Source organism: Rhinatrema bivittatum, chromosome 1 (assembly GCF_901001135.1).
Source record: "Rhinatrema bivittatum chromosome 1, aRhiBiv1.1, whole genome shotgun sequence".
Taxonomy (NCBI): domain Eukaryota; kingdom Metazoa; phylum Chordata; class Amphibia; order Gymnophiona; family Rhinatrematidae; genus Rhinatrema; species Rhinatrema bivittatum.
Window position 1 is genome coordinate 577,585,449 of NC_042615.1, and position 144,179 is coordinate 577,729,627.

A 144,179-nucleotide genomic window follows, 5' to 3' on the forward strand; every position below is an offset into this window, starting at 1 on the left:
GGAAATACAACTCAGTGTAGCTAGAAATCATGGCTATCTAGTACAATGTTTCGTAACTGTTGTGCCTCAGCAGGTCCCAAAGTGTGCAGCGGCTGCAGAGCCCATCCTGCAATATCTTCAAAAACAGGAATGCCGGGAGTGAGGCATAAAAATAATCCTTCATCCGCAGGTGCAACAGGAAGCAGACTCATAGCTGCTGCTTGCAAGCACTGCCAGCAGGAGGGGGAAGGAGGGGGCAGAGCGTCAGTGAGAGAGAATATGACTATATATATATATATATATTTATTTATTTATCTATCTAAAACCTTTTCTATACCGGTGTTAGTGTTTACTTCACATCGGTTTACATCATAACAAAATGCTTAGAAAATACATTTAACAGGGGTACAACATGGTAAGGGCAGGGTGAATGCAAAGAAAGCATAGAAATACCGTGCAACTGGCGAGAGGTTCTTAATATAAGTAACTATTGGTATATATCATGCTATATAATATCATAATTGTATGTTATTATATACATTGGGGTAGATTTTTAAAAACTGCGCGATCGCGTACTTTTGTTTGCGCAGCAGGCACAAACAAAAGTACGCTGGATTTTATAAGATACGCGCATAGCCGCGCGTATCCTCTAAAATCCTGGATCGGCACGCGCAAGGCTGCCGATTTTGGGCAGCCAGCGTGCGCCGAGCCACGCAGCCTGCCTCCGTTCCCTCTGAGGCCGCTCCGAAATCGGAGCGGCCTCGGAGGGAACTCTCTTTCGCCCTCCCCTCACCTTCCCCTCCATTCCTCTACCTAACCCACCCCCCCGGCCCTATCTAAACCCCCCCCCTACCTTTATCCATGGATTTACGACTCCCGGAGGGAGACGTAAATCCACGTGCGCCAGCGGGCTGCTGCCGCGCCGAGACCTGACCCGGGGGCGGTTCCGGAGGGCGCGACCACGCCCCCAGAACACCCCGGCCCGAAACCACGCCTCCGGGCCCGCCCCCGAAACGCTGCGTCCCGCCCCCAAAATACCACATCATTCGGCCACGCCCCCGACACGCCCCCGACATGCCCCCTTCCAAAAACCCCGGGACCTACGCGCGTCTCGGGGTTCTGCGCGCGCCTGCGGCCTATGGAAAATAGGCGCGCCGGCGAGCAGGGCTTTTAAAATCCACCCGATTATGTACAAGAGTGCATATAATCAAAGAGTACAATGGTGTTAGCGGTGGTGGCGGGCTGTGGATTAGGGGGAGGCAGATTGTGGCAGGGAGAGAAGGTTAGTCAGGAAATGCCCGTTTGAACAACCATGTTTTTAGTTTTTTTCTAAATTTGAAGTGACAGGATTCGAGACGGAGTGTAGATGGCAGGGAGTTCCAGTGTGAAGGGCCTGCTGTAAGAGGAACACTTTCAACTCAGGGTGAGTTTTAGGTGGAACAGTGTTACATTGGTCTGCCTAGGGCGCTACAGGCCCTTGCATCGACCCTGCTGCTGGCGGCAATTGGAGGAGGCCAAGAGTAGGGCAGCACACAGCAGAGCTCATAACCTACACAAAAGTGAATGTACTAAATAGATAAGGGGCAAATAAGGAAACTGTTTTAAGTCTCTGCAATGTGCCTGTATGGCTTGAAATCCTTCCCCCCCCCCCCCCCCCCCCTCTCTCTCTGCCCCTTCCTCCACCAAACCCAATCTACAAAACTCTTCTGTAGACCTTAATTCCATTGCCCCATCATAGCCTTCCTTATGCTCTTCTGTTCCATCATATGCTTCCCCTTTTCCATCCACAGAGGCCTGGAATGGGGCAATGGAACTGAAGGCCGCAATTTAAGCAAACAATAAATATAAAGTAAAAAACAGAGTACATTATTGATTTTTATTACACTGGTCTAGTACACACAACTATTTTGGTGTCCACGAGTTGTTTTATTGCTTGCGGATTGTATTGTTCATGCCATATTTTATTTAGTTAATTTTGACAATTTTCGCTGGTTTAAAATATTGTAAGATTGCTTGGTTGCTGCTTTCAGCCCTGAGTTATTTCCCACTCAGTACCAGAAGAGTGTTTCTTATTAGAACCTTAGGGGCAGATTTTAAAAAACTTACGTGCATAAATCCAGGTGGATTTCCATGCGTAAGGGGGTCACGCGCGCCGAGCCTATTTTCGAAAAGCCTGGCAATGCGCGTAAAGCCCCAGGACGCATGTAAGTCCCGGTGCTTGAAAAAATGGGCGGGGCCAGAGGCCTCTGCAGGGCCGCTAGGCCGGGAGATCGCGCGCCAGGAGTCGGCCGGCGCACGTAACGTCTACAACAACAGGGCGGGACAGGTAGGGGAAGGGAGGGGAAGGTGGGGGGGGAAAGGAAAGTTCCCTCGGCCAGTGCACATAACTTCTACAACAACAAGGTGGGGCAGGTAGGGGAAAGGAGGGGAAGTGGCGGGGAAAGGAAAGTTCCCTCCGAGGCCGCTCCAATTTCGGAGGGTGCTCGGAGGGAATGGGGAAAGCCAGCTGGTCTCCCCAAGGGCTCGGCATGTGCAAGATACACTAGTGTGCACCCCTTTGCATGCGCCGACCCCTGATTTTATAACATGCGCGTGGCTGCGCGCGCATGTTATAAAATCGGGCGTACATTTGTACACGCCGGGTAGTGCACACAAATGTAGGCCGCGCGCGTAAGTTTTAAAATCTGCCCCTTAGGGTTGAGCTGCACAGTGCTGATTGAAGGATTATCAAGGATGTATCAATTGATTACTCCAACTTAGAATTTAGATTTTAGACCCAAGGGTGAAGACCTTTTTTTTTTCAGGGGAGCGTTTTGAAGTTTACTTAGCTCTTTTCTGAGAGTTTGCATGTGACGACTGGCTACATTGGCTTGATTGTTAAAAATGGGGGGGAAAATAATCGCATAACTTCTCATTAAGCAGTATTTAACTGTATGGAAAACCATTGTCACAATTTTAATTTGTTTTATTTGTTGATGGCTAAGGTTAATTATATACTTCAGACTGATATTTGCAGCAGGATTTCGTACTTAGTGTATTTAACTTGTTCAGGATACATGTAGGCAGAATGCATCATTTAGGGTGCTGCATCTATATAGATTGTGGTTAATGTATTATATTTATTGATTTTCCAATTTAAAGATATGGGGTCTCATTTAATATTATTTCACTGAAAAATATTAAAAGTCCAAATAAATGATTACAACTTAATCTAACATGTCTCTGAAAATGTCATTGACAAACTGCTGAGTATGCCATTGATGCGCTGCTGGAGCATTATAGTGTTGTAAAGAGATTTAATTTACCTATCCTTGAGAATCAAACAATACATCCTGAGATAGCTAATGAGGAGAATGAGCCTGATGACAGCCAGATATCAACTGGTGCTACTGGAAACTAATTATAGTTGGTAATCTAATGCTTCAGTTGCAAATGTGAAGGAAGGTATAAAGTTAGCTTAAGGTCAGGTAGTGTATTTAAAGGCATAGTATTGCAGGAAAGGGAAGGCATGTATTTTATTCAGAGCGATGTACGTGTATATGTTCCTTTCCTTTTTTCTGTGTGGTAAGGCAAGGCATAGCTGAGGCAGATAAGTCCTGTTTTGTGTTGCCTACATCACATCTTTTTCACTTTCCTTCTCTCCCCTTTCCTCTTGTAGTAGTCAGTTTGGGTTATGCTATATTATGTTTTGCATGCGCCAAGGTTTCAGATGCTGTTCTATATGCAGGCCAAGAAGATAATCACTCATTCTAACTGCTAAACTGAACAAAGATGGAAGCTGAAGTGACTCTATGCTACACCAGTAAAAGAGCTATTATCAACAATGTTTATATGAAATTGCAGCCTCTGCAAGCATGTGCAGACACTGCAAGGTCACTTTCTGGATATTCTCCTGTTTTACCCAAATCATTACTGGCACATTTCTTTATAAAACCACAACAACTTCTAAGTGGAAAGTTACAGTGACTCTGTCCAGAATGCCCACAACATGCCCATGATTGTTGGTTTTCACTGTAATGTTTTTCAAACTACTCGTCACAAAAGGTTGCTGGAGGAGATGTGGATTGACTACTTTGTGGGCAGCTTTGAAAATCTGCGAGCCTGACTTATTCCTGCATCCCCTAATTAATAGAGATGTGAATCGTGTGATCGATCGTCTTAACGATCAATTTTGGCTGGGGGGGGAGGGAATCGGATCGTCGCGGTTTTGTTTTTTTTTAAATCGTGTAAATCGTAAATCGGGGGAGGGCGGGAAAACTGGCACACTAAAACAACCCTAAAACCCACCCCAACCCTTTAAAATAAATCTCTCACCCTCCCGAACCCCCCCAAAATGTCTTAAATTACCTGGGGTCCAGTGGGGGGGTCTCGGTGTGATCTTCCACTGTCGGGCCATGGGTGCGTTAATAGAAATGGCGCCAGCGCCATTTTGGTTCCTGTCCCCCGACGTCACGAGCGCAGGAGATCGCTCCCGGACCCCCGCTGGACCCCCCGGGACTTTTGGCCAGCTTGGGGGGGCATCCTGACCCCCACAAGACTTGCCAAAAGTCCAGTGGGGGTCTGGGAGCGACCTCCTGCACTCAAACTGTATTGCCGTATTGCAAAATGACGCCTGCCTTATGGCCATACGGCCGGCGCCATTTTGTAATACGGCAATACGGCCATACGGCTGGCGCCATTTTGCAATACGGCAATACGAATCGCGTGCAGGAGGTCGCTCCCGGACCCCCGCTGGACTTTTGGCAAGTCTTGTGGGGGTCAGTAGGCCCCCCCCCAAGCTGGCCAAAAGTCCCTGGGGGTCCAGCTGGTGTCCGGGAGCGATCTCCTGCGCTCGTGACATCGGGGGACAGGAACCAAAATGGCGCCGGTGCTACCTTTGCCTGTCATATGACAGGGCAAAGGTAGCGCCGGCGCCATTTCTATTATCGCACCCATGGCCTGAGAGTGGAAGATCACACCGGGACCCCCCCACTGGACCCCAGGTAATTTAAGACATTTTGGGGGGGTTCGGGAGGGTGGGGGATTTATTTTAAAGGTTCGGGGTGGGTTTTAGGGTTGTTTTAGTGTGCCGGTTTTCCCGCCCTCCCCCTTCCCCTCCCCCTTCCCCCGATTTACAATTCTTGACGATAAATCGGGGGAATTCCTATTGTATCGCCCCTCTAACGATTTTTGACGATTTAAAATATATCAGACGATATTTTAAATCATCAAAAAACGATTCACATCCCTACTAATTAATGCGCATGCCAGGTTCTTAAAATTCACCTTTTAATGTGCATAACATCTTCGGGGCAGATACCTTCTTCAAAGAAGGGATAATGAAGTAGTGAGAAGGTGAAAGGGACCTGATTCCATATTCTATATTCCATGCCTTAGAGAAGCTTCTAAACTAAACTAAACGTGTTCACACACAACCTATTTATGAAAACAGGTTAGGAGAGAAACACCTTTAAGATGTTTGTTCTGCTATACAATGCATGTGTTTTACTTCCTTGAGATGAAAAATAGCTTTTTTTTCCAGAAATGTTTCTCATATTGGAATTGAGGTAAACTGTGCCTTTTTAGTGTAAAGGTAAAAGGGCACGCTAACAATAATTGTGCTTTAAAATGTCAGCATGCCATTATACCCTATGCCAGAACATTTAGGATTCCATGTGGAATAGAGCTGCCATAAATAATATAGGTCAATAGCTGAAAGAAATTGCTCCTGTTGTCAAATGGAAAATGTATCACAGTTTCCTGGGAAGCACCGCAGTGCCTTGAAATAATGTAATTAAATAAAAAATAACAAGGATTAGCAGACAGTTTTAATAAATGTTAGAGGTGGACAGATAGTGGACATATTTTTATCTATACAAATGAGATTTCTAACCTTTAGTAAAACTATTAATTTCCATCCACTAAAGAATTGCAAATGATGTTACTATCCCATGTATCCTAGTTTTGAGAATGCAAGTCTTGCCAATAGATTTTTTCTTAAATATTTCTTGCTGCTATGTATTTATGTTGTTGTTCTTATACATTTATATAGTATTGCTAATGGTACATGCATGGTGCATGCATCTATCTATCTATCTACAAAGTCCCTTGGCTCCAATGATCCTGCAGCTGTGGGAGAAGCGGCATAATTAGGTTGCTGCCACACATAGGCACAATCAACACAATTCTAAGATCCCCTACTGTGTGACTGAATTACCAAAACCATTGGTTCCCAATCCTATCCTGGAGGATCCCTAGGGGGTTATTTTCCAAAGCGATCGCACGTGAATTTTCACACTTGAAAAATCCTTTTTCGCGTGCAATCACTAAAAAGTGGCGGCGTTAAGACCGGAACAGGAGGAGTTGGGGCGGCACCGGGGCAGACGCTGCGAAGACAGCGTGGGCGGTGAAAAGGTAAGGAGCCTTTTCGCTGCCTATTTCGCGCCCAAATAGCACCACCGTTTATGATGGCGCTATTGGGTGCAAAAGTCCCCCATTAGTGCGCAATTCAGGGAGCCCTGTGACATAGGAAAATCTAGCCCTTAGTCAGTCAGGTTTGCAAGATATCAACAATGAATATGCATGATATATATTTGCATGGACTGCCTCCATAATGTGCACATTTTAACATGCATTTTCATGACTGGATGGGAGTTCTCCAGGACAGGTTTGGGAATCTTTGACCTAAACAAAGCCCAATAGAATATACATATTTATAAATAAATAAATAAATAGTGTTGGATGACGGCTTCGAGGTCGTCCTGTCTCAGCATGCAAGATAGGTAAAATGGTGATTGGTCCTTTTTAACAGCCAATCTGTATAGCCAGCAGGCGGTTCACTGTCCCTAGGGTACAAGGTGTTTAAATAGAGAAACAGGTCTCTTTCCAGCCCCAGGATTCATATTGCTGCTCCCATCTTCTGATGAAGATGCTAGAATTGCTCGCTTTCAAGGCTGTACTTGCTGCTGCTGCTACCCAGGGTAGCAGCAGCAGCAAGTACAGCAGGTATTTTTATTTTATTTATTTAACTTTTTTATATACCAACATTCAAGACGGTGGTCCCATCATGCTGGTTCACAAGAAACAGGGGTGTAATTATAATAAACTTTACCATTTAAACAATAGTGCAGAAAAGCAGTTACAAATAACAAGGAAAACAATAACTTGGAATGAGAAGGGAAATGAAAGTCAGATAGTTATATATAAGTATAATAACATTGTAAGAGGTGGCTATTAACGCTAATGCTAGCGGAGCGTGTTGAAAGAAGGAAGTTAGATGGAATTGGAGTTAGGAAAGGCCTGCGTGAACAGCCACGTCTTGAGTCTTTTCTTGAATGTTGAGATGTTGGGTTCCATTCTAAGATCCGGGGGAATAGAGTTCCATAATGTTGGACCGGCTGTGGAGATATGTGGAGGTATGTATTCCACTTTGAAAAAGATTTATGCAACTTTCATTTTTATTTATACAAATAAAAGTAATTTCATTTGGAATATTTTTTATCTCATGTTCTTTTTTTATTGTTTTTCTATATATAAATGTATGGTAATAGCAATTGTATTTTATATACCAATTTTCAAGTACAATTCAAACAGTGTACAATATAAAATAATACAAACAGCAATAAAAACAATACAGAATTATATAGAATAACATACTTATGATACTGAGCGTAGCTGCAGCATATTCAGAAAGACAACAAGGACTTTCTCAGGAAAATATAAAAAGAATGATTGCACTATATGTAAATTCAAAACGAAAGGGATAGTGCACAGTTAACTTTGGAACTTATTGTTGCGTCCGTCGGTCTCAGAAGGCTTCGACCTCTGTGCCTCACCTTTCTTCCTTCTCTCTCCTCAAGCCTTGGGAAGATGGCTGTTGCCGCATCTTCATGCCGCTCTCTCCGGCATCCCCGGAATGGCAACGGTGACGGTGTTCATCATGATTTTCCTGAGAGCCTCCTAGGGTGCTCGTGCGCACGCAACCCACGTCTTTATCCACATTATGGCGGGAACCTCGGGGGGCGTCCCCTCTGTGTGACGTCATCACATCCTGGTATTTAGCCTGTCCTTCGTTTGCTAACAAACCGAGTTAGCAAGGATTGGATTGGATTGGAATGCCTCCGGTCTAAGCTGCTCTGCCGCTTCCTAGCTGCTGCAGGAAGCTCTCTCTCTGCCCTTCAGAATAATTCATCGCTAACCTGGGTACCCTCTCCTGAGGGGCCCTTATGTTCTCTTTCAGGTACCTATCTGGGACATCGGGTACTTGCTCCTCGAGGGCCTGCTCTCCCTACTCTGGTGCCTACTACTGAACTACTTCTGCCTGCCAGGATCTTTATCATACAGCTATCTTCTTCAGTGAGTACTAACCCTGTCAGCCTGTCTCACCTTCAGCTGCAGCACTCAGAGTCTCCATCCGGGACCTTCCTCTGCTACCCTGCATTGCCTACCATTTACTTGAGTGTGGGACTGATCTCCTCTGCTGAGGACCCATGGACTACTTCTACTGGGTTACCTCATTGCTGTCCACTCCCTGGGCAGTACCATCAAGCTGTATAATAAATACATATTCTCTGTGTCTGAGTCTAGCCTAGTACTGCGGTTCATCACGGGGCTCCTCCCCGTGGGAGTGGCCATCACCGCAGTACCCAAGAGTCCACTCCAATACCTCAAAGCCATAACGCTTATGTTTCCTTGATGAATAGTTGATTTTTATAAATGATGAGCTTTTTATAAGGATATAGTTGAAATATTGTTTAAAAATGTGAATATTTTCAATAAAATCTTGAATGTGTTTCCATAGTCAGAGCTGTGAATCTTTATGCAAAATTATTCAATTTTGCCACATAATTGCTGCAGGATTTTGAAAAACATGACAGATAATTTGCTAACCTTTGTCTCAGAATATTCAAAAACCTGCTGCAGGAACCTGGGTGTTCTTTTTATAATGGGATAGATTTTAAAAGAAGCACGCGTGTGTCCATGTGCATGTGCTTCCCGGAGCACAAAAGGGATGCAGTGATTTTATTACATGCGCGCGCAGGTGCATGCATGTTATAAAATACATGGGCCACGTTTGTGTGCACCAGATTTTATTCTCCTCACGCGTATGTGTGGGCGGCACATGCAAGGGGGGGAAGGTTTGTGCAAACTTTGCGCGGCCACACATTTCGGCCTTCCCCAGTTCACTATTCCCCTACCTAACCTCCCTTCCTCTTCCCTTCTCCTCCCCACCCATAAACCCTACTTATATAACCTTGTTTTCTTTGTTTTTATACTTACTTCAGGGCCCGACCTGAAGTAAGTTGTGTGCACCAGCAGCGGGCCGGCGAGCGATGCTCTGGACAGTGATCAATGGCACTGATCACTAAGAGGAAAATAAGCTTGGCATGCTTAAGGCCCGGCCACGTGCATAAAGGCTGGATTTTACGTGTGCGGGCTATTTAAAATCTACCCGAATATGTGTGTGTGCACAATGTAATGAGTGGCATGAAGTAAGCCCTTTGAGTTGTGGCATAGTTGATGCAGCCTTGTAATTGAATCTATGAGGCCTATGCCAGCAGATGGCAAATGTGCCCTGTAGCAGGGCAGTCTGGAGTTTTATCTATACCAGCCACCTCCCCCATAGGTTGAGCCCTTGGATTCTGGCAGCTGGCAGGACTTAGGCTGGTCCTTAGGGTGGTATAGAGAGCAAGAGTCCAAGGGCACTCCAGGGTCAGGACAGCTGGAGATACAGAGACAGGCCAAAGGTTGGGACAGGCAGTGGGCAAACATGGTCAGGTCCAAGGACAGGTCAAGTCCAGGTGGCAGGCAATTGTGGTCAGGTCCAGGTGGCAGGTAATTGTGGTCAGGTTCAGGCATGGGTTCAGAATCCAGAAAGCAGGCCAAGGGTGAAGAAGACACAGAGAACACACTGGATGAGATGGACAGGACAAAGCAAGGCTGGACAAGGAAGGGGGGGATGAGACAAGGCTGGATGAGGCAAGGCAGGATGAGGCAAGGCACAGGAAAGCAGGAGAACATGCACTACCAAGGTAGTGCATGCTGAGGCAATTTCCTCTCCTCAGATGGAGCCTTAATTAGCGAAGGGTCAGTGACGTCATCCAAGGATACAGCAACTGAGTTCCCACCATGGGCCCTTTAAGAGACAGGTTGTCTGGCACACACATGCCTAAGGAAGGTCAACGGGGGCGGCAGCTGGTGGCATCTCAAGCCATTCTGGATGGTGTTTGGGATAGGAGGCTGCGCGTTGACTGCGGGTTGAGTCTGGTCACGTGAGTGAGGTTGCTTGTGGTTCCATCTCACAAGCCCCTCAATGTCAGACACACATGTCAAATGCATCTATGAAATTTTATAATAAATGGATTTTCTAGGTAAGAAATTACATTTTTCACTAGCAATGTTCCATCATGAAAACGAAAAGAACTACTGTGTTAGTCTGCTAAATCTAAAATTAGCCCAAAGAGAACCAGCACTGTAAATGAGTAGAGATGAAACCTTTGTATGGCTAAGAAATGTTGTAGCACATGGTAGGAAGGGGGAGGGCTGAGGCTGTTAGCTGTTGGATTAAATATGAGAATACTGCAATAAAAGGGCAAATAAGACTTTGCTAATTTGCTCTGCTCCTCACAGGGGGGAGGATTCCTGAGGGGACTGTAATAACTGCCTCTTGAGGTGGGAAACAGGACATAACAGCTTTTATTATTATTCAAATTATCATTCTATAATTCATCATGATATAAATACAAACAAAAAGAATTCCCATGCCAACATAGCTTTCTAGTGCTGAATAGGCAGAGAAGCAGGCTTTCTTGCAGCTTCTCAAAACTGAGTGGAGAGAGAGGCAGGACTCTCATGTCTGCTAAAGTTATATACCAATAGGCTTTCAGCAATAAATCTAAAATGCTAAGTTCTTGCCAATAATTAGATCTCCTGAGTGGTCCTCTAACTCCAAAAAAGGATGAGTATTTTAAAACATTTCTTTTCTTGGAAATGCAGGTGGAAAGGAATAGACCCAGGGAATCAAATCACTATCATTTGCATGCATGGAAGCAAACAGCAACTGGGTAAGTAGCATATCTAGACTTCTCCTGGTAAGTAGTGGCTTTGCCGCTACTTAGATAAATTGGAACTTATCTGGCTAGGTGCCCCTATTTAGCCGGATAAATCAGAATTTATCCAGATAACTGCAGAATGCCTTTGCTTGATTTTTTTAACATGCATGTGGATGTTGCTGGGTGCATTTCTGTGTATTTTATAACATGGGTATATTATATAACATGCAGGTTATAATATTCAGGAGTAGATTTTCGTACATCCATATACTGAACACGCGATTAGAGGCATGCGCACAGCTCTTTGAAAAATATTTTCGTATATGTAGGCTACTAGCAAAGAGTATATACTATTTGTTTATAAATTAATAAAATAACTATGCCTTATAGCCCCTCTTACCCTTTCCATGAGATCTCTAATGAAGAAAGGGAAGGAATGATCCCCTGTCATTTTTGCCTGACTAGCTGGTGGAAAAATGGCACATAATGGAGCCAAGCTGATTTAGAGCTGTAGTGCTTTACAGTCTTAAAACAACTTGGTGCCCAACTCAGAGTTGGCTGGTGCCACTTTTTCAGCCAGAGTGGGAGGAGAGAGGGTTTCTTTTTTATATATTGTTTAGGTGGGCTTTTTCTTTTTTTTTTTTAATTATGCTTATTTTAGTTAGGAAAATGAATCAAACTTAAATAAACATTAAAAATTGAATTTTACAAGCTGGACACGTGCCAACATTGGGAGATGGCTGTGTATCTAGCACATGTGCATGTCCACCCAATTTTATAAGTCACCCACATGTGCCCACAAGTACCGGTGAGCAAATATCTTCCATCGGGGGAAGAAAAGGGGCAGAATGTGGGTGGAGCATGGGCAATGGCATTCCTGGGCAGCGCCAAGAGGTTATGTGCGCAAGTAGTTACTCACCTGGGCGTGCACCCAGGTGTATTTCAGTGCAAACATACTCTGCTAGGGAGGAGGTATAAGTCTTTATGAAACTATTTCCAGGCATCTATGAAGTGTTTGAAGAGGTCTCAGCTAACTGGGGGGAGGGCAGGCTAAAGACCCAGGGAGGTTTGGAGGACCTAGCTGGTCACGGGTTGGATGCATATTTGTCATAAAATGCCTTCACTTGTGCGTCTAAAAGCTGATTTATGCTGCTGCGTGCATATAAGCTTAAAATTTTATAATGTGTGTACATACGTTCAGTACAGCAAATAACATTGTTGCGTATTGGACCGCGCGCCCATATACATATGCATATGTGCACCCGAGCACCCATTTCAAAGTTGCCGTCCCTAGGAACCAAAACTAAAACAAAACAAAACAAACTGACATTTTTTCCCATGTTATAGCATGTGCGCATATACTTGTGCAAGTTATAAAAAAGCCATGTCCCTGGGCACGGGCCTATGAACAAGCGCACATGTCTGCCCGTGTGCCGGTTTGAAAGTTATCATCCCTGTCTGCAACTATGTGATATGAATATTTGGAGTGTATAAAGGCATTAGAAATTATGTACAGTTCATAAAAGCATGTTCACAAAGATGATTATTTTCAAACACATTTCCAAACGTAAAACAGTGTTTTTACCCTCGGAAATTGATTTTTACAAAATTGCTTGTCCAATTTTCGGGCAAATTTATATAGTAGGTATAGCCTGCTTGCATACAAATTTATCCAGATTGAGTGGACTTGTTTCTAAGATGAGAAATTGAGAGGGGCGTAGATTTATGCACATAGTTCAGATTTTCAAAGTATACAGGTCAATTTTCACAAAAATAATCCATAATAGCAGATGAGAGAGAGAGAAGGAAATCCAACAAAGCACCTCTATTAAGGAGGTATTTATATATCTAAAGGTGGGCCATCTAATAGGTCGAAGTGAGTTGTTATTGGTAGTTTCGGGTTTAGGGGCCAGTTTCGCATGCAGAGTAAGACGTACGAACAACACAGTACACCTTGGTGAGGATTTGACGTCATTTGGAGTGAGGAAAGTCTCACAAATATGCCATTTTTTTCTATGTTCTCTCACCCTAGCTTGATGGACTCTATAACAGGGTACCAACAAGCTAGGGTGAGCTAACAGTCAATATGTACTGCACCTAATGCCAGGAAAAAAAGTTGCAGTTTTTCTGGCATTAAAACCATATGATATTATTGCCCTCATTTTCCTAAATCCCACCCAAACTCCTCCCTGATCCCCCCTCTTTCAAAAAGTAGCATTTGCTCTAGTGCTATTATTGTGACCCCTAGATTTATGCTATAAATTCTGCATTAATGATATGGAAAAGGAGAGAGAGAGAGAGAGAGAACCTCTTTATAAGGTGCTCATATAAGTCAACTATTTATATCACTGTTGAAGGGTCAACTAGTAACTGAAGGCGAGGTTTTGGTGATGGTCTAGGGTTTTGGGGACAGTTTTACATTCACAGTGAGACATACGAACAGCACAGTACATATCAGTGAACATTTGATGTGATATGGAATGAGGAAAGGTACACAAAGATGAGATTTGAATATCTCTTTTCATAGAAGGGATACGGACTGGAGGAGAACTCATGGGAGCCAGCCTCCAACATCTTGGATCACAACTTATTAAGGGACTTCCATTTACGTCACCCCAAGAAACTGTGAGCTTCAGGGAGAGGATTTAAGAGGTTGGTACTATTGCATTTCACAGCCCTTAGGCACCTCCCAAGAACTGCCACACTCACTCATCAAGCCAGGCCCGAGCAGCCCACTCTGATGTCACCAGGCTGCTCTTCCTTCCCGTGTGGCAGGATGTCACCGACAGTCTTCATGGCAGGATGCCGCCAGTACTCTCCCTAGACATTCCTAAGGTGCATGGGCATCCAACGGCTCTTCATTTAAAGAGCCCACGGTGGGAAAAGGACATTTGCACCCTGTGATGATCTCATAAGGAAAGGCCTATAAAAGGCCCTTGTGCATCTCCTCCTAGCCACAGCAATGTCTTCCCAAAGTCCTTGTAGTGTGAGTTGCCTCAGCATTCCCATGTTTCTGCACTCTTGTCTTCAGTTCCTGGTCTTCGTATCTGTCTTCAGTTTCAGTGATCTTCATCTTCAGTTCCTGGTCTTTCTCTCCTGCTCCAGTTATTTTCATCATTTTTCCACTTCAGTCCTTGTGGTCAGTTCCTCAGTTTTTCTGTGTTCCTTGTCTCCTCGATTGCCCACCTTTTCTTATTCTTTCCTCCTTGTCCACCTATCCATCCTGATTTTCTTGGATGGATACCCAGTAATGCCGTTCGCTTGCTTCTGTACCACCTGCCTCTGACCACTACCTGTTTCCTGGACCTTTCTCGAATGTCACCTGCCACTAACCACTGCCTGCCTCCTGGACATCTTTTATTTATTTATTTTATTTATCTATTGACATTTATTGATCGCTTTCCAGATAAAAACTTATCACCCAAAGCAATGTACAAAATAAAAAGAAAAAATACAAAAATAATCATAACATAAAATACATAAAATCATAAACAATACAACCAGACATACATAACATGCAACAAATTAAAATTACTATCAGTCCTCATAGAGAGACAATTTCCTAAAACAGGGTGAACCAACACACCCCTATAGATAATTAATACATCTTGTAGTTTGTTGACATAAATCAGGTTCTTAGTTTTTTACAAAATCTTAACAAATTGCCTTTCCCCTCATCTCCACAGGTAAATTATTCCATATTTTTGGGATAGCATCACCTCTCTCTGACCTCTGCCTGACTCCTGGGCATTCTCATGCACCAGCCGCCATTGACCCGAGCCTGCCTCTGAATTCACCTGTATGATGTAGCTTCCTCAACAGATCTGACCAGCAGAGGGCCTCACCTAAGACCTGCCGGCCCTGGCACCAAAAGTCTCACCCTGAGGGGAACATGAGCTGGTATAGGGAAAGCTCTAGTTGTGATTATGCCTCTTCCAAATCCACCAGCCAATGGTGGAGACCTGTAGGACTCCACCCTTCAGGATGTGTCAACCCCAACTCGGTCTACAAAAACATGTGGCATGCATACCAAAAACACACCAAAAACATGTGGCATGCAATTTTCAACCCATAAACATTATAGCCTGACACAGCTGTGACATGCCCTGTTACAACCATTACCTCTGTGGCCTGCCACTTACAGCTGCTGCATTCCATACTTCAACCATTGCTACTCAGGCCTGACTCATCCTGCATAAGTCTGTCTTGCAACAGCCATGACCTCCATGGCCTGGCACTAGCAAATGTAACATCCCATGTTACACCATACCCAGTCAGGTCTGAAAAATCCTGCATGAGCCTATCTTGCTGTAACCATGACCTCCATGGCCTGACACTTCCAGCTGTAGAATGACATGCTCCACCATATCCACTCAGGCCTGACAAATCCTGCCTAAGCCTGTCTTGATCCAGCCATGAGCACCATAGTCTGAAACTTCCAGCTGCAGCATCCCATGCTCCACTATACTCAGGCATGACATATCCTACATAAGCCTGTCTTCCTCCAATCACTTGCACTATGGCATGACACTTCCAGCTTCAGCATCCCAAGCTCCACTTTATTCATTCATTCTTGATAGGGATGTGCAATTGTTTTTCCCGAATTAGGTAATGTCAATGAAATTGCCTAATTCGGAATGGTTCGGGAGAACTGACAAACTATTGCATATTTTCTGAAATTTTGGGAAAATTTCATTTTTGAGTTAGTGTGCGCTAAATCCCGATAGCGCGCACTAACTCTATCAGGTTAGTGCGCACTATCGGGGCCCCCGAAAAGAAAACCCCAAACCACAGGAAAAACATAATTCCCACGGAGGGGGGGGTCCCAAATCGAAGCCCGACATGAAATCTTTACCCGAAGCACATCTCTAATTCCTGATGTATCCTGCTTAAGCTTGTTTTGTTCCAACCATTCTTGAGACCTGACACTTCCAGCTTCAGCAAGCCATCCTCCAACCTTATCAAAACAGTCTTAGCAAGGTTCACGATCCTTAATTATTTACAATAAACTTTGCATTCCCTACGTATGCTGCATTTACTACTTGTAAAGGTTTTTCTCAAATGCTACATGGACCTAAAACTGTCAACAGTACAGTTTTGGGGGTGATACAGCTACACTTCGTTGCACTGCTCCTACCATTCCAATTTTTTAAAAATTATTAACCGACAAAATTTCTGATGCTGCTGCTCTAAGCCATTCTTGCCACATTATGGTGTTCACTTGCTCTGCTGCTGTTTGCATATGCAAGAACTGGCATATGCCTTTGGCAGTATTATATGGATACACTTCTTGATGCATTGTTCTGCTCCTACCATTCAGGTTCTTAAGATATACTAGCATCACTACTGTTGCTGCCATTCCAGGCTGGTCTTGATACCTGAGGATGCTTCATTCCTGCTGTGTACAAGGTTCTTGCCAAATACTCTTCCCCTCCAGTAGCTGCCCACTTTTTGTCATGCCCTTAGCCATATGTTGCTTTGCAAACTTACTGAAATACTCCTCAGTATTTTAATACCATTCTTCATCTATGGTGCTCAACTTCTTGCCATCTCTTGCTCTTTCCATGGCTATCCATTATTTTATACCCCTGTGGCACTACTTCATGAACCATAACTGATTTCATGGCCCACTCGCAGTTCCACTCTACTGTGCACTTGGGTACCTACCTACTACCTACCTATGATGTGCATGGCTTACTTCATGACACAAACATATTCTACTAGACTGGTGGATCAGTCAGGTGCAGCCATACTTTGACAAGAAGAGGCACCCCCCTTCTACGGTTGTATGTAGGCTCCAACAGAATGACTAGCATCTCCCATGTAATTCTGCCATAATGCTATAATCCTCATCCTACACCTTCAGATCCTTCGGCAGCTTGGTCTTGCTGCTATGTGCAGATTTTTCACCTTAGGAGTTCTTCGATTCTTTCTGCCACTGTACCTTCCTTGCATACTCCAGTTCTTACACTTTGAGGTCTTCTTGACAATCTGGGGAGCTGGTATGCACCTCTTCTATGCTTTTGAATTTTTGATATTACTCTTTCTGATTCTTGGTCCCTTTATCTGTACCTTGGGATTTTTTCTGCCATGTTTCCTCCTTCATTCCTCCTTCAAGGTGCCATAATGTTCTAATGCCACTTTTACTGCCACTTTCCTTCTTGTGATGCCACCATTTGTTCATGATACTATTACTGGGCTGGCATCCTCTCTTTTAATCCTTGGGGTGTTCTGCCTCCTCTTGCTGCTTCTTTGCTTCACTCACATTGCATTAGAGAACTGACAATTCTGTAATCCTGGTACCCCTTTGTGGAGATTTATGCTACTATTTATGCCATTTTTGATACCTTGCAGTTTTTTCCCTCTTCTGATGATTTCTTCTAACAAGTTTCATTAGAATTGATTTTTTAAAAAAATCACTATTCTGGAGCACACAGTAGACTGTAATACTTACCCCATAGGTTTTAATGGAAAATGAATAAAACCAATGACATGAATAAATAAACTTTTTATTTAATTGAACTTAATGAAACAAATATGGGTCCCAATGAACCAAATGAATAAATAAAAACAAATGTGTTTGTTCTGCACATTCCTCCCCCTGCCCCATATTAATATCTATTGATAAGATATCTACCTTATGAAACATTAGTCCCACATTAAAAATTTCCAAATCCTGCCATTTAATAAAATTCTGTTTATTGAACTGGTCTGAGAATAGTCAAGGTTATCCCATAATTGTGAAATTGGAGCAGCCAATGATGAAAAACACCAGGTATGTGCATAGATCAAATTTTCATTTCAGTTCATTTATTTATTTTGTAGGTCATCTCCATTTAGTTTATTAGTTTCAGAGAAAAAAATGTTTATTCACTTAATTTATTTCATTCATTTGCCATTAAAGTCAATAGGGGAAGCAATGCAGTCTACTTTGAGCTTCAAAACTGTTTTTTTCTAATCAATTCTAAGGCCAAGTATTAATGATATTCACAGTGATATGGCTGAAAACCATTAAGCTATCAAGGGGAAGCTCTTCCAACTTATGCATAATCATTGTGGATAACATGAACATCTGACTGCCCTGGAGTATGGAGAAGTGGGTAGATTATCACAGGTGCAAGATTGGGATGATATCTTCTGTGACTTTGCCATCTTGATAAAGGATTCTCCCTAAGGCTTCCTATGTGGGCAAATCCTAGATTAGATTGGGCCTGCTGCTGCTCTTGGCCAAGCACAAGGTAGTTCAGGGAACTGAGGATACAATTCAATAGGGATGTGCAGAAGGACGGGATTCGTATTCGTCGGGGGGGCAGATACATTGCATTCGGCAAGGGGGGCCCCCGATACGTTCATGCGTTCATTCTTATTCATTTCCCAGCTAAAATTGAATTAACTACAAACCCCCACCTTCCTGACCCCCCCAAGACTTACTAAAACTTCCTGGTGGTCCAGCAGGGGGTCCGGGAGCCATCTACTGCACTCACACCCTCGGCTACTGGTATTCAAAATGGCGCCGATAGCTTTTGACCTTACTATGTCACAGGGGCTACCGGTGCCATTGGTCGGCCCCTGTCACATGGTAGGAGCAATGGATGGCCGGCATCATCTTGTGCTCCTACCATGAGATAGGAGCTGACCAATGGCACCGGTAGCCCCTGTGACATAGTGAAGGCAAAGGCTATTGGCGCCATTTTGAATACTGGCAGCCGACGGCCTGAGTGCAGTAGGTCACTTCTGGACCCCTGCTGGACCACCAAGGACTTTTGCTAAGTCTTGGGGGATCCTCCTGACCCCCACAAGACTTTCCAAAAGTCCCTGGTGATCCAGCGGGGGTCTGGGAGAGACCTCCTGCACTCGGGCTGTCGGCTGCCAGTATTCAAAATGGCGTCAATAGCCTTTGCCCTCACTATGACACAGGGGCTGACCAATGGCACCGGTAGTCCTGTGACATAGTATGGTCAAAGGCTATTGGCGCCATTTTGAATACCGGCAGCTGAAGGCGTGAGTGCAGGAACCCCCGTTGGACTACCAGGGTGTTTTGGTAAGTCTTGGGGGGGGTCAGGAAGGGGGGGTGTTTAAATTTGCTCCTTTAGATGGCCGAATAATTCAGCGAAGATTCATTGTATTTGTATTTGTGGGGAATCACGATACATTTCTCTTCTCCATGAATACAACAAATATGGCCCTATACATTGCAGATTACCAATACATAGGAAACGAATGCACACCCCTACAATTCAATAACATATGAGGTCTGGAAGATAAAGCCTAGGGAATAGTATAATCTCTCTATCTGATCAGGGATATTAATATAGGAAATCTGAGCTCTATATGTGTCCTGTATATCTAAAAGTATCCATGCCACATTTTATATTTCATCCATGTTTATTTCTTTTATCCTCCCATCCCTTTGTGATGTCAAATCAGTATCAATGTGAACTAGGGATGTGCAGCAGGGACAGATTCGTCTCATTCAGTATTCGTATTCGTATTCGTGAAGACCCAAATCCGTTGCATCCGTTCTCAGGGGACCCCGATCCGTTCATTAGTTACATATGTATTTGTTTCCCATCCCAGCCCTTTAAATTTAATTTACTACAACTCCCCACCCTCCTGACCCACCCAAGATTTGCCAAAAGTCCCTGGTGGTCCAGCGGGAGTCCTGGAGCAATCTCCTGCACGCGGGCTGTCTGCTAACAGTATTCAAAATGGCACCGATAGCCTTTGCCCTTACTATGTCACAGGGGCTGCCAGTGCTATTGGTCAGCCCCTGTAACATGGTAGGAACAATGGATGGCTGATGCCATCTTGTGCTCTTACCATGTGACAGAGGCCAAGCAATGGCATCGATAGCCCCTGTGATATAGTAAGGGCAAAGGCTATCAGCGCCATTTTGAATACTGCCATCCAATGGTCCGATTGCAGGAGATTGCTCCATGACCCCCGCTGGACCACCAGGGACTTTTGGCAAGTCTTGGGGTCCAGCGGGGGTCCTGGAGCGATTTACTGCAATCGGGCCGTCAGCTGCCAGTATTCAAAATGGCGCCAATAGCATTTGCCCTTACAATGTCACAGGGGCTATTGGTGCCATTTTGAATACTGGCAGCCGACAGCTCAAGTGCAGGAGATCGCTCAAGGACCCCTGCTGGACCACCAGTGACTTTTGGAAAGTCTTGGGGGGGTCAGGAGTGTGGGGGTTTATTCATTAGTGATAGTTGTATTCCTGGGGGTTTGCCATATGTTTTGTGAACCCCACGAATACAATGAATATGGCACATACGTTGTGGATTGCCAATACGTTGCAAAAGAATGCACACCTCTAATGTGAACTGGCTGGGAAAATCCCTCATCCCCTGAACCCCCAGCTTCTATATTAGCTCTGCTAAAGACCTTCAATCATGTCACTATTCTAGTCCATTGCTTGTTCAACACATGTTTCACCAATCAGACACTTTGTCGTAGTGACTCTCGCGCTTCAGTGACTGAATGAGAAATTTCATCTAATAGGGTTTTGGATGTTAATAAGAGGATCACTATCAGATTTTATCAAAGTACCAATTGAGAGAGGAAAAATGTGACTGCCCTTCTTCCTGCTGGGTATTCTCCAAAGAAATATGGGGCAGAACCCACCAGACAGTCTCCCGCAGTAGAGAGAGAAGATAGAGACTTAAAGAAATTAAGAACATAAGAAATTGCCATGCTGGGTCAGACCACGGGTCCATGAAGCCCAGCATCCTGTTTCCAACAGAAGCCAAACCAGGCTTCAAGAACCTGGCAAGTACCCAAACACCAAGAATATCCCATACTACTGATGCAATTAATAGCAGTGGCTATTTCCTAAGTAAACTTGATTAATATCAGTTAATGAACTTCTCCTCCAAGAACGTATCCAAACCTTTTTTGAACCCAGCCACACTAATTGCACTAACCACATCCTCTGGCAACAAATTCCAGAGCTTTATTGTGCGTTCAGTGAAAAATAATTTTCTCCGATTAGTCTTAAATATGCTACTTGCTAACTTCATGAAATGCCCCCTGGTCCTTCTATTATGCAAAAGAATAAATATAAAAAAACGATTCACATCTGCTCATTCAAGAGCTCTCATGATCTTAAAGACCTCTATCATATCCCCCCTCAGCCGTCCCTTCTCCAAGCTGAACAACCCTAACCTTCAGCCTTTCCTCATAGGGGAATTATTCCTTTCCCTTTATCATTTTGGTCACCCTTCTCTACCTTCTCCATTGCAACTATATCTTTTTTGAGATGCGGTGACCAGAATTGTGCACAGTATTCAAGGTGCGGTCTCACCATGGAGCGATACAGAGGCATTATGACAATTTCTGTTTTATTCACCATTCCCTTCCTAATAATTCCTAACATTCTGTTTGTTTTTTTGACTTCTGTAGCACACTGAGCCAACAATTTCAAAGTATTATCCACAATGATGCCCTGATCCTTCCTGGGTGGTAGCTCCTAATGTGGAACCTAACATCGTGTAACTACAGCAAGGGTTATTTTTCCCTATATGCAACACCTTGTACTTGTCCACATTAAGTTTCATCTGCCATTTGCATGCCCAATCTTCCAGTCTTTCAAGGTCCTCCTGTAATGTATCACAATCCGCTTGTGATATAACTACACTGAATAATTTTGTATCATCCGCAAATTTGATAACCTCGCTCGTCGTATTCCTTTCCAGATCATTTATAAATATATTGAAAAGCACCGGTCCAAGTACAGATCCCTGAGGCACTGCACTGTTTACCTTTTCCACTGAGAAAATTGACCATGTAATCCTGCTCTCTGTTTCCTGTCTTTTAACTCGTTTGTAATCCATGAAAGGACATTGCCTCTTATGCCATGACTTTTTAGTTTTCTTAGAAGCCTCTCATGAGGGACTTTGTCAAAAGCCTTCTGAAAATCCAAATATACTACATCTACTGGTTCACCTTTATCCACATGTTTACTAACCCCTTCAAAAAAATGAAGCAGATTTGTTAGGCAAGACTTCCCTTGGGTAAATCCATGGTGACTATAAGAAAATGCCATACTGGGTCAGACCAAGGGTCCATCAAGCCCAGCATCCTGTTTCCAACAGTGGCCAATCCAGGCCATAAGAACCTGGCAAGTACCCAAAAACTAAGTCTATTCAATGTTACCATTGCTAATGGCAGTGGCTATTCTCTAAGTGAACTTAATAGCAGATAATGGACTTCTTTCTATATGCTCTACAATTTTGATATTTAGAATAGTTTCCACTATTTTTCCTGGCACTGAAGTCAGACTCACTGGTCTATAGTTTCCTGAATTGCCCCTGAGGCCCTTTTTAAATATTGGGGTTACATTGGCCACCCTCCAGTCTTCAGGTACAATGGATGATTTAATGATAGGTCACAAATTTTAACTAATGGATCAGAAATTTCATTCTTGAGTTTCTTCAGTGCCTTAGGATGCATACCATCTGGTCCAGGTGATTTGCTACTTTTTAGTTTTTCATATGGAGGCCTACATCTTCCAGGTTCACAGTGATTTGGTTCAGTTCATCTGACTCATCACCCTTGAAAACCATCTCCGGAACTGGTACCTCCCCAACATCCTCATTAGTAAACACAAAGCAAATAATTGTTGTACTCTTTCTGCAATGGCCTTATCTTCCCTAAGAGCATCTTTAACCCCTCCGTCATCTAACGGTCCAACTGACTCCCTCACAGGTTTCTTGCTTTGGATATATTTAAAAAATATATTTAAAAAAGGTTTTATTATCAGTTTTTGCCTCGACGGCCAACTTCATTTCAAATTATCTCTTCCCCTGTCTTTTCAATGTTTTACACTTAACTTGACAATGCCTATGCTTTATCCTATTTTCTTCAGATGGATCCTTCTTCCAATTTTTAACCATGCCGGTAATTGCTTTGCCTTCCTTCCACATTTTTTAATGCGTGGAATACACCTGAACTGCGCATCTAGGACTGTATTTTTAAACAAGTTCCATGCCTGTTGAACACTTTTAACCTTTGCAGCTGCACTTCAATTTTTTATATTTTCCTCATTTTATCAAAGTTTCCCTTTTGAACATTTAGGGGTGGATTTTAAGAGCCCTGCTCGCCTAAATCCGCCCAAATCCGGGCGGATTTAGGCGAGCAGGGCCCTGCGCGCCGGTGAGCCTACTTTACATAGGCTCACCGGCGCGCGCAGACCCCGGGACTCGCGTAAGTCCCGGGGTTCTCCGAGGGGGGCGTGTCGAGGGGTGGGCCCGGTCGTCGCGGCGTTTAGGGGGCGTGTCGGCAGCGTTTTGGGGGCGGGTCCGGGGGCATGGTTACGGCCCGGGGCGGTCCGGGGGCGTGGCCGCGCCCTCCGTACCCGCCCCCAGGTCGCATCCCTGCTCGCTAGCGGTCCGCTGGCGCGCGGGGATTTACGCCTCCCTCCGGGAGGCGTAAATCCCCCGACAAAGGTAAGGATGGGGTTTAGACAGGGCCGGGCGGGTGGGTTAGGTAGGGGAAGGGAGGGGAAGGTGAGGGGAGGGCAAAAGAAAGTTCCCTCCGAGGCCGCTCCGATTTCGGAGCGGCCTCGGAGGGAACGGAGGTAGGCTGCGTGGCTCGGCGCGTGCCGGCTATACAGAATCCATAGCCTTGCGCGCGCCGATCCCGGATTTTAGCGGATACGCGCGGCTCCGCGTGTATCTACTAAAATCCAGCGTACTTTTGCTTGCGCCTGATGCGCCAGCAAAAGTAGGCCAAATCGCGCGGTTTGAAAATCTACCCCTTAGTGTTAGAGCTGTAGATTTACTTGTTGTCCCCCTTCCAATTATTAGTTTAAATTTGATCATGTTATGTTCACTTTTGCCAAGTGGCCCCACCACCATTACCTCTCTCACCAAATCCTACGTTCCACTAACAATTAAATCTAAAATAGCTCCCTCTCTTGTTGGTTCCTGAACCAATTGATCCATGAAGCAGTCATTTATTACATCCAGGAACTTTGTCTCTAGCAAGTCCTGATGTTACATTTAACCAGTCAATATTGGGGTAATTGAAATCTCCCATTATTATTGCACTGCCAAACTGGTTAGCTTCCCTGATTTCTCTTAGCATTTCATCATCTGTCTGACCATTTTGTCCAGGTGGACAGAAGTATTCTCCTATCACTTTACTCTTACCTCAATAACATATGGGATTTCTACCCATATAGATTCTACTGAGCATTTAGTCTCTTGTATGATCTTTATCCTGTTGGACTATATTCCCTCCCGGACTTAAAGTGCCACACCCCCACCAAGTTGATCCTTCCTATCATTGCAATATAATTTGTACCCTGATATTGCACTGTCCCATTGGTTATCCTCCTTCCAGCAGTTATCTGTGATGTCAATTATGTCAATCACATCATTTACTGCTAAACACTCTAACTCTCTCATCTTACTTCTTAGACTTCTGGCATTGGCATACAGACATTTCAAAGTGTGTTTTTTGTTTGTATTAACACCCTACTTTTCAGTTCTTAGGGATAATTTGGAAATCTTTAGCTCAGTTGATTTTTTACCTATAGGCACATGGACTACATTTGCTTTTATTGGAACCTCTCTGTTGGGATGCCCTAACTTTCCTGTTTCATTAGTATCCTTCAATGTTACATTTCTCTGAATCATGCACTGCTGAGTGACTGTCGGCTTTCCTCCTTGCTCTAGTTTAAAACTGCTCTATCTCTTTTTTAAAAGTTAGTGCCAGCAGCTTGGTTCCACTCTGGTTAAAGTAGAGTCCTTCCTTTTGGAAAAGTCTCCCCTTCCCCAAAGGTTTCCCTAGTTCCTTACAAAATGGAATCCCTCATCCCTGCACCATCGTCTCATCAATGCATTGAAGCTCTGGAGCTCTGCCTGCCTGTGGGGACTTGTACGTGGAACAGGAAGCATTTCAGAGAATGCCACCCTACAGGTTCTTGATTTCAGCTTTCTACCTAAAACCCTAAATTTGTCTTCCAGAACCTCTCTCCCACATTTTCCTATGTCGTTGGTGCCCACATGTACCATGATAGCCGGCTCCTCCCCAGCACTTTCTATAATCCTATCTAGGTGACGTGTGAGGTCTGCCACCTTCGCACCAGGCAGGCAAGTTACCAGGTGGTCCTCATGTCCACTAGCCACCCTGCTATCTACATTTCTAATACTTGAATCACCAACTAAGATGTCCAGCCTAACCCTTTCCTCCTGGGCAGTAGCCCTGGGAGACTTGTCCTCAATGTGAGAGGACAATACCTCACCTGGAGAGCAGGTCCTTATTACAGGATCACTTCCTGCTACACTAGGGTGATGTTCTCCTACTGGGAGACCTTTCTGATCCAAGGCAGCACTAGGTCTTCCAGACTGGATTTTGGGCTTGGCTACTATGTCCATGAAGGTCTCATCAATGTACCTCTCTGTCTGCCTTAGCTCCTCTAAGTCTTCTACTCTAGCCTCTAGAGATTGGACTTGTTCCCTGAGAGCCTGGAGCTCTTTGCACCGAGTGCACACATACAATCTGTCACCGGCGGGTGAAAAATCATATGTGTGACACTCAATGCAAAAGACTGGAAAGCCCCCCTCTTGCTGCTGGACTGCTGCCTTTATCTTGATTTTATTGAGTTCCTAGTTAAGTTTGGGATACTAAGGGACTTGGAATTAGAGTACGTTATATTTACAGGTGTATTTACTAATTAATCTACTAGTTAAATTTAGGATACTAAGGGAGTTGGAACTAGAGTACTTTATATTTACAGGTGAATTTACCAAATAATCAGCTAGTCTCCTACAAGGGGATAATTAAACTTTCAATAAGGGCTGGTACAATAATATGATTTAGATTAGAGCCTGATTGATTTTTAATGAGAAAGTGTCTCATGCCTAAAAATCAAGGGTTGAGTGGGTAGGAAAGACAGACACTAGAATTAACTAACACATGACAAACAGACACAGCAATGAGGTCAGTCCCTTGTAGTGTGATGTAAGGGGCGAGACAGACAGGCACAGCAATGAGATCAGTCCCTTGTAGTGTGACATAAGGGGCGAGGCAGACAGGCACAGCAATGAGGTCAGGTCCATGTACTCATATTATCTGGAGCATATGAGGCAGACAGAGGTGCTGCAAGGCTTTAAAGTGCTTTTATTCATCTTGCCATTCACAGGGAAAATCTGTTAACCCAAGCAAAGGCATGTCTATTTTCAAAAACACTAGCTTTTCCATTAACTCTGGTGCCAGCCTTGAGTGATGAGGGCTCATGATATCACCTGTCATTGAAAAGACTATATAGTAAGATAGTTAACTAATATGAGGACCAGGTGTAAGACATGAGTTGATTTAGTTGCTTTATAAAGAGAGCCGGTAAGGCAAGGTATCGTGATATTTAGAAATCGGTAAAGAACAGACGTCAGTTCCGGTAAAATGTGAGTAGGAACATCATGGCGGAAATATCAGATATAGTTTGCGGGTAAGGTGTTTGGTTTTGTTTTTGAAATTGTTGAGTTTATAGATGACTGTGACTGTTGAATATCGAAAATGTGAAAAGCAGCGATAATGGGATTTATTGAGATAAAGAAGATGGAAATTTAGATACGGAAGAAGCATAGTAAGATTGTTTTGTTGGTGAGTAGACATGAGTTAGTTGGAGATATTAGGGAAGTAGGTGTAGAGTATAGGTTAATTTAAGATTTATTGTTACTTTTAGGAGAGAGATATCATCGAGTGTTTGGTATTAATGAAGTTAGTCTCTGAGGAAGCCCTTAGGTAAAAGGGTGAAATGAAGAGATCTTTGTTGGACTAGGAAGAAGATATAGAGTTAAATTATATTCCATATGAAGAAAATATCGGGATAAATAAAAGTGACGAAGAAATAATTAAATTTCATCATTTTTTGAAATAAAATTATCTGATATTTAAATGTATTTAAATGTAATAATTTTTGGAAATGTGTAATATTGTTTTTAATGTGGATGAATGAGGTATATTTGTGATAGTGAGAATTTTTAATGTTTAGACAGGATTAAGGATTGTTGGTATAATAAATACATATAAAGAAATGTGATGAAGTTCTAGTTTCTCTTTTTGTATAGTATATATATTGTGGTAAAGAAAACTTAAATTTATCCTCTGTTGTATGAGTACCACTAATCTCTGCAGCATCATATAGGTGGAATTTCACCGGGTGCCAATGTCTTGAATGAGACGCTTGTGAGGCATCCCCAAATCAGTCTGCTTTTGTCGAAGAACCTGCCCCGCCTTCACACTTCTGTGGAAGAACCCTGCTATGTTCCTGCACTTCTGTATTAACGTATGCAGGTATTCATTGTCTTGGTGCTTGAACTCCAACCCCAGAGCTGACTTCACTACCAGATGCAGAGCGTGACAAAACATTGGATGTTCTGAAAGCCCCCTTTGGATATTGCCTTTACCATGTTTGCACCATTGTCTGTGACAAAGAACTTTGCCTGAAAATTCCTGGCTCTCTGGTATAGCTGCCACCCCTCCAGCATGTCTCTGATATATGATAGAATATTGGCTGAGGTATGGGCCTCGTCTGTCAGGTGGGTGTGCAGTAAAGCCCACCTGTACCCTGATACTTGGTCACTAATAGAGCTGCTGCCTCCCCCTGCCTCAGCCAGGTCCCACCAGTGTTCTGTCAGGGAGAGGTAAGAGTGAAGCTTTCATGGTGGTCCAGATATCACAGGTCAAATGCACACTCCCCTCTGCCTTAGCTAGCAGTGCCTGGATTCGACTGTGACACTGGTTGTACAGGCTGGGGATGACCTTTCTGCTAAATGTGGTTCTGAAGGGGACTTTGTAATTTGGAGCTAAGACCTACAGCAAACGCTTGAAACTCATATTCTCCACTACCTGCAGGGGCTGGTCATCAAGGGCAATCATTTCCCCGATGCTCCAGGTTACAAATTTTGAGGCTGCCTGCCTCCTTCCCAGGGATAGCGTTACCGAACACCACCCCATTTCCTCCATGGTGGTTTGTCACTTCTGACGTATGGCAGGGGGCTGCTGGCCTGCCACCTGACTGCTGGAAGGGGCTGAGGGCGTGGGGTGACTCTGCTCCTTTTCAACCACTTTACACTGCCTGGAAAAAGGGGTCCCCTGACTGTTACTGCCACCATCCCCAGATGTCAGTACTGATGGATGTTACTTCTGCATTATGATGCATCATTCCAGAATTAGTTAGATGGCCCACTTGCTTGCCTCTGCTAATATCCCTGGCACAGTAATTACACTGAGCAAATCACGGGTCCTCCCTCACTTTAAAATGGCTCCAGATTACAGATTTATTCTGTGATCCCTTCTCTATAGTCTTCGGGGTGGATGCTGGCACTGGAGTTGAAGTAGTGGGTGTACCCTGAGAAGCAATGCCAGGGGCATTAGTCACAATCCCTGCCTGCACTGACTCCTCTTCCTCATCATTATCACCACCTCTCTCTCCTCCAGTACTGAAGTGGAGGCTAAGACGGAACTAACTAATCCTCCTAAACCTTCTTCTGCTATTATGTCTTCCATTTCTGATGAAGGGAATCCCATACAAGATGTTTCTTCATCGGAATCAGAAGCAGTGACTGCACTACATCGTCAGTGCTAACTAGAGTATGCTGTCGCACTGCTGCTTTTGGGTCTCACTCTTTTGCTTTCTCCACTGCCCCAACTGCTTTGGATGACTCAGCCTCCCCTTCCCTCACCTCCAAAACAGGGTCAGAAACAGGTGGTGGCAGTGCATTATCTTTACATTTTTTTCTGGCTGGAACTACCTGCCCCTTCAGAGGTTTTGGATTGGAACAGGTCCGTTTTTAACTTTAATGGGGGACTGCCTCTTGAAGTGCCTCCTCTGCCAGTGCCTCCTCTGCCAGTGCCAATTACTCGATCTGTACCTTTCCCTGACATCATGGATTTTAATGTCACTGCCTACTGGGGATTTGGATTAAAAGGATTATTTATTTATTGGTTGTACTGAACACCACTATACCAATATATGTAAGTGTGGAAAACTACACACACACACACAGACACCCAGTGCAGTGTTTTTCTTTACACTACAACTGAGACTGCTCTATGTACATAAAAACTGTTCTGAAACTCCAGATAAATCACTAGAAGCCTCAGCCTGACTACCCCTGCTGTGAGTCTGCAAGCCAATTCCTACAGTACTCACTGTGATGCTGCTTGTAGTTGAAAAATACCCACTGCCAAACAGCCACTGCAATTCTCACACTATCTCCCACCCACACCACCCAAACCCTGTCTGCAACCTACCCCAGGGGGGGTAAGATCAGCAGCAAAATTCCACTGCTGGCATCTTGTCTCAGTGGGTGAGACAGAGAGAAAAGTCTGACTGCAGTAAAAATAACTTGCAGTAAAAAAAGCCTGGCTGCCTAGCACAGCAGCACAAAAGGGCAAACATATTTTTCAGCAATAGCAATAGCTCTGAGTTTCAGCAATTCAATAGATAATTGAGCCACTGTGATAGAGCTCAATCGCAAACAACCTTCTCAGATAGAACCCAAGAAGAAAGTGCACTGTGTTACACTTGCTGAAGGTAGAAAAACACCAGAATGAGCAGTGATTGGCTGAATGAAAAAATGCTTCATTCTGATATGTTGGGATTCTGGTCTCCTTGCCAACCTGCCCGACCCACTCTATGACAGGGCTGTGAGGTCACTTATGACTCACAGGAAAAGGCTGGTTGCTATGGATACTCCCACATGACCTTCTCCTATTGCAAAAGGCTGCTAAGAAAGCACTGTGAACCAAATGAATGACACTAATATGATATGTTTCATAGCTGGGGGATCGTCATTCGTTTCACGGTCCCACAAATGAAACAAATAGGGACCTTTTTGATGCGGATGTGACATTCCTTGTGAACAAATGCATCTCGCTAGAGAATAACCCCCCATAATATTTCACCCCTTTCCGTAGTAAAATATTGCAGCTTCATGAATCTCTCTGTTAGCACTTGAAATAAATATGCTCATTCAACTCATTTGAAGGATTTCTCTGCATCTAAGTCCATATGAATTGCATCTAAGATGTCACCACTAGCCCTGTAGATAAGATTAATAGTTGTTCTTTCATTGTCTGCTCCTTGCCTTTCTGCAATAAATTCTGTCTGATCTCCATATATCAACTAAGGTAGAATATCCTTGAATCTACTTGCTAAAACTTTGGCTAAGATTTTAATATCATTATATAACAGGGAAATGGGCTTGTAGAAAGCACTACCCTTTGGGTCTTTACCCTCTTTGGGTATTATTTATTTATTTATTTATTTATTTATTAACAGATATGATACTCCATGAATCCAGTACAGGATTCATTCATGTGGCTCAATCATAAAATCAAAACAAATAAAACATAACAAACCTACATAATTACAGGATTTTAATAAGATGCCTTTGAAAAAAGAGATGCCTTAAGCTTTTTCCTAAAACTTATGTAATTTTGATTGTTTCAAATATCAAAGTGCATAACTCTGGACCCACTATGGAAAGGCTCTAGATCTTATCTCCTGTAAAAGATAATCGTGAACTGAGGGGACCAAAAGCAAATTTAGCCCAGAAGATCTCAAAGGCCTAATGAGCAAATAAGGGAACACTAGATGGACTAACCAGTGTGTCCCATCACAGTACTGACTATTGTATAAATTTTAATTTTTACCATCAGTTTTATCAGAAGCTAATGCAGCAATTTTAATTCTGGAGTAAATCTATCTCTATCCCTTCTCCCTTTTATAAATGACACTGCTCCATTCTGTATCAGTTTCAACACTTTTAAAAAAATGTGCATTACAATAGTCCAGTCAACTCAAAACCATTGCCTGGAAAACCATATAGAAGTCCTCAGCTGGTAGAAAATGTTTATTTGTCTTAACCATCATAATTTATAAAAAGAGGACTTAGCTGCTTAATATGAGACCTGAAGGTTAACTTTTAATCCAGAAAAAACCTGAGATGCTGAGTATTATATAAAATTGGAAATGCAGAGTTAGCCACATGTAACCACATAACTCTCTCTGGCACTGTTCTCCGTAGTCACAAAAAAATACTGATTTTTGAAGATTTAAAACCAACCTATTCCTCTTTGTCCATGTTCCTCTAAACATTTTATTAATAGTTCAGATGTTGGCTTCTCAGGCAATTCCCACAGTAAAATAAACTGAACATCATCTGCATAAATACAATTTGTAATTCCTAGGAATGACAAAAACTTTCCCTGGGGGTGAAGATGCAAATTAAAAAAAGAATGGCCAACAGTGCTGATCCTTGAGCCACCCCAGTCTGAAACAATTTCCGTTCTGAGCCCTTGTTACCTATTCATACTTGCAGTGTTCTATTACTTAAAAAAAAAAAAAGAAGTGAAGCAAGCAAGTACTTTATCATTTAATCCAATAGATTTTAGCCAGAAAATCATTAACTCATGTGACAAGGTTTCAAAAGCTGCAGATAGATCTAACTGAACTAATAGCACGGCAGCACGCGTGTATTCATCTTCCACTGCAGGGTGTCTTTCAGAGATAATAGTAACATCTCTGTTCCATGGTTTCCTAAAACTGTATTGATTAGGATCCAGGATATTATTATCCTCACATAAAAGACCTATTTATCCATTATTTCACTAAAAGATGGTAAATTTGAAAATTTGCTTATAATTCCTTAAATCAATGACAGGCAGGGCGATATTCTTTTTCATGGTGCAAACTATAGCTCTTTTTAATATATCAGGCACAAGACCAGCCTCCAATGAGACATTAATTATAAATACCATTAAGATACACCCATTCAACCAATGCATATCCAAAAAAGGCATGAGTCAATAAAATGAATATAGGTATTTATCTGAGACATCAATTTTAGAATTTCTGATTCATAGAATGGTATGAATTAGGCCCAGATTCTAGAGCATAAACCTGCCAAAGAGCTGTGCAAGATCCTGGTATACCAGGAAGTTCTAGTATTTTTATTCTGTTTTCTGGGAGATTCAGATACACTCTCCTGCAGGCTCCCTATTGGACGAACATTAGGTGTATCCCAAATTGAGGGCTGTATATAATGAGCTCTAGCCTAATACATCTTTGCTAGTCCATCAATCTTTTCATTGTCTGCCAGGTGGAAGGGCTATTGGGTTGTCTGCTGTTTCTTGCCTGTAACCTTGTCCCAGTCCTACTGTATTTCAATTTTCCTGTCCTATACTCTATGTTCCTGTTATGTAGTAGAGATGTGATTCAGACAAACCTTTTGCTTCGGCCTTCATTATTGGCCCGCCGTGGGAAATTTTGTTTCCCGCGGTTCGGGCCGATTTATTTTTGGCTGTCCTGATACGAAAAAAACCAAAAAAACACCCCAACCCTTCAGATTTAATTAATTACAATCCCTAACCCTCCCTCACCCCCCCAAAAAAAAAACTTGCCTAAAGTCCCTGGTGGTCCAGCAGGGGTCCCGGAACAATCTCCCGCTCTCAGGCTGTCAGCTGCCAGTAAACAAAATGGCGCCGGTGACCCTTTGCCCTTACCATGTGACAGGGGCTATCGGTGACATCGGCCTGCCTCTGTCACATACTATGAGCAATGGATGGCTGGCACCATCTTAAAAAATGGTGCGGGCCATCCATTACTCCTACCATGTGACAGGGGCTGGCCAATGGCATCGATAGCCCCTGTCACATGGTAAGGGCAAAGGGCCATCAGTGCAATTTTGATTAGTGGCAGCCAATGGCACGAGAGGGGAGATCACTTCTGGGACCCCCACTGGACAACCAGGGACTTTAGACAAGTTTTGGGGGCTTGGGAGGGTGGGGGATGGTAATTAATTAAATCTGAAGGTTTGGGATGGGTTTGGGTTTTTTTTTTTTGTTTTGGTTTTTTTATGTGCCCTTTCTCCCCCCCAAAAAATGATAAGAAAACCACACAAAATTTCATGGGTTTTCCTTTCATTTCGGGGGCCCCCCGAAACGCGACAAAATAGGAAATATCGTCTTTATTTCCTATTTTGTCGCAAACGAATGCACATCCCTATTATGTAGTGCGTTCCAGTTTGTCTTGCCTTATAACCATTTTTGCCTTCACCATCTGGTGTCCTGTGTCCTGTTTGTCTCCAAGTTTCCAGTGCTCGTGTTCTATGTTATTTTCCTGGCTTTTCTCCAGGCCAAATAGAGTAAACTCTGGAATTTAATGCTGACTGACCATGTTCATGTGGTTCCTACTTCCTGCTCCAGTCTTGGTCCTTGGCAATTCAAATCCTGTTCTGGTCCAGGCCATCGGTCCCACTCCTCTATCTTACACTCCTCCAGGACAGAGGAAAGCTTATGCCTAGATGCCTGACCTCTCCAAGGCATGCCTCAACTTAGATACCATAGCTACTAGCACTCTCCAGCGGATTGGGCCATGACAGTTTGGACCAGCCTGAACCAGAGGCAAGGAGATTATTGGTCCTTCACAAAATATTTATTGTGGATTGTTTTCTTGGGTCTGTATTTCTCTTCAAGAACAAGAGCTGTATAGATGTGCCTGTTCCATGAGGCCTTTAGGATACAAATGCCAGTTCATTCACGAGTAAATAAGGGTAATATATATATATATATATATATTACCCTTATATATTACCCAGAGAGGCCAAGCAGTGGTGTACCAATGTTGTGCTGGATTAGGGAAGCCCAAGAGAGGAGGATTGATGGCTGGTGGGGCTAGGGAGGCCCATGGAGCTATGCCAGAATTTAGAAGAGCAGCAAGCCTCCTGCTTCAAGTAGCTCTAGGCTGCATTTAAAAATGAAAGCAGCTTTCAGCCACAATGCTGAAGAGGTGCCCCTGGGCTTGGGAAGCTCCCTAAGGATGTCAAATGTGGCCCGGAGGGAGAGGCCGCCTCCTGCTACTAGCGGCAGAGAGCTGAATCTAAAATTGAAAAAGGCGGTGAACTGCAAATATAAAGAGTCCAGCCACACTGGACACCCCAAAGCGAACAACTAATTTTGCTGTTGGCATCGCTCTGGAATTCCCCTGCCCCCCCCCCCCCCCCCAGGCAGTACTGAGACACGATTAAAGTTAAAGTGGTGGCCAGCCTCACGAAGTAGGCGGGAGGGGCTGTGGGAGCTTGGGGAGCTCCCAGCAGCCTGAAGAGAGGCCCCAAAGTGCCACAATAATATTTTAAATAAATGCTACTGAGAGTGGTTGGGCTCTCAGGTAAAAAAAAGGTAGCAGCAGCTGTGGGAATGCTGTTGTTGCGATATTAAAGGGGATCACAGTGTCAGGGCTATAATCAAAGCCCTTGTGCATTAGTAGTGACATCAGAGATGGACATTGTAACATCAAGCTAGGTTGAGAGAACATTGTACAAATCTCATCTTTGTGTGAGTTTCCTCGCTCCGAAGGTCGTCAATTCTTCACAAGACTGTACTGTTCTGTTTGTATGTCTCACTCTGAATGTCAAAGTGGCCCCTTACCCTTACACTACTACCTAAATCTCACCTTGAATCATTAGGTGGTGCTGGTTGCCAGATGGGATTATAAAAATGTTTTGATCTTTTGTTTAGGGAAAAATGTTTAATTTGCAAGTTATAATTAGCTTTATAAGTGTTCAGATTAGCTAATATGGTTATGAAAAAATGCAGGACATTGGTTAAAATTATTTGGAGGCTAACCTGAGAATTTGGTGTGTTTTGAAACTGTATGAGTGTAGTTTTTATTGATTTAATTCAGCTAATTTTCCCCATTCATTTTAGTGGGCAGTGCTATAAATGGTCAAAATAAGATCCATCCAACTGTCAGAAAAGAAAAAAAAAATCTCTTTAAGCCATCCCCTAGGCAATGCTGTGCCAATGCTATAGCAATGGTAGACCACCTCAGTGTTTATGCAAAGCAATTAAGTGATCAGGTCTGTGTAACAATACAAAATTTAGACAGTGCACAGGAAGATTTAAGAAATACATTACCTAGAAAAAATGCTTTGAGTCAAAAAAGCAAACAGAATGTTGGGAATTATTAGAAAGGGAATGGTGAATAAAATGGAAAATGTCATAATGCCTCTGTATTGCTACATGGTGGTGAGACCACACCTTGAATACTGTGTACAATTCTGGTCTCTGCATCTCAAAAAAGATATAATTGCGATGGAGAAGGTACAGAGAAGGGCTACCAAAATGATAAGGGGAATGGAACAGCTCCCCTATTAGGAAAGACTAAAGAGGTTAGGACTTTTCAGTAGGGATGTGAATTGTTTTTTGACGATTTAAAACAATCGTCAGATATATTTTAAATCATCAAAAATCGTTAGAGCCGTGATACAATAGCAATTCCCCCGATTTAACGTCAAAAAATCGTAAATCGAGGGAGGGGGGAGGGCGAGAAAACCGGCACACCAAAACAACCCTAAAACCCACCCCGACCCTTTAAAACAAATCCCCCACCCTCCCAAACTCCCCCAAAATGTTTTAAATTACCTGGGGTCCAGTGGGGGGGTCCCGGCACAATCTCCCACTCTCGGGCCACGGCTGCGTTAATAGAAATGGCGCCGGTGGCCCTTTGCCCTTAGCATATGACAGGGCAAAGGTAGTGCCGGCGCCATTTTGGTTCCTGTCACCCGACGTCACGAGTGCAGGAGATCGCTCCCGGACCCCCGCTGGACCCCCAGGGACTTTTGGCCAGCTTGGGGGGGTTTCCTGACCCCCACAAGACTTGCCAAAAGTCCAATGGGGGTCCGGGAGCGACCTCCTGCACTCGGGCCGTATTGCCAATATGCAAAATGGCGCCGGCGCTACTTTTGCCCTCACTATGTCATACGGGTTGGAAACAGGATGCTGGGCTTGATGGACCCTTGGTCTGACCCACTATGGCATTTTCTTATGTTCTTATGTTCTTATGATTCAGCTTTGTAAGGAACTGGGGAAACGTTTGGGGAAAGGGGAGACTTTTCCGAAAGGATGGGCTCCACCTTAATTTGCGGACGATACAAAATTATTCAGAGTAGTTAAATCACAAGCGGATTGTGATACATTACAGGAGGACCTTGCAAGACTGGAAGATTGGGCATCCAAATAGCAGAAAAAAATTTAATGTGGACAAGTGCAAGGTGTTGCATATAGGAGAAAATAACCCTTGCTGTAGTTACACAATGTTAGGTTCCATATTAGGAGCTACCACCCAGGAAAAAGATCTAGGCATCATAGTGGATAATACTTTAAAATTGTCGGCTCAGTGTGCTGCAGCAGTCAAAAAAGCAAATAGAATGTTAAGAATTATTAGGAAGGGAATGGTTAATAGAACGGAAAATGTCATAATGCCTCTGTATCGCTCCATGGTGAGACCGCACATTAAATACTGTGTACAATTCTGGTCGCCGCATCTCAAAAAAGATATAGTTGCGATGGAGAAGGTACAGAGAAGGGCAACCAAAATGATAAAGGGGATGGAACAGCTCCCCTATGAGGAAAGGCTGAAGAGGTTAGGGCTGTTCAGCTTGGAGAAGAGACGGCTGAGGGGGGATATGATAGAGGTCTTTAAGATCATGAGAGGTCTTGAACGAGTAGATGTGACTCGGTTATTTACACTTTCGAATAATAGAAGGACTAGGGGGCATTCCATGAAATTAGCAAGTAGCACATTTAAGACTAATCGGAGAAAATTATTTTTCACTCAAAGCACAATAAAGCTCTGGAATTTGTTGCCAGAGGATGTGGTTAGTGCAGTTAGTGTAGCTGATTTCAAAAAAGGTTTGGATAAGTTCTTGGAGGAGAAGTCCATTAATGGCTATTAATCAATTATACTTAGGGAATAGCCACTGCTATTAATTGCATCAGTAGCATGGGTTCTTCTTAGTGTTTGGGTAATTGCCAGGTTCTTGTGGCCTGGTTTTGGCCTCTGTTGGAAACAGGATGATGGGCTTGATGGACCCTTGGTCTGATCCAGCATGGCAATTTCTTGTTTTTATGTTCTTATATACTTTTGTAACATGAACAATGATGGATTTTTTCATTGAACACAATATTTCCTTTTTGCTAAATAATGAGATAGATCTTACAGTTTTTCTGTTGGAGAATGGTGGGGTATCTGTGCATCATGTGGTAACTGTTTTGTAGTTAAATTTAATACTGCAGAACAGTTGATTGATCTGTGTTATATCCAATCATTAATGCAAAAAGGAGAGTCAAATATTGTGAATGCAAGCACAAATTGTCCAAATGTCAAAACATAACATTCAAAATAATTTCAAATGAAATTCACATCCTCAAAAATTAATGACAATGACACTTCAGACACATAGCTGCATTAGGACCTTCATAATACCCGTACATGCAATAAATCTTTAACACAAAATGCCCAAGCCATCTTTTTTTTTTCAATTTTTAAATGTAGAATAAAATTAATTACTTCTTATCCTTTTGGAATCGGTGGCATCAGTCACGTTGCACCTGACACAACGTTATGCTTTGCAAGGAGACTGCATCAGGGGTGTACATTGAACCAGTGTCCATGTCAATATGTAAAGTGAAATCTCCGCATTGGCTGATTGGAATGCATTTGCTTTGTTCCCAGAAATCAATGCTTGGAGAGGCCGTTTGATTTTTTGACACTCCTGCATTAAAGTGGACCTATCTTCTTACAAAATGACAAGTAAACTTGTGGGTATGGTTGAGTGGTTACCCTCGAAGTAGGCGAGTGTGTTTCATCAAAACACTAGCATCAGGTTTTGGCTAGAATGAGACTTTAGGATTTTGAATTGAAAGAATGTGTTTTAGACTTATGCTCAAGTGTTACCTTGGACTTAAGAAGAACCTTTGGTCTCTGGAAAACATCATCAATTATAAGATCATTTTGCATTTTTTATTTCAAATTTTTGAAGATTTAAATCATCAGAAAGCCTGGTCTGCATTCCACAAAAATAGAGTAATTTATGTTGCGCTTGGGGGTGGACCCTTGTCCTGGAGCAGTGGAGAACGGCTCCCTGGTAAGGACCAGGAAGTAACTGCCCCCAGCGTTTGGAGCACTGGAGGAGACAGAGGCTAGGATGAGCTTCACCACTGGAAGCTCGAGGTCCCCCCTGGGAGGAGCCCATAGGGACCAGGGCCGCTTGGATTTAGGTGGGCCTCGCAGAGTGTCCTGGAAGGATGGAAGTCCACTGTGCCCACAGACAGAAGGGGAGTGCAGTCAGGTTCGAGACTGGAGTTCAGATGGAATGAGGAGGACCAGAATAGCATAGGTGATGACAAGGCTAGGAACAGAGCCAGAATCTTGAGATGAAGTCAGGCAGGCAGAGGTCAGAGTACAGGGGTCAGTCCGAGAAGTAGTCAGCAAAGCAGAGGTCAGGTTACGGAGGTCAGACGAGGTCACAGGCAGGCTGAGGTCAGAAGGCAGGCAGCAGGCAGGCAGGCCGAGGAACAGACTGGAGTCAGAAGGCAGGCGGCAGGCAGGCAGGTCAAGCAACAGACTGGAGTCAGAAGGCAGGCAACAGGCAGGCAGGTCAAGGAGCAAGCCATGGTCAGTACCAGTGAAACAGTCCGGAGGTACTACGAGGGGAGACGAACAGACGAACAGGAACAGGAGGACGCTGGAGAACTAGGAAGCAGGAACAAGGCAGGAAGAAAACTGGAACAGAAGGATCCTGGAACGAGACTTGGAACAGACTGGAGCAAGATGCAAACGCAGTGACAATCTAGCATACACACTGACCCAATTGCCAAGGCAAGGAAGTACATGCAGGGACTTCCTTATATCGGGGAATCAATCAGGGTGCGCCGCGGAGCTAGGACCCGCCCTTGGCCCTACAAGAGACTGGGCGGTCCGTGCATACGTAGGGGCATGGCTAACACAGCTGAGGATGCCGAGCTCCAGCATGAGGCCTGGTGCGCAGTGGAAGGCCCGGTGACCGCCGCAGGACGCCGAGGCCTGGAAGTGCTTGCAGCTGCCTCTAGGGAGGCAACCTGGGGCCTGTCGTGGAACCATGGAGGTGATCAGGCCTGTGCATGGGCCGGGTGTGGATGGGGTGCATAACAGTACCCCCTCCTTCTACGCCTCTCCCTACGTGGCCGTGACTTGTCAGGTTGAGACCTATGAAAGGTTTTCAGGAGTTCCTTATCAAGGATATTGTGGGAAGGTTCCCACAAATTCTCCTCGGCCTCATAACCCTCCCAGGCTAAGAGGTATTCCCATTTTCCTCGACGCTGCTGAATGTCAAGGACCTCTATTACCTGGAGAGAAGAATCAGGTCTCCTTAGAGACCATGGAGGAGAGGGAACTCTATGTGAGGGCCAGGAGAGGACTAATGGCTTCAACAAGGACACATGGAACGTGTTATGAATACCCATGGCACGAGGTAACTGGAGTTGATACGATACAGCTCCCACTCTTCGGATTACAGGGAATGGTCCAATGTATTTTGGAGCCAAGCAATGAGAGGGAAGTCTCAGTCGTATGTGTCAAGCGCTTAGCCACACTTTCTGGCCAGGACGGAAGACTGGAGCAGGACGTCTATGGATGTCAGAGTTACACTTGGAGCGTTCAGTGGCTTGGGAAAGACGCTCTTTAACTTGGTTCCATACTTGACGAATGGTGTGAGCCATGGATTGTGCTGCTGGAGAGTGAACAGTCAGAGGAACTGGGAGAGGCAGTCGAGGCTGCCGTCCGAATACCACGGAGAACAGAGATACATCGGTGGCTGCAGCAACATGAGTATTGTGCGACAGCTCAGCCCAAGGAAGAATATCAGACCAGTCATTCTGCTGATCATTTACAAAGGAGTGGAGGAATGTCTTCAGAGTCCAATTGGTCCTTTCAGCTTGACCATTGGCCTGGGGATGATAGGCCGATGTATAACTTAGGGAAATGTTAAACTTCTTACATAGGGAATGCCAATAGTTGGCAGCAAACTGTGTTCCCCGATCAGAGATAATCTCCTTGGGGAGTTCATGAAGGCAAAAAATGTTCTTCAGAAACAGCTTCGCCAATTCTGGGGCTGAAGGAAGGCCAGGCAGGGAAATGAAGTGACCCATTTTTTAAAAACGGTTGATGATGACCCAAATCATGGTATTGTTCTGGGAAGTAGGCAGGTCCGTAATAAAGTCTGTCGAGATGCTGGACCATGGCTTGGTAGGTGCTGGAAGTGGTTGAAGTAAGCCCCAGGGCTTTCCAGTAGGCAGTTTCTGTTGGGCACAGATGGGACATGAGTCCACATAGCTTCGGGAAGCCTGCACCATACTGAGCTACCAATAGTGTCTTCGCAACATCTCTAAGGTCCTGGCTCGACACGGATGGCCTGCCAACTTGGAATCATGAGCCCATTTCAGAACTCGTTCAAGTAATCTATGTGGAATGACGGTTTTCCCAGTAGGAACTGTAGTGGTCACAGCAAGGGATATACAGGCAGGATCAATAATGAAGCTAGGAACTTCAGGTACATCTTCAGGTTCAAATGATCTGGATAGCACATCAGCGCGAAGGTTCTTGGAGCCCTTGCGGAAACAGAGGACAAAGTTGAATCGTTCGAAGAAAAGTGCCCATCGGGCTTGACAGGGGATCAGGAGTTGAGCCTCTTTAAGGTGCTCAAGGTTTTTATGGTCAGTGAAGATGGTAAACTTGTGTTGTGACCTTTCCAACCAGGGCTGCCATTCTTGAAATGCCAACTTTGACTGTGAGGAGTTCACGGTCACCAACGGTATAATGCTGTTCCGTAGGAGAAAACTTATGTGAGTAGAAAGAGCAGGGTATCAGTTTACAATTAGAGGAAAACTGGCTCAAGGTGGCTCCTGCGCCGATTGCAGAGGTGTCAACCTCTATGACGAATGAATGTTTAGGGTCTGGATGCTGTAGTCAAGGGCCAGAACAGAAAGCCTCCTTGATCGTCTGAAAGGCGGCTATGGCTTTAGGTGTCCACACCCGAGTGTTGGCCCCTTTCCTTGTCATAGTGGTGAGCGGGGAAACTAGGGAAGAATAATTAGCAATGAAGCTCCGGTAATAATTGGTAAAGCCAAGAAAACGTTGTAAGGCTTGTAGGCCTACTGGCTGAGGCCAGTTGAGGATTACCTGGACTTTCTCTGTGTCCATTGAAAATCCTCGGTCAGAAATGATATACCCTAGGAAGGGTAAGCAATTATGCTCAAACAGGCCTTTTCCCAGCTTGGCATTCAACTGGTTCTCTCTCAATCATTGGAGGACCATCTGGTTATGATCTCGATGAGATTCAAGGTCTTTAGAAAAGATCAAAATGTCGTCAAGATATACGACTAGAAAGGAACACAGACAATCTCGGAAGATTTTGTTCATAAGGCGTTGAAAGACCACTGGGGCATTGCATAGCCCAAAGGGCATCACAGTGTATTCATAGTGACCATCCCTTGTATTATATGTGGTTTTCCAAATATCTTCAGGTTGAATGCGTACCAAGTTGTACGCACCTCTCAGATCGAACAGTTTACTAATGAGGGGCAGCAGGTATCAGTCTTTGCGGGTTAAGGCATTGAGCCCCCTGTAAACAATACAAGGGCATAGACCACCACTCTTTTTCTTAATGAAGAAGAACCCCGCACCTGCAGGGATGTCAGACGGATGGATGAATCCTTTTTCTAGGTTCTCTTTAATATACTTAGACATACCTTGAGTCTCAGGTTGAGACAATAGGTAAGTTCTGCTTTTGGGAAGCATAGTGTCCAGCAGGAGTTCAATAGGATAATTGAATTTGCATAACGGAGGCAGGGTATCCGCTTTCTGCTTCAAGAAGACATCATTGAAGTCAGAATACTATGGAGGTAACGTAACAGACTTCAGGACAGGAACTACTGGAGATACGGAATGCAAACAAGTTTTCTGGCATTTGGAGCCCCACTGTACCAACTGCAGGGAATGCCAATCGAACTGGAGTTCGTGGACCTGGAGCCAGGGCAACCCCAGTTTAACTGGTTGGGTTGATTGCTTCAATACTTAGAAGGACATCTCCTCCTCATGGAGAGTGCCCACGGTAAGACGAACAGCCACTGTCTGGTGAGTGATGAGTCCTGGAAGATGATCCACCTGGATGGAAGTGATACGGAGACTCACTTCCAATGGCTGGAGAGGAATGTTCAGGAGCTCGACAATGTCATCCATAATGAAGCTGCCACTTGCTCCGGTATCAACAAGAGCAGTGATAGTGAAGGTGTGGGCCTTGATGCCAAGGGATACAGGAAGCAAGAGTTGAGAGCTAGTAATGGTTGCGCTGAAGCTCAGGACCCCCGCCAGACTCAGGCACTGCAGTTTCCTGGCCAAACCGGGCAGGACTGCAGACGATGTCCAGAAGTGCCACAGTAAAGGCAAAGACCCTCCTTCCGCCGACAGAGATGTTTGGTCGGAGACAAACGCCTTGGTTCACCTCCATAGGTTCTACCATGGAGGAGGGCAGTGGAGCTCAAGTCTTCACAGGAGAATTGGAAGCTCACGTGGGGTGTGCTACAGGAAAGCGGGGAGCCTTTACTTCTAAGCGTCTTTGCCGGAGATGATGATTAACCTTACCGGCAAGGGAAATCAAGTCCTCTAGAGACGTGGGAGTCTCACAGACAGAGAGCTCATCTTTGAATGCACAGCAGAGTCCATCTAGGAAGATGGCTTTCAGACAATCTTCTTGCCACCCAAGCTCTGTGGTCAGAGTCCTAAACTCCACTGTATACTCGGAGAGGGTCCTTGCCCTTTGACGGAGGTGGAGTAAGTTATGGCTGGCAACAGACTGGCGGCCTGGGTCTCCAAAGGTCTGCTTGAAGAGAGCGATGAATTCAGATAAATTGGAAAGGATGGGATCAGAACATTTCCATAAGGGAGAAGCCCAAGCAAGAGCCTTCCCTTCCAGACGAGACAGGATGAAGGTCACCTTGGTGATTTCCTTCACGAGCAACGAGGGTTGTAGAGCAAACTGCATGAAGCACTGATTAAGGAAGCCACGACAGGAGCATGGGTCCCCATTATATTGAGGAGGTGCAGGAAGTGCCAACGATGCTTTGGGAAGCATGGTGGCCGAGAGGCCCACAGGATTGGCAAAGGCATACACACCGACTCGATTGCCAAGGCAAGGAAGTACAAGCAGGGACTTCCTTACATCGAGGAATCAATCAGGGCGCGCTGCGGCGCGAGGACCCGCCCTTGACCCTACAAGATGCTGGGCAGTCCGTGCGCGCGCACGTAGGGGCATGGCCAACACAGTCGAGGACGCCAAGCTCCAGCGTGAGGCCTGGTGTGCAGTGGAAGGCCCGGTGACTGCCGCCATGGGACGCCGAGGTCTGGAAGTGCTTGCAGCTGCCGCTAGGGAGGCCGACCCAGGACCTGCCGTGGAACCATGGAGGTGAGCAGGCCCATGCGCGGGCCGGGCACAGACGGGGTGCGTAACACTAACTTGTCTAAATTAAGATGCAAACCTGTTACAGCACCATATATTGAGAAATCTTCAAGAAGAATTGGGAATGTGTTTCTGGGTTGTGCCAAGTAGATCACAATGTCATTTGCAACAGCAGCTAACTTAAAAACATGAATGACCCTATGGGGATAGACTTAAAAATCTAACCATGTGCACCCAGAGGAAAGGCAAGATAGGGAGATATGATATCAACATTTAAATATCTCAATGGTTTCCATGCACAGGAGGTGAGCTTCTTTCAAGAGAAAGGAAGCTCTAAAATGAGGGGCCATGGGATGAGGGTGAAAAGATCTAGGTTTAGGAGTAATCTTAGGAAGTATTCCTTTATAGAGATGGTGATGGATGTATAGAACAGCCTCCCAGTAGAGGTGAGAGAGATGAAAACTGACTAAATTCAAGAAAGCATGGGATAAATACAGAAGATCTCTAAGGACGGGATGGGAATTATAAAGCTAAATTAATTGGGTGGATGGGTAGACTAGATGGGCCATGCAGTCTTTTTTAGGCATAATGTTTCTATGCTTCACTGATCACAGTTATATAAGATTAAAAAATAATTTAATAAGTGGATGTTTATATTGAAGTGCTTATATGCTAGGTTGCCATTATTGTTTCATTTTAAAAGTTCTCTATCCCTCATTTGTTTTTTGTTCTCAGTTATTTCAGCTTCTCATCATAGGGTAACTATTTATTGTTTGGGATTTTGTCAGTTACTTGTGATCTGGTTGGCCACTGTTGGAAACAGGATACTGGGCTCGATGAATCCTCAGTCTGACCCAGTTAGGCAATGATTATGTTCTTATGTTCTAGGGTTAAATTTCCTAATATATTTTCAGAATTTATTCTAATTTCCTTAACAGGTTTAGAAATCTACATATGAAGATATAATTATGTTCTGTATTAGGTTGACTGATTTTTTTTTTTAATATAAGAAGAATTATTTTGGCTCCAATCTATTTTCTTTTTTAATTTCCAGCTTATGTCAATCTTTTCCCACTATTTTGTTTTAATTTTGAATTTCTCCATTGGGAAAAAATTCTTCTTAAGTTTTACATATCCACAAAAGAAATGTTTGTTATTTGTGGAGAAAAATGTGTAATTTCTTATTCTAGCAAATATTTCCTGTTGCTTCTTATCTGTCTGATTGTGTTGGCATTTTACCTTTTTGATACATTCTGTAAGCCTTCAGGTAGGAAAGCTATGGTCTGAATATAGATGTCCAAGTGTCCTTGAGGTCCTGGTTGCCTCTGCATAAATCATGCATTCTTGTTTCTTTACTCAGAGAGACTGACTTGACTTGACAACTTCTACTTTCTACTCTCAGGGACTCTTTAGGGACACTATCATTTTTACCTGCACAATGATTTACTCCTTGATATAAATGTTTTAATGATTTTGTTTAATGCCAATTCCTTAACCCTCCTAAGTAAAGGCACATATATTATGACCCTTTTGTTTCTGTCAATCAGGATTCAAAAGAATCACAAAACAGAAACTCTTCTTTTGGCATTAACTGACAGCATTTATCTGAAGGTTGAAAAGAAGCTTGATTCAATTAGATCTATTGACAGCTTTAAAAGCTATAGATTATATACTATTGTTATCTCTCATGTAGTTGCTAGAAGTAGGGCAAATGTCATGACCTTGTTTTTTGACTGATCACCAGCATTGTCTTAATTGGGAAGGTGAATTTTCTACAATGACATTTTGTGGGGGTGCCTCAGGACTCTGTTTTATAGCCCCTGTTATTTAATATCTTTATGTTTCCTTTCATAGAGGTGACCACTGGCAACTAGTTGGAATACCATATGTACATGGATGACGTTCTGGAGATTATAGCATATGTACCCCAAGATCATGTTGCGCTGGAGGTGGACCATTGGCCTGCTGTAGGATTGATACGGCCCTCTGGTCAGACCCAGAGAGCGCCTGCCACCAGGAGGCAGAGCACACGAGGAGACAGAGGCTAGCTGGAGCTTCACCAATAATAGTCCGGGATTTCCACAGGTTGAGCCCTTGGGTACCCAGATCGCCTGGACTTAGGTGGGCCTCTAGAGTGGAACACGAGCTTTCAAAGCATGGTGATGTGGAGAAGGTCTCACTGTGAACAGCGGTTCAACATGGGTCAACAGATACTAAGAGATAGGCTGCAACACCAGGTGCGCAGCTGATGCAGAGAGGATGGACCATACCTGAACTGGAAGCTCTGGATACGTCACAGAGGCAACAGTTCAGAAGGTTCTCTGGGCAAGACAGGCAGTGCCTGCAGGTCTAGTCAGGTGAAGGCCACAGGTGGATTCCAAGCGGGCTGGTCTGGTAGTCACGGTAGGCCAGAAGTGAGTGTCCGAGTGAAGTGCAAGGGTCAGAGCCAGAGTATCAGTCCATAAATGGTCATCCAAAGCAGGGGTCAATACCAAGGTCAGTCTGAGCATAGTCAAGGCAAGTGAGGGTCGGTTCTAGGCAGCAGATGAAGAGGATGGTCAGGCTGGCAGTGGTCAGTTCCAGGCAGCAGACAAGAGAATGGTCAGGCAGGCAGAGGTCAGTTCCAGGCAGCAGACAAGAGAATGGTCAGGCAGGCAGAGGTCAGCACCCGAGATCAGTCCGAGGAGGTACTACCTGAGTAAGGATACAGGAACACACGGAGACTCAACAAGGAGATGCTGGAACAAGGAGACACTGGAACAGGATAGACAAGCTTACTACACCACGGTGTCGACCCGATTGCCAAGGCGAGGTCCTGGGGACAGGGCCTCGCTATATATAGGGCTTTCAAGTGATGTCATCAATCTGCACCCCAATCGTTGTTCCTGCACTGGGCCCTTTAAATTGGAGCACGTCGGCCACACGTGTGCCTAGGGGCAGGGCCAAGGCGGCTGAAGATGTGAAGCCCCGACTGGAGCTCCGCTGCGAGGCCTGTGGCATGGAGGAAGCCGGAGAGGGCCACGGTGAGCACGGGGATGGCGGGAGCTGGCAACAGTGGCGAGACCGGAGCTAGTTGAGGGCAGCACGAGGTGAGCAGGCCTGGTCACGGCAGCCACGCGGCCGGGACGCGCAACAGTACCCCTCCTTCTAGGCCTCCCTCTTACCTGTCTGGGTTTTTCTGGATGATCTTGGTGGAAGACCAAGAGCAGGTTTTTGTCAAAGATATGGTGAGAGGGCTCCCAGGAGTTTTCCTCTGGGCCGAAGCCCTCCCATGACAGGAGGTTTTCCCAGTGGCCTCGACTGCGTCAGATATCCAGAACATCTTTGACTTGTAAGGTGTTTCCAGGTTCCTCCAAATGTTGCGTAAGAGGAGGATGCCTTCGGGAAGGCCAAGACAGGACCAATGGCTTAAGTAGTGACATGTGGAATGTTTTGTGAATTCCCATGGAAGCTGGAAGCCTTAGCTGGTCTGTGACTGCTCCTATGCATCGAAGGACAGGAAAAGGACCATTGAATTTGGGAGCAGGCCGTTGAGAAGGTAATCGTAACTGGATGTGCTTAGTACTAAGCCAGGTTTTCTGTCCAGGCAAGAACAGAAGTGCGGTCCGACGATGGTGTCTGTAAAGCATTTGCCTGGTCAGCGGCTTGGCAGAGCTGCTCCCTTACTTGGTTCCATGAGCCATTGTATTGTTTGTGCTGTAGATTGGGCTGTAGGTGAGGGTACACTAAGTGAAACTGGCAGGGGTAGGTGTAGTTGGCGTCCAAAGATGAGAGCAAAGGGTGAAACTTCTGTGGCAGAGGTGATATGCGTGTTATGGGATAGTTCTGCCCATGGCAGGAGGTCAGCCCAGTTATCTTGCTGGTCGTTGATATATGATCACAGGAAGGTTTTCAAAGAGTGATTAGTCCTCTTAGCCTGGCCATTTGCTTGTGGATGATAGGCTGATGTTAAGTTTAACGTAATGTTGAACTTTTTACAGAGAGACCTCCAATATTTAGCGGCAAATCGAGGGCCGCGATCGGAGACAATTTCTTGCGGTAGTCCATGAAAACGAAATACGTAGGTTAAAAAGAGTCTAGCTAGCTCTGGAGCTGATGGGAGTCCGGGTAAGGGGACAAAGTGGGCCATTTTTGAGAAGCGGTCAATGATGACCCAGATTATAGTATTTCCTTTTGAAGGAGGCAGATCCACGATGAAATCTGTAGAGAGCCTTGACCAGGGTTCGGTGGGTGCAGGAAATGGTTGAAGAAGCCCCCATGGGCAGCCAGTCGGGGTTGTTTGCTGTGCAAAAACCGGACAGGAGTCCACATATTCTCGGGAGTACTTTGTCATACCAGGCCACCAATAGTGCCTTTGGAGCATCTTGAGAGTCCGGGCTCAGCCAGGGTGACCAGCCAGCTTGGAATTGTGAGTCCAACGGATCATGCATTCACGGAGACAGCGGGGGACCACCGTCTTCCCGGCTGGTACTGTTGTGGTGACTGCAATTGTTATGCAAGCTGGATCAATAATGTGCCTGGGAGTCTCGGGTGTGTCTTCTGGCTCAACGGAGCGAGAGAGCACATCTGCATGGAGTTTTTTGCCACTGGGCGGTAGGGGAGCTTGAAGTTGAAACGCTCAAAGAACAGGGCCCAGCAAGCTTGTCTTGGGTTAAGTAACTGGGCTTCCTTTAGGTGTTACAGATTTTTATAGTTGGTAAATATTGTGAATTTGTGCTGCGCCCCTTCAAGCCAGGGACGCCATTCCTGGAGGGCAAATTTCACTGCTAGGAGTTTGCAGTCCCCTATGGTATAATTATGTTCTGTGGAAGAGAATATATGTGAATAGATAGAACATGGAACTAGGGTTCCCTTAGTGGAGTATTGACTGAAGACCACTCCTGCTCCAATGGTGGATGCGTCGACTTCGACTATGAAGGGGCAGTTAGGATCCAGATTACGTAGACACAGGCCAATATAGAAGGCCTCTTTCAAGGCGTGGAAGGCTAATTGGGCCTTGGGGCTCCAGACTCAAAGGTTACATCCCTTCCTTATCATAGCAGTGATGTTGTGTCCATCGGTTCCCGATGCCCTCTCTCCGCCCTCTCTCCGCCCTTCTTCCACCCTCCTCACCTCTTTGGTGCCTCCCTCTTCGCCCGCGGGAAGATTGGCTGCCGCGGCGTTCCTCTGACGAGGTCCTCCGGCGTCCCTGGACCGGCTCCACGCTGCTAACTGCCATGTTTCCTGGAGGCCTAGGGGCGTGCGTGCGGCCCGGCCCCGAATGAAGTACCGGCGATGGCGCGAACCTCGGGGGCATTCCCCGAAGATGACGTCACCTGCGACGGATATTTAAGGTCTTAGAATTTGCTAACACATTGAGTTAAGATTGAGGATACGATTACGGATATGGATTCATTCTATCTACGCTACTCTGCCTCCTCGGACTAACCAGGGGTACCCGCTCCTCGGGGGCCTCGCTCTCTCTCTTACTTTGTAGATTGCAGTCTGGAACCGGTACTCGCTCCTCGAGGGCCCTTGTTCCTGGACTTCTTTGAATTCACTTCTGCCTGGAAGTCAGCACTGCCTACTCCATCTGTGAGTTACCATCGCTCTCTCAGAGCTTTCCCTGGAACCAGGTACTCACTCCTCGAAGGCCTATACATTCCAGCTCCATCAGGTTCGGTACATGAACTCTGCTTACCCTGCCTACTCACTATATTTCAGTTTCTCTACAGCTCAGCCTCCAGGGATCGCTGTTCCAGCTTCTGAGGGACTACAGCCCAGCCAGGCATTCCAGCTCACTACTGCCACCTCTGGTGGTTCAGTATACTGTCTAATAAAAGAACTAGTGTGTGTCTGTCTCCATACTCTGAGCCTGACAGGTGGTCCCTCTTGGGGTCTTTCCCGGGGGCATGGTCATCTGCCACTGGTCCAAGGATCCACCCACAACTCTCCTAGATACTACAGATTGCTACTCCCAAGCAGACTGTTAACTCCGAACTGAACAGATTGCTAACTCTTATCTGATTGCTCCTCCCATCAGATAGCAGTTTCATTACAAGTGAGTGGAGCGGCCAATGTAGAGTAATTGGTGATGAAGTTTTGATAGTAATTTGTGAATCCAAGGAATCTTTGTAGGGCTCGGAGGCCCATTGGCTGAGGCCAATCTCGAATACCCTGGAGTTTGTCAAGGTCCATGGTGAACACATGGCTGGAGATGATGTAGCCTAAGAATGGGAGACTGGATTGCTCAAAAATGCACTTCTCCAATTTAGCATAGAGATGATGGTGTCTAAGGCATTGGAGGACTGTTTTAACTTAGGAACGATGAGACTTCAGGTCTTTGGAGAATATTAATATATCGTCCAGATACACTATGATGAATGAGTACAAAAGGTCCCAGAAAAACTTGTTCATTAGCCTCTGGAAGACTGCAGGGGCAATGCAAAGCCCGAAGGGCATTACTACAAACTCGTAGTGACCGTCTCTTGTGTTGAAGGCGGTTTTGCAGATGTCTTCTGGTTGAATCTGTACTAGCTTATATGCCCTCTGTAGATCTAGTTTAGTAAAGATTTGTGCGCCCTGTAGGTAGTCGAACAGTTCACTGCTAAGTGGCAGTGGGTACCGCTCTTTATGGGTTACTGCATTCAAACCTCTGTAGTCTATGCATGGTCTTAGACTGCCATCCTTCTTCTTTACAAAGAAGAACCCGGCACCTGCTGGGGAAGTAGAGGGTCTTATAAACCCTTTGGACAAATTTTCCTTGATGTATATTGACATTGCTTGGGTTTCTGGGAGTGAAAGAGGATAGGTTCTGCCCTTGGGAGGCATGGTTCCTAGTAGGAGCTCTATGGGGCAGTTAAACTTCTGGAGTGGAGGCAAGATATTGGCGTTTTGTTTGGAGAACACATCTTTAAATTCTGAGTATGGAGCAGGTAGCCCAGGAAGGGTGGAGACACTTTCCGTAAACAGTGAGTTTGACATCGAGGGCCCCACTGGGTGAGTTGCAGGGATTGCCAGTTGAAGTGGGGTTCATGTAACTGAAGCCAAGGGAGTCCAAGGACTACAGGGTGTGTTGATTGATTAAAGATCAGAAGGGAGATCTCCTCGTCATGGAGGGTCCCAACGTCAAGGTGAATGACCATGGTATGATGAATGATCCGTTCAGGGAGAGATTCTCCTTGAATTGAGGCAATACGTAGTGGTACCTCCAGTGGTTGGACTGGTATCTGAAGGAGATTGATTATTTCTTCCATAATGAAATTTCCACTCGCCCCAGTGTCCATGAGGGCAGTGGTGGTAAATGAATGTGACTCCCTAAGGAGGGAGGTAAATGAATGGGACTCCCTAAGGAGGGATATTGGCAGCAACAGTTGAGGGCCAGAAACTGTAGTACCCAAGCTCAGAACCCCCACTGGGCTCAGGATTTGGAGGTTCCCTGGATGCACAGGGCAAGTCTGAAGAAGGTGTCCGGAACCACCGCATTATAAGCAGAGACCAGATTTTCTGCGTCTGAGACGTTCCTCTGGAGTTAGGTGGCCATGGTTGATCTGCATAGGTTCCTCGGGAGGTTGAGGAGCCTCTGGTAAGGCTTTCAACCAAGTACTCACCAAAGAGGGTGCTTTTAGGGCAGGAGGTTGAAAGACCCTTACCTCCTGATGCCATTGTCAAAGGAGGTAGTCGATTCTACCAACCAGGGAGATCAGGTCTCCCAGATATTCAGGGATCTCGAGTGCAGCTAGTTCATCCTTAAGGGCAGGAGACAGTCCCTCGAGGTAGAGTGCCCGCAGGCAGTATTCTTACCAATCCAACTTAGTTGCTAGAGTTCTAAACTCCACTGTATATTCAGCGAGCAAGTGCGAGCCTTGACGGAGGTGGAGTAGGTGGTGGCCAGCGACCGCCTGTCAGCCTGAGTCCTTGAAGGTGCATTGGAAGATGGAGATGAACTGAGGGAGCTGGTGAAGAATTGTGTCAGAATGCTCCCAGAGTGAGGAAGCCTGTGCCAGGGTCTTCCCTTCAAGATGTGAAAGGATGAACATAATATTAGTTGCTTCATCAGGAAAAAAGGAGGGTTGCAGTGAGAACTGCATATAACATTGGTTTATTAAGCTTCAACAGAGGCAAGGATCCCCATTGAAACGGGGTAGAGCTGGGAGGGCCAGCAGTGCCCGTGAGGGCAAGGTATGGGCAAGAGCCCCTGGGTTGGACATGACAGATTCCTCCAATTGAAAACACATCTTTTCCATGGAGGAGACCAATGTTTCCATGATCTGTTGTTGTTCTAGGACACGAGTGACCAGACCAGGAATGGCTTGCAAGGCAGGAGACTCCTCTGAGTCCAAGGCCTTGGCAACCTGTTGTGCTGGAGGTGGACCCTTGGCCTGGTGCAGGATTGGTACAGTCCTCTGGTTGGACCCAGAGAGCGCCTGCCACCAGGAGGCAGAGCACATGAGGAGATAGAGGCTATCTGGAGCTTCACCAATAACAGTCCGGGGTTTCCATAGGTTGAGCCCTTGGGTACCTGGAATGCCTGCCCACCACGAGAGAGGATGGACCAGACCCGAACTGGAAACTCCAAAGACCTCAGGGATGTAACTGTTCAGGAAGGTTCTCCGGCCTGCGGGTCTAGTCAGGTGAAGGCCACGGGTGGATTCCAAGCAGGTTGGTCTGGTAGTCACAGTAGGCCAGAAGAGAGTGTCCAAGTGAAGCACAAGGGTCAGAGCCAGAGTATTAGTCCATAAATGGTCAGCCAAAGCAGGGGTCAATGCCAAGGTCAGTCCAAGTGTAGTCAAGGCAAGTGAGGGTCGGTTCCAGGTAGCAGATGAAGAGGATGGTCAGACAGGCAGTGGTCAGTTCCAGGCAGCAGACAAGTGAATGGTCAGGCAGGCAGCGGTCAGTTCCAGGCAGCAGATAAGAGAATGGTCAGGTAGGCAGAGGTCAGTACCAGAGACCAGTCCGAGGAGGTACTACCTGAGTAATATACAGGAACACATGGAGACTCAGGAACAATGAGCTGCTGGAACAAGGAGACGCTGGAACAAGGAGACACTGGAACAGGATAGGCAAGCTTACTACACCACGGTGTTGACCTGATTGCCAAGGCGAGGTCCTGGGGACAGGGCCTCGCTATATATTGGGCTTTCAAGTGATGTCATCAATCTGCACCCTCATCGGTGTTCCCGCGCTTGGCCCTTTAAATTGGAGAATGTCATCCACGCGCATACCTAGGAGCGGGGCTGAGGCAGCCGAAGATGCGGAGCCCCGATGGGAGCTCTACTGCAAAGCCTGCAGCATGGAGGAAGCCAGAGAGAGTCGTGGTGAGCAACAGGGATGGCGGAAGCTGGCAGCAGTGGTAAGAGCGGAGCTAGTTGAGGGCAGCATGAGGTGAGCAGGCCCGGTCGCAGCACCCGTGCGGCCGGGACAGGCAACAGACCAACTAGGAGCTTTGCAAGGGTTAATGAATGTCTTTAGCTTGTTATTATGTGGTTACTTGATACAAGACTAAAACTTAATCCAGATAAATCATCTTTACTCTAAATTTCAAGAAGCAACAGAGACATTTCTATGTGTGTACGGATTTCTGGATTTTGTCTGAAACCAATGTAACTGCTGACTAGTCTGGGGATAAAGCTGGATGTGTCGTGCACTGTTCTGATCAGAATGTTGAGTATACGGTATATAAAAGATGGAAATAAATAAGAAAATGATCTATTGACTATATTACCACAGATAATTTCTGTAGCCCATGCATTTTGTTTTTGCTGTCTTTGATTGATCCATCAATTATGCCATTTTTATCAATCAGATTTAGTGGCTATTATTCACTTTTGATTACAGGCAAAATGTATTATTACAACTTCTGTTTGGGTTTGCCATAGACTAGTATTAAATATCTTCAATTATTATAGAATACAACAGCTAGTAGGGATGTGCAGAGGGTACGGATTCATCCAATTCGGTATTCGTATTCATCAGCGGGCAAATACGTTGCATTTGTTCAATGGAGACCCCGATCTGTTGATACGATGCATTCATATTCCGGTTCCCATTAAAGTCAATGGGGGAAGTATTTGCAGCCTATTTTGGGCTGCAGAATTGGGGTTTTCTTATCAATTTTGATGAAACTTCTGGGGAGCAATCATCAGAAAGCAAATGTTGCTTACCTGATGTAACAGGTGTTCTCACAGGACAGCAGGATGTTAGTCCTCACGAATGGGTGACATCGAGGATGGAGCCCTGTACGGAAAACTTTTCTGTCAAAGTTTCAACAAGCTTTGACTGACACTGGCACACTGGGTGCACTGAGCATGCCCAGCCTGCAATTATCCCTGTGAGCCACAGGTGTCTCCCTCAGTCTCGTCTTATAGCTAAAAAGCGCAAGCGAAACTAAAATAAAAGTATACAGACCCAATTCCGCGGGGTGGCGGGCGGGTTTCGTGAGGACTAACATCCTGCTGTCCTGTGAGAACACCTGTTACATCAGGTAAGCAACATTTGCTTTCTCACAGGACAAGCAGGATGGTAGTCCTCACAAATGGGTGAGTACCGAGCTGAGGATGCCCGGGAATGCACCAGATACACCGCAGATGCGCAAAGGCGTAACAACTGAGGTGGAAATGGGAACGGAGGGCATCCGCAACACCATAATGGGTTCGTGGAAGGATGTTGGGTAGTGAATTGAAAAAAGTAAGAGTAGGCGGACTGGCCAAACATGGAGCATGCCGGCTAGTCAAATGTAAGCAATAATAGGCTGCGAAGGTATGGAGAGGACTCCAGGCTGCAACCTGATAAAAAAGTACAAGCAGCAGTAACCAAAGGGTAGCTGTTAAGGCTAAGACGGACACAACAGTATGTGGATACCCACAGTGTTGTAGTGAAATGTCTGCTTGTTGGTAGGAAAAGAAATATAGACCACTTAATCAGAAGGATTAGGTCTGTGTGGCCACTGGAAGTAGCAGCTTGACCCTTGCATGAAGGAAAGAGTCAAGTGGAATTCACATGGAATGCAGTGCAATGTAGATAGAATGTAAGCGCAGCATTACTGTCCAGGAATGTGGAAAACCCAGTCTCTCCCTAGGGCGAGAGAGAGAGGTTAGGAAAAATTAATAGAGTATTTCCTGAGGAAAGGAGATACAACATCTACCTGAAAAGGATAGAAAGTTGAATGCGTAGAACTACTCAGTGGCAGAGGAACGGAGTCAGGTGAGTATGGAAAGAGTGCATAACTCACGGACCCTGCTGGCAGGAATGACATTAAGAGGGAAAGAAGTTCCCTTGCCAAACTGTGGAAGAGAGGAATGGAAAGGCTCAAACGTAGAATGTATGAGACTTATAAGGAGAATATATGTTCATTCCGTGATTAGAGAAATAGAGGCGGCTTGATCAGTGGATAATCCATGGTAAGCCGACTCAGAGAGGATTACCGAAAACGGGAACCCAACTCCCAAAACGATACACCTCCTAAGAGAAAGGTGTATCTATGTGGAGGATGTCTGGAGAACAGAATCCGAGGGAGTAAGAAAAAATGGTGGAAAAGTAAAAGGGGTAATACCTCTTTTTTTTTTTTTTTTTTTTTTTTAGCGTCAGGAGGTAAAGCCTGCCATATTAAACGGCAAGATTTATGTTTAGAAGGTTTTGTGACGCTACCAGAACCTAAGAACATCAGTAAGTCTATGATTTGGGACTGACTGGTGAGGGAATAAAAGGTTACTGATATGATGGATTGAGAAGTATGGGAAGCATACTGATCTCAGTCAGGGAGTGGGGAAAAGAATACTGAACCCCATCCCAGTTCAACATTAGAAGAATGCTGGCTACGAGAGGCAGCAGAAGAGATATATTGAAGAGGCCTTTGATGGAAGAAAAGGCATCTAAGGGAACGCATAGGAAACATGTGTAGGGAGCAGAACCTGTGCATCGTATGGAATGATGCAGACACAGAGGAAAGTTTAGTTAAACTCAGCGTTAAAAGATTTGCCCTGTACACATGTAATTGAGACCATTCGAGAGGATAGAACCTACGTGGAGAAGGTCAGATAGAGCGTTCATTAAATCTCTTAGATATGTGGCCCAAGGACGCATGAAGTGAACAAGGGCCAAGGGTAGAGCTGCGCAGCTGTCTAGCAGAGCAGCTAAGAGGTTGTGCGTGCTTATGAGTTGGAAAGCACATTGTCCCTATGCTGTCTGTCTGTATGCACAAAGAATTGTTGCAAAAGCAGTATTGGAAGGCATAAGGGCATAACTCATGGGTGCAACGTCCAGGAAGTTTATGAGAAACTATGCTGGAGTGCAATAGATGCATAATGGGTTGACAGCTTTCAGGAGAAACTTTATAACCCTAAGGAATTGCGAGCATGAGTCGAAGGAGACTAGGTCCTAGTTCGAACTGGGATAAGAATCAGGGACGAAAGCAATGAAACCACTTAGGTCCATTGAGTATAGAATGTCACTGAATATAACCCATAGCAGTTTTGAATTATGAGAAAAATGCATAGTGGGAAGAAACCCCATAGCCCAACCATGAAAAGTTGAAAGGTTGAGGTTATGGAAAATATGCGCAGGGACATATAACAATGTATCAGAATGTCTGTGCGCATGCTGGACAAGAGGGTCTTAAGACTGTGGTGTCCAGAAGTGTTACAGAAGGGATTTATGGCAGTGACAGTAATCCCAGTTAGTAAATGTATAGTGAGTCCTGAAAAAAGTGAGAGCTCCTTGCATGTACTGAAAGTGGTTAGCAGTAGTCTATGCAAGGAAAGTATATGATGTTACACTCCGCAGAGAAAACAGCATTCACCAACAGTGATGCAAGAGACAGTTCACTTACCGAAGCTGGTGCCGGCGGCAGAGCTTGGGGTTGTAATGTTGACTCACCATAAAGCACATAGAAACATTAAAATAATGTACTTACTGCAGTATGGAGTGATGGTAACCAAAGATACCATTGTACCTGTGACGTCTAAAGAAAGTTGGATTTTCTTAGGTCCAGGATGTGCGGAGAGTAACTATTTTCTGTTAAAAGAAAGAATAGTGCAATTAAAACTCCCCAACCCCCCTCCCTTCTCCCCTCTGCACTTCGTAGCGCCTGGGGGAGTGTACCGGGACTTTGGTACAAGGTGGGGTGGCCGCTCTGATATCTGACCAGATGGGAGACCAGGAGGTGTCCCAATGGAGGATATCATGTAGGCTCCTGCAGGTGTGTGAGCGGTAAGTGGTACCCGCATTTCTGTATGCTGTACAAGGAGACACTGAGATCTGTGGCCAGGCCTCAAGGTGGACTTGTACATGGGGCAATGGTTGCTGAATCTCATGTTTAGCAGATCAGCCAATGCAGCTGGACCTTGGTTGGGAGGGAACCAAGAGTCAGAGCATTGGTCGGCACAGGGACTTGTTACTGACAAGAGAAGAAGCCCTGCTGCAATCCCAAGAAGATAGAGGGGTTCTCCTGATATTGTGGCTAACATAGCTAACATAGTGATATGTGACACTAATACAGTTCTAAAAGGCACATGACCCAGAACTTTTCGAACCACAGTCCGAATGGGAGAACACAACTCTATGGGAATGCCGCCGAAGCGGGTACTTACCATCCGACGTGGATCGCCGCAAGACGAGCCGGTGAAGATTGTTGACCCCGACGGTCTCCGGAGTCCTCGAGGGTAAGGCCGGGGACGTAAACGTCCATCTCGCTCTGAAACCCGGTATGGTGGCACAGGTACAGAGGAGACAGGCCAGGCGTGAGTGGCGTTTAGACTGCTAAGTGTAACAGATGGCCATAGTCCCACACCACTTGACGGTGGGGCACGCCAGGAACAGAGGAGCCCTAACGGAACTCATGTTCCCTTCCCTCGTCACAGCGGCTCGATGTGTCGTGACGCCAATGCAGAAGCTGTCGGACCTGGATCCGGAAGTTCTGGATCACCAAGGACTGCCAAAACTGTAGGAACAGTGCTGATGGCAGTGGTGATGTCGCTCTGCCCGAGCGTTGTCCAGCCTGGAGAAGGATGGCACCGATGTGCTGGATGGCATCAGCGGCGGACGATCACGATGTCGGCGATGATGGGTGCCACGGTGCTCGGCCCGGTCTTTCCCCAGCGCCGAGATGGAAGCCCTCGTCGTCCTGGAAGGCGATCGATGACGAACTGTCAGCACGCCTGCTCTGCTCCTGACACAATGGAGTGTCTTAAGCTAATACGGGGCTTAAAAAAGAACCCAAAGCGTGGAGCAATGTGAGGAGGCGAGGGTATTATGTGGCGGTGCTATGTCGGTATTGACGATATTGAAGGCAACCTAAGGGGCTTCGAGGATATCATCAAAATGGGTATGAAAAATCGTCGATGACTGGCCAGGAGAATGATGACAGTGACGGGCACTGACAGCAGTGGCATAGGTATCTTTGAAACGATGTGGAATCGAATAATCGAAAAACATTGCCGTTATTGAAAAAGATACCGGCATCGACTGAGTCGAAGTCGAATCAATAGGGCGTCAAGGACACCGAAGGAAAACGGAGGTGTCGAGGGCATCGATGCATGGAGGCGGGCATTTATGCCGTTTGTGGCATGGCCACGGGCATCAACTATAGGGCCACAGACGTTGACGGTATCGATTTGGACAGACTCAGATTTCCAAGTGTACATGGCATCGGTGCCCCAGACACGTGTGTCGGTGGCATCGATATGGACACGTATGGAATCGATGGCATGGATCTCCCAGTCGATGAATTCCATCCCGGCATCAACGCCAGTCCTGGAATCGGCATGGGCATCGATGCCAGCCATAAGGCTGGCATTGGCATCAACGCCCATCCACGGAATCGAGCCGGCATGGATACCCACCGATGGGACCCACCTGGGCATCGAATTTCACCGATGGGAGCAGCCTGGCATCGACTGCCCTCGATGGATGCATTCTAACATAGATGCCCATGGATGAAACACCTGGGCATCGGTGTCCATCGATGCAAAAGGACCCGGCACCGATGCCATCGACGGACGGCCATCCGGCACCAATGCCATCGACGGACAAGCCATCCGGCACCGATGTCCATCGATGGGGACCATCCGGCACCGATGTCCACCGATGGGGACCATCCGGCATCGATGCCCACCGACGAATCGATGTGGCACCGATGCCCACCGATGGAAAAGGGCTGGACATCGGTGGGGAGGATGGGGCATCGATGGCATCCCCAAAAGGGGGGGTGGCATCGATGAAGTGACCCTGGGATCGTTAAAAAGTGTCTCGGGCAGCGGTGGCGGCGACCCGAGTATGCATGGCAGTGACTAACAGCGTGTGCGTCAATGGCATGCATCCGGGTAGGGACGGCACCGAGGAAGCCCAAGGAAAAAAAACAGTGCGTAGGAGGAAAAAGCCTGGTAGCACTGAAAAGCAAAAAACATGGATAAAGGCATCAGGGCACCGTGGGGGGAGGGGCGCTGATGACATATAAAAGCCCAGGGCGGTTTAGGAGGGTCCCGGTGTAGCGATAGGGTATCGACTGCGTGAGGGTACCAGGGAACGAAGGACTTGAAGCTACAGAAGTCCTAAAGTTAAGGAAAAAATCCCTACCCCACTAGCATAAGCAAGCAGAGTGTCACAGAGATACTCGCAAGCTGTTTAAAGCTAACTGAAAAATGGGGGAAGGGAAGGCTTCAGTCAGTTAACAGCCTTAAGATAGTGACAGGAACCGACCGAAAAATAAGAATTAGTACTCACCGAGCGTCGTAAAAACGTACGCGGAGGGAGACCTGTGCAGGGAAAAGTGTTTTTTGAAGTGAAAAGTTAAGTGTTTCCATGAGGTAATTAGTTAAAAAATCCTCACAGAGCTCCAACCGCTATGCTTACTGCAGAGCGGAAAAAAGAAGACTGAGGGAGACACCTGTGGCTCACAGGGATAATTGCAGGCTGGGCATGCTCAGTGCACCCAGTGTGCCAGTGTCAGTCAAAGCTTGTTGAAACTTTGACAGAAAAGTTTTCCGTACAGGGCTCCATCCTCGATGTCACCCATTTGTGAGGACTACCATCCTGCTTGTCCTGTGAGAACAAGAAAATAACTCCAAGGTAATTAGACTGTGGTAAAGTGGCACCAAAGTGGCATGAATAGCCTAAGGTACTTTAAAGGGGCAAAGGGGTACAAGGAGTGGCAAGAAGAGTGCTTTAATAGAGTTGCAAAGCAGCAGCGATAGTGTCAAAAACACACCACAGCTTCAAAAGAGAGCACTGATAAGAGATGCATGAACCCTCGGAGGCAGCACGACAGGCAAAGCGGCAAGACAAGTGGCATCAACATCCTACAGCACAATGAAGGGGGAACATAGCAAGCAGAAAGACTAGCACCAACACACTGAACAACCATGACAGTGGCAAGAACACCAGAAGGAGTTGAGTGAGCCAACTGGTGTATTTATTTATTTATTTAGCACTTTTATATACCGATTTTCCAGTAACAGAATTACTAATCAAGTCGGTTTACATTCTAAACAATAACCATGACAAGAGGATGTCTTACAATACACAGGTAAATTGAACTTGGATAAAAATAAAAGGGGTTAACAACATAAAGTAACAGATATGGGGCCTAATGTAGGCTGGAGTTACAAACGGGTGTTGGGCATAAGGCTAGGTTTTTAATATTGCTCTCTGGGGGTTACATATGAAAGGGATCATTGGTTGGAATAAACATAAACGCTGAAGTTAGGAGAATGCTTGGTTGAATAACCAGGTCTTGAGTCTTTTTTTAAATACATTGGGGCATTGCACTAGTCTGAGGTCTGATGGGAGAGAGTTCCAAAGTTTGGGACCGGCAGTGGAGAAAGCTCTTTTACTTAATGCTGTCTTCATTGGTGGGACCTGTAGGTTGTTTCTTTATGCTTGTCTCACTGGTCTGGTTGAGGTGTGAGGTTGAAGAGGGATCTTGAGCTTGAGTGGGGCGATGTTATGTATTGCCTTGTGGATTGATGAGAGTGCTTTGAAAAGTATTCTGAATTTGATAGGAAGCCAGTGTAGATTTTTCAAGATGGGTGTTATATGGTCTCTTTTGTTTGTCTTGGTTAGAATCCTTGCTGTTGCATTCTGCAACATTTGTAGAGGTTTTGTGGAGTTAGCAGGGAGGCCAAGTAGTAGTAGTGAATTGCAGTAGTCTATTTTATTGAGAATGATTGCTTGTAAAACTGATCGGAAATCTTGAAAATGGAGGAGGGGTCTCAATCTTTTTAAGACTTGTAATTTGAAGAATCCATCCTTTATGATGTTGTTGATGAAAGATCTGTAATTCATTTGGTTATCTAGTATAACTCCCAGGTTTCTGACTTGTGGGGATAGGATTAATTGTGAGGTCAGGTTGATGATAGGTTGTGGGTGGTTTCCATCTTGGGAAATGAGAAGTTACTCTGTCTTGTTTTGATTAAGAATCAGATTGAGGCTTGTCAGCAGGTTGTTGATGGCATGTTGGCATGACTTCCAGAAGTCCAGAGTTTTCTGAAGTGAATCCGTAATAGGAATCAGAATCTGAACATCGTCAGCATATAGGTAGTGGATAAGATTTAGCTTGCGGAGGAGCTGGCAGAGTGGGAGCAGGTATATGTTGAATAAGGTTGGAGAAAGTGAAGAGCCTTGTGGGGCTCCCAGGTTGCAGTTGACTGGTTGAGATTCTTCCCTGTTGATCTTGACCTTATAATGCCTGTTCTGAAGGAAAGATTTGAACCAAGCGAGGGCGACGTCTCTGATGCCAATGTCTGACAGATGCTCAACCATTGTATTATGGTTGATCGTGTCAAATGCTGCTGTTAGGTCAAGGAGGATGAGTAGACAAGGTTGTCTTTTTTCAAGGTTCAGTAGGATGGAGTCCGTTAATGAGATTAGAAGAGTTTCTGTGCTTCGAGATTGGTGGAAGCCGAATTGCGAAGGGGAAAGAATGTTGTTGTTGCTCAAGTATTCTGTCAGTTGTTTATTTGCAATTCGTTCCATGATTTTTGCGATGAGGGGTAGATTTGCTATTGGCCGAAAATTGGCCGGGTTATCTGGAGAGAGATTTGGTTTTTTTAGGAGTGGTTTTATGATTGCCATTTTGAGAGGGTTGGGAACTAGCCCTTGAGATAAGGAGCAGTTGATGATTTGGGCGATAGGTTTGGAGATGGTTTTAGAGCAGGTGATGAGGAGGTTAGTTGGGATGGTGTCCTGAGGATGAGAAGAAGGTTTAAGTTTTTTTAGTATGTTTTCGATCTCTAAGGATGAGGTCAGCTCAAATTCCCCAAGGCTTGCCTTTTGTGGTGGAATGGCAGCTAGAGGTGTTGAAGGCGTAGTATCTTTGTTTTTCTTGGCTTGAGTTAATAGGTTCGGGATCTTGTTTTTGAAATAGGTCGCAAGTTCCTCTGCTTTGCTTGCAGCTTTATCATCTGGTATAGATGTCGAGGGGGGTTTGGTGAGGGACGAAACCAAGGAAAAAAGCGCCTTGGGGTCAAAGAGAAAGTGGTGGATTTTTTGTGAGTAAAAGTCTCTCTTTGCTTGGAGGATGGAGATCCTGTATTGGTGCATCATGGACTTAAATGCTGTGAGGTTGGTAGATGATGGGTTTTTACGCCAAAGCTGTTCTTTTTTTCTGAGTTCCTGTTTCATGGATTTCAATTTTGGAATGTACCACGGTTTTTTGTTGTCTTTGTTTGCTTGAGAGGCTTTGGTGATAGTTGGGCAGGTAGTATCGGCCACTTTTTTGGTGATGTTGGTCCAGGAAGCTACTGCTGAGTTCGCGTCTGTGAGGTCCATGTGGTTAAGTTCTGCGGATAGGCTATTGCTGAGAGTTTCCTGGCTGCAAAGCTTTCTGAATTGGACCGTGTTGTTCTGCTTTTTTGTGGGGGTAGGTTGGTGTATCTTAAGTGCGGTGGTGATGAGTTTATGGTCCGACCAAGGAACTGGTAGGCAGCAAGGCACAGAGGCAGAGGGTAGATACAGGCTGGCTACACCCGGGGAGAGTTCCATTTCCTTTGTGTAGGAAAGGGCTCCCTATAATGGGTTCACCCCTAGAGTGGGGAGTTTCTGTTGGCATCTATTGAGCTCTCACTGGTCTTTTAAAATCTGGTGGAGTTAGCAGATATACAAACGAGAATTTTCAAGGCCAAGGCAGAGGAGTTTTCCATGTAAACAGCGGTTAAACATGGGTTAGAGGGTAGATACAGGCTGGCTACAACCGGGGAGAGTTCCCTTTCCTTTGAGCAGGAAAGGGCTTCCTTGGAATGGGTTGCCCTCTAGAGTGGTGCACAAGCCTTCAAAGCATGGTGACATGCAGCAGGGTGCCATGTGAACAGTGGTTCAACATGGGTCAACAGGTGCTAAGAGATAGGCTGGCAGTGGCTACACCGGGGAGAGTTCCCTTTCCTTTGAGCAGGAAAGGGCTTCCTTGGAATGGGTTGGCCCCTAGAGTGGAGCATGAGCCTTCAAAGCATGGCGACATGGAGGAGGTCTCACTATGACCAGCGGTTCAACATGGGTCAACAGGTACAAAGAGATAGGCTGCAACACCAGGTAGACTTCCCTTTCCTTTGAGCAGGAAAGGGCTTCCTTGGAATGGGTTGGCCCCTAGAGTGGAGCACGAGCCTTCAAAGTGTGGCGACGTGGAGCAGGATCTTACTATGAGCATGATGTCACTGTGTTTCCCACAGTCTAAGTAACTTGGAGCTCTTTTCTCGTTCTGAACATGGGTCAACAGGTGCTAAGAGATAGGCTGCTACATCCGGGGAGAGTTCCCTTTCCTTTGAGCAGGACAGGGCTCTCTGGAATGGGTTGGCCCCAAGAGTGTATAATGGTACAAATTGTTAGGATTTAAATATTTGCAAACAGATCATGACTTCATAAGCAAGACGGAGGAAGTTCTCTTCTCTGCCCTGAAACTAAAGAAAACTGTTTGTTTTATTTAAGGATCCATGCTGTAAAGGATTACTAGTTTGAATTGCCAGAGACTGAGGTTTTCCTTTGCAACGAGGGTTCAGCCATTAGGACTGGACATAAGGCCTGGACGAATAGATACAGCATTCGAGGACAGAGGTCAAACCCTTGTAGCGACATTAGGCCTGGATGGACAGGCACAGCATTCGAGGACAGAGGTCAAGCCCACATGGAGACATAAGGCCTGGACGGACAAGCACAGCAATCGAGGACAGAGGTCAAGCCCACATAGGGACATAAGGCCTGGACGGAAAGGAATACGATGAGTGAGGTTATCAAATTTGTGGATGATACAAAATTATTCAAAATTATTCAGAATAAATATTCAGACCCTGTCACATGGTAGGAGCACTGGATGGCCGGTGCCATCTTGTGCTTCTACCATGTGACAGGGGCTGACCAATGGCACCGGTAGCCCCTGTGACATAGTAAGGGCAAAGGCTATCGGTGCCATTTTGAATACTGGCAGCCGACGGTCCGAGTGCAGGAGGTCACTCCCGGACCCCCGCTGGACTTTTGGCAAGTCTTGTGGGGGTCAGGAGGGTCCCACAAGACTTGCCAAAAGCCCCTGGTGGTCCAGTGGGGGTCCGGGAGCGATCTCCTGCACTCGGGCCGTAGCATGACTACTCACTGCAGTCACCCTAGAGAAAATAATCCTGAACATCAACAGATAATCAATTCTTGACATACATGGACCTGAGATATATACATAAAATCTTTCTCTGAAGGATGCAAGACTCTCCAGGTATCTAGCAAATTCAACAGTATGTAGAAATACATGATTCCTTTTTCTTTCTTTACCTTTTTATTATGATGATGTGATCTAACGAATCTCTGATTATGTATACACGATTCATACCACCAACCACAATTATAGAGCACTTATCATCTCTTATCAATTTTTTAACCAAACCAACACAAAAATTGTGCTCATAATTGTTTGAGCCATATACATTACATAACACTAAAGGGTGACCAAAACATTCTGCTTCTACACCAAAAGCCTTCCATCCAGATCTGTATTCATATTCTTCACAGTTAGTGTGTCTTGTCTACCACAACTGCCACTCCAGCTTTCATACCATCCACAGATGCATGCCACACTTCACCCACCATCTCTTTAATTTCTCATGTTCTTTATTGTTGAGGAGCATTAACTAATAACTATAGCACTGCAACACTAGTTTTTTTTCTATGTATTTAATATTTTGTCTTTTAATTGCATAATTTAACCCTCCCATATTCATTATCACAGATGACTGAGATTTATTATGTTTAGGATTTTGTTTTTCTATCTATTATCTATCTATAAATCTCTATGTGTATATACAGTATAAACTGTACATACAAACTACATCTAACTATATATCTATATTTATTTATATATACAGATCCAAGGCATGGTTTCCAGAAATCTCACTTTCCAAAATCTAAATCCAAATATTTCTGTTTAACTCAGTCAACTATATTAACAGGCCAATGCAATAATCTGAGCGTTAAGAAAATGTGCACTGGTTTTCAGCACACATTATTAATGCTCAGCTAAAAAAAAAAATGTAACACCTGATGCAGTGAGCCAATACTATGCAAATGCATCAGGAGTTAAAAAATGCGCAATCATTGTAAAATGTGTGTTTGGCACAGACCAAATGCACATTTTAATGTGGGAAGGTGGGGAAGGCATCTTTGATAGATCGTGGCAATTATCCTAGTAAGCAGTGGCAACAGCCGCCACTTACCCGAATAAGTACTGATTTATTTGGCTATCTGGCAGTGGTGAGCTGCTCGTTAGCCGGATACTTATCTGGCTAACTAGCAGTGAATCATGTCAAATAGCCAGATAAGTACTGACTTGTCCTGTAAAGTGGCAGCACTTGCTGCTGCCAGATAGCCAGATAATTCAGTACTTATCTGGGTAAGAGGTCATTGCTGCAGCCACTTACCCAGATAAGTCAGTACTTATCCAGCTATGTGTTCCAGACTTTTTAAAGTTTTTTCTCCTTTTTTAAGGTTTTTAAGTGCCAGCACAGTAGTGCTGGAAACTCTGAGTCAGAGTGGAGTTACGTTTCCAGCACTTAGAAAAGTGTGCCTACTAAATGCAGTCTCTCTGCCAAAAGGGGTGCTGCTTAATGCTCTCATTTGCATGAGATTTCCAAGTGAGGGCACTAAGAGATACTCCCATTTAAGAACATACGTTTTCTGTGAACAAAACTCCTTGTTGCATCGGCAGTACGTTTTGTGCACAGAAAATATGCATTCAGATGCAGGCAGGAAGGTGCAATCGGCTGAACGAATCTTTCTGCATCTGTCTGTAAATATCCCTGGCAGAGTTATTTAGAAGCATTTTGTAGCATAGCACTTTCAATCAGCAAAACTTACTTCATCTGTATTGATGTTATGCACCCCTAGCTTCTGAAATTCTGTTCCTCCAATACTCTTGTCCAGTGTAACTCCAACCTCTTCAATCCCCTTCTACATTTCTCATAACACAGCCAGACATTTATGGGTTTCAAACAAAAAGTTGATGTTTTGTTTTTTTTTTAATGGTAAACATCTATTTACTCCAGAAATCATTGTGATAGCTGCTCCATTCAGTCCATGTCCACATTATTCTCAAGAAGGTTTTTTTGTTTTTCTTTTACCATTGGAAGTTTTAGTACCTATGGAATCTTTTAGCTTATACTGTAGGAGCTTCTAAACCAAGGTTATTTGTTACGTTATGAATATGCATGGTGTACATGTGTTATGAGGTAAAGTGTGATCAAGTGAGCATTCATTATTCTATGGTTCTCATCCCAGTTCTAGGGACACACCTAGCTTCTCAGATTTTCAGGATATCCACAGTGAATCTGCATGACATAGATTAAGCATGCACTGCTTTATGCACACAAATCTATTTCATGCATATTCATTCAAGATATCCTGAAAACGTGACTGACTAGGTGTGTCCTGAGGCCTGGCTTGAGAATCCATGAGCTAGATGTTTTTTTTTCACAATATCTAATGCTTTGCCTAGCTAAAGTAAGATGATTCATTTGGGAAATGTGAACATTATACAATGCCTCAAGCCTCACTTTACCCATAGAATATACAATTTTATGCAACAGAGAAATCTGATTTGTTTTAGGTGATGTTTTATAATTAGGAATGTTAAGAAATGGGCATGATCGGAGTAAAAATAATTGGAATAAATATTTCAGATGACTGACTTAAGAGATCATTCATAATGTTTGGCATTTTTATTACCAAAACATGTTTTTATTCATTTACATGCAGATAGTATGAATTGAAAGCAAGTAAACAACTTAAAATCAAAAATAATATAACAGATGGAATTGGTAGGAAGGATGTTCAAAGAGAATACTGAGATGGAATTATTGAAGGAAAGCTACCTTACCCTTTATCTCTCTTTTGACCCACAGAAGCTTGTGATACTTCTGTCTGGCCAAATGCCTCTTCTGCTGAAATCACTAAAAATCACTGGAATGAGGAAGGCTGCAAGTGATGGATGCAGAGGTTTTTCTGAATATGGAATTCTTGCACACATGAAAAGTCTTGGCATACCTCACGCACACAATTTGAAGGTTGAGTAAAATGCCCATCGAAGTGAGAAGAAACAAAACAGTCAGGAGGGTAAACTGATACATTTAAAAGAATATCCCTTGAAACAGAAGTGCATGCACATTCTAATACTATGTCAACAACTGTTAACTGATGCACCTTTGAACCATATGGAAGACGAACTGTATGTAAGATGTAATATCTGGAATGAATATTTCTACTTCCCATCTGCTGAATGTTTTGCATCTCACTGAATGTTTGGTGGTCAATATTCTCTTTGCATTATCTTTTATCCAACATAAACATTAGTCCAGGTATGATTTTTGTTGCATCATGTACATACATCTAACAGGATTGAAAATATTATTTTTATAGAAACAGAAAAAAGGTTCACTTGGTTCACCCAGTCTACCCATTTCTACCTACTTACTGTACTTTCATAGCTCTTATTGAGCCTGGATCTCCCTTACTCTTCCTGCCACTAATGTCCTTTTCTGTATTTCATATATGCATGTTTGAATTCTGCTGCTGTTTTGATTCATTTTTCTTCTTCTGGAAATCAATTCCAGATGTCCACCATCTTCTCAGTTAAAGAGCATTTTCTAACATTAATTTTGAATTTCTTCCCCTTCAGCATCATATGATGATCCCTTGTCCTTGAACATTTTATTCAATGAAAGAGTGAAGGTCCTGTTATTTATTGACGCCTGTTAGATATTCTGAATGCTTGTATCATATTACCCTTTTCCCTCCTTTCTTCCCTCAGTCTCTCTGTGAATGTCTTACAGTGCAGGTCAATCCATGTACCATTTTGGTGGCCCTCTGTGAATTGCTCTACCTTATTAATGCCTGTGACAGTTGCCAAAATGTCATCATACTGGTGCTGATCAGAAGGGCTGGCACCACCTTTTCTAGAGAGACAGGACAGGAACAAATGGGCATCACTCCAGCCCTTTAGGACCATCAGACCCTCATGGATGGGGTAAGTGGGGGATGGGGAGGTCCCTGACTCCTGGTACCAGTGAGTTTTGGAAAAGAGGAGGTTTGGAGAGGCCCAAGCTTGACCCAGCCCAGGCACCAAGGTTTTAGCTAGGGTAGGAGAGGGAACAGAGGTACTCCAGGAAACATGTTTCTATTTATGTTTGGTTTGGGTTTTTATTTTTTTGATGGGGAGAAATTTTTTCAGTTTCGAAAATGAACAAACTGGAAAAAGAAACATTAAATGTACCAACTCCCCCCCCCCCCCCCCCATGAAATGAAGACTGAACACAGTTCACAAGGTGAGTGTTACTAGAGACTTATAGAGAGGTAATATTACTTCCTTCTTTCTTCTAATGGCAACTCTCTTATGCACCCAAATATACTATTAACTTTCTCAACTGCTTTGTCAAAATAACTGGACATCATGATGCATTCAGAGATGACTCCATCCTCCAGCACCTCCCCAGATCTCATTTCTGTCTGGTTGTGCTAAGTCTTTCCTTCCAAAATTATGTTTAGCCCTTGGATTTAGAATGTATTTGTAAAGGAGAGTTGACTTGACCTACAATTTTATAAAGTCGTCTTATCTACTCTTTTTATCATACCTACTCTGTTGAAAATTTTTGATATAATTTCCAAAAAGGTACACTTTACTTTCTATCTCTTCTTGAAGAATATTGGATCTAGAACTGATCCTAGTGGTACCCTATTGGTCACTTTCCCTTCACAAAGCTGCCTCCAAATGATCACCACCCTCTGAGTTTTGTTGCTCAACCACTTCTCTCCCAATTTATAATGTTCTTTCATCCTGAGCCCGGCGGGTCGGGCACCGATTGCGCGGAGTATCAGTGTGAGGGCCAGACAGAACGGTGAAGAAATGGCCGAGCTGCAGTGAGGGACTCACTTTAGGTAGGTCGGGCATTGCTCCGGATGATGTTGGCTCATGGGCGGTCCTGTTTGCCACATGTGAGAGTCTCGTTGGTGTTGGAGAGGTTGCGGTCAGGACCGGCAGGGCTCCTGACCCCGGCGGGACGGGCGCCAATTGCATGGAGCATCAGTGCGAGGGCCGGACAGAGCGGCGAAGAAATGGCCGAGCTGCAGTGAGGGACTCACTTTAGGTAGGTCGGGCATCGCTCTGGATGACATAGGCTCATGGGCGATCGCGTTGGTGTTGGAGAGGTTGCGGTCAGGACCTAAGGAGTGCACCCCTTTGTGCCACCTCGAATACACCCCTTGTACCCCCGCCCGCAGCAGCTGTCAGTACCATTTTGACTGCCCCAACATCTCTACCAACAAAATTACCGCAACATGGAGTACACCCACCCAATCTTGAGACTGATCTACAGCAATCACACCAAAAGATCCTAGACAAACCTCCTCACATATCGGTGCTCCCCCACCTTCATCCCTATCAACCTCAACACTAACATAGCTGCCCTGATAGTATTCACCCTCTTCCTACTCAATGCCCAATCCATAACAAAAAAAATGTCCATCTTTCATGACCTCCTACTGGACCAACGCCCTGACATTTTCTGCCTAACTGAATTCTGGCTCAAAATCTCAGACACTGCCCTCATCAATCAACTACCCAAAGACATTTATAACATCTAGTCCATTCCAAGACCAAAAAATAAAGGAGGTGGACTACTTTTCCTGGTGCTAAAAAAACTCAGATTCACAATCCAACCACTTGAAGTCTCACCCCCCCCTCGAACTTTGTCTATTAAAATCTAAAATCCTCAAAATTCTCCTGCTCTATTCCCCTCCAGGCTTCCTCAACCACAACATATCCCCCCTAATTGAAGCCATCACCAATAGCATCAATTCAGCCACCCCCACAATCATTCTGGGTGATTTCAACCTCCACATCGACAAAACATCTCCCTCACCTACCTGTGAGCTTCTCATCAACACCATGACAGCCATCGGATTCAAACAAATCATCAGTTCCTCCAACTATCAATACAATCCCTGGCCACACCCTAGACTTAATCTTAATTAATCAATACATCTTAAGCAAAAACCCATCCACAACCACAGCCATCCCCTGGTCTGACCACAAGCTCATCCAATCCGAACTCTTTCTGAAAAACCCTCCAACAGAGTCCAAACCCCCCCCCCCAAGAAATTCATAGAATTCACCAACCCAGGCATAAGATCATAAGATCATTGCATACTGGGTCAGACCAAGGGTCCATCAAGCCCAGCATCCTGTTTTCAACAATGGCCAATCCAGGCCATAAGAACCTGGCAAGTACCCATTTTCTAAGTCAACTTGATTAATAGCAGGTAATGGACTTCTCCTCCAAGAACTTATCCAAACATTTTTTAAACCCAGTTACACTAACTGCACTAACCACATACCCTGGCAACAAATTCAGAGTTTAATTGTGCGAATTCCAGAGTTTAATTGTGCAATTCCAGAGTCATCATCTGTCCTCTTCCTCTGTCCGTCCTGTCGCACCTCTGAAGACCTCAACAAACCCCTAAACTCCCTAAACAAGAACGATCCAAACTCAGCAGTTGACTCATGGATCTCGATCAAAGCTGATACAGCAAAGATCATATGCCCAACCATAAGAAAAGAAATCAAAACCTCCAACAAACCCAAATCCCCATGGTACACCCCAGAGCTGAAAAACGCTAAACGCATACTTAGACAAACAAAAAAAGCATGGAGAAGAAATCAATCACCTGATCTAAAAGACCAATGCAAAACACTGCTGCACACCTACAGCTCCAACATCAACAAAACCAAGTGCAAATTCTACGCAAAAAGGATTCACAACTATCAATACAATCCCAAAACATTATTTGCCTATGTCTCCGATCTATCCCTCCCCACCTACAACCCCCCCCCCCCTCATACAACAATCTGGACAAAATCTGCAAAGATCCAGCTCAATTCTTCAGCACCAAAACCACCAATCTGATTTCAAACATCCCCAACACCAACGCAGAAACCCCCAAACCACCTAACATATCCATTCCCTCATGGGCACACTTCGAGCACATTGCCTCCACCGAAGTGGAATCAGTCATATGAAGAACACACCCCATTCCTATAATATTCCTTAAGCAAGTCTCAAACATCATTGCCAAACCAATAGATGACATCATTAACCTCTTGCTCAAACAAGGTATCTTTTCAGACAGACTCAAATCTGCAATCATCAAACCTAACCCCAAAAAACCCAATCTAGATATCTCAGACCCCTAGAACTTCAGACCTATCTCCATCCTCCCCTTCATTGCCAAGATCCTGGAAAAAATCATCAACAAACAACTCTCTGAACATCTGGAAAACCATAACATTCTAAACCCAGCACAACATGGATTCAGAAAACTCCTTAGCACAGAAACACTTCTACTATCCCTCACCTACTCCATCCTCAGAGGCCTGGACAAAGGCACATCCTACCTCCTGATCCTCCTAGACATCTCTGCAGCATTTAATACCATCAACCACAGCACCCTACTAACCATACTAAAAGAGATTGGTCTATGTGACACCACCCTTAAATGGTTCGACTCATATCTCTCCAGCAGATCCTACTCAGTAAGAATAAACTCATCACAATTCAAACAAATCCCCCTCACACACAGCGTACCCTAAGGATCATCCCTCTCCTCTACCATTTTCAACATCTACATGCTCCCCCTCTGCAAGCTACTTTCCAAAAGAGGTCTAACCTACTACATATATGCAGATGACGTACAAATTCTGCTTCCCATTAAATCATCCCTCGAACACACTCTGAAAACCTGGGACACCTACCTGTCAGATATAACTCAACTCCTTGCACAACTGTCACTCTCCCTCAACCACAAAAAAACTGAAATCCTACATATAACAAACCACGCCACACTCAATCTCAAACACCATAACACAACAACTTTCACGAACCAACAGTTAACTCTTTTAGCCAGGAACCTCGGTGTCACCCTGGACACCGAAATTAACCTCAAAAAGCACATCAACACCATCATAAAAGATGGATTTTTCAAACTCCAGATCCTCAAAAGACTCAAACTGCTCCTCTTCTCACATGACTACAGCACTGTCCTCCAAACCTTACTTTTCTCAAAGCTTGATTATTGCAACTACCTCCTACTCGGCCTCCCTGCCGCCACGATCAGACCACTGAAGATACTACAAAATGCAGCAGCCAGATCACTCACAAACAAAAAGAAATACGACCATATAACTTTCGTCCTCAAGGATATCCACTGGATACCCATCACCTTCCAAATACAACACAAAACCCTATCGCTCATCCATAAATCATTCCACAATGACAAATTGGACTGGCTAAGCAAGCCCCTATGCTTCTACACACCTCAACGAAACCTCCGTTCCTCTATCACCGGTCTTCTCCCCATCCCCACCCAAAAAAAAGCACATCTAACCACAACGAGAGAACGCGCACTGTCCATAGCCAGACCATCACTTTGGAACAACCTTCCAGCACAACTAAGAACTGAACCCTCCACTCCTCTTCAAAAAACACTTAAAAACTTGGCTCTTTTGACAAGCCTTCCCCCAGTGACCTAACACCGCCCCCCCTCCCCTAGCCCCAACCTACCAGTCCCACCTCCCCCAGCTTCTAGGCCCCCCCTACCGCATTCAGTCTCCCCTTAAATGACTCCCCCGTTCCCTCCCCCCCCCACATTCCATCCCTATGTCCTTTCATCACCCCTTAATGTCTTAAAGCCTCCCCGCCCTTTAGCATTATATCTGTCCTAAAATCTCTTATTAGACCCATATTCCACATAGTTTCTCATTTTCAAGTTACCCATGTTGTAGGCTGATTATGTTTACTACGTTTCATTGTAATAAATAAGATCCCCCCCTTCCCCGCTTATTTCAGTTACGTTCTCTGTAAACCGAAGTGACATCACTGATCTAATGTCGGTAAATAAAAAATGTATAAATAAAATAAATAAATCTCTTGGACTGGTTAGTTTGCTCATCAGTATGGAACAATGTCAAAGGCTCTACTAAAATCCTGAAAAGCTACATCAGCAGCATGCCACGATCTGCTACCATAGTACTTCATCAAAGAAATCAAGTTAATATGGCAATATCTTCCCCTTGTAAAAAATTGTAGTCTAGGATCCTGTAACTTTCTAGCTTTTAGTTATTACACTATTCTACCCTCTATTAGTATATTTAGGACCTTTATACAACTGATGTTGAACCAGTAAGTTTATAGCTTTCTGCTTTCTCCTATGCCTACCCTTGAGGAGCAGTATTGCATCTGTTCTTCTCCAATCATTTGGAATATTTCCTGTTTAAAGTGACAGGTTGAGCAGAAATGTAATGGTTAAAGTCAGCTATTCGGTGCGAAAGCTGGCAACCGGTGCACTGCCGTGGTGTGAAGGCTGCGGGCTTTCGCAGGGCCACACCCCCCGCCCCCTGTTTTCGCAGGATTCAGCATTCTGCAAGGAATGATGAACCCAGGCCTTAGTTATTTAAGTTTGGTTGAAAATACTGCTCGATAGCCAGACAAAATTACCCATTTTTCTTACTTGCTCAGGGGGTTTTTGACCTGTAAGGATATCTAAAAGTATAAGGAATATTTATTCATCTTTCAGTAGACTGTCTTGATCTAACTTGAGATTGTACCAAATTATACAAATCTCTTAGAAGCCAAGAAATTATTTTGCATATTTTGTGATTCCAGATTTAGATGCAAATCTTTCACCACTACATACCACCACACTTGAATCAGTTATCCTATAACTTGAGGCACAAACTGAACTATCAGGCATTCAGAAAGTCCTAAAAACTTGATTTTTCAGTAACCTACTACTTAGTATTTTCCTTGTGATTTCAGACCCTGGTTTCTGGTGTTTGTAAATTATAAATTCCCTGAATATATAGTTCTATCTGCCAGGCCTAAGATGGTTCTTCCAGATTATTCTTTCCTCCAGCCTTTCTCCATAGAAAAGTGCTTTATTCACAGTGAAAGAAACAACAACAGACATGGCCTGCTTACCTCAGCAGCTGAAATCAAGCCTTCATAATCTCAGTAGAATATCTGTCTTCCTCCAGCTCCAGGGCCTACTTGTTTCCTCCTGACCCTATTCTCTTAATCACCTGCTTGGGGAACTGGTCCTTTTTGTCTAAGGGAATCTTGATATACACTTCTTTATATACCCACCCCCTCAACTTGACCTTCCTAAGTTGAGTGCCTGCCCCTAACAGGGTTACCTGCCTGGAATGAGAATAGTTTCCTGAATAAGGAAGAGGATGGATAATTTGGCCCCTTCTAAAAAAAGAATCCTTAAATTCAGACACTCCGACAAATTACAGACCCATTTCTAACCTTTGTTATAATTTCAAAAGTTTTAGAGAATGTAGTCTTTGACCAGCTTTGCAATTTTTTCAGTGAGATAAATGTTTACAGTCATCTTAGTTTGGCTTTCACAAGTGTCATAGTACGGAATCTGCCTTTTTCCGTAAACCAATGAAATCAGGCTACAAGCAATTGGAGGAAAGGACACACTCCCTATCTTATTTGGTATGAGTTCCACCTTTGACAGATTAACCATTCCCTGATCCTCAAATGTCTTGATGAAATTGGGCTTGTTGACAGAGTCTTGAATAGGTTTAATTCCTTCTTATTTGATTGTACTTTTCCAGTGGAATGGTAGCAACAGCTCTCAGAACCTATGGTTGCTTTATTTGGTGCTCCAAAAGGTTCTATCTTAGAACCTCTTCTATTCAATATATTATTGTCCCTGTTAGCAACTTTAACTCAGGATTGTGGGTTCAAATTCTCTCTTTACACTGATGACATTCAGATCACAGCTTGTATTAATACTAAATTCCATTTTACAGTTGAAGATCTAAATAAATGTTTGGATTAGGTGGCCTGTTGACTATTTGATCACAAACTAAAAGTTAATCCTCCCAATTCTGAAGCCCTCTAGTTCAGCCACAAAGCAATATACATGTCTATATCCCCACGGATGCTTAGCACCCCAATATTATTGAAGAATGTTATTTATATTCTGCTTTTCGGTATTTCAAAACAGATTACATTCAGGTGCTGTAGGTATTTCTCTGTCCCTAGAGGGCTCACAATCTAAGTTTATATCTCAGGAAATAGAGAGTGAAGTAAATTACACAAAGTCACAAGGAGTAGCAATGGGATTTGAATACTGATATATAGCCTGCTGTTCTAACTGCTAGGCTACTCCTCTACTCTTTAAGGATCTAGGTGTTCAAATCAACACCTTCTATGACACATTAAATCTCTAATATAGTACAACAATTTCTTTTTCAGGTATATTCATTGTCTTCACCCGTTGCTCGACAAGCCTGATCTGAAATTGTTGACATAACAATTTTGTCATTTCTAGGATTGACCATTGCAATTCTCAACTAAACTGTCTGCAATTATTACAGAACATTGTTGCAAAGGTAATTCACAGCCTTAAGAAATGTGATCATATAATCAAGTATTCTCTACACCAGTTACCTGTTATCAATAGTATTACTTTCAAAGTTCTCTGCTTAATTTCCCATGCTCATTCCCTCTTCTGGGATTCTTTTATTTCTCTCTAAGCTTCTGAATCCTTACTCTATCTCACACCCTGCGTTCTCAGAAGAGCTTTCTCCATTTCCATTTTCTTCAGTCATTTGACTCAAGTCTATTTGAGATTCCTCATTTAGCTGTAAGACCCCTAGCTTCCCTGTTGGAATCCCTGCTGAAATTTAAGAAGTTGGTAAAAGCTTGACTTTTAATCAAGCCTCCAATTGCTAGGCTATGAATATACAGTGCAGACCAACACCATCTATGAAAGCCATCCTGTATTTTGAATGTATGTTGTTTGATGTCTGATTTTGATGTATATATTTTTACTGTAAACCTGCTTGGACAAAGTGGTATATTGAGTTTTAATACATAAATAAATTAAATGAATTGCAAATATTGCACCAGGTCCTAGAGCATCAATATGAAGCCTATTGGATAAACAAAATAAGCAATATTGCTATGGTTCCATTTCCTAAATAGAAAATATATGCTAGCCAAATAAGTCACCATGATCACAAACACAGAACACACAAAGCCTCATTAAATAGAGAGTAAATAGGGTCCTTTGTTTTCAGTTTTCATTTTATTTTTTCCCATGAATTTATCAGTGTTTATTGCAAGAACAAAAATGCTATTTACCAGAAAAAATGACAAGTAATTTTTTCTGCTGATTTGTTCCATTTTTGTTCTGGTTGTAATAGACATTGTTAAATTCCTGTGCAAAATATAAAATAAAATATAAAATGAAGGTCTTTAGGAATAAGTAATCACAGAAAAGAAATAGAAAAGTGCAGACAAAAACTGTACTAGAAACCATAAGAAACTGGACTCTGCATACAGTGCAACACTGGAGAAACAGAAACAGAAATGCATTTCCTCATTTACCTTGCAGAATAGGGATGTGAATCGTTTTTCAGCTTTAGAAATGTGAACATGAGGCATTTCTGAAATCTTTGTATTCTGCAATAGGGATGTGAATTGGTTCCGGAATCATATCCGGAATCGTAATCGTGGGATCAGGATTGGAATCGTAGCCATTTTTTTATCGGCTGCAAACGATCCCAATCCCGATAAACTCACCTCGACCCCTAAAATCAAATTCTATTGAATCCCCCCACCCTCCCAAGCCCCCCAAAATGTTCTTTAAGTTCCTGGTGGTGTATTGGGGATCCCGGGAGTGATCTCCCGCTTTCAGGCCGTCGGTTGCCAGTAAACAAAATGGCGCCGATGGTCCTTTGCCCTTACCATGTGACAGGGGCTACCTGTGCCATTGGCCGGCCCCTGTCACATTGTAGGAGCTATAGGCGGCCGGCACCAACTTTAAACATGGCGCGGGCCATCCATTGCTCCTAACATGTGACAGGGGCCAGCCAATGGCACCAGTAACCCCTGTCCAATGGTAAGGGCAAAGGGCCATCGTCACCATTTTGTTTACTGGCAGCCGACGGCCCCAGGAGCGGGAGATCACTCCCGGGATCCCTGAAACACCACCAGGAACTTAAAGAACGTTTTGGGGGGCTCAGGAGGGTGGGGGGATTCTATAGAATTTAGGGATGTGAATCGTTTTTCAACGATTAAAATTATCGTCCGATAATGTTTATATTGTCTTAAATCATTATAGAACACGATACAATAGAAATTCTAACGATTTATCGTTAAAAATCGTTAAATCGTGTTAGTGCGCACTAACTCGAGTTAGTGCGCACTAACTCCCCGTTAGTGCGCACTAACTCGATTTAGTGCGCACTAACTGAAAATGATACAAATAAACACTTTCCAGGTCACTGAAGGTCAGTTAGGAATGAATATGTGTTCCTATTGGCTGGCTGCCCTCTTATCTATTGATGTTACCAAGGTTACCACTGAGGTGATGGTTGGGGGGATGGGAAATGGAACTGGAAACTAACGAACACCAACAGAAAATGAAACAAAGTGTTCACACTTCCCAGGTCAGTAAAGGTCACTTAGGAATGAATATGTATGTATGTATTCCTATTGGCTGGCTGTGCTCTTATCTATTGATGTTACCAAGGCTAACACTGAGGTAATGGTTGGGGGGATGTGAAATGGAAACAGTTGGAAGCTTGACAAAAAAAGTAATGTAATGATCAGCACTCACGTGACTAGAACTTGTTTGTTTATTATTTTAGTTAGCAGGCACCTGAAATGCTAGTGCATGTTGAATTTGCCAATCACTGTGCATTTTAGAAAGGTGGTCCTGGCTGGAACTGTACACAGTTCAAATATATGTAATTGATTGTTGGTAAGTGTATTTTTTAAGTAGCCACACTGGCACAAGTATGTTTACTTTTCCTCCTACTTAACTCACTAGCTCAGCTTTGTAAGAAGGGCTTCTCTGCTTGTGTGTTGTTTTTGTTTGGTGTGAGGAGAGCAGAAACATCAGATCTTTATTCAATCTACTACAGTCATCTCTTACAGTGCCCTATCCCTATTAATACCAGGAGTGTTGTGATCTTCCTGCACACAGTGCCCTAACCCTGATACCAGTCTGAGACAGCTCCCTCCCTGCATTACTAGTGAGAGGCTGGCTTCACAGACAGGGGGGAGCTGCCTGACCCTCACTCCTGACTTCCCCCATGTCCCAGCTAGTGAATGGTGTGTGGGTGAGGGGGGGGGGGGAGGATGGTGAAGTCTGAGACAGCTCCCTCCCTGCATTACTAGTGAGAGGCTGGCTTCACAGACAGGGGGGAGCTGCCTGACCCTCACTCCTGACTTCCCCCATGTCCCAGCTAGTGAATGGTGTGTGGGTGAGGGGGGGGGGGAGGATGGTGAAGTCTGAGACAGCTCCCTCCCTTCATTACTAGTGAGAGGCTGGCTTCACAGACAGGGGGGAGCTGCCTGACCCTCACTCCTGACTTCCCCCATGTCCCAGCTAGTGAATGGTGTGTGGGTGAGGGGGGGGGGGAGGATGGTGAAGTCTGAGACAGCTCCCCCCCTGCATTACTAGTGAGAGGCTGGCTTCACAGACAGGGGGGAGCTGCCTGACCCTCACTCCTGACTTCCCCCATGTCCCAGCTAGTGAATGGTGTGTGGGTGAGGGGGGGGGGAGGATGGTGAAGTCTGAGACAGCTCCCTCCCTGCATTACTAGTGAGAGGCTGGCTTCACAGACAGGGGGGAGCTGCCTGACCCTCACTCCTGACTTCCCCCATGTCCCAGCTAGTGAATGGTGTGTGGGTGGGGGGGGGGGGGGAGGATGGTGAAGTCTGAGACAGCTCCCTCCCTGCATTACTAGTGAGAGGCTGGCTTCACAGACAGGGGGGAGCTGCCTGACCCTCACTCCTGACTTCCCCCATGTCCCAGCTAGTGAATGGTGTGTGGGTGGGGGGGGGGGGGGGGAGGATGGTGAAGTCTGAGACAGCTCCCTCCCTGCATTACTAGTGAGAGGCTGGCTTCACAGACAGGGGGGAGCTGCCTGACCCTCACTCCTGACTTCCCCCATGTCCCAGCTAGTGAATGGTGTGTGGGTGAGGGGGGGGGGGGAGGAGGATGGTGAAGTCTGAGACAGCTCCCTCCCTGCATTACTAGTGAGAGGCTGGCTTCACAGACAGGGGGGAGCTGCCTGACCCTCACTCAAGCAGAGAAGCCCTTCTTACAAAGCTGAGCTAGTGAGTTAAGTAGGAGGAAAAGTAAACATACTTGTGCCAGTGTGGCTACTTAAAAAATACACTTACCAACAATCAATTACATATATTTGAACTGTGTACAGTTCCAGCCAGGACCACCTTTCTAAAATGCACAGTGATTGGCAAATTCAACATGCACTAGCATTTCAGGTGCCTGCTAACAAAAATAATAAACAAAGAAGTTCTAGTCACGTGAGTGCTGATCATCACATGTCAAGCTTCCAACTGTTTCCATTTCACATCCCCCCAACCATTACCTCAGTGGTAACCTTGGTAACATCAATAGATAAGAGCACAGCCAGCCAATAGGAATACATATTCATTCCTAAGTGACCTTTACTGACCTGGGAAGTGTGAACACTTTGTTTCATTTTCTGTTGGTGTTCATGAGTTTCCAGTTCCATTTCCCATCCCCCCAACCATCACCTCAGTGGAAACCTTGGTAACATCAATAGATAAGAGGGCTGCCAGCCAATAGGAACACATATTCATTCCTAACTGACCTTCAGTGACCTGGAAAGTGTCTATTTGTATCATTTTGAGTTAGTGCGCACTAACTCGAGTTAGTGCGCACTAACGGGGAGTTAGTGCGCACTAATCGGAAAAAACGATTTTTAACGATTTTTCAATGAAATAATCGTGCCAAACACGATTTTCTTCTCCTGCCACACGATTTCTATCGTTAAGACGATATGGAAAACGATTCACATCCCTAATAGAATTTGATTTTAGGGGTCGGGGTGAGTTTATCGGGATCGGTCACAGCCGATAAAAAAAAGGCTACAATTCCGATCCCGATCCCACGATTACGATTCTGGATACGATTCCGGAACTGATTCACATCCCTATTGCAGAATACAAAGATTTCAGAAATATCACATGTTCACATTTCTAAAGCTGACATATTCAAAACATTAAACCAAAAATAAACGTTTTCATTTTCTACTTTTGTAGTCTGGATATTTTGGGCCCTAGCATAATACCCCTCTTCCATAATGATGAAAATAGGGGCTTGGCAGCCTCAACATAAGACACCCACACACACCCACACAATAACCATGGGGATTTGACAGTTGCAGCACCTCTCATCCCCTTATCTATATTTTATTGTACTGATGTTTTATACATAGCCATTATTCTACATCACTTAGGCCAGGATTCATCGTTCTTCGCAGAATGATGAATCGCATTAGCCCTCTTTTCTCCCCTACATCCTTACCTAGGCAGCATACTATCTATGTGGCCACCCCAGCCCCGGCCCTAGCAGACAGGCTGAATCCCCTTTCTCCCCAGGGCCCATTGCAGGGAAAGTAGGCCCTAGGGAAAGAAACTGGGGATTCAACATCATTCCCCTCTCCTTTCACCACTTCCCTTCCAAGGCAACTGTGTAATCTCTGTCTCTCCTCTCCCCTTCTCCCAACAGGCTGGCTGAATCCCCCCTCTCTTTCCCCAGGGTCCCTGAGAATTTAATCTGTGAAAAAAAAAAAAAAGTTAAACTCATTAAACAATTTTACAATAATTTCATACAATAATTTATCAAAACATGTTTTGAATAATCTCTTCAGGCTAGATTCATTCATATTCAAGGATATAAAAAGCCCAAACAGAAAGATATTCATTAGTTGCACAGAATAAATAAAAGTTTGCATCTTGAATGATGTCGAGGTGAAGTATTGTCTTTTTTTCAATAAAAATCTTTACAATAGTGACCATTATGTATCATCTTAGGATGCCACCAAATACATTCTCAGCCTCATTATCCCCTTTTTGGGGGATAATGTCTCCTTCACATAACTTCATGCACAGTGACAAAAGAAACACTATGGGCACAGAACTCTCCAACACAAAAAAATGCCTCTTCTACGTTTTGGAAATACATTTTCAATGATATGACTCTGCAAGAAAGTATAAGCAAAGGGAATGCTTTTCCCTATCAAACATGAAGATTCTGTTATTTGTGTTCACAAAAAAAAATAACATTAAGTCACTACACATTTTCTCAGTTAAAATGGATCAATACACTGGTAAAACAACAGTTAAAGAAAAAACATGGTTACTCCAGCACAGAAAATCTGTCTTGGCCTTTATGCTGTCTTCTAGTCCCATACAGCAGTCTGATACATAATTCATCTTCCTTACTGACAATGTGCACTCACATCTACTATTCCTCTCACAGCCCATACAATTCCACATGAAGCCTCTATCAACATCATCCACATCTCGCTCAGACTCTAGCCTTGCTCCAGAAAATAAAAAGATTGTATATGTAAACACACACTCTCAAATATTACATATTAAGAAACAATAGTGTAACTGCCCCAACCAAATCAAGTGAGGACAAACCTTGCATGTGCATGGATTTAGAGCACTTTTCAAATGTCCCTATAGAAAAGGGCCTCCCCCATATCAGACTGAAGTTATTTTCAAAAGACTAAGTAGCCTGAACATGCTAGATCATTCCAGTGGGTCCATGGAGCAGGACTGAGAGAGGGATAGATTTGATCGCAGTTATTTATTTATTTTATTTATTTATACATTTTATATACCTTCATTCCATATCAAGATCACAGTGGTTTACAAAAGTAACATTCCTAATTATAAATCAGAAAATATTGGCCTAGATTCATCAAAATGTTATACATTTTGCATGATTAATGCCTGTGATAAGGAAAAGGGGCATGGTTATGATAATTGTAGAGTTACTGCCCCATGGGCTATTTTAGTGCTTTGCATAAGTAGTTTATCGCAACACCTACTAAATTTGTCACACCTCACAATATTTTTATTTTGCAAGCAGCAAAGTGCCCAGAGAGGCATTGTCTTATTTGGGGCTGCTCCTGGATGGCAAGAGAGGGAGAGAAAGACAGCACAAGAACACCTCTTTATAAAGCTTTTCTATTAGTCAACTAATTATACCAGAATAGGATGGTTCTCTAGTAACTCGAGGTGAGGATTTGGTGGTGGACTAGGGTTTTGGGGCCAGTTTTACTAGCACAGGCAGACGTACGAACAGCACAGTACACATCAGTGAAGACTGGACGTGATTTGGGATGAGGAAAGAAACATAAAGATGAGATTTCTACAATGTTCTCTCGCCTTGGCTTGATGCATTTCTACCTGGGTACTATCAAACTGGGGTGACAGAACATTGTAGAAATCTCATCTTTGTGTACCTTTCCTCATTTTGATAAACAAAACTATGGCAGAGGTATTAGTTGTTTGCACATAATGTAAGTAATGTTTTTTTTAGTTAGACCAAATGATATGATACATGCGTTTTTTTAATTGAGCTAAACGCATTGTTAAAATTTACCTATAACGGTGTTTTAGCAACTGAAAATAATGTTTTAGAATATTCACCCGCTCTTTTAAAATTATTTTCTTTTTTTAAATGCCCTTAAATATAGTGTCGCTTGATACCGGTATTTGTATAATTAATTGGTCTACCCGTGCGGTCATTTTTTTACATTTAATAACAGAAACCTTTTCTCCACCAACTTAGTTTTCAAAGTTTTAACATTGCAGTGTTAATAAAATAAAGCAATAACTAAAACATCTGTAAGCTGATAGCTCCTCAGCAATACTTTTGGAAACAACTCACCATCAAGTAATTTCTTGGTCTTAACCCTAGGGAGTAATAGCTTTATTTATCTATTATCTATATTCCTCTAATACTCCTTGGTTCACATATAACCTTATATTGATTTCTTTATATAATTTAAGCAAGCTTCAAATCACAATGCACATTTGTCATCTGGTATCTGTTGTGCATCCCGTCCACGCTCGTCCCACGCCCGGGCTGCTCATGTCTCCAGTGCTCCCAAGGGTCCTGGGTCGTCATCCCCTGCAGCGGTGGCAAGCACAGCCAGGCCTCGGCGTCCCGCGTCAGCGGTCGCCGTGCCTTCGTCATCCAGCCAAGCCTCAAGGCGGGGTTCGGCGTCCTCTGTGGCGTCGGCCCCGCCCCTAGGCATGCACATGCGGACTGCCCAGCACATTAAATGGCCAGGGGCGGATCCCAGATCCGCAGCACGCCCTGATTGACCTTACTATAACAGGAAGCTCCTGCCCTGACTTCCTTGCCTTGGCAATTGGGTCGATCCTAGTGATTTCTAGTTTGTCTCTGCGTTCGAGTCTGTGTTCCAGTCTCGTTCCAGCATTGTTCCAGTGACCTTCTGTTCCAGCGTCCTTCTGTTCCAGCCTCCTTCCATTCCAGCATCCTTCTGTCTCCTCATCTCCCCAGGTAGCACCTTTTGGACTGTCTTCTCGGTACTGACCTCGGCTTCCCTTTGACTATGTTGATCGCTGCCTGCCTCTGACCTTCTGCCTGTTCTACGACTAAGTCTGCACGCTGCCTGGAACTGACTTCTGCCTAATTACCGACCACGTCTGCACAATGCCTGGAACTGACCTCTGCCTGAACTCGACCATGTCTGACTGCTTCCTGGAACCTGACCTCTGCTTTGGCTGACTACCCATGGACTGACTACTGGTAACTGACCCCTGCTTTGCCTGACTATCCAATGACTGAATACTGGCTCTGACCTTTGCATTGGCTGACCACGCTTCCTTGAATCTGGCCTTGATCCTTGCCATACATTCAGAGACTCTCATAGAAACATAGAAATGACGGCAGAAGAAGACCAAATGGCCCATCCAGTCTGCCCAGCAAGCTTCACACACTTTTTTCTCTCATTCTTATCTGTTTCTCTTAGCTCTTGGTTCTATTTCCCTTCCACCCCCACCATTAATGTAGAAAGCAGTGATGGAGCTGCATCCAAGTGAATATCTAGCTGATAAGTTAGGGGTAGTAGGGGTAGTAACCGCCGCAATAAGCAAGCTACACCCATGCTTATTTGTTTTACCCAGACTATGTTATACAGCCCTTATTGGTTGTTTTTCTTCTCCCCTGCTGTTGAAGCAGGGAGCTATGCTGGATATGCTTGAAGTATCAGTTTATTCTTCTCCCATGCTGTTGAAGCAGAGAGCCATGCTGGATATGCATCGAAATTGAAGTAACAGGCTTATTTGGTTTGGGGTAGTAACCGCCGTAACAAGCCAGCTACTCCCCGCTTTGTGAGTGCAAACCCTTTTTTCTTCTCCCCTGCCGTTGAAGCAGAGAGCTCTGCTGGATGTGGGTAGTATCAGTTTTTTCTTCTCCCCTGCCGTTGAAGCAGAGAACTATGTTGTATTTGCATAGAAATTGAAGTAACAGGCTTATTTGGTTTGGGGTAGTAACCGCCGTAACAAGCCAGCTACTCCCCCCTTTGTGAGTGCAGATCCTTTATTCCACATTTCCTCTTGCTGTTGAAGCTAGAATGATGTTGGAGTCACAGTAAGCATGTGTACGTTTATTGAATAAGGGTATTGTCTCCAGGCATTAGCCATCATTCTGGCGAGTCACCCACTCTTCATTGGCGGCCTCTTGACTTTATGGATCCACAGTGTTTATCCCACGCCCCTTTGAAGTCCTTCACAGTTCTGGTCTTCACCACATCCTCCGGAAGGGCATTCCAGGCATCCACCACCCTTTCCGTGAAGAAATACTTCCTAACATTGGTTCTGAATCTTCCTCCCTGGAGCTTCAAATCGTGACCCCTGGTTCTGCTGATTTTTTTCCTATGGAAAAGGTTTGTCGTTGTCTTTGGATCATTAAAACCTTTCAAGTATCTGAAAGTCTGTATCATATCACCTCTGCTCCTCCTTTCCTCCAGGGTGTACATATTTAGATTCTTCAATCTCTCCTCGTACGTCATCTGATGAAGATCCTCCACCTTCCTGGTCGCCCTTCTCTGTACCGCTTCCATCTTGTCTTTGTCTTTTGTAGATACGGTCTCCAGAACTGAACACAGTACTCCAGGTGAGGCCTCACCAAGGACCTGTACAAGGGAATAATCACTTCCCTTTTCTTACTCGATATTCCTCTCTCTATGCAGCCCAGCATTCTTCTGGCTTTTGCTATAGCCTTGTCGCATTGTTTCACAGACTTCATATCATTTGACACTATCACCCCAAGGTCCCCTCTCCTGCTCCGTGCACATCAGCCTTTCCCCCCCCCATCGAATACAGTTCATTCGGGTTTCCACTCCCCATATGCATGACTTTGCACTTCTTGGCATTGAATCTCAGCTGCCATATCTTCGACCACTCCTCCAGTTTCCTTAGATCCCGTCTCATTCTCTCCACTCCTTCCGGCGTGTCCACTCTGTTGCAGATCTTAGTGTCATCCGCGAAAAGACAAACCCTGCCTTCTATCCCGTCCGCAATGTCGCTCACAAAGATATTGAACAGGACCGGTCCCAACACCGATCCTTGCGGTACACCACTTAAAACCGCTCTCTCTTCAGAGAAGGTTCCATTTACCATCACACATTGTCTTCTGTCCGTCAACCAATTTGCAATCCAGGTCACCACCTCGGCACTCACTCCCAAGCTTCTCGTTTATTCACCACTCTCCTGTGCGGAACCGTGTCAAAAGCTTTGCTGAAATCCAAGTATATGATATCGAGCGCTCTTCCTCGATCCAATTCCTTGGTTACCCAGTCAAAAAGTCAATCAGATTTGTCTGACAGGATCTTCCCCTGGTGAATCCATGTTGCCTCTGGTCCATCAATTCTCCGGACTGTAGATAGTTCACTATTCTCTCTTTCAGCAGTGACTCCATTACTTTTCCCACCACCGAAGTGAGGCTGACTGGTCTGTAGTTGCCAGCCTCCTCCCTGTTCCCACTCTTGTGAAGCGGGACCACCACCGCTCTTCTCCAATCACTCGGCACCACTCCCGTTTCTAGGGATCTATTGAACAGGTCACACAGTGGAGCCGCCAGAACATCTCTGAGCTCCCTCAATATCCTTGGATGAATCCCATCAGGCCCATGGCTTTGTCCACTTTCAGGTTCTTTAGCTCTTCCCACACATTTTCTACTGTAAAAGGATTTTCATCTATTCCACTTCCCACCCAGTTTTTGTTGTGTAGAGATGGTCCTTCTCCAGGGTCTTCTTTAGTGAACACAGAGCTGAAGTATTCGTTTAATATTTTCTGCCATTTTCTTCGTCTCCTCCACACATTGATCATTACCACCTTTCAATTTCACTATACCACTTTGGATCTTTCTCTTTTCGCTGATGTATCTGAAAAATGTTTTGTCACCATTTTTTATCTCCTTGGCAATCCTCTCTTCCGCTTGACTTTTTGCCAACTTGATTAATTTCTTTGTCTCCCTCAGTTGATACAAATATTCTTCTTTGTGTTCCTCCCTTTGGGATCTTTTATATGTCTTGAATGCTGTTCTTTTAGCTTTAATTTTGTCCGCCACCTCCTTTGAGAACCAGATAGGTTTCAATTTTCTTTTGCTTTTCTTTACATTTCTAACGTATAGCGCAGTTGCCTTGGCGATTGCTCCTTTTAGATTGGTCCACTGCTGATCCACATCTCTCTCGTTCTCCCATCCTTTAAGTTCTTCCTCCAGGTACTTCCCCATTTCCTCAAAGTCTGTGTTTTTGAACTGTAAAACTCGGGTCTTTGTGGTTCTTTTCCCTATTCTTTTAGTGATATTAAACCATACCGTTTGATGATCACTGCTGCTGAGGTGGGTACCCACCTGGACATCTGAGACATTATCTGCATTAGTGAGCACTAAGTCGAGTATAGCTCCTTCTCTGGTGGGTTCCAACACCATTTGTTTGAACAAAGATACTTGCATGGCATCCACTATCGCTCTGCTATTTTTAGTTTCTGCAGATGGGATTTTCCAGTCTACATCTGGCATATTAAAGTCACCCACGATCACCACTTCTCCCTTCTTACCTATCTTATGGATGTCTTCAACCAGGTCTCTGTCCAGCTCTTCCTTTGGTTTGGAGGCCTGTAAACCACTCCAATATAAATGGACGCTCCGTCATCTTTTTTAGGTCGAGCCATAGAGCTTCTTCCTTACCCCAACTTCCTTGTAGCTCAGATGCTTGGATGTTGTTTCTGACATAAAGAGCCACACCTCCCCCTTTTCTATCCTCTCTGTCCTTCCTTAACAAGTTATAGCCTGGTATTGTTGTATACCAATCATGAGATTCTGTGAACCATGTCTCTGTGATAGCAACAATGTCAAATTCTGCCTCAGCCATTAGGGCCTGCAGATCTGGGATTTTATTTCCCAAACTATGAGCATTTGTGGTCATAGCCTTCCAGGTACTCTCTTTAAGGTTATTGCTTTTCCTGGACTCCTTATAAGATATTAGTTGAGATTTGCTATTCACTTCACTCTCTCTTTTTTTAGTTGTGCCTCTGTTGACAGAGTTATTCATCTGAATTAGATTTTTCTTTTGGTTATGGATCTTGAAATACTGCATGCATTGTGTTTTTTTCTCCTCATTTCTGGTAACACTTCAATGTTTTTCTGAAGAACTTCTTCAGTTTTTAATATAGAGATGGCTTGTTCTTTTTGCATTTGGTACATTGTGTGTCTCCTCATCACAGGTCTAATTCTACCTGAGCCCACTGTATTCCTGGATTTTAAAGAACTTAATGACCTGTTTGAGTGGGGGGGGTGTACCTGTTGGTTGCCCATCTGTCAAGAATGGGTGACTGTGGGTCCTACCTGAGCCTAATGAATCTCCTTTTCTTGACTCCTGGTTTTTTTTGTGGTGTTGGGGAATTATGTTCTGAGTAATGCAATGAGAGTGTATTACTTTAATTGAAGCTAATTGATCTTTAATCTCAGCCAGCTCCTTTTTCAAGGAAGAGAGTTGTGCACAAATTGGGCAAGCTCTAAGTGTCCAGATGATTTCCCTCAGAATAAAGGCTCCACAGCCTTCTCAGGCACCCAGGACTTCTGGCCTGAGTATCGACTGTGCACCCTTGATCCTGGTGGGCACACCCCTGAACTTCCTATCAAGGAGATCCTGTGAGGCCCACTTAAGACCGCGTGACCCAGGTACCCAAGGGCTCAACCCGGGGGTACCTGCTTCATGGTGGCAGGCACTCTCTGGGTCTGACCAGGGAGCCTACCAATCCTGCACTAGGCCAAGGGTCTACCTCCTGGTGCAACAGGTTGCCAAGGCCATGGTCTCGGCGGAGTCTCCCACTATACGGACCATTTGGGCTCTGGCCACAGCTGTTCAAGAACAATGAAGAGCCATAGAGACTCTAGCCTACTCTATAGAGGAACTCTGCTCTCAAATGCAGGATGCAGCAATGGCCAGTCCAGTGGGTCTAACCTCTACCCTGCTACCAAGAGCATCACTGGCACTGAAAGCACCTCCTCGTTTCAATGGGGATCCACGCCTCTGCCGAGGTTTCCTCAATCAGTGCTTCATGCAATTGCTCTCCACCCCTCCTTGTTTCTGAGGAATCAACAAAGATATCCTTCATTCTCTCTCGCCTTGAGGGGAAGGCCCTGGCATGGGCTTCTCCACTTTGTGAGCATTCTGACCCTATCCTCATGCAACTCTCCCAGTTTCATCACTGGCCTTCAAATGGACCTTTGAAGATCCTGGTCATCAGGCGGTTGCTGGCCAGGAACCTACTCCACCTTTGTCAAGGCTCCAAATCTCTTTTGGGAGTTCACGGTGGAATTCCAGACTTTGGAAACGGAACTGGGATGGCAAGAGGATTACATTCGGAGCACTCTACCTTGAGGGTCTATCACCTGCACTCAAAGATGAACTTGCTGTCTGTGAGATTCCCATATCTCTAGAGGACCTGATTTCCCTTGCTGGGAAAATTGATCATTGCCTCAGACAATGGCAGCAAGAAGTGAAAGCACCCTGGCCTCCTGCTGAACACCCAGCACAGGCCCTTAGCCCTCAGCTGAAGTTCTACGGGGCACCACCTTCCTCCAATGAAGAACCGATGCAAGTCAACTGTGGGCAGTTGTCTCCGAGGAGCGTGTTCGGCATAAGAAGCAGGGACTATGCCTTTACTGCGGGTGCTTTCTGGACATCTGAGGCAATCCTGTCCGGGTCCATCCAGAATGCCTAAGCCTGGCGGGGGGTCCCAGAGCTTGGGCGGTACTTGCCACCGGCCCCCAACTTCTACTACCTGTTACACTATCCATGGAGTCCTGCTCCTTTGCCACCACTGCCCCTCATTGATACAGGAGCCAGTGGCAGGTTCATAATGGATGTCATAGTGAACCTTCTGAAAATTCCAGTTCAGCTCCTGGAAGTTCCTCTTCGCATAGCCTCTATTCAAGGGAAACATCTCTTCAGACGTATCATGCAACGGCACCGTGGCCTTCCGTCTCACAGGGGGGAACTCTACATGAAGAAGAGATATCCCTATATGTTCTAAAGCATTCAATCACACCCAGTTATACTGGGCATCCCTGGCTCCAGACTCATGGACCCCAATTTGACTGGCAATCCCTCCAGCTAGTTCAATGGGGTCCACAATGTCAAAAAAACTGCTTGAAGCAAGTAGCATCAGCAGTTGACCATCCTGAAGGGCCACCACCCTCCGCCGGCCTCCCGGCTCAGTACTCTGACTTCGAGGATGTTTTCTCAAAACAGAAAGCAGTTACATTACCTCCACTCCAAAAATATAAATGTCCTATCGAACTTCTACCCAGTACTATACCTCCCAAGGGTAGGACCTAACCACTCTCGCTCCCTGAGACCCAGGCGATGTCCGAATATATAAAAGAGAATCTCAAGAAGGGATTCATTAGACCTTCAGACTCTCCAGCAGGAGCAGGCGTCTTCTTTGTTAAAAAGAAGGATGGAGGACTTCGTCCTTGCATCGATTACTGAGGGTTAAAATCCATTACTCGTAAAGATCGCTTCCCATTACCGCTTATCAGCGAGTTGTTCAATCGTCTACAAGTGGCCCAGATCTTCACAAAGCTCAACCTACGAGAAGTGTATAATAGGGATGTGAATCGTGTCCTCGATCGTCTTAACGATCGATTTCGGCTGGGAGGGGGAGGGAATCGTATTGTTGCCGTTTGGGGGGGTAAAATATCGTGAAAAATCGTGAAAAAAAATCGAAAAATCGAAAAAAAATCGCAAAACCGGCACATTAAAACCCCCTAAAACCCACCCCCGACCCTTTAAATTAAATCCCCCACCCTCCCGAACCCCCCCCAAATGACTTAAATAACCTGCGGGTCCAGCGGCGGTCCGGAACGGCAGCGGTCCGGAACGGGCTCCTGCTCCTGAATCTTGTTGTCTTCAGCCGGCGCCATTTTCCAAAATGGCGCCGAAAAATGGCGGCGGCCATAGACGAACACGATTGGACGGCAGGAGGTCCTTCCGGACCCCCGCTGGACTTTTGGCAAGTCTCGTGGGGGTCAGGATGCCCCCCACAAGCTGGCCAAAAGTTCCTGGAGGTCCAGCGGGGGTCAGGGAGCGATTTCCCGCCGCGAATCGTTTTCGTACGGAAAATGGTGCCGGCCATACGCGTATGGCCGGCGCCATTTTCCGTACGGAAAATGGCGCCGGCAGGAGATCGACTGCAGGAGGTCGTTCAGCGAGGGTTCCGGCGCCTCGCTGAACAACCTCCTGCAGTCGATCTCCTGCCGGCGCCATTTTCCGTACGAAAACGATTCGCGGCGGGAAATCGCTCCCTGACCCCCGCTGGACCTCCAGGAACTTTTGGCCAGCTTGTGGGGGGCCTCCTGACCCCCACGAGACTTGCCAAAAGTCCAGCGGGGGTCCGGAAGGACCTCCTGCCGTCCAATCATGTTCGTCTATGGCCGCCGCCATTTTTCGGCGCCATTTTGGAAAATGGCGCCGGCTGAAGACAACAAGATTCAGGAGCAGGAGCCCGTTCCGGACCGCTGCCGTTCCGGACCGCCGCTGGACCCGAAGGTTATTTAAGTCATTTGGGGGGGTTCGGGAGGGTGGGGGATTTAATTTAAGGGTCGGGGGTGGGTTTAGGGGGTTTTAGTGTGCCGGCTCACGATTCTAACGATTTATAACGATAAATCGTTAGAATCTCTATTGTATTGTGTTCCATAACGGTTTAAGACGATATTAAAATTATCGGACGATAATTTTAATCGTCCTAAAACGATTCACATCCCTAGTGTATAATCTTGTGCGCATCCAGCCTGAGGACATATAGAAAACCACGTTTAACACCAGGGATGGCCACTATGAGTACATAGTGATGCCTTTCGGCCTTTGCAATGTCCCTGGGTGGTGTTCAATGCCTGATGAATAAAATCCTTAGAGATCTCCTTTACTTATTCGTGGTGGTGTACTTAGATGACATCCTGATATTCTCAAAAGACTTGAAGTCCCATCGCTCCCATGTTAGAACCATTCTCTAATGCCTCCGAGAAAATCACCTTTATGCAAAACTTGAGAAATGCATCTTTGAGCAGAATTGTCTCCTATTCTTAGGGTACATTATTTCTAACCAAGGATTTACCATGGATCCCGAAAAACTTCAGGGAATTCGTGACTGGCCCCAGCCAGCTGGCCTCTGGGCCTTGCAAAGATTTCTTGGATTCACAAATTATTATAGAAGCTTTCTAGCCAACTACTCAACATTAGCCGCTCCACTCACCGCAGTGACCAAGAAGGGACCAATCTCCGGGTTTGGGAGTCCTCAAGCTCAATCAGCATTCCATGCGCTAAAGGAAGTATTCTGCTCTGGACCCTGTTTATGACATCCTGATCCCAGCCGTCCATTTGTCGTCGAAGTAGACGCGTCCGCTATTTGAACCGGTGCAGTATTAAGCCAGTACTCCTCCAAGGGTACACTGGTACCGTGCTCTTTTTACTCTCATAAATTTTTGCCTGCAGAGCAGAACTACATCATCAGTGATCGGGAACTCCTAGCTGTTAAATTTGCACTCCAGGAGTGGCGCCCCTGGCTGGAGGGCACCCAACACTGATTTACCATATACACAGATCACAAGAATCTGGAGCACCTCAAGGAAGCGCAATTATTAAACCCGAGACAAGCCCATCGGGCATTATTCTTCAAATGATTCAACTTTGAGTTGAGGTTACCGTCCGGCCTCCAAAAACCTTCATGCTGATGCAACTCTCACGCTCTCCTCGAGCCTGAAGATAACCCAGACATCCCAAGGGCACTTCATTGACCTGGCCTGCATATCCCTTGCAGCAACTACAACAGTACTGGCTGGTAAAACAGTCATCCCACATCAACTACGAGAGTGCGTACTCAGCTGGGCCCATGATTCGAAATTAGCTGGACAACCTGGTCGAGCACAAACCTTAGAAATACTGAGGTGTTTTTACTGGTGGCCCAGCCGACCATGGGGACTCTTGCAGCCACTACCAGAGCCCACTGAATCATGGGCCAGCATATCTATAGATTTCATCACCAATCTTCCACCCTCTTCCAACAACACTGTCATCTGGGTCATCATTGACTGCTTTCCAAAATGGGACATTTCATCCCACTCTGGAGCCTCCCATCAGCTCCCAAACTTACCAAGCTGTTCTTGACACATATTTTCTGACTTCATGGGTTACCTAAGAAAATTGTATCAGACAGAGGCCCACAATTCGCCGCAAAGAATTGGTGGTCCTTGTGTCAAAAGTTTAATATTCAGCTAAGCTTCACCTCAGCATACCATCCTCAGGCGAACGGCCAAGCCGAAAGAATTAACTGGACCCTAAAAGCCTTCCTCAGATCTTACGTAAACGACCAGCAAAATAATTGGGCCGAATTGCTCCTTTGGGCCGAATTGTCTCATAATACAAATCTTGCTGCTGTCACAGACGTCTCCCCATTTTCTGTGGTTTTCGGGCGCCAACCATGAGTACCATTACCTGTACCACTCTCTGAGCTTTCTCCAGCAGCTCAATTCATGGTGCAAAGTATCCGTAACGTATGCAACTAAGTAAAAATATGACTCACCCATGCCACAGAATGTTCCAAGAAGTTCACTGATGCCCATAGAAAGGCAGCCCCACTCTTCAGACCCAGTCAAAAGATATGGGCTAAGTACCAAAACACATTAGGCTGCGACTCCCCTCACATCGCCTGGCACCCAAGTACATTGGACCATTTCCAGTCTTCATGAGAGTAGGAAACAGTCACCTACCAGCTACAGTTGCTGCAAACCATTGGGTATTCACAATACCTTCCATGTTTTCTCTACTGAAAACACTCATGCTATCTTGGCCTTCCTGCAAGATCCATCTCGGCCTCAAGTGTCCACCGAGCCAGATCATACCCTCCAGGTAAGAGAGGACCTCGACGTCTGTCAGAGTCGAGGACGCTGGGAGTATCTGCTCTCTTGGGAGGGGTATGGGGCCGAGGAAAACTCATGGGAGCCCTCACAGAACATCTTGGACAAAGACCTCCTCAGGGCATTCCATAGGGCGCACCCAGACAAACCTCGCCTGAGGAGGGGGAAGCCTAGAAAGGGGGGTACTGTTGCACGTCCCATCCACGCTCGGCCCGCGCCTGGGTCTGCTCACCTCTCCACCACTCCCAAGGGTCCCGGGTCATCCTCCCCTGCAGTGGTGGTAAGCACAGCTAGGCCTCGGCGTCCCGCAGCGGTGGTCACTGGGCCTTTGTCATCCAGCCAGGCCTCACAGCGGGGTTTGGTGTCCTCCGTGGCATCAGCCCCTCCCCTAGGTGCATACACGTGGACCGTCCAGCACCTTAAAGGACCAGAGGCGGATCCCAGCTCCGCAGCACGCCCTGATTGACCATACTATAAAAGTAAGCTCCTGCCCTGACTTCCTTCCCTTGGCAAACGGGTCGATCCTAGTGATTTTTAGTTTACCTCTGTGTTCCAGTCTGTGTTCTAGTTTCATTCCAGCCTTTGTTCCAGTCTCATTCCAGTCCTGTTCCAGTCCTGTTCCAGCATCCTCCTGTTCCAGCGTCCTCCTGTTCCAGTGTCCTTCTGTTCCAGTGTCTTTCTGTTCCAGCCTCCTTCCGTTCCAGCATCCTTCTGTCTCCTCGTCTCCCCAGGTAGTACCTTTCGGACTGTCTTCTTGGTACTGACCTCGGCTTCCCTTTGACTACGTTGATTGCTGCCTGCCTCTGACCTTCTTCCTGTTCTATGACCACGTCTGCATGCTGCCTGGAACTGACCTCTGCCTGATTACCGATCACGTCTGCATGCTGCCTGGAACTGACCTCTGCTTGATTACAGACCACATCTGCACGCTGCCTGGAACTGACCTCTGCCTGAACTCAACCATGTCTGACTGTCTCCTGGAACTTGACCTCTGCTTTGGCTAACTACCCACAGACTAACTACTGGTAACTGACCCCCTGCCTTGCCTGACTATCCATGGACTGATAACTGGCTCTGACCTTTGCATTGCTGACCACGCTTCCTTGAATCTGGCCTTGATCCTTGCCATACATTCAGAGACTCTCTTCTGGCCTTCTCAGGCACCCAGGACATCTGGCCTGAGTATCGACCGCACAACCTTGATCATGGTGGGCACACCCCTGAGCTTCCTATCAAGGAGATTCTGTGAGGCCCACCTAAGACCAGGCGGCCCCGGTGCCCAAGGGCTCAATCCGGGGGTACCTAGGGCTGCTAGTGGTGAAGCTCCAGCTAGCCTCTGTCTCCTCCTGTGCTCCATCTCCTGGTGGTAGGCACTCTCTGGATCTGAACAGGGAGCCTACCAATCCTGCACTAGGCCAAGGGTCCACCTCCTGGCGCAACAATATCCTGATTATTTATATATTTGTTTTTGTTTTTTGTTTTTGTATATGGATAAGTGTCCCTATTGTGTAATGGTTTTTAATTTAATTTTTATTTCTGTTTTGTTGTTTGTCCAGTATTTATTTTAATAGATCAGAATTGGCATCTAGCAAAATTAATTCAGACCAAAAATTTCTTAACAAAAAGGTTCAGCATTTTTACCTCCTCTCCTATTATGTAACATTTCAATCTTTTGAGATATACATAAATGTGTGTGTATACAATGTTTATGTGCGTACATAAGAACATAAGAAATTGCCATGCTGGGTCAGACCAAGGGTCCATTGAGCCCAGCATCCTTTTTCCAACAGAGGCCAAAACCAGGCCACAAGAACCTGGCAATTACCCGTTTTATTCATGTTTTCATATGTCTTTTATATAAGTTGATTTTCTTTCGGAATATCCATGTTTTGAATGTTTGTTTACTATTTATATTTATCATTATTTATTATTGTCAATGTGAGTTTGTTGCATTTTACAGATGCATATCCTGTGGTCTATGTCTGTTTTATAATTAATTTATTTTTGTTCTTATTTATGTATTTTTTTTTATTATTATTTTTTACCCCCTGACGCAGCCGCTCTGCAAAACTCAGCCAGAGTTGGGCATCTTAGATGTGTGAATAAATATTTCTAAGCTAAGGTGACCGGTCTATCTTGCTTCTGTTTTGCCTTCTGGCTTCAAGAGACCATCTTCCAGTCTGCTTTGTGGGCCCTTTTTCATAGTAAGGCTTTCATCTAGCTGGATACCTAAATCCCATACTTGATTTGAGGGAGAAATCTGAAAAATACCCAAGTCTAAATCCCAAATGATATCTGTCTTTTTGGGATTTAATGTAAGTTTACGTTGAGATAGATGTTGCTGTATTGTTTTCATATAGATTGAAAGTGTTGATACAATATTTTCAAATGATTTAGATAATGGAATGTAAAACTGTTTGTCATCAGCATACAAGAAGAAATAAATTCCTAAATTTGCCAGTAATTTACACAGTGGGAGCATATAAATATTGAATAGTGTTGCAGAGAGGACTGAACTTTAAGGGAAACCTGTATCAATATGGAATGTATCAGATATATGATTGCCCAATTTGACTTGGAATGACCTATTAGATAGAAAGGATGCGACCCATGTGAAAACACTACCGTCGATGCAAATGTTGCTTAGCTGTTGTCATAAAAGGGTATGGTCTACAGTGTCAAAGGCTGCTGTTAAATTGATTAGCACAAGAAAATAAGATTCATCAGCATCAATTCACTGTAAAACAGAGTCCATTAGGGAGAGGAGTAATGTCGCAGTTGAAAAATGTTCCCTAAATCCAAATTGATTTGGGAAAAGAATATCTGGATCTTCCAAATGATGCATAAGTTGGGATACTATAGCTTTTTCAAGTACTTTTGAGAGAAAAGACAGATTGGATATGGGATGATAATTGTCCCAGTCATCAATTTTTACCAGTTTTATTTTTTAGAATTTGCTTGTTTTAAACCCATGTGGAACAATTTCTTCTGAGAAAGATTAAGTAAGCTGTGGGGGTCATTTTCCAAGGAGTTACCACAGGAGATAATTCCGCAAATCACGCTAACAGCCGTTAACGCGATTTGCAAATGCTTAATTCAGGGGCAGAGTTGGGGTGGAGCATATGTAAAGTAGGAAAGAGTTATCATGTGTGGTGAAACAGCCACAGTGTTAGCACAGCTCATAGCTACAACCCTGTCATTTGCACTACATTGTGTGCTAGAGGCCAGTAAAGGTGTATTGTGGTTCATGATGTTGAGAGAGAGAGAGAGAGAGAGAGAGAGACTTGCCATAATGTCTACTCCCTAGACAGGTATTTGTATCCCTATGGGAGGACCACCTAGTAACTAGAGGTGGGGATTAGGTATGAGTGTAGGGGGTTGGGGCCACTTTCACATTCAACATGAGACGTACGAACAGAACAGTGGTCTCTTGTGAAGATTTGATGGCCTTCGGAGTAAGGAAACTCACTCCAAGATGAGATTTGGGCAATGTTCTCTCAAACTAGCTTGATGAACATCAAGCTAGTTTGATGAACATCAAGCTAGTTTGAGAGAACATTGCCCAAATCTCATCTTGGAGTGAGTTTCCTTACTCCGAAGGCCATCAAATCTTCACAAGAGACCACTGTTCTGTTCGTACGTCTCATGTTGAATGTGAAAGTGGCCCCAACCCCCTACACTCATACCTAATCCCCACCTCTAGTTACTAGGTGGTCCTCCCATAGGGATACAAATACCTGTCTAGGGAGTAGACATTATAGCAAGTCTCTCTCTCTCTCTCTCTCTCTCTCTCTCTCTCTCTCTCTCTCTCTCTCTCTCTCTCTCTCTCATCATGAACTGCAATACAGCTGTTTGTGCAATGATTCTTTGGTTGTTTTATCGTGCACCGCGAAGATGTTTTCGCGAAAACATTGCAGCACGCGAAGTTTCCCCACTGCACGAAAAAAGCCTCATTTGCATGGGAAACGCCCCTTAATGTGTTACCAATGCGATATTGGAAAATGAGGCCCTGTGTTCTTGTTTCAAGAATTAGCTGTAATTGGATCACAAGAGTAAATGGCTGGATTAATTTTAGCAATAATTTGACCTATCTTTCACCACAGTGCTCTTACCAAGGAAAAATCACTCACGCAACTCCAGACCGACGCCACTAGATCCCTTATCCCTATCATGATTTCCCCCTTTACTCAACTTCTGGGTCTTGAACTTCTCAGTGAAATGTTACTTGTTATCTACATTTTTGTGCGTTGTGAATACGTTTTATGTATGAAGTTGTTTTTCACTCTAAACCGGAGTGAAGGCATTCTGCTATACTTCGGTATAAAAAAGAATCTAAATAAATAAAAATAAATAAATATTCTAAATGATAATCATGGTAGGAGTAATGGACGGCCGGTGCCATCTTTAAAATGGCGCAGGCCATCCAGTGCTCCTACCATGTGACAGGGGCCGGCCAATGGCACGGATACCCTGTCACATGGTAAGGGCAAAGGGCCATCGGTGCCATTTTTGATTAGTGGCAGCCAACGGCCCAAGAGTGGGAGATGGCTCCTGAGACCCCCACTGGACCACCAGGTACTTGTAAAAAGTTTTGGGGGGGTTTGGGAGGGTGGGAGAAGCTAAGGGAACAGTTTTAAAGGGTCGGGGTGGGTTTAGGGATTGTTTTGGTGTGCCATTTTTCCCGCCCTCCCCCAAAACGATAAGAGAACCCCAGGAATAAAATTATGGGGTTCTCTTATCGGGAGCCCCTGATTTCTGATGATTTTGAAAATATTGTCCGATATTTTCAATCGTCCGAAGCCCGATTCACATCCCTAGTAAACATTAAGCAAGAAGAGATAGAAGAGAAGTTGTTACTTATCATTGGAAAGACCAAATTCTTCTTTGCTTCCTTTGGGGGATATGCCTTGGATCTCCATACAAACCCCATCCTTGAATATTCTCAATGAAGCACATCTGTTCCGTGTTTGTAACAAAGGGAACAAAAAGGACCTAGGTGCATTAAATAATCACTTCAGGTCTGTACTGCAGGTCCGCATGAAAGGGCACACAAAGGGGCAAAATCCTTTGTTGCGCTCCTTCGTGCACAAGCCAAGGGCACACCTCATGGCGCAAGCACCTTTAGCATCACCGCCACACTGAAGAGGGCCTACACCCTCTGCTGCAGTCATCAATGGACTGGCGGTGGGTGGGACAAGCCCTCAAGATGCTGGCGTGTCCCTCCTTGCTCCAGGGGGAGCCTCTGCTGCATTTCTGCTGCTGCTGTTGGCCTGGCAGGAGGAGGATGCCAGGCACTCAGTCAGCCACACTAGTCCTTCCAATCCTTCGGCGCACCAGCCCTATTTGAAAAGTGCTACAAAATTACTATAGATTAAAGACAGATCATAAATAAAATTAAATACATGTATCAAGCTGTAAGTTATTATATATTTATTTTTTTATTTCCAATTAATAGTCTACCTTTTCCTAGTGAAATCACAAGGGGATTACAAAGAAAGATATGAATTGCAGCACATATGTTCAGGTTGGGGAGAGGGAATGTAAAAAGCATATATACTGAGAATTGAACAGGGCAAACTTGTAAACAAAGCAATACACATAAATATATTATGGTGAGTGCCTCAAACATTCGTCTTCAACTTCTAGTAGATGAGTGTTTCTCAGCTGCTGATCCATGCCAGTATTTTTGCTGGTCTGTAGCATGATAGTAATTGCAGGAAGAAGTGGTCAAAATTAGATATCTGATGCACTTCCTCCCACTGCACTGAACCTGGTATTGAAACCTGGACTGATCCCTCCAGGCTAGTAGAGAATCCTCCAAATATTCCCCCACCCCTCTGCCTCACAATCCTTTTCTTAAGTTTGGGCTAGTCATGAGGCAGAGGCAGCAGCTGAATCTCAAGGAGCAGACTAACGATAAGGTTAGTGCAATCTCAGGACATCTCCTGTACAGTAGATGGTAGGTACCACCATGTAATCTGAAAATGAAGCATTTGCTGACCAGGGTTGCCAATTGGCTCCAGATTTTCAGGATAGGTTGATCCAGTCCTAGTCTTACTTCACTGAATGCAGGTACTCATAGTCTTGCTTTTTAAGGGAATGCAATAGGCAAATCAGATTAAATCCCAACATGCAATGGGGTAAAACCAGGACTGGATCAACCTGTCCTGAACATCTGGAGCCAGTTGGCAACCCAGCGCTGACTTATTTACCAGTCCTGAGCCTTAAAATTCAGCTGCTACCACTGCTTTATAAACAGTCAAACTTAAAAAAAAGTCTGTGAAGGAAGCATAGGGTAGAATGGATGTTATGGTGGCTATCTTCTTGTACCTGATAGGAAAGAGGGAAAGCAGGTACAGAGAGGGAGGGAGGGAGGGACTTTTTTTTTTATTTTGTTTTGTTTTTTTAGTAATTGGTAGCAGAGAGGGAATGTATGAGGATTTTTTGAAAGTAACTGTTGACTGGATGATCAGGGTTAGGGAGAAGATTTTTTTTAAAGAGAATACAGGTGGCTGGCTGGGAAAGGGGAGGAGGAGGGAGAGAGAAATAGGGAGGGATTTTTATGACCAATATTTTTATAGAAAGCAATTTTTTAAAATTAAATTGGTTAACTACTGTCCTAAAATGATGTGAACTGGTTTTAGGGCTGATCTGTGAGGTTGAAGAGAAGTTGTGGGGGATATGCAAACACCCCCCACCACCAACAACACCACATACACACCTAGAAATACACATCAATCTTATTCCCCCTCCCATCTGCTGCAGATCTTAGTATCATCTGCAAACAAACAAACATTACATTCTCTTCCACAATGTTGTTCACAAAGACATTGAAGAGAACCAGTCCCAAAACCAATCCTTATGGCACTCCATTTAATACCGTTCTCTCTTCAAAGTAGGCTCCATTTACCATTACATACTTTCTCTTATTAACCAGTCTGTGATCCACTTCACCACCTTGGCTCCTACTCCCAAGCTTCTTATTTAATTCACAACCTTCCTATGCTGTTCCATATCAAAAGCTTTGCTGAAATCCAAGTAAATCAAATTGAGTGTTCTTCCATTATCTAGTTATCTCATCAATCAAAAAAATCAATCATATTTGTCTGACAGGACCTTACTTTGGTGAATCCAAGCTGCCTCGGGTCCAGCAACCTACCAGACTGGAAATAGTTCCATATACTTTTCTTCAACATAGTTCACTAATCATTCTCCAGCATACAAAAGATTGAGAAATACTGACTGAATTGGAAGCAGTGCCATTAGAATGTAAGAAATTATTCAAAAGCTTTCATATCCTTGAGGAAGACCATTCTCAAAATGCAGTCCATGTCCTTATGAATATGTTTTAATGCACATAATTATTGTCCACTTTAGATTATTGGTTTATTTGCATTTTTTCAGCTGTGTTTGCTCTAGACATCCATCATCTCTGTTCCTCTGTGAAGCTTGTTGCTATGTTGAGTTACCTGTTAGGGATGTGAATCGTTTTAGGACGATTAAAATTATCGTCCGATAATTTTAATATCGTCTTAAACCGTTATGGAACACAATACATACAGAATTCTAACGATTTATCGTTATAAATCGTTAGAATCGTGAGCCGGCACACTAAAACCCCCCTAAAACCCACCCCCAACCCTTTAAATTAAATCCCCCACCCTCCCGAACCCCCCCCCAATAACTTAAATAACCTGCGGGTCCAGCGGCGGTCCGGACGGCAGCGGTCCGGAACGGGCTCCTGCTCCTGAATCTTGTCGTCTTCAGCCGGCGCCATTTTCCAAATGGCGCCGAAAAATGGCGGCGGCCATAGACGAAAAAGATTGGACGGCAGGAGGTTCCTTCCGGACCCCCGCTGGACTTTTGGCAAGTCTCGTGGGGGTCAGGAGGCCCCCCACAAGGCTGGCCAAAAGTTCCTGGAGGTCCAGCGGGGGTCAGGGAGCGATTTCCCGCCGCGAATCGTTTTCGTACGGAAAATGGCTCCGGCAGGAGATCGACTGCAGGAGGTCGTTCAGCGAGGGTTCCGGCGCCTCGCTGAACGAGGCCCCCCACAAGCTGGCGTTGGCCAGCTTGTGGGGGGCCTCCTGACCCCCACGAGACTTGCCAAAAGTCCAGCGGGGGTCCAGAAGGACCTCCTGCCGTCCAATCTTTTTCGTCTATGGCCGCCGCCATTTTTCGGCGCCATTTTGGAAAATGGCGCCGGCTGAAGACGACAAGATTCAGGAGCAGGAGCCCGTTCCAGACCGCTGCTGTTCCGGACCGCCGCTGGACCCGCAGGTTATTTAAGTTATTTGGGGGGGGGGTTCGGGAGGGTGGGGGATTTAATTTAAAGGGTCGGGGGTGGGTTTTAGGGGGTTTTAATGTGCCGGTTTTTCGATTTTTCGATTTTTAACGACCCCCAGGTTATTTAAGTTATTTTGGGGGGGGTTTCGGGAGGGTGGGGGATTTAATTTAAAGGGTCAGGGGTGGGTTTTAGAGGGGTTTTAATGTGCCGGTTTTTCGATTTTTCGATTTTTTCGATTTTAACGATTTTTCACGATATTTTACCCCCCCAAACGGCAACAATACGATTCCCTCCCCCTCCCAGCCGAAATCGATCGTTAAGACGATCGAGGACACGATTCACATCCCTATTACCTGTAAACCGAGATGATGTTTCCAACATATCTCGATATATAAAATGCTTAAAATAAATAAAATAAATCTCTACAACACATAGTAATAGTGAACTTGCCAAGGTGGTCTCTGGACTATAGAAATGCACATCTATACAGCATGTCTAAACATGAATGATTCATTTGAAGTGACTGTCCTGGGGATGGAATTGACTGTCTATAGCTGACAGAAGAACATACTTTATTTCCCAATACTTTTCAAGCCTTCTAAACTACATTTCTCATGGTCTATTATGAGCATAAAAGCAAGCTGCATCAAAGTTTCAAATGTCTACTCTTGTCTTTTTCATTATCAGCTATGAGAAAAGTCAGCCACGGGATTTTCAGTTCAGATGGGGACCAGAAGCATACTCAGAGAAATTTCAAGGTCTATTGTATCAATAAACAATGCATCCTTCCCAGCACAAGAAAATAAACAACCAGCATGCCTTTTCAGCTCTGCTCTGGAAGCTTACCTTAGTGTGGACAAAAGTACAATCCCTAGTATTTCTCTTCATTTTAGAACTGGAAGCACACATTGACCCAGAGAAAACTAAGCCATGATAATTACCATAAGAATGTGAATACAATAAGAAGGACATCAGTGAGTATATTGAGAAGGGTGGGAAAACAAGTAAGGCAGTGAGTATATCAACAGAGTAGAAGAGCAGCCTATGGGGGTCATTTATCAAAATGTACTAAGGCATTTTACATGCGTTAAGGGCTTATCGCGTGTGAAAAGCCCCGTTAACACATGCGATAGGCCCTTACCGCATGCGAAAACGTGTTTAACGCATGCGATAGCACCATATCGTATGGTGCGATGCAAATTTGGAAAACAAATCTCATTTTTGGGTGAGTTTCCTCACTCCGAAGGACATCAAATCTTCACAAGAGAGCACTGTTCTGTTCATACGTCTCACTTTGAATGTCAAAGTGGCCCCTAACCTCCTACACTAATACTAAACCTCACCTCGAGTTACTAGGTGGGCCCTACCATAGGGATACAAATACCTATCTAGGAGATAATGTTTCAGCTCTCTCTCTCTCTCTTTCTCTTTCTCTTTCTCTTTTCTATCCCCCCAGTGGCTGTATGCAGGTCTGGCACCTATTGCAAAGTCTGATAATATTATTTCAGTTTGCACTAACTTAGCTCTTCGCATAGGTAATTATTGCAATAAACCATGCCCCTTTTGCTATCGCATGCAATACTTACCACATTTTGATAAATCTAGGCCTATGTTAGAAAAGTAAGCTGAGAACCATGGAAGCCAGGATTTCAATTGTGCTGCTGCTGCTGCTGCTGATGATGATTCTTGTGACCTTGGGCAAGTCCCTTTACCCTCCATTGCCTCAGGTGCAACTTAGATTGTGAGCCCTCTGGAACAGTGAAATAACTAATGTATCACAAATGCAGCTTGTGAGATCAGGTTTGGAAATATGAGAAATTAAATTCCAACCCAGTCCAAACAAGAAGAAGAAGGGATGGACTGGACAGTGAATGTGTCAAAGAAGATGTGGGGGGGGGGGGGGGGGGGGGGGGGAAAGAAGAGAAAACAGTGAGTTAGTCTAGTGAAGGCAGTGACACATCAGGAGGAAGGAAATACAGTAACTATTTTAATAGAAATGTTGGGGGGACAGAAAGCAATATGCTGAAAAAGATATCCTCGAAAGGATAGATAATAAATGCATGAAGGGGACTGGTGGATTGAAAATAGTGAACACTGCGGGAGAACAAAGGAGAGAAAACAGAGTTTACCAAATGATGGATTTCTTAGCTGACTGCACAGAGAGAATTCCTGCAAGTGTTTGCATTTCAAAGTATTTCCTAAAACTGAGGGTATGGTGTATAAAGTGTGATTAGAGGAGATCAGAATGGGGTATATGTAGCTGAAGGAGCCTTTGAGTGGTAGATAAGATTTGACATTGTTAGTACTGTATCTCCAGTACCGAAAACCAGCTTTGTAAGCTATGAATATCAATGCTGGCCATGCCTAACTTTAAGTACATCAAAATACAGAGAGGAGTTTTTAAAGTTATTGTAACCTTTCATTACTTGGTCTGTCTCAGAACCTTTCTCAAAAAAGAAAATAAAATGGATATGTATTCAATTATCTAGTTGCTCTTACTCTTACATTATTTTTCACAGTAAGAAGTATGCATCTATCTGATAAATGGTATGGTGTCTGGGAAATAATGCTGAGAAAATGTTTTCTGACCATTTTCCATTGAGAAGCTAGTACTTTAAATTAGGCTTACCAAATGAAGAACAGAAAGCTGTCAAAGATATTTAAAGCAGCTTTAGTGAAGACTATATTTGATGGCTGTCCATTTGGGCAATGTTCTTGCAATTTAGGATGCTGGCAAGCTAATTTAACTTGCCTGATGCATAAGTAGAGCACAATTCACCTAAGGTTATAGGCTTGTATTAGAATGAGAACTACTTTGCTCATAAATATTATTTCATTTACTAGGACTAACCTAAGTGTGTTGGAATGGGGTCTCCTTTCTTCAGACTGAACTAAAGGCATTAATCTTTTCAAAGACAGAATGATTTAATGCCCAGTGAGTTGGTCAGACCTTCGCTTTGATTTCTATTCATCACGTTTTCAATTTTTTTCCCATATACAGTGATCAAGGTCTAGAGAATCAAAGAGCTTTTTCTATAAATTGATCAAAATGAACTTGAGTGAACTTCCATTTTGCTTAATGGTTTTCCAAGCTATCAGACAAGGCAATTTAGAATGGACAATTATGCTATCAAATCTCGCCAACAAAACTCTGAAGTCTGCAGGCTTAAACTAAGTAGAGTGCATCATCCTCTGAACTAATTTTAAGCAGAGGTAGTTCAAACACTGGCATAGCTATACCTCTTAAACTGCTCATTCCTTCTCATTAAACCCATAGGGGTGGTCCTGGCAAACCTTAAGGATCTTAAAGAGTGTCAGTAATATGTAACACAGTATCTTTAGGCATACTCAGCACATTAAGAAGGATACATTAAAGGTCGGAGAGAAAATATGGTGTATAATCATATTTATACTCTTCACAATGCAGAAAAAAAAGAAATTAACAAACAATGGTTATGATACTTCTCAGATATTTAAATTGCAGTAATCATATATTTCTGATGCATACAGCAGACACTTTTGTACTGTGGCTATACTAAATGAACATGGTGTTACATATAATTTTAATTTTATAGAAAATGAGATATTGTCTGTACTACTGTTAATAAGCAGGACTGATAGGTATTTGTTTATGCAGTTTCCAATAGCAGATGATAATTGGTGTGCTAAAAAAAAAAAGAGGGTTTGCTGTAATAAGTTTGTCCAATTTCTCTTTTCTGAAAGTGTTTCAGGTTTAGCAAACACTTATAAACAATAAGAGAGCTACTGAAGTACTCATACCACCACTAATTAGGGGTGTGCAAGGAAAGCTATTTTTATTTGGTTTATTTCAGTTTGGTTGTCATTTTTTATTATTTCATTCAGTTCGGTTCCCAAGGCCATTTATTTCATGTGCTCTGTTGTTTCATTCTTTTCCATTAAAATCAATAGTGAAAGCAATGCACCCAATTTTTGACTCTTAAGGGCCTGATTCATCAAGGTTTGGAATGGGAGAAAAGCCTTCATGAATCAAGCCCTAATACTGGGGTTTTCTATCCAAGTTTAATGAACTTTGCAGGCAGGCATCAGAAGCAGAAGAAGTAACACTCTTAAGGGATCAATTTATGTAAGATGTGATATTTTAACCACAGGGAAAACTGCCACCATGGTACTGAGTACTGCAGTTTAGTAAATCCCACAGTAATTTTCCACACATTGCCATGTCAGAGAAACATAGAAATGACAGCAGAAGACCAATAGGCCCATCCAGACTGCCCAGCAAGCTTTCACACTTATTTTCTCATATTTATTTGTTACACCGACCGCTGAGTTCAGGGCCCTTATTGGTAACTTTTTTATTCTAATTTCCTTCCACCACCACCACTGATGCAGAGAGCAGGGTTGGAGAGGCATCAAAGAAAAGTATAAGGCTTAATGTTTGAGGGTAGTAACCGTCATATCGAGCAAGTTACCCCGATGTTTGCATACTCATACTGCTCAGATCAATGCTTTGTTAGATGTTGTCTGGATGTAAATCCTATTTCTTCATTCCCCCCTGCCATTGAAGCAGAGAGCTGTACTGGATATGCATTCAAAGTGAAGTATCAGGCTTAATTTGTTAGGGATAGTAACCGCCATAATAAGCAAGCTACTCCCACGCTTATTTGTTTACCAGACTGTGCAATTCAGTCCTTGCTGGTTGTTGTTGGCTGAATATAATTCCTCTTTTCTTCATCCCCTCCCCCCCCCCGCCGTTGAAGCAGTGAGCTGCGCTGGATATGCTTTCCAAGCTTAATTGGTTCAGGGTAGTAACCGCCGCAATAAGCAAGCTAATCCCACACTTATTTGTTTACCCAGACTGTGCAATTCAGTCCTTGTTGGTTGTTTGTCTGAATGTAAATCCTCTTATCTTCATTCCCCCCTGCTGTTGAAGCAGAGATCTATGCTGGATATGCATTAAAAGTGAAGTATCAGGCTTAATTGGTTTGGGGTAGTAACCGCCATAACAAGCAAGCTACTCCCATGCTTATTTGTTTACCCAGACTATGCTACCTTGTTGGTTGTTGCCTGAATGCAAATCCTCTTTTCCACATTTCCTCTTGCCATTGAAGCATACAGCAATGCTGGAGTCGCATTAACCGTGTGAACGTTTATTGAATAAGGGTATTAATCACCAGGTAGTAGCAGTCTTTCCCGCAAGCCACCCCCATACCTCTTCCTTCATTCCCATCCTCCAGGCTTTAGGGATCCACAGTGTTTATTCCATGCTCATTTGAAATCCTTCACAGTTTTGGTCTTCACAACTTCCTCTGGAAGGGCGTTCCAGGCATCTACCACACTCTCCGTGAAGAAATACTTCCTGACATTGGTTCTGAATCTTCCACCCTGGAGTTTTAAATCGTGACCCCTGGTTCTGCTGATTTTTTTTCCAACGGAAAAGGTTTGTCGTTGACTTACATTAAAACCTTTTAAGTATCTGAAGGTCTGTATCATATCACCCCTGCTCCTCCTTTCCTCCAGGGTATACATATTTAGATTCTTCAATCTCTCTTCATAAGTCACTTGATGAAGATCATCCACCTTTTTTGTTACCCTTCTCTGGAATGCCTCTATTCTGTTTCTGTCCCTTCAGAGATATGGTCTCCAGAACTGAGCACAGTACTCCAGGTGAGGCCTCACCAAGAACCTATATAAGGGGATAATTACCTCCCTTTTCATACTCGATATTCCTCTCTCTATGCAGCCCAGCATTCTTCTGGATTTAGCTATTGCCTTGTCACATTGTTTCGCTGACTTCAGATCATTAGACACTATCACCCCAAAGTTTCTCTCCTGCTCCATGCACATCAGCCCTTCACTCCCCATCGAATACAATTCTTTCAGATTTCCACAGCCCATATGCATGACACTGCACTTCTTGGCATTGAATCTCAGCTGCCATAACTTCGACCAGTCTTTGAGCTTCCTTAAATCCTGTCTCATTCTCTCCACTCATTTTGGCATGTCCACTCTGTTGCAGATCTTAGTATCATCAGCAAATAGACAAACCTTACCTTTTAACCCACCAGCGATGTCGCTCACAAAGACATTGAACAGGACTGGTCCCAACACTGACCCTTGTGGCACTCTGCTCATCACCGCTCTCTCTTTAGAGTAAGTTCCATTTACCATCACACATTTTCTGTCCTTCAACCAGTTTGCTATCCAGGACACTACTTTGGCACTCACACCCAAGCTTCTCGTTTTATTCACAAACCTCCTGTGCAGGACCGTATCAAAAGCTTTGCTAAAATCCAAGTAGATGACATCGAGTGCTCTTCCTCGATCCAATTCCTTAGTCACCCAATCAAAAAAGTCAATCAGATTTGTCTGACAGGACCTTCTCTTGGTGAAACCATGCTGCCTCTGGTCCATCAATTCTGCTGCTTGTAGATAGTTCACTATTCTTTCCTTCAGCAGTAACTCTAATACTTTTCCCACCACCGAGGTGAGGCTAACCAGCCTGTAGTTTCTAGCCTCCTCTCTGCTCCCACTCTTGTGAAGTGGGACCACCGTTGCTCTTCTCCAATCATTCAGCACCACTCCCATTTCCAGGGATCTATTGAACAGGTCAGCGGAGCCACCAGCACATATCTGAGCTCCCTCAGTATCCTGGGATGAACCTCATCAGGCCCCATGGCTTTGTCCACCTTCAGTTTTCCTATAATGTCCATAGGTTTTGTGTGTTCCTGGCCATGTCATCAACAAAGAAATCAAAACTGAGAACACTCAAAAAGCACCATGGTACAAGCACGAACTGAAAAACACAAAATGATTACTCCGTCAAGCTGAAAAAAATGGAGAAAAAAGATCCTCCCACACCCCACCGGTACAAATACAGATCAGTACATCACATCTACAAAACTGACATAAGAACATAAGAACATGCCATACTGGGTCAGACCAAGGGTCCATCAAGCCCAGCATCCTGTTTCCAACAGTGGCCAATCCAGGCCATAAGAACCTGGCAAGTACCCAAAAACTAAGTCTATTCCATGCTACTGTTGCTAGTAATAGCAGTGGCTATTTTCTAAATCAACTTAATTAATAGCAGGTAATGGACTTCTTCTTCATAACTTATCCAATCCTTTTTTAAACACAGCTACACTAACTGCACTAACCACATCCTCTGGCAACAAATTCCAGAGTTTAATTGTGTGTTGAGTGAAAAGAACATTCTCATTAGTTTTTAAATGTGCCACATGCTAACTTCATAGAGTGCCCCCCTAGCCATCTACCTGTTCTAGACCTCTCATGATTTTAAACACCTCTAACATATCCCCCCTCAGCCATCTCTTCTCCAAGCTGAAAAGTCCTAACCTCTTTAGTCTTTTCTCATAGGGGAGCTATTCCATTCCCCTTATCATTTTGGTAGCCCTTCTCTGTACCTTCTCCATTGCAATTATATATTTTTTGAGATGCGGCCAAACGTGAATACTATGCAAGGAAAATCCACAAACACCAATACAACCCAACAGCCCTCTTCAACTTAGTCACCAAGCTGACACAACCCGTCCAAACCCCTCCTCCCAATGAAAATGACACAATGACATGTGTCAAACTAGCACTGTTCTTTCTGGACAAAATCAACAAACTAATAACCATCTCCCCTCAAGCAACCAAAGAAACACTGATCCCCCAGCCCACTACTGTCACCATATGGACCTTTGAAACCACAGCCTCCTCCAAGATAAAAAAAAAACATCCTACAGAAAATAAACCCAGCCTCTCTCCCCCTTGATCCTATCCCCATCAAAATCTTAAAACTAATCCCAGACATCATATCCAAACCTATAGCTGACATCATCAACGTATCACTAGAAAAAGGAAAATTCCCTGAAGCCCTCAAATGCACCATCATCAAACCTATTCTTAAAAAACCTCACCTTGATGCTGCTGACCCTTCCAATTTCAGACCGATATCAAATCTCTCTTTTATCTAAAAAATGAAAAGACTGTAAACCATCAACTCTCCGAACATTTGGAAACCAAAAAAATACTACACCCTAGGGATGTGCAGACAAAAAGTTTATGTTCATAAGTCCATAAGTCAAAAAAGGGGGTCAATTTCGGTCAATATGGACATATGGAGAATTCCATAAGTTGAGTCTATGTCCATACGTGCACCGGTTCCCTAAATAAAAATGTAAACCCCTCACCCTTCTTAATCCCCCCCCCAAGACTTACCAAAATTCCCTGGTGGTCCAGCGGGGAGTCAGGAAGCCATTCCTCTATTCCTTTGCGAGGAGCACGTGACGTCCGCGTCACGTCGAAGTGACGCGGCCGTCACGTGGTCCACCGCGGTTCCGCTCCCGGACCCCTCGTTGGACACAAACGGAACTTTTGGCCAGCTTGGGGGGGCCTCCTGACCCCCCCAAGCTGGCCAAAGTTTCATACTTAGTTCCGTATCGATAATCACTCTAAGGTTTCGTACTTTCTCTGCTAGTTGTATTGTTTTGTTGTTATTGTGATGTTTTTTCATTCAAGATGTAGGAATTCTGTTTTATCTATGTTAATAACTAATTCCATGGAGAGGATGATAGAGGCCTGGAATGCCCTTCTGAAGGAGGTAGTGATGAAGAAAACATCAAAGAATTCAAAGGGGCATGACATAAACACTGTGGATCTCTAAAGGCTAGAAGACGGAAATGAGATGCGCAGGGGGGTAACTTGATGGTATGATAGTTTCTACCCTAAGCAGAAGGCATGGAGATTAATACCCTTAACCAATATGCTTTGATGCCTTTAATGCAACATTTATCCCCTCTTAGACGGCAGGGGGAAAAGAGGAATTGGATTTAGACAACAACCGAGGGCCCCAACTTACATGGTCTGGGATACTGATAAGCAGACATAAGGAAAAAAGCCCAAGACTGCTTCTTCAGCCAAGCCCTAAAAGAAAAGAAGAAAGCGTGCATGGGAGGTAACTTGCTGGTGCTGCGGTTACTGCTCTTAACTCCAACTTTGCTCTCTGCTTTATCAGCAGGGGAAAAGAGAAATTGGTTTTAGACAGCAACCAATGAGGGCCATGACTCTTACGATCTGGGGAACTAATAAGCATGGGGGTAACCAGCAGAGATCAGCAGTTACTACCCTTAACCAATAAGCTTTGATGCTCCTGATGCAAGGAGCTTCCTTCGAAGCATAGCTTGATTTAAAATAAGAAAACTGCAAATGTATTTTATACTTCACTACTGTACTTTTCCCATTTAATGTTCTGGTTGGAATTTCTGTCTACTTACATAACATTAATAAAAGGGTTAATTATTGTTTATTCTGGTGTGATAATTGTATCTGGTCTGTAGTGCTATAAGTGAGAGGTCGTTTGGGAAAGGCACATAATTGTGGTATTGACGAGGCTAGGACCATGTCTCATCCCCTACTCAGGGTACAAACCTGAAAATAAATCATATTAATGAATATCATTTCTCATGTGGTACTCCCCACCCCAAGCATAGGGGTAATTCATAGCCCAGACCAAGTGGACTATGCCACATCTTTTTTTTTTCCAATCAAAAGTGCAGGCACAATGTTTTAACTGAAGTAGCTTTCTGCCTATAAATTTGAAATGGACCATGGGGAAACTTTTCTTAGCATCCAGGATCCTAACATGCACTGTCTCTTTTCCTGAGAGTTGTTTCCTATAGAGGCCTGTAATGGCATGGCAAAGGCTTATATAATAGACCTTCATATTTTTTCACTCCAGTATGATCATTTTTCTTAGCTAAAAAAAGGACATTTTTACCTCTTATCTGGCAGTGTACCTGAAGGAGACAACATAGGAAATCCTTTGATGAAAACCACACTCTGTAAAAAGAAATACAGAAAGGGAAGATGAGTTAGCTAAAATACAGTAAGGGCTTCAGGATACAGCATTTTTGGTGACACTTAGAAAAATAAGTACAAAATAAGTAAAATGTAATCACTCAACTTCTGACCTTACTCTCCCTCGTAGTGCTGTCTCAGAATATGGTGAGTGGTGGGAGGTACAGTGAGTTATGGGAGGTAGTAGGGATCTGGTGGGAGGAGATTAATGTTGGCTTCAGTGTACTTTGTAACTTGGCTAAAATTTTAGATAGAGTAAGTCATTTATTTTAATAAGAAAAAAAATGCAGTATCTTAAAATAATATTGTGAAGAATGCAGCATACTATTACTGTCCTAGCTATTCTCTTTGGCAAGTATTGTTAAGGGCTTCAACTGAGCAATCCAATACCTGAAGTGACGTTTTAACAACCCAAATTTCTACTTTAATACGAGCAAATGGACCCATAAACATAGCTGTGCATCTTGTCTGGTGGATTCCTCTAGACACTCACCAGAGCAAAGAGCCCTAGCCAACATTAATATCCTGCATCACCAAGGAAGAAGCCACAGAGAAAGTGAGGTGCACTTAGATTCTTAGATGTCAATATTTGTTATGTTTCTTTGAGGGTATAATTCTTACATAGCCACTGTCCTGGTCAGCCCTTTAGCACAGGCACAGATAAGGAGGCTCACTGGCCAGGCATGAGCACACACATTTTTGGGGTTTTTACACAGTGCAAAAGAAACTGTCTTTCAAGGTTCTTAGAGATTTCTTCACACTGGGGCTCTTCTACTCACTATCCAATCACACCAAAAATTACCAAGATGTCAAATTGTTGTTGATAAGCAGGTAACAAAAAGTAAGCCCAACAGCAACACAGAAAAATAAATTCATTCTCTTGTTCTCAAAATTCAGCACAGTTCCAAACATTCAGCTCCATAGGGTATAAATGCTTCTCCCCCTGGAGACCTCCCAGTACCTGTTTGATAATATAGATCTCCTTTGTCCAACCAAATCATTCCTCTTCAATAAGCTTCTAGTCAAAAACACCTTGAATAGCACTCACACAGAATTATTTTTCCTTAATTGCACAGCATGTTCTCTTTCCTTCTGGACTATAGACCTTTCTTCTCGGGTTATACTTCTCTCAGTTCTTCAATGAGATAATTAAGGTATTTCTTGTAACCTCCTAAGCTTTTCTCTCCAGTAAGGACTGAGTACTTCTGATTTTGATATCAGTCACCCTTTCTAGTCCAGACTGTCACACTTCTCTCAAGAATCCTCCTACAGCAGAGAATGCCTTCCCCAGGCTTCCCTGTGCAGGGACACAGGTCCAAAGATGCCACTTTATGTAAAAGCATGTACATGAGGCTCCAAGGTCTGAAGTCTTCCGTTCACCTTTTCTGCTCTCAAAAGTCTCCTCCTCTCTTCTTTTGCATCACATGTATGCTGAGGTTTGCCTGTCTACAATGACCCCTCCCAATGGGAGGAATACCCCCCTAAACACTCAGATCATTCGATATTATCACGGGGGCAGAGTCTGGTTGAGACTTCTGTCACAGACTGAGGGGTCTCAGACCAGCTGAGGCCATATCAGTAAAGGGCAGCACTACTAGAAAGGGAAGAAAATAACACCCCCTTCCATCCTCATTCCCTTGGCTTCCTCTGAACCTATGTTGATGGCTGCAAGTATTGAGTATGTGTATGCAATAGGTTGTCCAGCAAACCTGTTTACTTTGTTTTGAGGGGTTTCCATGATTGTGTTGGGTAGAGTGTGTAGAAGAATGATGGGAAAGTATGAAAAAGGGGAAGTAAAAGAGCACTGGGCCAAACTAAAAGGAGATATTAAAAGGATAACCATCATTTTTGTTAGGGAAATAAAGAAAAGAACAGAAATAGCTGAGAAGGTAAAACTACAAGAGATTACAGAAAGTGGAATACAGGCAATAATATCTGAAAAAGCTAAAATAAGTTGGTAAAGTAGTCAGGAATGCAAAAATTCAAATAGAAGAAAAAATAGAAAATATAGGAAAATGGGGGAACAAGACTTTTGTTTTTAGATGTGTTAGTGATAGAAAGACCTACACAAGTGTTATTGTAAGACTCAGAAATGAAGGGGAGAAATATGTTGAGGCTGATGAGGAAAAAGCAAAATTGCTTAACAAATATTTGTTTGGTGTTCACTGTGAAAGGGCCTGGAGCAGGACCGCATAGAACAAACTGAAATAAGATTAGAAGTCAGATAAAACTCAATTGACTTTCAGAACAGTTTGTTCATGAGGAGCTAACTAAACTTAAAGTAGATAAGGTGACAGGGAAACATGGGATACATCCGAGGATATTGAGGGAACTTAGAGAAGTTCTGGCAGCAAGTTGCAACACTAGCTGACCTTTTCAATGCTTTTTCAGAGTAGGGAGAAGATCCAGAAGACTGGAGAGGGGCAGATGTAGTTGTTATTCACAAAAGTAGAAATAAGGAGGAGGAGGCAGCTGGGTATTATAACCCAGTCAGCCTGTCTTCTGTGCTGAGCAAATTAAAAGAATCACTGCTAAAATAGAGAATAGTGCAGATTTTGGAATCCAATGGATTGCAAGAACCAAGATAGCCTGTCTTTACTAGATATAAATCTTGTCAGATGAATGTTATCAATTTCTTTATTTGGGTGATCGGAGAGTTGGATCAAGGGAGAGTGCTAGTTGTAGTGTACTTAGATTTCAGTAAGACCTTTGACACGGTTCTGCATAGGAAGCTTATAAATAAATTGAGTGCCCTTGGTATGGAACCTAAATTGACTAAATGGGATAAAAACTGCCTGAGTGGGAGGTGACAAAGAATAGTGGTAAAAGGAGTTTACATTGAGGAGAAGGGCATTACTAGTAGTGTGCCTCAGGACTCAGTCCTGGGACTAATTTTTTTCAACATTTTCATGACCAACATAGCAGAAACTTTGTTGAGAGAGTTTTGTCTTTTAGCCAATGATAGAAACATCTGCAACAAAGTAGACAGTCAGGAAGGTGTAGAAGACATGAGGAGGAATGTAGTGAAGTTCAAGGAATGGCCTAGAGACTGGCAGCTAAGATTTAATGCTAAAAAATGCAAAGTAATGAAAAAAGGATGCAAAAATCTAAGGAAGAGGTTCAGTATTGGAAGCAAATGTTGCAGAGGTGGACCCTTGGCCCGAGGTGGTGTTGACGCTACCCATGGGGAAACCCCCACGGGTCCCCACCATCAGGAGGCATGGCCAAACGGGATGTAGAGGCTGACTGGAGCTTCGCCAATATCAGCCCAAATTCCCCGCAGGTTGAGCCCTTGGGTACCAGGGCTGGCTAGTCTTAGGCAGGCCTCTGCATGGTTGATCCCAGAGAGAGTGACAAAGGCAGGGTGCCAGGAAGCAGTGGAGATGCAGGGTCCAAAGGCACAAAGTCGAAAGAAGGCCAAGTCCTAAGACAATCAGCTGGAGATGAGATCATGTTCAAGCTGGAGTCAGGACAAGTGGCTGAAGACAAGGTCAGGTTCAAGCTGTGGTCAGGGTAGGCGGCTGAAGACAAGGTCAGGTTCAAGCTGTGGCCAAGGCAAGTGGCTGAAGACAAGATCAGCTTCAAGCTGGAGTCAGGACAAGTGGCAAAAGACAAGGTCAGGTTCAAGCTGTGGTCAGGGCAGGCGGCTGAAAGCAAGGTCAGGTTCAAGCTGTGGCCAGGGCAGGTGGCTGAAGACAAGCGGTTCAAGCTGTGTTCAGGGCAGGCAGATAAAGACAAGAGGTTAAAGCTGTGGTCAGGGCAGGCAGATAAAGACAAGGTCAGGTTCAAGCTGAGGTCAGGGCAGGCGGCTAGAGACAAGGTCAGGTTTGAGTGAGGGTCAAAGCAAAGGAATCCATTCAAAGGGTAGTGGGAACAGAAAGCTGGAGCAGGAACGCAAAGGGCCAGATTTTCAAAGGGGTACGGGTGTAAGATACATGCGTACCCCCAGAAAAACTGCCTGAAGTTCCTCCTGCGCGCGCTGAGCCTATGTTGAGTAGGCTCAGCGGCGCGAACAAGCCCTGGGATGCATGTAAGTCCCGGGGCTTTCCTGGGGGGGACGTGTTGGGGGGGTGTTGGGGGGCGTGTTGCGGCAGCGCATCATTTGTGGGCGGGGCCATGGGTGTGGTTCCAGCCCAGGGACACTTCGGGGGCGTGGCCAAGGCCTCCGAAACAGCTCCCGGGCCGGGGAATCGCGCAGCTGGCACGTGCAAGTTACACCTGATTCGAGCAGGCGTAACTTCTGGAATAAAGGTAGGGGGAGTTTAGATAGGGCTGGGGGGGTGGATTAGGTAGGGGAAGGGAGGGGAAGGGAGGGGAAGGTGAGGGGAGGCAGAAGGAAAGTTCCCTCCGAGGCCGCTCTGATTTCGTAGCGACCTCGGAGGGAATGGAGGCAGGCTGCGCGGCTCGGTGCGCACAGGCTGCCGACCCCAGATTTTAATGGATATGCACGGCTACACGCGTATCTATTAAAATCCCGCATACTCTTGTTTGCGCCTGGTGTGCGAACAAAAGTTCGCGTGTGCGTAACTTTGTAAAATCTACCCCAAAGTCTGGAACAGGAGCACGTGGGGAGACCCGACCGGGACCGGAGGAGGCCGCGGAGCAGCTGGAGGAAACTGGTAGCATGGCAGGAGCATGAGCGCATAGGCGACTGCCTACCACTGCCAAGGAGGAAGTGCGAGGTCCAGGACTCGAGCATCGGAGGTGAGTGGAGTCGGCTGCGGGACTGCCACTGCAGGGAAACTCAGCAGCAAAATTCTTCTAAGCACAAAAGAGGAGTGAGATCATGGGGATGATTATATCTGATGATCTTAAGGTGGCCAAACAGGTGATAAAACAAAGGCAAAAGACAGAATGATGCTTAGCTGCAAAGGGAGATGATTGATCAAAAGAAAAAGGATTCTGATATTGCCCCTTTATGGATCCCTGGTGAAACCTGGCTAATTTAGATGAGATAATAAGCAGCATGGTTATTTAATTTAATATTCTCAGATAAATTGCTACTTAGCTGAATAAGTATTACCCAGATAAGGCCATCACAGACAGATTAAATGATTTCTTTTGTTTCGGTGTTTACTGAAGAGGATGTTGGGGAGGTACCCGTACTGGAGAAGGTTTTCATGGGTAATGATTCAGATGGACTGAACCAAATCACGGTGAACCTAGAAGATGTGGTAGGCCTGATTGACAAACTGAAGAGTAGTAAATCACCTGGACCGGATGGTATGCACCCCAGGGTTCTGAAGAAACTAAAAAATGAAATTTCAGACCTATTAGTAAAAATTTGTAACCTATCATTAAAATCATCCATTGTACCTGAAGACTGGAGAATAGCTAATGTAACCCCAATAATTAAAAAGGGCTCCAGAGACCAAGATGGCTGCTGACCTGTAAGGATGTGAATGCTACAGCTCCGGTGTTAGCGATTTCTTAGAGCTTTATCCTCTAATTTCCTTACCGCAGTGCCGCGGATAAAGACTGATTATGCCTCACACAAAGAGGAAAGCTCATGTAAGAGATATTACCTCAACTCCAGAATTTGATAGCTGACAACCAAGAATTGAAGCAGCATTCACAAAGACGCTGACAAATCACCCAGAAGTTGCAGTCGCTGGGGCCGGTAAGGAGCAGTTGCCGTGCCCCTTGACTCTTGAGACATCTTTGAGCCCGGGTCCTCCAACAGTACTGGATCCACCCCTGGGATGGTCTGGGAATATAATTTCTTATGAAAAAATGTGTGCGGGTTCTACCCCAGCAATTCCTGGAGTCCAGAGAAGAGAAGAGGAAATCTCTGACTCTTCGGAGAACCTGGGGTAACCTGGTTCCAGGAGCCAAGAGGACAAGGCACAACATCACCCGGAACAGCGTGGAAGGAGTGGAGAAGGCCTCATGGAGGTAGGAACAGTGAATAATGATATATCCCTAATCTGTTCCACCCCGGCTCTTGTCCCATCTTTGGAAGAAAAAGGAAACATATTGATATCTATGCAGAAGTCTATCAATACATTGACAGTTACAGTTCAAGAAGCAATTACCAAAACACAGCTTGCAGATGAGAAATTGATAAATATGGAAAAGCAAATGAATACAATGGAAGGGAGAGTAAAAGAATTTGAGAAAATTCAAATAAATCTGATTAAATCTGAAAAAATGTTTGAAAATAAAATGGAGATTTTGGAGAATCAAACAAAGAGAGCAAACTTAAGAATCTTGAATTTCCCCAAGACCAAATTGCTGTCGCCAATGGATTTATTCCAGAGTTACCTTTTAAATGTTTTGAAATATTCTGCAGAGGCAATTCCTGCGATATCAAGGATCTATTACTTGCCACAGTGATTTTCTAGGGGTGTAAGTAATATGCAACAGGAGAAACAAGAAGATGTAAATCCAAATTTAACTGACCTTCTAGAGAAATCTTTTGAATTGGATATAACTTCAAGATCTACCCTGTTGGTACAATTTTCATTCATAGTTGAAAGAGATAATGTTTTGAGACATTATTTTAGATTCCAGAAATTAAAATTCTATGGACAGCTGATCCACATTTTCCCGGACATTGCAAGAACAATGCAATTAAAAAGAAAGAAATGTATTGCAATGAGGAGGAGGCAATAGATAGAGGAGTTAAATTTATATTGCGATTCCCATGTAGGTACATTTTACTTCTTGGAGATAAAAAATATGTGTTTAATGATCCTGATCAACTTCGTGCCTACTTAGATGCTGATTTACGTTCCTAAGCTAATCCATAAGGTTGGTTGGTAATATGTAAAAGTCAGGTGAAACCTTACAGTTTGGGTTTTTTTTCGGCATGGTTTGTGATTATTTGGATTTCCTTTCAAGTATCTGCTCTATATTCCTTCTTGGTCTCCAACAATTTCCTATGTTGTAGTTCAATGTAGATATGCCCAGATGGAAGAAAATTTTCTTTTATGGATAACTATTATGTTGCCTAATTTAATTGTATTTTCCTGTCTGACTGTGCATAATCACATTATTATATTTCTTGTAATATTTGTTTAAAATTCAATAAAATATAAATTAAAAAAAGGGCTCCAGGGGTGATCTGGGAAACTACAGACCGGTTAGCCTGACTTCAGTGCCAGGAAAATAGTGGAAAGTGTTCTAAACATCAAAATCACAGAACATATAGAAAGACATGGTATAATGGAACAAAGTCAGCATGGTTTAACCCAAGGCAAGTCTCGCCTCACAAATCTGCTTCACTTTTTTGAAGGAGTTAATAAACATGTGGATAATACAGATGTGCAGAGGGATGCCACACGTTGCATTCGGAATTCGTATTCGTCGGGGGGCAGATACGTTGCATTCGGCAAGGGGAGCCCCCCGATACGTTAATGCATTCATTCTTATTCGTTTCCCGGCTAAAATTGAATTAACTACAAACCCCCACCCTCCTGACCCTCCCAAGTCTTACCAAAACTCCCTGGTGGTACAGCGGGAGGTCCAGGAGCCATCTCCTGCACTCGGGCCATCGGCTGCCAGTAATCAAAATGGTGCCAATAGCCTTTGACCTTACTATGTCACAGGGGCTAACGGTGCCATTGGTCAGCCCCTGTCACATGGTAGGAGCACAAGATGGTGCACAAGATGGCATGTTCTTATAGTAATTATGGTAAGTTTAAATCTACTGTTAAGTAGGTCTAACTTAACCAGATAACTTAACTGACTAAAGCTCAATATTGCTACTTTTAAGTAACTTAACTGACTATGTGGTGGCCTCTGAATAGACAGTTGCCTCTACTTAGCCAGTTGAGTCCAACTTATGTGCTGTTTCAATATTAGCCTCACTGTGCACAATTCTAGAGATGTACCAAATACAGAGGATCTCTAAGGGAGGGATGGTAATTGTAAGGGCTAGATAAAATAGATTGATGGGCAGAATAAATGGCTCACGAGCTCTTTATTTGCCATCATGTTTCTCTGTTTCTATGAGTGTATAACTTTGGGATATGTTTGTAAAAGTACTTAGGTAGTAGCCACCCTCTATCATACTGGTCCTCATATTTCTTGAAGAAAGCAGAGCGTTGCTGAATAAAAGAGAAAAGGCAGAACCTGGCACCACATTAAGAATTTGCATGTGTATGTACATTCAGAAAATATAAGGATTCTTTATTTTCATATGCCCCTTACTTATTTGTAATCAATTTCATCCATCATATTAAATGGGCCAATGGCAGCATAAAATCATTTTTGAGGTCCAAGCACTATTTTTTCTGATAGGAATATTGAATATTAGGGATGTGTAAGCCCAAGATTTTTGTTTCACCTAGTTCTTTTGTTTCAAGGGGGGGGGGGGTCTATTTATTTATTTTTTGTTTGGTTCATTTACCAAACTAAAAAAATACCCACAACCAAAAACAAATAGAATCAGAGAACCTGACCTGTGGTGGTATTTCAGGCCTAGCAGGCAATGGATGGGTGCATTTCAGTAAGGCCTCTGTGGTGGTGTTTGGGGAATGCAGACAAAAAGACTGTGTGCTGTCAGGCCTCTGTGGTGATGTTTTGGGCCTAGCAGTCAGAAACAGTGTTTGCAAAACAGTCAGGCCACTGTGGTGGTGACTGGGGCATGGCAGATCAATGAAGTGTGTGCTATCAGGTCCCTGTGGTAGTTCTGCTGGCTTAGCAGGCAGAACCAGTAAGTATAGAAAGTATTCAAGCCCCTGTGGTGGTATTTGGGCTTAACAGAAAGAAACAGTAAGAGCAAAGCAGTCATACATCTATGGTGGTACTTGGGGCCTAACAGCAGAAGTAATAGATGCATTTCAGTAAGGCCTCTGTGGGGTGTGCCCACCAATGCCCTGATAATTGCCTCCCTGTATAGCTGTGGCTTGGTCTCACCAGTATGCCACCAGAGATAGGAAAGAATGGGAAGCATTTGTAGTGATCCAGATATCACTGGTGAAATGCACACTGCTCCTGTTGCGGTCCCGGTCGCAAGTCTCACGACCAGGCCCTTACCTCCTCCTCCGGGGCGCCGACGACAGGACCCGCTGCTCGCCGAGCTCGTGTTCCCTTCCCCAGTTCCAGCTCCGGATCTTCTGTTTCAGTTCCTGGTTCCATTTCAGTTCCAGCTCCGGATCTTCTGTTCTAGTTCCTGGTCCCGCTTCAGTTCCTGACATGCTTCCCTGGTTCCTGACTCCAGCCTGCTTCTGACTCTCTGTGTCTGCCGCCCGCCTCGACCTTGGTTTGACTTCTCGTCTATTCGCTGCCTTCGCCTAAGTCCCAGCGGCCCGGGACCTCACGGGCTCCTCCCGGGGGGATCTCGGGCTTCCAGGGTGAAGACTTCGGCTCTACGTCCAGTTTGGCTCCGCCTTCCAGCCTACCTCTTCACAGCGGAGTGCTCTTCTTCTTCCATCCCACTCCGTCAGGCCAGTCCAAGGGTCCACCGTTACGTCCACAACAGCTCCCTTCTGCCTTGGCCAGTAGTGCCTGGGTGTGACTCTGGCATTGGCTGTACAGACTTAGGATGACCTTTCTACTAATTGTGTTCCTGGAAGGGACTTTGTAATTTTGGGCTAATACCTGCAGCAAATGCTTGAAACCCATATTCTCCACTACCTGCCCCTGCAGGTAGTCATGAAGAACAATAATTTCACCAATGCTCCTGGGTAGCACTTTTTGATGTTGCCTGCCTCTTTCCCTGGGATAGTACTACTGAATACACCCCATTTCCTCTATTGTGTGCTGTTGCTTCTGCTGCTGGCCTGCCACCATATTACTAGAAGGACTGTAGAAGCAGCTTGGGGAAAACTCTTCCCCTACACAAACAGTGTCTTTTGAATGAAAGGAGGAGCTCCCTAACTAATACTACTTGTACTACCATCCCCAGCTGACAGTTATATTGGATGCTGCTTTTACAGGTGATGCAACATCCCAGCATTTGTTAAATGACCCACTTGTTTGCCTTAGCTGATATGCTTGCCACAATAATTACAAGGAGCTAAGTACGGGTCCTCCCTGACTTGGAAATGTCTTCAGATCACAGATTCTTTTCATCATCCCTTGTCTATATCCTTGCATGATACTGGCACTAGAGTACAGATGGAGGTGGGTGGATCCTGAGAAACAGAGGCAGTGGCATCACTCATGCTCTGTAATTTCACTCTCATCTGCTTTACCTCACTAACATCACCTGTTTCAAAGTAGTTATCCATGCAAAAGTAGCAATTTTCAGAAGCCCATTTATACATGTAAATGGGCTTTCTGCATGAAAAACCCAATGTGTAAATTCTTTTAAAAATTACCTTCTTAGGGTGTTTTGTCCTCTGTTTCAAGGTTATTTACAAATCCCCTTCCCCAATAGTACTTGTTGATTCTTAGTCATGCCCTGGCAAACTGATGCTTTACACAAGCCTTAACCAGTTATATTTAATAGTTTCATGCCCTCGGAGTTTATCTTCAAACTACTTCCCTTATGGTTCTTACAATTATTGGTTTCATCTAATATTTACAGAAAAAGGTAGATGAAGCATAGGTGCAACATGCAAAACAGGACTGTACTCTTTAGAGTAATGAAGACAGTATTTACAAAAACTGATTCAGAAGATGAATTGTGCCCTGGATTCCCTGAATCATAGGATATTAAACAGCAAGTGACTGAGGAACATTTGGTACCTCTAGTCAGTAGCATCTTAGCCTCCAGAAAGGAAGTAGAGGAAGTAGATGATACTGACAAGACTTAGTTTTTGGGAACTTGCCAGGTTCTTATGGCCTGGATTGGCCACCTTTGGAGACAGGATGCTGGGCTTGATGGACCCTTGGTCTAACCCAGTATGGCATGTTCTTATGTTCCTAGGAAGACATACTTCTAGCCTGAACAGCTAGCTCCTTTACCTAATGATGCCATATGAAAATGGCATCAGGCCTCCTCCAGGGATTTCTTCTGGCTTTGATCTGCTGAGAGATTTGTTCCAATTTGGTTAGTGTCCTTTGCCTCTCATTTAGAGCCTTGAGGTGTTCTTGCCATGCTGGATGGCTTGTTTACATCTCTTATGATGCTTTGTGATCTTTACGCCACTCTCTATGTTACTTTGACCCTTTATGACTGTCTTGGGGGTTTTCCTACCTCTATTAGTGCTTTGTTCCCCCTTTATGGTGCCCTGAGCTCTTCATGCCACACTTGCCCCTCATGTGCAGCATGGTGGGGAGGGGTCATGCCACTGTTTTCGGTGCTCTTTGCCCTAGTTTTATAGCCTTGAGATCAGTCTTGCTGCTGCTTTTCTCATCTCACGATGCCTTAGGGAAATTTTGTCACTTGTACTGTTTTGCCACATTGCAGGTCCTTGGGATCATCATACCAGTTTGATGCCATGCTTACCTGATCTTGATATGTTGACGTGCCTTCATCTTTATGTAAATCCTCCCCAGTGTGCCTGTCCTGCAAGGGTGGGGCCATAAAACAATTTATAGACTCTTTGGGGCAGGGACCCTGGCCACCTGTAGACACTGCTCTTTTCTCCCTAAGGTGTGGGTCCTTTGTTGAATGAGGGGAAGTTAACTTTCAAGGCCCTGAATGCTAAGTGTTAGGGATGTGCAATCGTTTTGGATGAATTAGGCAAGTTCAATGATATTGCCTAATTTGTCCTGGTTCGGGGATCCCAAAAACCAAAGGAATTTTTCCCGAAATTTTGGGAAAATTCGGTTTTCAGGTTAGTGCACGCTAACATTAAAATGTTAGCATGCACTGTTAGTGCGCTCTAACCTGAAATTTCGGGTCCCACAAAAAAAAAAGCCTGAACCGCGGGAAGAACTAGATTTCCTGCGGTGGGTCGAAAACGAAGCCTGAACCAAAAGGTTCGGGTGATGCACATCGCTACTAAGTGTGTCTCTTGTGGATCTATGTATCCTTTGCAGAGGACTACCATACAGATAAGTTAACTCTGTGGGCTCATGTTCTAAAAATATTCCAGATTCCTAGGTGGTGTCCAAAATCAAAGTTTACTTTCAGATATTAAATGGTGTAGTGGTACAATCACTCTGTCATTAGCTCCACAGGAAATATTAGCTTGATTACATTTCCTTCTCTCAATCTGTGCAAGAGATTTCCTCACAAGGACCCAGGGTATCTCTAACCTCCAGGAAGACCTTGGGTAGAATAAGAACCCCATGTTTAGGTGATTGGGATCCCCGTCAATCCTGGATATAAAAAACAGGTAAAACAGTCTTGGCACAGAGAGTTGCAAATCCTCCCTCCCCAGGGGCGAAGACACCGGATGGGCATCTTCGATTTGTGTCTAAAAGTTCTTACCTACGGTTTTAAGTCCCTTGTTCTTAATCAGAATACTTGGATCTCTGATGGGAGGAATTCTGGAACAGCAGCTCCTGATGTTCCCTTCAGGTAGAAAGGGGCAGCCAAACACTTCCTCCTGAATCTCAAAACAAAGTCTCTTCCCTTGTAAAGCAATTTAACACCGAGGGTCCTGGCACCAGGTTACCATCTCCTCTGTCCTTGCCTAGGTGTAGAAGGGCAGGCTTTCCGTATCCTGAGCAGCCTCAAACACAAGGTTCCCCAATCCCTGAGTCCAGATGCTGCACAGGGTCTCACCAGGCCTCCTACCAAGAAAATTGTAAAAAGCCCAAAATATAACCAGAAGGATAGACTAACTAACTAGTGAGTAGACTGAAGGGAAATCTTCCTGACCCTGGTCAGATTCCACAGACTGTGTTAACCTGGTTCCTATGATTGGGCTGCCGAGTGAGAAGCACTGAAAGAGCTCACTCCCTCTGTTTTGCTTACCTCTGTGTAACTTTCATTTGAATATGCTGCATACAAAACACAAAGCTAAGCTAAGGGAGAATATCAATAATTCTCCCTCGCTGGATTTGTTACAACTTCGAATTGAGGGTATATTTGCTCCCAAGCCAAACACTCCAGGCATGATGGCCACTGTAGGGCTTGATGCACAGTGAATGCCAGCCCCACTGGCCAAGGAGATCTTGCTGAGTCCTGGTGTGCTGAATATTTTATTTATTTATTTATTTATTTAACAGTTTTTTATACCGACCTTCATAGTAGATAACCATATCGGATCGGTTTACATTTTAACAAGGGAAAACTAAGGTAACAATTCTGGTTAATAATAGATAACAAAGGAAAAAGGAATAAGTCAAAGTTACAATCAACAAGGAATGGAAAAAACTTGGAGGCTTGAAGACAAGCTGGAAGGAAGATAAAGGCAGGTAGAATAAATATAACGTGATACGAATAAATTAACGGGTTAGAGCATATGCTTTAACCTGGAGGTTAAATTTGCCATCTCCCCCTCATCACTTGATTCTGGCAAGTTCAGATCTGTTATCAGTTTCTCCTGATGCAATCCAGGGAGTGCTGGTTTTAGAAGGAGTGGATGCTGAGGAAGCTGGGGACCCAGATTTCCTCACTGTGGATCCAGAACCAACTTCTGTCGGAGAGGAGACCTTTCCTTCTGAGATAATAGGGGCGGTAGTCTCCCAGGCTTGGTCCTCAACACTGGCCCCGTTTGTGAATCAGGGAAGCGGCACTACAATGAGCAAAGATGGTGCAGTGAAGGTATGCCCAGCAATAACTACAGCCTTAGTTAAGCCTGCTGTCATTATATTAGATGCCATTTGGAATACATTGGTTTCCTTGAAGTCTCTATTTCTTCTCGAACTAAAGTAACTTTGGTCACTAATCATCACACATATTGGCAACTGAAAAATTGGTATCATCGCATGGTGTTAAGATGGAAGCTATTGATTCAAGAATTACTGCAGCTGAAAAAATCAATATAGCTTAGTTTAGCTGCATCTGGTCCAAGCTAAGAAGACTGAGAACATTGAGAACTCTTTAAGGAGCCTTAATTTGAGGGTTTTACATTTCCTTATATAAAAAATTGATATCTTCCTTAGATCTCTTTAAAACTTATGTTTCCCATGTTCTCAAAATTCCATTGGCTGTGATACCTGCAATTACTAAAGCATATTACAAAATGAGGAAGGATCTAATGGAAGTCAATCTCATGATTTACCTTTGAATCTGATGGATATTCTTGAATTATCGCAGGATCTAAAAAAGGGACATTGTTGGTTTATTTTTCCTTTCTAAGCAATAGAAATACTGTCCTTAGATTTTTCTTTCATAACAGGTCACTTATGTTTTATGGTCAGAAAATATGGATGTATCTGGATGTTTCTAGAATAACTCAAGAACGCAGGAAAAAAATTCTTCTTATGAGATCTGAGGTTTTGTCAAGGGGGATGCAATTTGTTTTGTGTTATCCATGTAAGTGTTTGGTAAAGCATCTAAATGTTAATATTTTCTTTGAACCTTCTTGACTCTGGACTCTCATGACTAGAAAATCGCTCACTTGTAGAATTGGCTAATTTGATTGATGACATGTTGGGGCTTTTCACTATTCTTTTCATAATTTCATATTTCTATTCACTTTTTTTGTTCCTTGGTCTTCCCCTTTTTCTTATTCCATTTGAGGAATGTGTAATGGCAATGTTTCTTATTTTCTTTATTGCTCTTGTACTTTTCTACTGTTTAATGTTGTACATACCTCATATTTTCTGGGTCAAAGTATTTTTGTGTTATTGTGAAAATTTATGAAAAATAAAATTAAAAAAAAAAAGAAATAATTCAAAAACCCCAATTTGGGAGCCCAAAATAGGTTGCATTGTTTCTCGCATTGACTATAATGGGAAAGAAATAAACAAATAAAACAAATGAAAACAATATTTTATTTTGAAACAAATGATTGCAACCTATGAAATGAATAAACAGAGCAAAACAAATATTTTGCTTCTTCACATGCCTACTGAAGATTCCATCATGCTGTCAACAATGACTCCTACATCCTTTTCCTGTGTGGTTACTGCTATTGCGGAGCCCATCATTGTGTATCTAAAATTAGGGTAATTATTCCCTATATGCATCACTTTACACTTGTCCACATTTAATTTCATCTGCTATTTATATGCCCAGTTCCACAGTCGTGTAAGTTTCTTCTGTAGTTCCTTGGCCTGTGTTTTAACTACCCTGAATATTTTTGGGTCATTTGCAAATTTGATCACATCACCGAGCACGCCTCTTTCTAGATCATTAATGAATAAATTAAAAAGCACTGGTCCCAGGACAGATCCTTGGAGCAATCCATTATTCATCTTTCTCCACTGGAAAACTGACCATTAAGACTTACTCCTTCTTTCTTGTCTTTTAACCAGTTACTGATCAAAATTTAGGCAATGCCTCCTATCTCATGACTTTTTAGTTTACTGAGGAGTATCTTATGGTAGACTTTGTCAAATGCCTTCTCTAAATCCAAATGCATTATGTCAATTGGCTCTTCTTTGTCCACATGCTTGTTTACATCTTCTAAAAATTATATTGAGTTAGTAAGGCATGATATACCTTTCTTAAATCCATGCTGGCTCTTTCACATTAAGCCATGTCTATCCATAAGATCAGTGATTATGTTCTTAGTTATAGTTTCTATAATTTTACCTGGTACTGACATCAGGCGCCTTGGTCTGTATTTACTCGGGTTACCCTTGGAGCCCTTTTGAAAATTGGTGGTAAAGTTGCTATCCTCCAGTCCTCAGGTATAGTGGCTGGTTTGAATTATATGTTACAGATTGCTAGTAGTAAGTCTGTAATTTCTTATTTGAGTTCCTTTAGACTCTGGGGTAAAGACCATCAGGTCCCAGTGATTTCTTATTTAATCTGTCAGTTTTCTCTAGCATTTCTTCCAGATTCACACTGATTTGTTTCATTTGTTTCATTCCTCTGAGTCTCTGAGTCACTGCCCTGAAAAAAAATGGTTCAGGTGTGAGTATCTCACCATTATCTTCCTCTTGTGAAGACTGAAGTGAAGAACTCATTTAATTTTTCAACTATGGACTTATCCTCCCTATGCATCCCGTTTATACCCTGGCAGTTTAATGGTTAAATTGATTATTCTACAGGCTCCTGTTTCAAACATATATGAAAAGGTTTTTATTATTAATTTTTAACTCTTTGGCTAGTCTCTCCTCAAATTCCCTGTTGGTCTGCTTTATTAGTGTTTTACATATGATTTGGCATTGCTTATAAGCATTTTTATTTTCCTCATTAAATCTTGCTTTCCATTTTTAAATAATTCTTTTTTGACCTTGATGGCCTCCTCTGCAGCACCACTTAGCCATGCTGGTAGGTGCTTGCAGTTCTTTTCTTTTAAACTTTCTTAATTTGTAGAACACATTTTTTCTAAGCTTCCAAAATAGTGTTTTTAAATAGATTCCATGCCTTATGTACACTTTTAACCCTTGTAACTGTTCCTTTTGGTTTTCTTCTAGTATCCTCATGTTGTCATAGTTTCTCCTTTTAAAGTTATGTTATTGTAATAGTTTTATGGTTTGTTTTATTTTTTCTCCTGTGACTATCTCAAATTTAATTGCATTATGATTGCTGCTGCCATGCAGCTCCACCATTTCTATCTCTTTCAGCAGATCCTGCATTCTATTAGTAACTACATCTAAGGTTTTCCCTCCACCCTCACCTATTCTTTTTGATTCTCAAACCAGTTGCTCCATGAAGCAGTCATTGATGTTGACCAGAAAATTAATTTCCTTGTCCTGCTGGAATGAGACAGTTACCCAATCAATGCTAGGGTTATCTTAATTGATGTTAACAATTTTCTATCTATATTGAAAGCAGATTTAAATACTGTACTTGTTAAGCATATAAATTGTATCTGCCTCTCAAGAGATTTACTATTTTAAACTCACAGTTCTGTTTAGATTAATTTATTTGGCCACCTTTCATAAAATGATAAAGCTGTAGGTTTGCTTCTGTTCTGCTGCTGGCTGACAATCACTTAGGTAATATTCACAGCTACAGACATTGGGAAACTTAGCCCATGCTGGGGATGTCAAACTTGGTTGAACACTGTTTCAGACATGTCATCTTTCTTCTGCTATGTTCCTTAGCAGAAATTACCAGAGATGTGCATACATTATTTTTTTCATTCCCTTTTCATTTTCGGTTTGGGGATAGGCTATTTCAGTCTACCCGCGGATTGGAAATTTTTTTTTCATTGCCAATTTCATTTTTAAAAACTCCAAACCTACCCCAACCCTTCAAATGTAATTACATATAATACCCCCCTACCTTCCGACCCCCCCAAGACTCACCGAAAGTCCCTGGTGGTCCAGCGGGGGGCCTGAGAGCTATCTCCCACTCTCGGGCCAGCAGCTGATAGCAATGGCACCAGAGGCCCTTTGCCCTTACCATGTGACAGAAGCTACTTGTGCCATTGGCCAGCCCCTGTCACATGCTAGGAGGAATGGACAGCTGCACCATTTTCCAAATATTACCAATGAGACTGTCATTTACAGCTACGGCATGCCATGTTCCAATCATTACCAATGAGGCCTGTCACTTACAGCAGCTAAGGCATACCAAGTTCTAACCCTTGCCAATGAGGACTGTCATTTAGAGCTATAGTATGCCATGTTCTAACCATTAACAATGAGGCCTGTCATTTACAGTAGCAAAGGTATGCCATGATCCAACCTTTGCCAAAGAGGCCTGTCACTTATAGTTAAGGCATGCCATGTTCCAAAAATTACTAATGAAGTCTATCGTTACAGCAGCTAAACCATTCCATGTTCCAAAAATTACTAATGAAGTCTATCGTTACAGCAGCTAAACCATTCCATGTTCCAACCCTTGCCGTTGAAGGCCTTTTATTTACAGCTATGGCATGCCAAGGTCCAAACATTACCAATGGGGCCTGTCACTTACAGAAAAGGCGGGCTATGTTACAAGCATTACCAATAAGGTCTGTCACTTACTGCTACGGCATGCAAATTCCAAACATTACTAATAATGCCTCTAACTTATAGCTATAGCATGACATGTTACAAACATTCCCAGTGAGGCCTATCATTTAAAGCCACGGCATTCCATGTACCAACCATTAACTCTGAGGGCTGTCACTGGCAGATATGATATGCCATTTATTTATTTATTTGATTTATTTAATGGCTTTTATATACCGATAACCATTTGCACATCGTATCGGTTTACAATAAAGAGTAATGTTTACATAGAACAATTGTTGTGATATATTGTTAACAGGAGAGAAATTAAATACAGCGGTCAGGGGATAAGAAAGGGTTAAGAGGATAGCATTAACATATTAGGGTTGGATTATGTACAAATGATAGCATATATATGTTGTTAGGAGGAAAATGAATAAATAAGGCATTCAGAAAATAAGACAACTATGTATAAAAGTTAATATATATAATTAGCAGCTGGTAATTAAATGCCATATTCCAACCATTAACAATGAGGCCTGTCAGTTAAAGTTTTGCATGCCATGTTCAAAACATAACACTGAGGACCTAGCCATAGGGTCAGATTTTATAAATTTGCGCACACGCGTACTTTTTTTCGCGCACCAGGCGCGAACAAGAGTACGTGGGATTTCAATAGATAAGCGCGTAGCCATGCGTATCCATTAAAATCCGGGGTTGGTGTTCGCCAGGCTGCCCAAAATTGGCAGCCTGCGTGCGCCGAGCCAAGCAGCCTGCCTCCGTTCCCTCTCTGGCCGTTCCGAAATCAGAGCGGCTTCGGAGGGAACTTTCCTTCGCCCTCCCCCCACCTTCCCCTCCCTTCCCCTACCTAACCCACCCACTCGGCCGGCCCTATCTTAACCTCCCCCCTACCTCTATCACGAAAGATATGCCTGCTCGAAGCAGGCGTAACTTTGCGTGCACCGGGCCGTCTGCTGCGCTCCATGTTCCAGTCCGGGGGGCTGGTCCAGGGGCCGCTGTCACGCCCCCGGAACGGAACCATGCCCCCAGACACGCCCCCGAAACTCCATGTCACCCCCCCGACATGCCCCCGAAACGCCGCATCACTCCCAGCACGCCCCCCGACAAGCCCCCTGACACGCCCCGGGACTTACGCGCATCCGGGGCTTTCGCGCGCCGCCGAGCCTATGCAAAATAGGCTCGGCGCGCGCAGGGGGGGTTTGGGGTAGGTTTTCGGGGGGGTACACGCATATCCCTTTGAAAATCTACCCCAGTGATTGCATTACAAACTTACTGAAACACTCCTCAGGATTTTAAGACCATTCTTCATCTATGGAACTCACCTGCTTGCTATTTCTTGCTCTTGCCATGGCTATGCATTCTTTTTCACATTTATGGTATTGCTTAAAGAACTATAACTGATTTCATGACCCACTAGCAGTTCCTATGTAGTCTATGATTGTCTGCATGCTCCAACAGAATGACTGGTATCTCCCATACCATTCTGCCTTAATGCTATGTCCCTCATCCTACACCTTCAGAGCCTTGTGCCACTCAGCCATGCTGCCATGCACAGATTTTACACCTTCATATTTTTAACTTCTTTCTGTCTGCATCTTCCTGGAATACTCCAATTACACTTTGAGGACTTCTTGCCAATCTGGGGTGCCGCTGTGCACTTCTCCCATGCTTTTGAATTCTTTATCTTGATACCACTTTTTGTGATTTTTGGTCCCTTTATCTGTACCTTGGAATTTTTTCTGCCACATTTTCTTCTTCATTCCCCCTTCATGTTGCCTTAGGGTCCTGATACCATTTTTGGTGCCACTTTGACTCTCGTGCTGCCATAAACTGTTCATGACACTATTGCTGGGAAGCCATCCTCTTTCTAAACCTTGAGATGATCTTCCTCCTCTCACTGTTCTTTGCTTCACTTACTAGGGGTGTGCATTTGTTTGCAATGTATTGGCAATCCGCAACGTATATGCCATATTCGTTGTATTTGTGGGGATCACAAAACGTATGGCGAACCCCCACGAATACAACGTATCACTAACGAATAAACACCCACCCTCCTGACCCCCCCAAGACTTGCCAAAAGTCCCTGGTGGTCCAGCGGGGGTCCTGGAGCGATCTCCTGCACTCGGGCCGTCAGCTGCTGATATTCAAAATGGCGCCAATAGTCTTTCCCCTTACTATGTCACAGGGGCTACCGATACCATTGGTCATCCTCTGTCACATGGTAGGAGCACAAGATGGCACCAGCTGTCCATTGCTCCTACCATGTGGCAGGGGCCGACCAATGGCACTGGTAGCCCCTGTGACATAGTAAGGGCAAAGGCTATCAGCGCCATTTTGAATACCGGCAGCCGACAGCCCGAGTGCAGGAGATCGCTCCAGGACCCCTGCTGGACCACCAGGGACTTTTGGCAAGTCTTGCGGGGGTCAGGAGGGTGGGGGGTTGTAGTTAAATTTAAAGGGTTGGGATGGGGGTTTTTTTTGGGAAACGAATACATATATAACTAATGAACGGATCGGTGTCCCTCAAGAATTGATGCAACGGATTTGGGTCCCGATGAATACAAATACCGAATGGGACAAATCCCTCCCTGCTGCACATCCCTATCACTTACATTGCATTACAGAATTCCTGCAATCCCGTTATCCTCTACTGCTTTGCAGAGCCATAGGCTACCTGATGCCACTTTTTTTATGCCACTTTGCCATTTTCTAAAGTACCTTGAGACTCTTTCCCCCGTTTAACTTAGCCGGGTAGACTCATCTGGCTAAGTGAATATATATATATACACGTATATTCAGTGGCTTTGCTGTGCTGCTGAATATATATCGTAACTTAGCCAGATAAGTTTCATCAAGGTATTTTCCCATAGACACAAAATGGGAGAAAAGCCTTAATGAATCAGGCAGTAAGTTACTTACATGGCCAAAGCTTTGAATATCTACCCCACTATGAACAATGTGTTTTTCACCTGCTTCAATGTACTAAGTATGCAACCACAGTACATACTACTATTACTACTTAAAATTTCTATAGTGCTACTAGACATACACAGCACTGTAGAAACAACACACAACTCACAGGCCCTACACAATAGAGCTTACAATCTAATCAAGAGAAACAAGACAAATCAAGACTGGGAGTGCCTCATATAGGGGGTCATTTATCAAAGTATTATATGGTGTTTTCGCATGCGAAGAGCATATTTAACTCATGCAAAAACACCATAATGCATATTAGGAAAAGGAGAGGAGTTTGGGATTTCTGGTCAAGTGGGCTAGCTTTGCAAATTCATATTGCAGAGAGAGAGAGAGAGAGAGAGAGAGAGAGAGAGAGAGAGAGAGAGAGAGAGAGAGAGAGAGAGAGAGACTATAAGTCTTGCATACTAGGTAGATATTTATACCTCTATAAGAGGCCCACCTAGCTACTCGAGGTGAGGTTTAGGTATTAGTGTAGGGGTTAGGGGTCACCTTGACATGCAGAGTGTGGCGTACGAACATAACTGTTCACTCTTGTGAAGATTTGATGACCTTCAGAGTGAGGAAACTCACCCAACGATGAGATTTGTGCAATGTTCTCTCAACCTAACCTGATGGACTCTCTACCTGGGTAACATTAGACAGCAGATGCTCTCAAAAACAATTAACTATCCCCTTGAGGTTTAGTTAAATTTCTTCTTTGGTTGGTGGGTTCCTGAAAATAGCATGGTGTAATTAAATTTGCACTACCAATTTTAATATTTAAGAACTGCTGTTACACCCGTCGGTCGTAGACCACTCATGCTCACCTCCTTTTTCCCCTGCACCATCAATCCTAAGAAGAATAGTGGCCTCTGCCAACCACCGCCAACCTCCCCGGCGTCCTGGGATGGTGTGGGCACTGCCAACCACCATCTTGTTTCCGGAATCACCTAAGGCGCGCACAAGGGCCTCCTTTGTACACGTCATGGCAGGAACCTCGGGGGTGTCCCCTCCGGATGACACAAACTTGCTGCTGTACTTAAGCTGACCGGCCCTTTGCTTGAATGAGTTAACAAGGAGCTTCCTCGTTGCTGAATCCGTTCCATTCTTGTACTTCTAGTTCCAGATTCCTCTCTTGGCATGTGAACGCTCTGGGTATCCACTCCTCGGGAACCCTTCTGTGTTCCTGGCTATCCGCTCCTTGGAGGACCTTCCTGCCTTGGACTACTACCTGACCCACTTCTCGGGACACTCTCCTGGAACTACCTCTTGTGAGTACTTTACTACAGACTTCAATAATACTATTTTTACTGAAGGTTCTCTGCGGTGTACCCCGTGCTTCGGGCCACTACCGTTTCCTCTTCAGTAGAAGTTGTTCCAGTATACCCTGTGCTGCAGGGTATTGCCGCATCAGCTACAGGATCCACTTTCGGGTTCTTGCACCTCAGACTCATCATCATCATCATCTTCAGTACAGACATCCTCGGCATACCCTGCTCTGTGGGCCACTACCGGATCTGCACTTCTGAGGTAATCTACACTCATCTGAAGGGACTTCCTGGTGTACCCTGCTCTGCAGGTCACTACCAGATCTTCACATCAGTGGTATCACCCTGGGCATACCCCACTGCTCAGAACTGTACTTATTTGCATCTCCCGCTCGCAGGCTCTGGCTTTCCTTCCTTCATAATAAAGTCTCTATCATATAGCTGTGTCCTATACCACTGAGACCGTACCTACCGACGGTGAGGCTCACAGGGCTCCTCCCTGTGGGTGGAGACACTAGGGATGTGCAGCCAAAAAGTTTTCGTTGCATTCGTGATTCGGATGCGTTGGGGCGCAAATGCGTTACATTCGACCATATGGCACTCCGATGCGTTAATACGGCGAGTTAAATTTGTGTCCCAGCTAAAATTAAAATTAACTACAACCCCCCACCCTCCTGACCCACCCAAGACTTACCAAAACTCCCTGGTGGTCCAGCGGGGACTCCAGAAGCCATCCCTCCATTCTCACACCCTCGTTTGCCGGTTTCATCATGGCGCCGATAGCCTGTGTCACAGGGGCTACCGGTGCCATTGGTCAGCCCCTGTCACATGGTCACCGGCGCCATCTTGTGCTCCTACCATGTGACACGGGCTGACCAATGGCACCGGTAGCCCCTGTGACATAGTATGGGCAAAGGCTATCGGCGCCATTTTGAGTCCTGGCATCGGACTTTGCGTCTCAAAATGGCGCCGATCGCCTTTGGCATCAGACGGCCGATCGCCGATGCCCTTGGCATTGGACGGCCGGTGTGCAGGAGGTTGCTCCCGGACCCCTGCTGGACTTTTGGCAAGTCTTGTGGGGGTCAGGAGGCCTCCCCCAAGCTGGCCAAAAGTCCCTGTGGGTCCAATGGGGGTCCCGGAGAGACCTCCTGCACGCCGGCCATCCGATGCCAGGACTCAAAATGGCGCCGATAGCCTTTGACCTTACTATGTCACAGGGGCTACCGGTGCCATTGGTCAGCCCCTGTCACATGGTAGGAGCACAAGATGACGCCGGTGACCATGTGACAGGGGCTGACCAATGGCACCGATAGCCCCTGTGACACAGGCTATCGGCGCCATGATGAAACCGGCAAACGAGGGTGTGAGAATGGAGGGATGTCTGGAGTCCCCGCTGGACCACCAGGGAGTTTTGGTAAGTCTTGGGGGGGTCAGGAGGGTGGGGTGTTTAAATTTTTATTTAGGAGGCCAAATAAAACAGAAATCTGTTAAATACTTGGGGAGTCGCAATGCGTTTCGCCTCCCCACGTATTTAACAGATAGGACAAAATAAGTTGCGGATTACAAATATGTGGAAAACGGATGCACACCCCTAGGAGACACCTCTCATCTCAGCCAGAGTTCACATCCTTACAAAAACATAACAACTGCTTTGCATGAATTTGCAAGTAATACCAACACATTAATAGGTTCATTCATTATTTTGCGATGTGCCGGTATCATGGTGGTGTTATTTAAAGTAGGGGAAGGGGAGGTGTATGGGCGGGGTTTGGGTGGAGTTATCTCCTGGCAGTGTTGTGGGCGATAATGTTTTTCAAATTATCACTGGCAGGACCGCGGGACGTAACTACAGCTTTTTACGTGGTGCTATGGGGGTGATAGTGTGCGGTGTGGCTGCACTGTGGCGGGTGAAACTGCACTGCCGTGATGTGACCGGCTGTCCACTATCGCCCCCGCCCCATTTTCTTTCATGACTCATCATTCTGCTATAAAGTTTTTCATATTGAAACTAACGAAATGAATATGGGTCCCATTCTACTATAATTCTGCTATAAATATAGCAGAATGATGAATCTAGGGGTTACTGATTGAATTAGCATATGTTTAAAACTTGTGAGCTTTAGATGGGTTGAAACTATGATTGGTGCTACTGCTCACAAGTTTCAAACTTAGCTAATTCAACCCTGTAGTGTGCTTCTTGTGTCCAATATTTGTGCACAATTTTCCATGTAATACAGCATATTAAAATATTTTGTGCATTCTGGCAATTGTTTTTTTGCTTTACTTTCATTAATAGTAATATAATCACACATGTTACTGTTAATATGTGTTAACGAATTATCACAGACATTTTACTGTAATAATACGCTTTAAGAAAAAGGACCTTAAGTGACCCAGTATCGACAGACATCAAATTTTGAACATTACCATTACAGAAAGAATATATCCTGAACTTCACAGTATAGTCATGTAATAATATGGCTTCAACTGCTACAATAAACAGATATGAACCAGAAGCCAAACCCAGGCAAGCCTAAGTTCTGAGTTTTACATCATAATTTTTATTACCCGAGAAACACTTTAAGGCTTTGCCTCATTGTGGAGTTTCTTTCTCCCTGATTCCATGCTTACTTTAATCTTAAAAGCTTCAGCCTAATGGTCCCTGTTATATTACTGCTGTTCTTTGAATGACTTGCTCAGGGCTCTGGGTTTGGTACTGAATTGCTTGTAATTATAGTAATTCAAGTGAAAAGAGGGACCTGCTAGTATCACATCAGTGGGAGTATGGGAATTTACTATCTTAGGTAGCAGGTACCTATTCTGTCATGAGCCACTGCATGGTATTTTCCGATGACAGCTCACTTGATAAGTTTTATGACTGCAAATATAAAAAGAAAGAAACCCAAAAGTGAATATAGTAGCAATTTTGCAAAAACATAACCATGAGCAGTCATGAACTAAACTGGGAAGTAGGTGCAATGCTGCATTGAAGCCTGCCCTACTATAGAGACCAGCAAGAACCAAAGGTAGGCTATTATTATTTATCTTACTGCTGGCAGTATATCTATCTCAAATTGAAAATGGATTTTCACTACAATGACAATTTAAGTGGATTGCTTTGCTTCCTTCTCTTAAAAGTTTAGCCCTACACCTTGTCCATTTTTGCCATAATTTTCCTGTTACACATGCACTGAGCTGTGCTTTATCAAAGCGCCGTGCTACTGTGTAAGAAGCTCAGCTAAGACAAAGATGTCTGTTCTTATAAAAGCTGTTCTGTATAACAGATCATAGATTGATAAAAAATGAGTGCCCAGACACTGGATGCTAAATGAAAGCAAGCCGAATATCCATCATTAAACCTGTCAGCTCCCTTCTAATTTTAATTATATCCTTACAATAATTGTTTTAAATGAATGTCTCATTCCCTGGAAAGAAAATGACTGCATTAATGCAAGCTTTGTTTCTAAATTAAAAGACACTTTTAAAAGCCAAGCTAAGAGTGCCAGAAGTACCTTTATGAGGAATGGATGTTTTTTCTCCCAGTTAGAGGGCAGGTCAGTGCAGATCATCTAAGTCAAGGTCAAATAAATTCTGAGCCTGTATGTCCTGGTTTGAGTATCTGAGACAAATGTAACTTAATTCTTATACAACTTTTGACCTGTCTAAATAAACTGGATGGCAGTGATTGAGGGTCAGCTGCACTGAAAGTAATAAAGCTACCATAGGTTTTTTTCTGGTCATCTACGTCAGATTTGTGACTCCACTATTGCAAAGCACACATTTTTAAAGGACAGCAATCCATAATAATGTACTCAGTTGCTCCATGCTGGGCTACATAACTGACATTTTTCTCCTTTTGAGATCTTACACTACAAGCTCTGAATGAACAAGATGAACAAAATCTGTACCACTGGAAAACTCTTTAAAGAAAAATATTTAAAAGAGGTGAAATGGAGCATAGATAATATCTTCAGTATAAATATTAGAAAAGGGCGTGAAAATTTCTTTCATTTCACAATGGGAAATAACTGTAATGCCTTAGCAATAAATTCAGAGATTCATGAGTTTACTGTCTTGTCAAAGGACTTGCTGGGAATCACTAAATAGAAATCTCCTGCTCAAGGTTTTGAGAGAGAGAGAAATTGATGGGCATTTATTTGGGAGTTTTGGATTTGATAAATCAGACTCTGGAGGATCCTGTGAGCTATACCCATCAATGCACTTTTCGCATCAGAGTCTCAAAAAATATAACAAATGTAATAATTGCTCAATTTGCAACTGCTAGAATACATTTTCCACTTCTCCTCTTTTGATGGCATGAGCTGGAACCTTTACTCATATAACTCCTAACCATATATCAGCAGGAGATGGGAGAAAAGGGAAATGGTATGATTCAGGCTGGAGAAAAATGGATTAACTCCCACAGCTATGCCTGCCATACACTGCAACACATATAGAAATGAAAAGATGAACATTTGGTCTTGCTCTGTGGTATACAGATGAACTACATGAAAGCATATGGGACAGCGACTTGAAAGAATGGGAAAAGTAAAAAACTGACACAGATCCCTGTAGCTCACATTTAAAAATGTATGGTAGGCCTGTGAAAAAGGAATATTTTTCAAATTGTACAGTAGAAGCTCGTAATTTTAATAATGTGGGCAACCTGGACAATGGCCTCTCCTCGCACCTGCTTTCTTCACACGCAATGCCACACTAACCCTTTTCCTGCCAAGAAATAACCACCAAGACCCAAAATTGGGACTTAAAGGCCGCAACTTTATTATAGGGAAAACCCAACCATCAACATGATAACTGAGCCATAATGAAACGCCTACCCACAAAAACTGCCCTGGAGGGCATCCGCTTCTTCCCAGCAAAATGCGGCATCCCCAGGCACCCCCAGCCTAGAGGCATCCAGCAGCATCCGCCGCCTTCCCTGTGAGGCCCCCACCACATCCCAGCAAGGAGCCCAAGCACCAGACATAACTGCACCTTCACACCTCCAGCCAGGCAGACGGCACTAGCCAGTCTATAACCTTCTCTGGCATTCTCCCCACCAACCAGCTGCAACAAGCCGAAGGAAAAAACTAAATAAACCCCCGCATACAAAACAACAATAACAGAGGGCAGTAGGAGGGAAGCAGTGTCCAGGCAACAAAAGGCAGGAGAACCCAACTTTTTCCTCCTTTTGTCACTCACTTGTAGCACCCATTTTTCCTTGCTCCTCTGGGACATCAACCAAGCCAGATTGCCCTGACATCAACGATGCCAGATTGCCTTAGCATTGTTCAAGCACCCCCGAGAAGCAAGATGCCCCTCCCAATGGGCCTAACTGCTCCCCAAGATATTCCTTCTGTACAGTAGCGAGGCCTGGCCTAAACAGGTGCCTACATTATTATGGGCAGTCCTTGACCTGACACCGCCTGCCTTCTCATAAAAAACAATTTGACATTATCAATAATCTTTTTAAGTCCACTAGTGTAGCATCTAAAGTTATAATGATTTTTGTAGTGCTAACACTTTTGTCACCCATTTTCAGGTAAAATTGTTATCCTTCTACAGACTCCTATAGCCCCACCCAAAGGTGTGCTGTGTATAATGATGAATAGGGATGTGCACACTAATTTTTCATATTCATTTTGTTTTTTAATTTTTTGGAAATGTTTGTTTTCAGGGTGTTTACTTTTTCATTTTTTTTTTTTGTTTTCAGGAAAGTGTTCAATATTAACAAATATTACACACTAATTGCTAATAGTGTGCACTATTTGGTAACAGTGTGCATGCTTTGCAAATAGTATAAAAATAGGGTGCACTATTTCCTGAAATTAAAAAATCAGTTTGTTTGAAATGAAGCAAAAAAGGCTCTTTTATCACATTTTACACTTTCATTTTAAATGAATGAAAATCCATAATGATGAATTACCCATCTGTGAATAGACTTTTGAAGGAAACTTCCCAAAAATGAGTATTATGATAGAGCACCCAACCCCCTTTACCTATGAGGCAATGAATACATCAAGGTAAGACTGCAGTTTTTATTGTTTCAAGAACCAGGGCTACAACAAAAGAAATTCACATAAAGGATTAAGAGTAGACAGATACAGTTTTCAATGATGTTCTTCTCTAAGGTCAATATACTCTGAATAATATGTAATCTTATAAGATGCACACCGAAACCAGGAGATATGTGAATATGTTGGGTTGGCGCATGCCGAGTGGATTTTAGAAGCCGCCCAAGAAAGCGCAAATCTCCCGCTGCGCCCACAAATGAAAAGTTCCAAAAAAGGGGCGGGGCGTGGTCACAGTATGGTCTGTATCGGGCATGGGCATGCCTGGCTTTCAATTTCAAATTAGTGCATAAATACTTATACATACAGGCGCGCTCCGGAGTCTCCTGCTGTGTAACTTTACTTCTGCTATGGAGGATGTGTTAGTAATAAAATAAAGATAAATAGATAGATTGGCAGGGTTTTAAGGGTCAGGGCTATCAGGGGAGAAGGGAAGCTTTTAAAGTAGGGGGTTTTGAAATCCTATCACTTACCTGGTGAATTGGGAGCAAACGGAGAAAACTGGTAATAGCATCGACACGCGTGTCTATTAAAATTCACCTGCTTATCCGGTAGAAATGACATTTGAGCACACAGGCATATGCCCACTTAAAATTGCATGCACATGTGTACGCACTCAGGCTATGTTATAACATGAGTGTATATACACGTGCATGTTATAAAATGACCATGTCCCTGGGCGCTGGCCAACAAATTTGTGCACATATGCGCCCATACGCCTGTTTTAAAAGTTACATTCCCCTGCCTGAGCTCAGACAGAGGATGCTGACCTTTTTCTTCTGGTTTCCACTATCATGGCTCCTAAGCGCAAAGGAAAGGTGAGAGTTTTCCCTGCCGAACCCTCTCAACTTCCTGGTCATCAGTCTATTGCCTCCTTTGTCTCTGGCATGCCCGGCTGTCCTGAGGAATTCCCCATTGCAGTTTCAACTGAGGGAGCAGTGCTACTGCCAGGGCAAGAGGTCTCCCTTAGCCCTCCGAAGCAGGATCTAGCACCACTGCAGCACTTCAGTATCTCCAAGGAAGCAGTGCTAGCGCTGGATGATGATGCGCTCCATGCGTCCATGTGGGAGGGGGCCGAGGAGTCTGCATCGCCGCTGTGCCCTTCCACTTGGCCAGGTGTGAGCCTACTCGATCTGTCGACAAATTCCAGCAGAGAGGCTGTTTTGATATCTTTTAGTGATGTGCTTTGGCCGAACCTTTCGGGCAATCTGGACTCCCTGGTCTTTATTCAAAACTGGTCTTTCTACAACCCATTTCTGCTGCTCATGTTGGGCTCCCAAAGCTGCCCTATCCCATATGCTTCATTACTGTTCTGCCACCAAGGCATTCTGGCATGAGGTCTGGACCCTTGATCACTGCGGTATTGCAGCTTTCTAGCCCAATTTCTTATAAGCTGGTGGTTCTCAAATCCTCTGTCATGCAACCACTCCCATCCACCCCCCCCCCCTTCCACAGTGGAAGTTACTGGGTTTTTTCATGTCTATAGCTATTAAACTTGTACTGCTTAATTGGAAGAATTCAACCTCTCTCAACGTCATCTTTTGGTGGCATACTGTATATCTTTATTTCAGGTATGAACAAGAAGCTGCCAGATGTTATCATCACTTTCGCAACTGGACGGCCATGTGGTGTCAAGTGGACCATTTTTTCATGACCATGGACTCTGGGACTGTTATCGCTTAATTTTGCATCTTGTTTGATCCAAATTTCTGATCACTGGGAGCTCTTCCCTTCCCTTCCCATTCCTCTCCCCCCTGTTTTTCCCTTCTTTCCCCTTCTTTTCTTAACCACTTGTGTGTTATTATTGAATGATAGCAATCATGTTTCCTGTTCCTCTCTGGAGTGCTGCAGACAACACTACACTCCTGAGAATGTTATTTGTTTGATAATAATAATAATAAACATTTTGAACTGGTATAGTAGCAGTCAAGGGACCCCTTCTGCAACACAGAGGACACTTGTCTTTGAAAAGCGGATGAGTGTTCCTCAAGCTCCTTCCAAAACTTTGGCTTCTTCTACCAGTCTGGTTGCAGGCTGGCAGTAGCAGGCCCCCAACTATAGCTAAGAAGCAACAGCCCACAATGGATGAAATGGGGTAGTGTTCAGTGACAATATCATGGGGAAAGAGGAAGTCAGCATCCAATGTGGTGACAAGGACTATTGGTGAGTTGATCACTTTAGACAATCAGCCTCTGCAGGTCATTTAGAATGTGCATCTCAGGCATTTGCTGAATCTTCTAGTGCCATTCTATAAAGTGCCCTCCAGGACCACTTTCAGCAGAAAGGTCATTCCCAATTTGTAGGGGTGTGCATTTGTTTCCTACGTATTGGTAATCTGCAATGTATAGGGCCATTTTCGTTGTATTCGTGGGGAGGTGAAACGTATGGCGATTCCCCACAAATACAACGAATCTTCGCCGAATTATTCGGCCATCTAAAGGAGTGAATTTAAACAAAACCCCCACCCTCCTAACCCCCCCAAGACTTACCAAAAACTCCCTAGTGGTCCAGCAGGGGGCCCGGGAGCCATCTCTTGCACTACGCCCTCGGCTGCCGGTATTCAAAATGGTGCCGATAGCCTTTGACCTTACTATGTCACAGGGGCTACCGGTGCCATTGGTCAGCCCCTGTCACATGGTAGGAGCAATGGATGGCTGTCGCCATCTTGTGCTCCTACCAATTGACAGGGGCTGACCAATGGCACCGGTAGCCCCTGTGACATAGTAAGGGCAAAGGCTATTGGCACCATTTTGATTACTGGCAGCCGAGGGCGTAGTGCAGGAGATGGCACCCGGCCCCCCGCTGGATCACCAGGGAGTTTTGGTAAGCATTGGGGGGTCAGGAGGGTGGGGGGTTGTAGTTAATTCAATTTTAGCCAGGAAACGAATAAGAATTAATGCATGAATGTATCGGGGGCCCCCCTTGCCGAATGCAACGTATCTGCCCCCGATGAATATGAATCCCGAATGCAACGTATGGGGTCCCTCTGCACATCCCTACCAATTTGTACAAACATTGTCGTAGCTGTGTGCAGACACTGCTGGTGCAGGGACAAGGGAGCAGTGTACATTTCACAAGTGACATATGTACATACACAAATGCCTTATACTCCTTCCTCTCTCTGATGGTACACTGGTGGGACATGGCTGAGGTAGGGGCAAGCAGCAGCTCCACAGGGGCCAAAGCAAAATGATACAGGTGGACTTTGCTGTACTTTCACCCAGCAGACAGTTCCCAAACTCTGCCAATATTTTAGCAGTGATTTGAGAAATACTGGAGGGCTGGAAACTGGATCAGAGTGCCAGAAGTCTCAATGCAGGTTTCTTTATCACAGACAATGGTTCTGATATAGTCAAGATAGCCTTTGCCCTTACTATATCACAGGGGCTACCGGTGCCATTGGTCAGCCCCTGTCATATGGTAGGAGCACAAGATGGTGCTGGCCATCCATTGCTCCTACCATATGACAGGGGCCGACCAATGGCACCGGTAGCCCCTGTGACATAGTAAGGTCAAAGGCTGTCAGTGACATTTTATATACCGGCAGCCGATGGCGTGAGTGCAGGAGATGGCTTCTGGACCCCCTGCTGGACCTCCAGGGAGTTTTGGTAAGTCTTGGGGGGGTCAGGAGGGTGGGGGGTTGTAGTTAATTAAATTTTAGCTGGGAAACAAATAAGAATGAATGCATGAGCGTATCGAGGGACCCCCTTGCCGAATACAACGTATCTGCCCCCCTGACAAATACGAATACCGAATGTAACATATGCGGTCCCTCTGCACACACTTCACCTCTCATTCACTCTTCCTGTTGAAAGCCCTCCAACTTTTCTAACAGGATTTTTACTATCAGAATGACATCACCTAATGTGGTGTTTGTAGCACTCATCTCCTCTGTGGCATCCTTAAAGGGCTTCAGGATTTTCACACACTCTCATGACTGATCAGACATGATGCCCTAGGGGGTCCTGCACACCTATCTACATTTTCCAAGACAGATTATGCAGAGATGTCTGCTGCTCCACTAGCCTCTGCAGCATCATGTAGGTTAAATTCCAGTGGGTATCCACATCTATAATGAGACATTGGTCGGCTCCTGTGACATAGTGAGGGCAAAGGCTATCGGCACCATTTTGAATACTGGCAGCCGACGGCCCGAGTGCAGAAGGTCGCTCCCGGACCCCTGCTGGACCACCAGGGATTTTTGGAAAGTCTTGTGGGGGTCAGGAGTGTCAGGAGCATCTTCAGGGTCTGAAAAGCCAATCCAAGGGCCACAACACTACAATGCTAAGTCCTGCTGTTTACCCAAAAGTGCCGCTTGGGCCACACTACAACAACCACACTGCTGCTGCTGTCCAGGCTTGAGAGTAATTATCAAGGGCTAGAAGAGATGCCATGCTGTGTCCTGCAGTGTCCCCAACACCGCCAGTTGGGCCATACTACATAATTAAACTGCTACTCCTTTCCAGGCCTGAGATTAAAGATCGAGGGCTGGGAGAATCTGTTGTGTCCCGAAGACTGCCAGTCAGTCCAGATTGCAAGTACCTTACTGCTTCTCCTGTCTAGGCCTAACATGCAAAATCAAGGACTGGAAGAGATGCAATGCTGAGTCCTGCTGTGTCCCCAACAATGCCAGTTGTGCCACACTGCTGCTGCTGCTGCTGCTGTCCAGACTTGAAATTAATGATCAAGAGCTAGAAGACATTCTATGCTGTGTCCTTCTGTGTCTCCGCCCATTGGGCCACACTACAACCCTCGCACTGATACTCCTGGCTAGGCCTGAGATTCAAAATCGAGGGAAGGAAGAAATCCAATGCTGACACTTGCTCTGT